Below are 111392 nucleotides of genomic sequence, written 5' to 3' on the forward strand. Positions count from 1 at the left end.
CATTCTGCCTACAGTGAGTTCATCCTCTAACTCCAAGTCCCACAGCAGCTCTTTTCAGCTACCTTCCTTCTATTCAGACAAGCAAGTATAGCTCTCTCTGTCGCTCTCTCTCTCTGTTAGTGCAGAGACAAATGGCTCCTGTAAATTACCTAAACACACACTGCCAATAATGGCAGTGTAAGCATTGCAAGAATGATTCACTGTGAGCTAAATCAATCTACACAACGCTGTTAGTGTGGAAAACTTTCCTGCAGTAAGCAGCATAATTTCTGAAATCTATTGTTCCCTCAGTGCTTGTCATTCACTCCTGGATTTGACACACAGCAGCAGCACTAAGAGGCAAAAACATATCACAATCTAGTAATTTTTGTATTTCAATTTGCAAATCTACATATCCTGTGTTCAGATTTCTAGCAGTTACGTTCCACTAAATGTCAACAAATATTTTGTCTTGCATAAAAAGCAACATAAAAACTATAATTTAGTTGTCAGAAGCAGATACTGTAATTAAAGAATGCTATAAAAAAGGAAAAATCAAGCATCCCCTGCCTAACAAAATGTAGCATGCTATTTTATTTGCGTGTATTAAACTGTAATTTATAGGATACCGAGTCACAAAATGAACGATGGTGAACGGTAAAGGTAAAGCCATGAAAAAAAAGGGAAGGTTCTCTCATTACATCTCAGGATGTCCTCTGGAGTCGTTTCAACAGGAACCTCCTTCACACTCTCATCTTCTCCGAGATAAATTGGCTGCCAGCCAGCTGGTCTGGATCATTCTGGCCTAAATGAAGAGTGAGACAGAATAGACGGCCTTGTAAATTTGTTCCCAATATCCTGCCTCACAGTGCTCCCCGACCTGCCCACTTCAATCCTCAACGCGATCAAGAGAATCTCAATCCATGCAGAAAGGAGAGGAGCTATTAAAGCGATGTCCTGTCCCGACGTCCAGCTTTAATTATTAGCATATAAAAATTAAAATCCTCATATCTTGTACCAGTGATGTCAGGTAAGAGTCATTTATTAGATGCGAGAGAGTGACTTTATTATACAGCAAACGTTCATGCGTGGTTTACTACACAGTCGCATACCTGTCACTTTTCCATTTCATTCAAATAAATGCTGCTGGGGCTCCTCCAACACCGTGTCTTCATTGCTTTACGCTCCTTTAGGAGACTTTATGGGGGTTTAGCAAATAGTGGCAGTGCCCAGACAGCGTTTAGAGCAGAAGAAATGAGTGCTATTTCACCACCAACAGCTGTTATAAATGCTGACAATGTAATTTAAAGGCTTGTGTAACCTTTGACAAACCAGTTTGGTAAGACAACATCTTCCCCAATAGCTTTGCTGACATTAGGGGGAAAAAAACTATCTGCATTTACCTTGATTTGTGTAAAGCCATTTTTTGGACAAACTGCCTGTACCAAAAGATTAATGAGCTAATGCAAGCTGTTCTCTTGTCCTCTCAGTGAATAAAGCAAGTAAATAATCATGAATGTGGGGGTCATTATGTTCTTAGCGTCTTCAGTCCCATAGACGCTGAGTTAAATGAGAGAATTTTATCTCAATTGCAGCTGATAAACATGAAGCTATTTGGGGAAACAGGAAAAAATACCTAAATGAATCAAAACAGAAAACCGTCTGGGATTACAGCAAGCATCAGCGCCATTTACAGTAGCCGCTTAGGGTTTGTTGATGTTTCCAGAGGAGTTGTGTAATGCTTCATCATCATGTGTTGTAAAGCTTGTCTGCTTTTATACCTTAGAAGGATTTCCCCTCACTGCCTTCATTGTCCAAGTGACAGATGTGATCTGCAGGACGAGTAATCTAAAAATGAAGATCAACAATTGCGTTTTGTTTTCATGTGCCCGCTAAGTGATATCTCATTATATAAAATGAAAACCATTTTCCCGTCATCGTTAATACAACCCAGCCAACAATATACCTCAATATTTTAGTTTATCATCCTAATTGCGCGTTAGTGTGATGAAAAGGAAATAGGAATTAAAATAGTCTGTTAACATCTGATTTGAATGCTCTTTGTTTCATAAGCTATTCAATAATCTAATTCAGCCTAATTTACATGATTACTTTTGCATGGCTTTCATCTTCCCAGCCAAAATTCAAATACAAAGAAACTCTTCCTTTGCATTTCCATTTTTAAACAGGCTTGTCAATCAAACTGTGTAGGCGGGGATGGTAAGAGACTCAGCGTTCAGTTCTTCTTTAAGCTGGTTAACTGAGCCTGGTAAGTAAGTGTTTTGATGCTGGATGCCAAAAAAAACCCGAAAGATCAGCCTGAGGGGAAAATACAAAATTAAAAAGACGAGAACAGAGAGTAACAAGCGGTGTTAATTTTGGGATTTAAGGGTTTTTCTGCAACAAAGATGAAAAGACAAAATCTCTCATCACTGTTGTTTAGTCAGCGTATTTAGCCACAGCTTAAGTCCTCTCATAATTCACTGCACATTCACTAAACACACTGTACAGTTTGATGAACTAATCCTGCCGAGTGAAACAATTCAAAGACGAAACGAGAACTAAATCAGAAATTCACACTTCAACAATATGCTGTTATTTTGCAACAGTCAATGGCAAAAGAAAGAGTTTGATAATACAGTGCAGGGCATTGTGGGCTTGAGACAGTTGGTTACAGCTAACAGCTCGAAGGCTCTTGCTTCAAATCGCCCGTTCTGCGTGGACTTTGCATGTTGTTCATGCGCCTGCAGAGGTTTCCACTGGGGGCTCTGGCTTCCTCGCACAGCTCAGAGACATGCGATGTAGCTTCATTGATAATTCAAAAATGGAGATCAGTGTTCATGCAAGTTAGATAAAGTGCTTAAGTGCTGTATGAGTATGTGTGAAAAAGGCTTGTAGCGGTAAAGTGACTTGACTGGCCAGTCAGACTAGATAAAATGCTATGCAAATCAAAGTCCATCCCAGGTGATAAAGCAGCTATTATCTGTGATGTTATCTGCTTTCCGAAACGACTTTGCTATGTGAAAAATTGCAGCCAGTGTTGCTAGGAGATGTAGAACATCTGGCAATTTAAGCTAATGGTAATCACAGGAGGGCAATATGTTCCCTGAGCTCAGATTTATATGCTGAATTTTTCAGCATTTGGGGTTAGCGCTCCGACATTGGCGCTCACAGGTTTCCTCCATGAATCACTTCTGGTTTTAAAGAAGTGAGTTTCATTTAGCGCTGCGTTCGTCCTTCATGAATTTCTATCAATACAACTTAATGATAAAAACATTATTAATTTTTCAGAAAAGCAATGAATTAAAATGATTTCCTAATAATGCAAAAATGAACTCATTGTCATTCTCATAAACCAGCTGTAGACCGCAGGAGAGAGCTGTAGCTCGCAGAGAAGAATATTTTGATGCAGGTAGCATCGAGCCTGAGATCATCTCTTGTTAAAACCCACTTGTACTCTGATCTTTTATGCTAAAGGCTAATTTCAGCCATACTAAAATAAAAAATATATGAACTTTCCCTCCTGCTATCCAGCTATGAATATGATTCTGCTCAGGTTCTAAGATATTACTCTCGGAGATTTGTTTTTACCCTACGGCAATAGAGATAAATGAAATTTAATTTGTGGTGTTCCTGAATAATTCAACGGTTACTTTTCTTTGCAGAACCAGCATCCCGGTAAGGTTGGAGAATTCACAGAACACACAGTCAACAATTTTCATGGTAGAGTCTGTTTTGTGAATAATTTGGAGGAAACCATTAGAATATGCTTACTGCGTTTTTGTACAGCCCAACATTGAAGAAACAGTATTTCACTATAACTGCATAAACTTGGAATTGGCAATAGAGTTTCTGAACCTGAGCTGGAAATAAAGGTGAAAAATGCTTCTCAAAGTGAAATGATGGAAAATTAAAATACACTGTGTCTTGGATGAGTGACTCATTTGCTGAATCTTTTTTAAAACTGAACTTCACTGCATCATTTATAGTGAATTCATTTCATTTTAAAATACCTCCATCCACAAGCAGTCCAAACAATGAACACTTTTGTATTATTGAAAGGCAGTTTCTCCATCGGATACAATTCTCCATGCAGCCTGCACAGCACGTCACCGAGGTGTTTTTAGGTCTTTAGACGTTTTAGCCTTTCTAAAAAGAATCACAGCTCCTAAAAGTGGCACATATCCTTAACTGCACTGTGATTGTGTGTTTTAGACTGCGATCCCTTGTCCAACTGTGCGTTACAGTCAAACTGATTCATCCAAGAACAGCCAGATTTCCTCATTTACTTGCTTGCACTAGTTTCCCAAATTTTATTACTAACAGTTTGACATCATTTGTGTCTCCTAGTTCATGAGTCGCCTTCCTACAAAGGAGTGGAAATTATTGAACCCAACAGAAAACAGTGGACTCTATCACGATCCTCGGTGATAGTGACAGATGATCATAATAACTGCTTTACAAATGGCGTGCCATAATAAATGACTACATTTGAATGCTATCCACGTGGATCTGTGCATATAAATTTGAAACGCTTTGACTGTGATCAGTAATATGTGGGACAATCCATCTGTGTAATGGCATACATGTTTCCACTAGATGGCCCTTGCACCCAGCTGTGCTGCCTCTTTAGGATTCCTGTTCATTAGCGCTTGATCTCATTACTGCTCAATTCTTGCCTCAGTGAAGGAAAGCAACAGCCACTAACATGCAATGTTTCTACAGAGTTCATATTTGAACTCAAAGGCTGATGGCCAATTAGAAAATTAATTAGAAAATTAATTAGAAACCCCAGAACTTAGAGCCCAATTGTTAGTTTTGTTAAAAAATTAATTTATTGGATTTTTTTTCTTCTGCAGTGTTTTTTCATGACTTGTGCGCACTGTAATGTACTCATTGGATTGTCCCTTCAAAGGCATTGATTAATTATTCAGTTTAAATTATTTAATTTATGTAAAATTATCCACGAGTAAAATGTTTGGAGGGGAAAAAAAGTTCAAAATGTGCCCCCATAAACACCACAAAGACGTAGTAAGTCAAAAATAGCCTCCCTCATTGAAAACAACAAGTGATATGCAGAGTACAGTGTGTTCTCCTCATTTGAGGAAGTGGTTTGCTCACCAGACTGTGTCACACGCAATTCTATATTGAAATCATTTTGCTTAGCAACGTGAAGCAAAACAAACTGCTGTAGTTTTCTGCCCGAATGACCGTTGGCTTGTGCAGTGGACGACGAATTTGACGCACCAAAATCTAAGAAGAACTATGCGTGATGGGAGATGTCAGTCCCTTTCTTGTGCTGGATAGAAACTGTTCTCTCTGCAATGATGGATTCCCCTCCCAAGGCCTTTCATAAACATCTCAGAGCTAAATGCCTTTTTTTCCACCTCGCATGACACCCCAGCTCCTGCTCACAATATTACAAGGTTTCTTTCCTTTCTTCTGGAAGCATGGTACTCTGAGATTCTTCCACACTGGCCCACAAGGGGATACTGGGTGTCAGAGGACTGCTCAGCCTTGACATGGCTTCAAGGCACAAGCTAAGCAGCACTGGTAGAGCTGGTACCATTTCTCTTAGTGATTTATGGTCCAGAAACAATGAAAAACATAACAAAAAAATAAGATAAAGGCTGAATGCTCTTCAAAAGGAAACAGTAGACAGCTCAGTGACTGAGAGGAGGAGGATAGTTGGGTGGGGGTAATTTGTCCAAAGCCAAAAAGTCACTGACCAGAGGGCAGGGTGGGAACGGGAGTGTCTGCAGGTGGTATGTGTAGGCTGTCCGGCCTTCATCTTTGCTGGGTCAGTTTACCTCTCAGTCCCCACACGCTGACCCTTTAATATGGGCTGTATCTCCTCTCCTTTCACCCTGGCTTTTATGGCCCCATGTAAATCTCTCTGCGGTAACACAAGCTTGTCAGGCCTCCTCTAGCCCCTTTCTTTTCAACACATTTATCCTCATGGAGAATTCAAAGAGGCACTGCAGCAGGGAGCTGGTATGTGGGCCTATTTGACTTGAAATAGATTGAAAAAGACTGGGGGATGATCAAAAAGGAGAAAGTCCGAAGCGAAACCTTAGACATGGGAACGGCTGGACACTCAAGTGGGCAAGAAAGCCCCGCTCAGATGAAAGGCAGTCGTCCATCAATAAGTCATTAAAGCAGACATGTACACCCATAAAAAAAGAACACTGACAATCACAGTCGTCTCCGACTCGGGTGCGAGTGCACACGGATGGGGATTGGAAGGTGAGCCTGATGTTTGCATTAAAATTCATAAAGGATTAGATGAAAATTGAGGAAAAAGTCAAATGAGGAAGTAGTGAGCACCATCTGGTGGATTTTGTTTTGATGGCCCTGGCTGCTCTTAATTCACTCTGCGTGTGATGAGGAAAACACCTAACAACTTGTGGACTTTCTATTTGTAATAAGGCTCTGTTGCAGCAGGGGAAAGTAGGTGCACAGAGGTCACTAACTGCTGAGGCAGGATTCTCTTTTACAACATAATGTTTGGCTGTAAAGTACCACCCAGGGCGGTCTGTCGACTTTATGTCTTTAGAGCTGTTTATGCTCTATTTATAGAAAAAAAGAAGAACATGGATGAATTAACAAACAAAACTCACTGAAATTGTGACATTTTTCTCCAGCTGCTCTATGTGTGTGTCTTTGAGCATGACCCTCTGAGGGAAAAGTGAAGCAGCCACCTTTAAAGGCCTATAATTTTATCACTTGTGGTCCAAACAGGCGTCTGTGACCGTGATCTGTCTTAGTTAACCAATAAGAGATATAATAGCCTGACAGGGGTCACACCAGCACTCACTCATGTTGCTAATGTCACACGTTGAAACCAGGAAGCTTCTGGGGGCGAAGCATATAACAAAATTTACTGGGCAATAAATTCTGCTGCTTTGGAGAGTATAGTGGCAGCACCGTGTTACGTTTTATGTCATAAAATCTGTGCGCTGGGAGAGTAAAACCCGCTGCAAAGGTTAGGAGGTTGCAACCATAAAAACACATTTCCCGATGTTTCATAGCTGATATAATTGCATTTTTGCAGCTATTTCAGTAATAATGTGCGATATCAACCTCGGGACGCCTTAATAATTTAAATAGGGCTGTAGCTGCGGAGCTGTTGTTTGTATCACCTTTCCAAATTGCTTTGTATTTTCCCAGTGCAACTGCCACAAGGTGTTATGCATCACCTCAAAATTACAGAGGAATAAGTGTACTCAATAAGTCTGTGGATTGAATCCTAATCATCTAGACTTTAGCTCTAAGCCAAGTAATGATTTGGAAATAGCTTTGTTGCAATTATTGTGTGAAATACTCAGCCCCAAACAAAGTCATTTACAAAGGCTTTCCCCTTTAAGCCATTAGGTGCGGGTCACTTTAACTGCATACTCTGAGGTCTTCGTGGATCTGTGCTTGTTAGGGCTTTGATTAGTTGGAATTCCCTGAACAAACACTGGGAAGAGCTCTCCTTTCCGTCTTTCACCGCGGGGTCAGTTTTCTTTGTTTGTTTGAAGGGTCCTTAACACAAAATTTGACACAGCAGCCTAATTCTAATTTAGGGGTCTCAATTAACCCAAAGGCCCCAAAATGTATTGCTATTACTTTTAAAGCTTCGAAAGTCTCTATTGTCAACTGTGTTTTGGAAAAAAGTGGAACAGTTAATACAAAAACCAGCTTACAGAATGTGATCAATAACAGTGTGACTGTGCAAAACTATATGAATGTATTGCTTTTAACACTAATCTGTTCATTAAAGGTGTTTTAACTTAGTTTGAGGGTTATGCATCTTACTGAAAGTGCATTCAAATTTATTCGACATATAGTCAGTGTTTGCAAATGCACCAGCTAGCCAAATGTGCAGCATCTTTGATTCGAGACAACGTGACTCTGTTCAGTATTATCGAATGTGGTGTACTGGAAGGACACTAATGAAAGTATCTGAAGTGAGGCAGGGAGACATTAGAGTTGGTTGCAGTCTGGATGGTAAAAGAAGCATTTTGTTGTTGTTGTTGTTGTTGAATTTGGGCTGCATATCACTCTTCTCTGCTCTCTGGGGTTGTGATTATCTAATTACAGTTTCCGTTTAGGCGATAACTGTTTCACGTGACTGCCTCAGCTCGAGCTTCTGTACGCATGCACAATTTGATCTCTGATCTCAGGGTTTTTGGTCTAAATAAAACTGAACTAAAATAGAAGTGCTCTTGAAGAACAGGTGGAACATGCAGCTCCTTCAGGAGGCAGAGTGGGAATTTCTGTGGTTTTGACATTTTCACTGCTATCAGCTGCGAGAATGAAATGCTAACTCTGGATACATGAATGCAGAAGGATGGGCACAGCTCTAGTGTGAGCATGGGATGAGTGTGTTAAGTGAATGCATCGTGGATGAGTGACAGTAGTAGAGCACATGTAGCTGGTCTTTTCCTGCCTTGCGAGCATCTAATGGTGCGGAGAGCATATCCCGGTGGGGGAGACAAACACTATGGCTCTGCTGCCAGGTGTGCTGTCAGGTCTGTATTGTCAGCAGCAACAAAGCACACACCAGGCTCAATGGTCGTAGGGTATTCACATTCAGAGTGAGATGTGCTACCATTTACATTTATGCTGCTTGCGCCTGCCTGCCCACGCTGAGCAATATAACAGGGCCGTTTGTTCTCATATTCAGTATTTAAGATGTATTTTTCTCAAAACAAGAAAGCTTTTTCTCGTACACTTCCCCTCATTTGAGAAATTTATAAGAAAATGGTATAACAGCCTCGATAGAATTCAGCAAAAGGCTGCATGAGAAGCTAGAAAATTACTTTTAATTTTCTCAGATAAGTTAATTTGTACATGAACTGGTAGAAAGAGCCCTCTACACTGGTTTCATTTTTGCTGTGAAATGCAATTACCCACCCAGAAATAACAAGAATGAATTGAGACGTGTTCTACAACATACAGCCAGAGAAACGTGAACACACCATATACACACAGACATGACACACCCAAGGGCACGTTCATAGACAGGCACACAAAGAAACATAAATACTAACACACACACACTCTGCCCCATTACTGCAGAAGGATCGGCCATCTGCCCCCAGCAGCAGCAACACAATGACCAGATCAGTGGAGTCCACTAATGAGCAAGCCTTTTCTGCTGTTAAAAATTCATTCACTGCCTCTTGCTGTCAAACAGCCAACAGGCTCTACAACCAGAAGCCAGAGTTCATCTGAGGAGGCTGCTCTGCCTGTTTCCAAAGCAGCAGCTCAGTTGCTATAGTGCTGATGACTTAATCACCTGTGGCGGGGTTTTTTTTTTTTTTTGTTGTTGTTTTTGAGCAACACATCCAAAAGTTTGACTTTTCTCTGACTAAGATATAAAACCGTTTATTGCGTAAAGATTCATGGCACAATGCTCTGCACCCGTGTCAACAAGACGGAGCTGGTGTTTTGACACAGTCTGACGCCAGAATAGCAGAGCGAAGAGGCGAAAACAAGACTCACTCATATTTTCAAACCTCTCACGCAATCTGAGATGAGGGAAGTGCGACTCTAGCAGACTGGGGCTACTGCAGTGTTTCGTGATCTGTGGCGGTGTAGGGGTGGGAGGTGCGGGGAGGTTATTGATCTCTCTGTGGACATCTGTGGCATCTATCAGGAGAACTGTCAGTGTGAGAGAGAGGAAGTGAGGGCACAGTGGAGTGGTTTTATGTGTGTACATGTGATACAGCGGGCAGGCAAACAATAGCAAGACAAACAGGTTCACTAAAAGTTCACCCTGTTTCTCTGCATGTCTCACATAAGCAACTTGTTTTTGTTTCGCTTGGTCCTCTTTCTGTTTATTTCTCTTTCTCTCCCTATGGAGCCCTGCCTTGCTTCCTCCCACTCGCTGCACAGAACACTGAAAGTTAAAGGGTTTACTTACGCACGAGGTGCTCTGAAAAAAAGAAAAAGCAGCAAAAGAGATAAGCTGTGCATCTGTAGCTATCATTTAATTATCAAGGCAGTGAAAAATGGCCATGCACTGGCCACAAATAATAAATGATGCTGAGAAAACTGGCTTCAAATTCTTTTGCAAGCTAAGCTGCTGGCTGGCAAAAACATTTTATCCAGACGTTTGCTTGAAGCTTCAAGATAATCTGTTGCAGGAGAAAAAGCAACATGAGTAAACTGCGATACTGACTTTCTCACCACACATCAGTTCGATAAGTTTCCTCTGTGGATGAGTTTGGGTTGGATATACAATTTCACAGGACAGAAGAGAGACAAGTCGAAGATGGATCAGAGGAGCCGTGAGAATTATGCATTACATAAGCAAACATAAAATAGATTCTTTAAAAAACTTGATTTATGACATCTTGTTGCCTGAAGTGTTACAAAGCTGATGTACTATCATTATCTATGTAGGAGAAATAGAAAAGCCCGGCAGAGGATTTAGAAGCCTGATGATGGAAAAAAAGAAAAGAAAAGATCTTTCTTAGTGTATTATGAAAGTCTGCCGCCGGGCTTTAAAACGCAGTAAATGTTATGAATCATGGGGAATGAGAAATAAGAAAAAGTTGGTGTGCTCGGCATGCCAGGAAGGGAAAAAAGGTTAAAAAAAATAAAATAAAATAAAAAACAGTAGGTGTTGCATGAGTCACCGTTACTGGAGCGCTGTTGGAGGCCTCATACATGGTGAGTAAGACTAATAATAAGTCTGAAGAAGGGAAAGATGAGTAAGATCAACTTACAGGTGCAAGAGAAAGTCTGATTACCTTTGCATTTCACACCATCAGAGGCAGGGATTATAACACAACATAAGCCCCTTTAAGAGATCAATGGGTTACATGTTAACGTTGGATTAAATTCCAATGCTGACCTGAATAAAGCCAGCTAATAATCCTCAGATGTAACCAAAACACCAGCTTAATAACAGTGAAATAGCAAATATATCAGCGTTATATATTGGGGACACCCTAACTCCACAAAAAGAGGGTTCGAACCCTCTGTGTGGTGTTTGCATCTTCTCCCTTTACCTGCATGGGTTGTAGCGTCCTCCCTTGTCTTGTGCATGTCTGTGGACAGGCTGGGTCTGTCCACAAACATGCATGTTAGGTTTACTGGGGTGGATATGATTTTGTGATGGTCTGTCTGTCAGTCTAGGTTGGCCCTGCGACAGCCGGTGACCCACACAATGACAGCTAGAACGAGCTCCATCACTACTTCCACCATGAACTTGATAAGCGATTAAGGAACTAAATGGATGGCTGGGTTGACACATGGTAGAACGACAGGACGGACAGACGAATGTTAAGGTTGTTTCCACATATGATAGCAGTAAAGACGGAACTACTGATACGATTACTACAAGAAATGAAGAAGTCATTTGGTTACCAAACAGCCGTAAATAGACATCCACACAACACCCACTCCGAATTCACAGATCAGAGTAATATCAGTCTGGTTTTCTTAATATCAACAACACTTTGAAGTTGTGTCAGTCTAAGTGTAAATTCTGTGTCATTTGCTGCATGAAACCTGTGATGTGAGCTCTTTATTGTGTTGTCAGATAACTCAGCGGTGTCAGTTAACACATGTCCGATGTCGGCACAACTTACTACCTTTCAGGCAGCTTTTTCAGGCAGCTGACGGTTATTCAACCTGAAAATGTTTGCTGGGTTAATTACATAGCTGCACCTAAAGGGCAATTAGCTTAGGTTAGCCTGACTACTGGAGGCAGTGGGAAAAGTCTAGCCAGGCTCTGTGCAGTGATTAGAATAAATAAAAACCTACCACTACCATTAAAGCTGAATCACTGACACATCAAACACCGTTAGAGTGAAACAACTGTGGGGCAGGCAACTCGTTATAAAGGTCAGTTAGCTGAGGGGGGCTGAAGATTGAGGTGATTATTCTCTATAGGTCACTAAGAGCAATCCTTTTCACATGGATTCCATTCAGTTCTTACTTCCAGCTGTATATTTAAAATGTGTGCACCAATACTTAACGCTTCAGGGATTTGTCAAGATTTTGCTTTTGCTCTGTGAACAAATTTAAAGCTGTCATGTCGGTGGTTTAACCCCATTTCTTGGCAGTTTGGTATAAAAGAGCAGCTCCCTGTCCCCCCACCTGCTTTTGTATTTGTCTTTTACTCTGTAATCACTTCTGTTAGTCTGTTTGTTTTGCGTCATTTTAATGTGATACTTTTATCTTGAACCACAGGACATAAAACTCACTGTCTTGTTTATTAAAAGCCAAGCTTTATTACACTTTTATGCCATCGCCATGGAAGGAAGCACTTCAGAAAAACGTGATTCTGGCTTCCAAATCAGACACGTTTATGAACTTCAACTTTTAGGGTTTGGTCCACAAAGCAAAAAAATATTATTAAAAAAGTCCCATTGTCGTCACGCTGTCATATGTACCCGTTTGACACATGGTTGCCACAAAAAACAATATCTATTTTAACCACTTGAGTATGTGAAAGCAGACAGAAAATATTTCTGTCTGCTTTGTGACTGGGTGATTGTCAGTCGTGTGAGCTGTGCGGCTAGTCAAAAGGAGAAGTCCCAAATAAACACGCCCTCTCTTTCTATCTCCTTTAACCAGACAACATAAAACATCCTTTAAGGTGAGAAATGGAAGGATATTGCCCTCCCAAAATTTGATGGTACATCATCAGCTTTGTCAAACGAGTTTTGTGTCACTCTCATGTGTAAACCTATAAATTGTTTAAACAAAATGTGTTTCTTTAAAATTTCCATGTCTTGTGTGGTAGGTTTAAAAATCCAAAATGCATTATCTTTATGGTTCTTGATAGAACGTCTTTCATATTTTTTTGTAATGACTGTCACATGTAATCTTATCTTGTGACATTTTCCGAAATTGGACATGGAAAAGTTTTTTTTAAAGAAAAAGGAAGTGATGTTTTTGTTTATCCACATCAAATGCTTGAGACTTGGGTGAAATTGAAATGTCACTTCTGCAGTTTTGTTTTTTGTTTTTTCCCAATAAATTTAAGCCGAAAACCCAGAATCATATACATGAGGCATATTTCAAATAAATGATATACTCATCTCTGGTTTAGAAGTAACTCCTCAGTGTGAAACCTCACAGCTATACTCAAAAGCACCTTCTTTTCTCCAGCACGCTGTCTCAACATCTGCTAATATATGTGTCAAAGTCACCTAATTTTGTCAGATAACATATAGAACCAGATGGAAGGCTCCCTAGAGGGAGAGGGGCCCTCATTAATTCTATTTTGCTGTGTACACACACACACACATGCATCAGCCTAAGACATAAGCAGCTTGTTGATACCACAGAGAGTAGTTCTTACAGATCCAAAGCTGCCCTGAAGGAAAGAGGCCCATGATGGATCACGCATTGATTTGATTTAAAGTGAGGGTGAAAGCCGACGTCCATGCCCTCTGCCAGAGAGGTGAACCGTGATTGAGCAATGGCTGTCCAGAGGGTTCACTCAGGAAACTGTAAGTGGACAGGCTGGACCTGCTGCTAACAATCACCTTTTGTACAAATCAGCTGGAAATGAATTGTTGATTCACAGAGTGGAACAATAAGAGAATTCCAGCTGCAAGCTATTTCACCACACCATGTCTGAGCTGTCGCGTCTTGGAGACAAACACAGAAATTATTTGATTTTTTTCAATTGGCAGTCATTAAATATTCAATGTTTCGCATGCAATGAACGTGCCCAAGCCTTACCTGAGATTCTTCTGTTTACACATAATAATATTTCTGGTGCCGGCTGGGTTACTTGTCTCACGTCTTCCCCACCTACACACAGCGGTGAATCATGGTTTTGAAATCCAAATCGGAGTCCTTATCAGCACCGAGGAGCAAAAAGAAAGTGCCCGCCACACAGAGAGATGTTTTTTTGTTCTTTTTTTATTATTTTTTTTTTCATAAAATAGATAAGATGTATTGTTTACACTGTTGGAAGAAGAATTCAAATAATTCACTTAAACACTTAACATATTATTTGATATTAATACACTGGTTATAACAGTGTGCCAAATTAACAAATGCTGTAAATATGGGAAGGTTTGCAGAGTTTGTGCATGCATTAGGTGTTTATGTGACTGTAAAATGAGCAATTTAATGCTTTAATGCTATAGGGACAATACATGTTGGTGTTTCAGTACGAGTAGCTATAACTCATGAGTACTACAGGTACAGATACGCTTGCCAGCCTTGACTACAGTTCTGTTTGCATAACAGAATTTAAAATCCTAAAAGTAAAGAAATGTGGTGGCTACAAAGCACAAAAATTCCCCCTCTCTTTGTAGTGACGTAGACGTATACAGCAAAACATCAGTAAATGGAAATGATGTAGTTCCTTAGAAATGTATGAGACATTATCGTAGCTGAGCATATTTTCATTTTACCGCTGGCTGTTTGTATGCGTTTCATTTCTGAAAATCACTATGTTGCTACTCTCGTTTCTACCGCTTGTAAAAGCCTTTACTGTGTGATACACGTCAGGAAAACCCCTGTGATACACAGGAACTGATGTGATTTGCAGCTGCAACGTGTCTAAAACAAACAGAAAATAAAACAAGCGCTAGAAGAAAACAAAACAAAAAAATTGTCAGTACTTTCCATACAGTTTGACTGAAAGATGAGCCACTAAAGGGTTCTTTAGCAGTCTAATCTAATAGACTAGCACATGGTGCAGTGTGAAGGTTGCCAGTAGTGTCCAATAAACACTTCAAAACACACAAGGTTTATCTAAGATACAAGACCAAAGTAAACAGTGAATCACAGCAAGACATGATACTAACCGAAACACACATCCTGCTCTTACTGTCATACAGATGTTATTGATGATAACCCAGAAGCTTTGTTGACACTCCTGATAATGACACATTCTGCCACCTGCCTAGGGGCAGTCCTTTCTGGCCACCACAGCTCAAAGCAAATATCTAAGTGTCTCGCTGCTTGACAGATAATAATCAGTCTAAACAATATGAGTTCAGAGGAACTTGCTTCCACCTGGGGCCTGAAAAACCTCTGTCTGTCTCCAGAAAAGCAACATTTTATCACACCCTGCTCTTCAAACTCATGTGCGGTGTTGACCTGCTGCTAATAATTCATGGTTTGTCAGAAGGGAATGTACTTTGAGCAAATGGACCCTCGAATGCTGAGGGGATACCGGATTATCATTTTCAGAAGAACAAAGAGAACAAGCGCTAAAACAAACAGCATCTGTCGTATCCTGATCAATGCCCTTCCTGTGGGAATGCCGTGCTATTGGTATGCTGATAGAGTGACCAGTGCCCATCCTATATCCTGTCATAAACAAGTCTGAAGCATGCTCCAGCTAAATAATCAAAATCCGAAGACCGGATGCTGATCTAGGCACAGCAAACCCACATGTATTATTTACTCCTTACTTTTGTTTACACAAAAACACAATAATCCTCATAGATTTGGGGCACTAGGGGGTAGGGAAGGCCCAGTATCAGCGGCGGGATCTATGGTCTTTGCAGTTTTTAGAAAAGAAAAGAATTCAATTGTGCTGAGAAAATAAACCCAAAGGCAGCTGAGTACAAAGGGCCTTGACTCCCAAGCGAGCACCTTCAGGAATCAACCAAAGAGTTGGTTTGAGGGGGAAACTCTATCATAAGGCCGAGGGAGTACTGACGGTCAGTTTGTTTAGCTCTAAATCCTCCTATTTTTTATTCACAAGGGGCGCTCCTGGTCTGCCTTGATACAAACATGAGTAGAAACAGTGTTGTGACTCCCTCCAGTAGCATTAGGATGCTTCTTTCTTAAATAATGCACATTTCAGTATAAGTGCTTCCTTTGTTTCCGTATCAGAAGCTTTGACATTGCCAGAGCGAAGAAAACACTCAGCAAGTTCACCTGTGTTTATTCCAGGTGAAATAGAAAATTGGCACATGGTTGGAATTGCTTCACAAGAGGCTCCAGTGTAATCGGTAGACGATGATTAACTCATGTGACTCATAAAGTGAGAACCATAGCAGAAAAACAAAAATTTTGTTGTTTTACAACCCGCTGCCCTTTCCTGGAGACGGTAGGAAAAAGAACATAAAACAATTATTTGCTTTGTGTTCGCTTCAGGCAGTTAGTGTAGACAGTGTCATTTTTAAGACAGGGCGGCACCACGTGGGCGGTGAAGCATCCCTCTGGCCGAGGCTGATATATATATATTCCTCCTGTGGTGCTTTGTTCTGGTCTGGTGCTGGACACTCGCTCTGGATCGGAGAGTAATGTCACTCATCACAGGAACCTCTGTCCATCGATACACAAATCCACCTTGTCAGTTTTCCATCAGTGGGTTTAAATAATGAATGAAGCCTGTCTCCTTGTGCTGAGTGGAGCTATAAATCAGCACTAAAAGCAAACTGCCCAAGGCAATACAATAGCTTTTACAAAGACACGCACACTCCCTCTATGGAAAGCTTAAAATGCTATGTTTTTGCAGAATAATCTGACGCTTGGTAATGCTTATACCTCGCTATGTTTGGTCTGGTGCTGACCGACAAAATAAAATAACATCACTTACGCTTCATTTTGCAAATGCACTTTTTGTGCTCCAGTTTTTTTCTGAAATATTTCAGCATGTTGACTAAAAGCCAGCAATTCCCAGAAAAATATGCCATCAAGTATTTGTTTGTTTTTTACAGCTACAAATTTGGTTTAAAACTATAAATTAGAAAATTTGTTATGTTGTGTGGCCTAATTAGTTGCAAATTGAAATAAACAGTTTAAAAATGCATTTGTGTGCTGGTTAGTTTTTTCTCAGAAAAACTGCTGCTAAAAAAAATCCTGCAAAACTTTTGAAGTTAGGAGCAGCGGTTGAAAAGACAGCATGGCATCAGGTTTATTCCCTCTGTCCCTTCTGTGGTTACTCGACCCTGGAAAGCTTATCTACTGTCATCTGGTCTATTGTTTCTGCTATCTGAGGTGATCAGTGCTGAGCTGAGCCTCTGTTCACATTTGAGTCCCCCCCTCCTCCACATCCACACGGGCCAGATGGAGGACCTTCACCTGCGGGGACCCTGAAAGAACACTCGCTGTGATCTTCTGTCGTATACAAATGCAGGAGAGGGATCTCCCTCAGTGTCTGTAAAAAAAGTAACTCAGGGAACTCTTTCAGAAAATGATTTACATTCCTTCTACGGCAGGTCTCTGATGTGCATAGGCAGTGGAAGTTATATAACCTTGTTTCTTTGAGAAAACTTGAAAAGAAAAGATTTTCAAATAAACATCTAAACTGCCATGCAAATGAACCTGGTTTAATCATCCACACAAGCAAATGTGTGCTTGTTTTTTGGGGGTTTTTCCATAACGTACTTCCACTCATGACTGATAAACTCCACTAGGCACTGGAGGCTGTTTTGATAGTATTTTAACACTGTTGCAAGGCAAAACCACAGTGGAGACGTTGCTGAAAAAGGAAAAGGAACCCTGGTTGCATTTATCATGGACTCATAGAAAACACCCTTCCTATGTAAAAACTGGCTGCATTTCTCAAGCGGCTGTAACTTGCCTTGGATCTGCGCCATGTGTGGATAAATTTCTCTCCTAACTGCTTGAGGGCAGTGTCAACCATTTCACTTTTTATTGGTTCATGCCCTTGTGTCTAATTCTGCAGGGACTCCATGTCAGGACAGGCAGCAGCAGGATTCGGGGTAATCAGCGTGAAAATGTGCTGGAGTAAAAATTGCCTGCTTCCAGTTGTCGCCCACCAACGTTGTCAGACCAGTGGCTGAGGAGTAAGCTTGTTAGTATCATGTAGGAAATACGAAAATAAATCACTTGGGCCTCATGTTGAAGGCATAACGCGTGTGTGTTGCTGTCCTACTGTGACCCCAAATTGACTTCATCGCTGCAGTCAGAATGATTAACATATTTTAAACTCACTTTAACCCCTCAGAAACGGATACTTAAAGGTTCGTTTCAAACCCACTGGGCTAAATGTTGCAAACTCTTTCTCTAATTGCACACAGACACTCAAACACATCATTGTGCAGATAAGATTTGGGGGCACAAAGCGATGAAAAAGACAGAAGTCAAAAGACCGCAGATTAGAAGTTAATTTCTCTCCAGAGTATCAAACTCACGCTTCCTTCCAATTAATCAACATGGACATGAATTTGCAGTGTAAAGACTCCCTGCACAGCCTTGCATTTAACACTGATTTCACCAAGTTATCGTGACCTTAACTGAGGTCGAGTTCTTTAAAAGGGTCGGCAACACATGCAACCCAAGAGCAAAGTAGGAAGTTTAAGAGGGTGCTTTCCAAAGATAAGGAGCAAGCTTTGTCTTTAAAGTGGCTCTATTGTTCAAACTCGATCCCTTTCCTCAAATACAAACACAGATACCAAGCAAGCAAGCCGGATACTTTTACAACATTTTTGAGGAAATATAATCATTAATAAGTCTTTGTGCCAACCAAACTATATTCCTCTGACAATGACAGCCACTGCGTACCATTCAAATAATGGAGAAAAAAAGGAGTGGGGTTATCAGAATCAGAATCAGAATCAGAATGGGTTTATTGCCAGATGTTGAGGTTTACAACATTAGGAAATTGCTGCGGTGCTTCAGTGCAGACAATAAGAATTAAAGTGCTATGTAGAAAGAAAGATATGTGCATGAGATATACATGAGATATATACATGAGAATAAGAATTATGAGTGCTACGTAGAAAGATATATACATGAGTGCAGGTGGTGATCAGTGCCAAACATGAAATGATGCAGTGACACAGCGTAGGGTCATGTGTTAGTGGCGGGGACAATCATGTGGTTATTGTTCATGTGTCCAACAGCAGAGGGGAAGAAACTGTTCTTGTGGCGAGAGGTTCTGGTGCGAATGGACCGGAGCCTCCTGCCTGAGGGGAGCAGGTCAAACAGACTGTGTCCAGGGTGAGAAGGGTCAGCTGAGATCCGGGCTGCACGCTGCGGCGTGCAGCCCGGTCGTTTCTGTAAAATACCCGCTTTTATAATTAAAGTCATGTGATAAGTTTTAAGAGTATCAGTTCCCCGCTGTCATGTTTTACACACTGAGGCTTGATGCGTCTTGTCTCGACACAAGACAAAACCCAAACAAAGGCGCAGAGAGAAAGAAGGATGAGTCTCTGGCGTTGGACGAGAGCCTCCAACCACCCAACCCCCACAAGCAACCTTGTCCCTTGTACAAACCTTCACGATTAAGAAAACAAAGCGTACCCTTACGGAGCACTGACTGATAGACAGATAAAGACGTTTTGCATTCCAGGGTACATAATGCATTGAAATATGTGCAAACATGAGGGAATGAATTCAGATGATATTAGGTCATTTAAAAACACAAAGCTTCAGTCCTTGTACATTACAGAGCCCCCCATGACCTGCTTTCCACAAAACAGATGTAATACTTACTATACATGATTCATATGGCTCTGACAGTGTGAATAAGGTCAGGGTAAAAATATCTGATCCAGCAAAAGCACTGTAATAACTCAAGGATGTTTCTGAAGCACCAAATTCAACTGCCAGTGAAACCCTGCTAGTACATTTGTAAGCACACACAGTTCTTTGCATGTACAGGGAGACTCTACACACACACCACATTTAATTCCTCAGACAAGAGATTAAAGGTATTTGAGTTACCAAAACCTTTGGTATATTTACAGGCAACACCCAAAGTCAGCTTCAATAACAAAGGGTGGATGTTATTTTCTATGTGGTGATTTTAAAAAACGTGCGGGAGATATTTGAGCAGAGCTATCATTATGAAAAATTATCCCATGTCGACTTGCCGAGGGGGGCCGGGATGAGTTGGAACTGGAGGGCTGGCGTTGACTGAATCGCACCGCTCATTCTTTTCTTTATCTCACTGGCATTCTTCTGCCTCATTTCAATAGCCATTCTTTACTGAAGAGCCCCCTTTGCTGCTGTTCACACTTCTAGTGATTTGTATTCTAAGTAGCTCAGAGATCTTTTGTATTCTGGGCCGATAGCAATCTGAATCCTCATGCTGACATGGGAGGCTGGAGATATCCTCCTGGAGCCAGAAAGGGTCTTGTTTATTTTGAGTAGTGAGATCTGTTTTGTTTAAATCCTAAAAAAAAAAAAAAAAGCACTGTGTGCACACATTCTAAAAATGATGAGAAGGGTGAGCTCTAAAACAGGATAGATTGCTCTGAATGGTTAATGCCTAGGAATTTAATTTTCTTATTTACATTTTATAAAAGAGATATGAATAAAATTAATTAAAAACCCAAAAGCACCCAACTAAATGCCAACTAACAAAGAAGACAAGCAAAAAGTTTTGTGTCGTCCACCGAATATAAAAGATGGATGAGGACGAGGAGGTAAGCCAGCATCAGCTCGCATTACCTTCTCAGCTTAGCTAGAAGACGCATCTGTTATTAACTGTGACGTTGGTCATATTAACTGGGAAGCTAATAGAAAATAGGTGCCTGCTCCACAGACCTGTGCAGATGTTTTGAGCCACCACTTATTTCTTTATATTTTCCTAGGTAAATGAGAAATAGGTGCAAATACTCGATATAAGCCAAAGTTTGGACTATTTTAACATGCTTGAAAATTAACATTTGGTGAGACCCTTTTCTTCCTGTTTCCCTTGCTTAAAAATGGCTTCTTCACAGCCACCAGGTGGTAACCTCATGCATCTCTCAGGTTCTGTGTCAGGTCCTTGCTGGATTTTCTTTATATTTCTTAAGAACACAACTTCCACATACTGTTTATCTGCTGGAGATATTTTTTAGGCCTTTGACTTCTTCATTTATTTTCTACAGTGCTTTTTCAGTTTCCTCTATTTGTAAAGGACTGCCAAGTTAATACATTTTCGGGAATCACCTACTGCTGCATAAACACTTTTTAACGTCAAACTGAGTCATCTTTGGCATTTTCACAGATAATACAAAAGAAATACGCACAGATTACATGTTTTGTGACAGGCTGCTAGCAACAAAGTACCTGAAGATACAATAATGTTTGGGGTTTTTTATTTTTCTTCTTGTTAAGTTGATGATTACATGTAGAAATAACACTGGTTCATGTCTTGATTTAGGTTCTTTTTCTTTTGCGTGAATGATTTATAGGTCACTGTTGGGTGGCTAGACTAAAAAAATTCCTCTGAAGATGGTCAGTCAAAAGGACTCGACTGAAAATGAGCGAAAAGGCAACTAATTCCTATAGAAAAGGGCCGTGGCTCAAGACTTGATGCAGAATATTCGGCAGTTAAGAAAATGAATGGAACTGATGAATGAAAGTTTAAAGCAAACTTTGCTTAACACTTATCTTTTATTTTGACAGGGCCACACTGTTTAATTGAGCTAAGAGGATTTGAAAGTAAACCTGAGACGTAAACCTTTTAATGAGGTCACAGATCAAGGGAATATTTTCTATTCCCTTCTAAACAATGTGACTTATTTTTGGAATTCAAGGAGTCACACTTCCCACATTGGTCATTAGAAAAAAAAATGTATGCATTTCCACAAGCCTCACTTTTTCAGCAAGATTTTCAAAACGTGAGAGTTATGAGAGAAGCTACGTCACCTGGCTTCCTTCATGACCACACCACAATGGTTTATGCCAGTCAGCACTCATCACCCATTTCATCATTGAATGGTTGTTATCAGTTGAAAAAACTCCTGTAGATGTCATTAGTACCTGCCTATTGAGCCACCTAGCAGGCTCAATAGGCAGGTATCACCTAATTTGATGGCGGTTGTTCTGCCTTGCTGCACAACAATAACGGGTTGGGTATTGCCACTTTCAAGCAGTATAGTGCTTAAAACTAAACTCTTCATGAGGGTGGAGGAGGGGTGGGTGTGCCATAATTAATGACACTTACATGCGAGACTTCAGTTTGAGACAACAGATATAAAACACAGGGATTTTGACTGTGGTGTTGCTCATTGTTTTTAGGCTCCACATTTTGAAGCCTCATTCTTAGCATCTTGGCCTCCATCGCATTTGGTTTGTACTAGTCAGATAAATCTACAAAAATGCAAAGACCACAAACGTGATAAAGTCGGACAGTTCAATGTGTCAAATTAGCAGAAGTGAGGGCAAACAGAAAGCTATCTGCTACACTCCTTGTGTAAGGACATTTTGCAATCAAAGCAACTATGTCTTTAACTTCAATGTCAAGTTTGAAATCCACCCACTGTATAGTTGTTTTTGAAAAGGTACTAGGCCGTAAACTTGGGCTTTAATGCTGCTAATTGGGTATTTTAACATAGTCGTCTATAGGGTGGTTGGAGAAAACCTCACATGGCCGTTAGAGGAACTGCAGTTCTTTGTTTTTCTGCTTTGGCTTAATTTTTCAGCACCAAAAAAGAAGATTAAGACTCATTATTTGATTATATTTAGGCACCAAAAACTACTCAGTGGTGAGAGTTTACAAGGAATGCCACTCTAGGTCTCCTACATGATCTGGGTTGTTTTCTGCTTATCACCTATTAGAACATAATAAGGCACTTTCTGGACTACAAGGCCAAGCCTATAAGAGTGATTACCATTTATAAAGACCTTTCAAGTGTGGGGTGACATTTGAAACCATCATGGGCAAGACTTACATCAGACGCTGTATGAGCTACTACAACACAAGTATTTCTTAATTTTTGCTCCACTTTCAGCTGGTTTCATTAATAATTGGATTTGCCAACTTGCTCCCTCCACTGACCTGACTGAAAATAGCCCGTAACAGATTATAATAGCTTGATGCTTTATCCAATAGCCTGCTAAGTCTTTTTTTTAAGTGTCCCTCAAAAAGCATAGTTTAGACTGCTGCAGCTGTGTGTTTCTCAGCTGTGTAATTTCAAAAACCTTTAAATCCACAACACAAAACCTTGGAATTGAAAACAGGCCTTGGGAATATAAGCAAAATGTTTGGTTTTCAACCTACAAAAGCTTGAGAAAGAAAAATAGTTCTGAAAATATCTTCAAAAAGTGAGTCATTAGAATTCCCCTCTGTGGCCAAAATGATTTATGGAATGTAGAAAATTAAATGCTCTGTGTTATTCAGCACTGAGATGAAATCCAGCAGTTCTGCTCGTGGACTGATAACAGAACAACTGTCTCCGTCTGAACGGCATTGATAACAGCATCATACCAATACAGTGGCCTTTCTCTGAGCTGCAGGTTCCCCTTGTTTCCTCCCCTCAGGAGTCCAGCTGCATGGGGATCTGAGAACAACAAACAGGATTAATCTACAGCAGAGTTTCAACGCGTAACCGTTTCAATCGCTTTAATTCATATCCAGTGATGCGTGATTAATATCTCTGAGAATATTGATCTGTGCTATTTACTACAGTTGTTTCATTTTTACTTTTACACGTACAGCAAGCTGCACACGCCACAACTACAGAAAGTGAAAACGTAAAATGCACATCTCTGTCTCAGCCGCACTGCCGGGGATTTTACAAATACATCAAGGACAGAAAGATGCACACGCCTTGACTGAACGGCTAATATCAATTCGTTACATCAGTTTGAGTGACAAGCAGGACTGACTCTCCTTAGGTCACCTATATTCGTTTTTTACATTGGACATTTTATTGTAGTAGAAACATAATGCCACAGCCACAAAACAAATAAATGGCAGTTTCGGTCCATCTTCTTATATTAGCAGGAATTTCATGAGTAAGGCATGACTATGGTATTTTCCAAAAAAAACTTCCTCATTTTGAGCACCAGGATGTTCTCTTAAACCTTTGTTAGATCTCACTGCCAATTTTATTTAATTAAATTGTGAACTGTGGAGACTTTTTCAAGGCTGTTAATGTTTTTAAACGGTATGTGTCTCTAACAGAGTGCTTTCAGCTTTTAAACTTTAATGATGCCTACTTTTGATATACCGCTTTATAAATGTGCTCAGAGTTGATATAGACAAGGGGGGGAAACACGTGTCTCCCATAATTCAAAACGAATGCGTCTAGAAAGCCAAGATCAGCCCTTATCATAAGGAGGAGATCAGTGATGAAGATGGGACTCACAAAATCTATCACTGCTCTCATATATCAAAGACAAGAAGTGGTATTTGCGTGCCACATGGAGCATATTTAGTTTCAAACTACCGTCAGTTCCGTCTCAGAGGAGGGCGGGGAGTTTTGTGTGGCCCGGTCGCGTTGTCATTACCCAACTGAAATCAGAGTGGTTTGGTGGAGCCGTGGGAGAATGAATGCTTTGCACACTGAGGCTTGAAAGCCGTTTGGAAAAAAAAAAGTTATAGGGTGTGTGGTTCTTTTTTAGATCCGCTGGGGGTCATTTAGCACTTAAGAGCGCAGACATAACAGCGCTTGAAAAGTGACAGGTTGTGTATAAAGGTGAGGAGAAACTCAGTCCTCTACTGATGAAATCTGTCATCGGAAACGGTTATTAAGTGATTTGTTAGGAGAAATATAAGACAGCGAGGGTGTGGGGGCTTAATGACCAGCTTAAATGTCAGACCTCACTTTACGCAGCCTGAGGAGTGAAGCGCTAAATGTGAGCCAGATTACGTGTAACGTGAAAAAACCCGTGTAATCCTAAAATTGCCCTAATTTCCATATAACTCAACTGTTGGGACTTTTGTAGGGACCCTTTTTCCTCTTTTAGTGTCTGTAATCGCGTGTGATGGTATTTATATGTTCTCCAAAACGTCATTGAGTGAGCACATTTCACTGCAGCGCTCTTAACTTTTTACATTTAAAAAACACAAATCTATCGAGATTTAATGAAAAGGGGACAAAACATCAAGAAAAATGTTTATTCTTGAACCTAATCCGAGATTTCATTAATTTCACATTTTTCACAGTTGCCAAATTGGTTTTATACACCGTTTCCAGACGCGTACTTCAGCTCCTCGCTTTTTTTTTTTAATGTAGCAGGTAAAACCAAACGTTTTTCAAACACATACTTTCACAAACGCCCTTACCACAAGTACAGAAGTTTGATTTATAGCGAACCTTTTTGGAGACTTTGCGTGCATCCTGCTGCTGCCCCTCCCTCCCTTTCGGGGGAGGAGTTAATGGCACGGAATAGTATTTATTGGCAGGCGCTGAAACAAACAACTATCGTCGTGCGTCTCATGCCAACCTTTACTCACTAGTCCCAAAGTTGGATTGTTATCACCATGGATGAAAGCGTGGAGGTGAGTGTTTTTCTGTTGTTCCCCCAACCTGTGTGTGGGATTGTTTTTTCTTGTTGTATGTGTGACTTTTTTCTTTCTTTTTTGCGTGAATAAAGTTTATATTTTTCCACGTGTTTACAGTCGAGTAATTCACTGGTCTTAAACTTAGTGTCTCCTTCCATATAAAAGTAATTTGAAGATAGAAAGTAATTTGAAGAAGAGGACTTTCTCATTGTCACTTCCAACTTAAGACAAAAGTTATCATAAAATATTATAATGTATTTATAGGAGATGTATAATAAATTTTTAGGTAATCTGCCGCTCTTAAGTAATTAAATGATCCTCTTAGATCTCTTCTGTTTTCTAACTTTTGAATCTTTTTTTCTCTTTTCCAGTTCAACTATGATTATAGTTTTACCAGCAACACTTCTGACAACATATCAGAAGGGTCTGGATTTGATTTTACAGACCTGAATATACCGGAGATCTGTGGCCAGACATTCAGCAATGACTTCAACAAAATCTTCCTACCTACAGTGTACGGAATAATATCCATTCTTGGGATAGTTGGTAATGGATTAGTTGTACTAGTCATGGGTTACCAGAAAAAGGTCAAAACAATGACAGACAAGTACCGGCTCCATCTGTCTGTCGCTGACCTCCTGTTTGTCCTCACTCTGCCCTTTTGGGCTGTGGATGTAGCCAAAAACTGGTACTTTGGAGGTTTCCTCTGCGTGTCTGTGCACATGATCTACACCATCAACCTGTACAGTAGCGTGCTGATTCTGGCCTTCATCAGTCTGGACAGATACTTGGCAGTTGTACGGGCTACCAACAGCCAAGCCACGAGGAAGCTTCTTGCAAATAGAGTGATCTACGTGGGTGTGTGGCTGCCGGCAACCATTCTGACCATACCTGACATGGTCTTTGCAAGAGTGCAGAGCGTGAGCTCTTCAAATATCAACTTGAAAGAAGAAAGCAAGGAAACGGCAGACTCCAGGACTATCTGCCAGCGCATGTATCCAGTGGAAAGTGACGTCATATGGATAGTTGTTTTCCGCTTCCAGCACATCCTGGTGGGCTTCATTCTGCCAGGCTTGGTTATCCTCATCTGCTACTGCATTATCATAACAAAGCTGGCACAAGGCGCAAAGGGCCAGACACTGAAGAAAAAGGCATTGAAGACCACAGTCATTCTTATCTTTTGCTTTTTTTGTTGCTGGCTCCCCTACTGTGTTGGCATCTTTTTGGACAACCTCGTGATGCTGAATGTGCTCACCCCCTCATGTGAACTGCAGCAAGCGCTGGGCAAGTGGATTTCTGTCACTGAGGCCCTAGCCTATTTTCACTGCTGCCTAAACCCCATCCTCTATGCTTTCTTGGGAGTTAAGTTTAAGAAATCAGCTAAGAGTGCACTGACAGCGAGCAGCAGATCAAGTCAGAAAGTGACTCTCATGACAAAAAAGCGAGGGCCAATTTCATCTGTGTCAACCGAGTCGGAATCCTCGAGTGTTTTGTCAAGTTAACTGTCAGCCTCGGAGTCTGTGACTTGATACTCTCAGGAGTGAAAAAGCTAAGCTGTAATTTCAAAGAACTACAATCTGTACAATTGTAAATGAAAGAGTTTTTATACGTGAAAATTTTTTGTGTGTGTGTGTGCCTTTGTACTTCAGTCGTGTGGCTTTTGTGGTTCTTATTTTCTGTATTTTATTTTCTGTTCCTCAAAGCAGATCGTGTCCTCAGGCAGTGCCTCATTTCCATTCATTCAGTTTTACAATCAATACCCATTGTCCTAGTTTTTATCCTATAGTCTTTGATGCTGTATCAAAGCTCGGACACACAATGTCCTTTCTGGGGGTTTTTAGGACTGGTAGCTGCTTTTTGAAACATGTACATAGTTTGTAGCATATCTATGTTCGCACCTAAGCTGTGCGATTATCTGAAAGCTATAATTTATTGCTGTCATCCACACTGGAGTTTTGTAAAATAACTTTTGTAAAAGTCCTTCAAAATGATTTTTTGTACTGTTTTTTATGTGTTTGTATTGAAAATAAAAGAAACTCAAACATATTTTGTGGTGCGCCTTTTCACTGGCTTCTACTCCCGTGTGTGCATGTGTATTATCAAGGGGGTTGGGGGAGTGTCACACAAATGTCACCACCTGAACTGGCTGAAAAGCAGGAGGAATGAACAGACAGGCCCTTTAATTGCAAGAACATCTGTGCACTTTTACATCTTAAGCAGCTGTGACACAAAAGCTAAAGTCTTCAATTTTAATTAGTGACCATATGGGTCTTAAGAAAGATTAAGGTCCCCTTTGACTTATTGACTTTTATCATTCCCTGTCATTCAGAAGTTCAATGACTCAACTTGGTCATTCTTTGACTCACAGAATGGAAATAATCATTCAGAACTGAAGCAAAATAAGAAGGATTAAATCTGATATTATACAGTGATAACATAAAATATATTTCTTTGAACAGACGCACCAGTCTTTCTGTTCTGAATCTTTTATCTTCTTTCATCACTTTAAACATTTAATGTGCAAAGAACAAAGACAGACAGATGCTCGGGCTAGGAAGGACAACAATAGCTTTCAAGTAGAATAAAGCCATCAAATGGCTGCAGTACAATGCAGCCCTGGCATTTATTCAGTGGATTTCCATGTCTACATGTAGAAGAGGTGAGAAGTCCTTGCATCAAGCTGCTGTGCCATGCAGTGCAGTCATTCATTCATTCAAAGCTCCAACTGAGATACATTTCCATGTCTTTACATATAGAAAAGGTGAGAAGTGCTTCCATTCACCCACAAAGTTAGTGGGTATTTTCCTCTCACAGTAAAGCAGAATTAAACATGAGGCGCTTTTTGGATTTGGAAATGGACCCAAACGATCCAAAATTAGCATAACAGTTTGCTTTCATCACAAAGTGCAGGAAAATACCCTTTACTGTACTCACATAACTCACATAACTGTTCTTGATCTGCATTCCTTTTTGCTGGATGGTGATCATCACAACTATCGTGTGCAAGATTGCACTCAGATTACACATATCAGGGTTATGCACTACTCGAATGAATTGATATCAGGTATTGAACACAGAAATATCTGTATCATCTGTTAATGGACTTGACAGATTATATGTTTTGATAATTTCCTTTTCAGAAACACAGAGCATCGGTATAATAAATTGGATACGCAGATGCCGTTTTCCTTGAGACTGACTAAAGTGCCCATTTAAGTGCATAAATTTTAAGTGGTCAGCCCCCCGAGGGAATCCATCCTTGGCTGCAAGAAGGTGCCCTTTCATCCATTATTAAAGCCATTATTCTCTCTGTTTGGTCAAAATATACCGTTGAACAACTCAAGTCTACACTGCTGCCCTACTGCACTGTCAGTGTTGTGTTTTTTGTTGCAAAACATCAATATCCTCTCTTGCAAAAATGCAAACTTTCTGACATGTGATGTAGCAGGCAAAACAAACCCGTGCAGAGAAGTGTTTCTTGTTTGGCTTTCTGGGTTAAAGGCCAAAGCTGTTGAAGTAGGGAGGAAATTGTTTCAATTGGTCATTCATTATCTCTATGGATTCTGGTGCAAAGTTTCAGACTGGGACTTCAGCCTATTGTTCAGTGTGCGCAGGGGCTCATTTAACTGTTCCTGTCGAGAGATGTATATTAAAATTATGAGTGACATGTCCGGTAAGCGCAGAGATGATTTTAAAGGACTAATGCGAGCTAAGCAGGAAAGAAACACAAATGCCACAGGGCGGTTACATGCTCCACTAAAGGTTATGTTGTTTTGGTTGAAAAGTGAGCAGCAGGAAGGCTGCTTCCTCTATCAGGAGCTCCTGTGGGTAAGAGCCTGAGAAAAGCTTTGATGACACCCCCACTGTATTCAAACCACCATCACTCGCTGTGCACGTCATTCCTCCAAAGGTCACTGGATACCTGGATGCACTTAGTGCACTCAACCAAAGGCGTGAAAGTAATTTCATGGAGTGTCACTTTTAGTGTTCATGTGGATGTGTAAAACAGCCCACACATGTGGTCACTTTTGTTGTTTTCCTTGTGTGTATGTTGCCATTGGTGGGCTGAGTTCATTAGTTCAGATGTTACTTTCTTAAATGTAATTGTTTTGTAACCCATCAGTGAAATAAGAGTGATGAGCATACAATACATTTTTTTTCTGGAAATAAAGTGCCATCAGTGGAAGTCACTTAAGACCACAGTCTGCAAATAGTCAGTTTTTTGCCACCAAAAATCATTTCTGTTATTAATAATAGTAACTCTTTAAAAAAAAACAAAAAAAACAAACAAAAACAAACCATTAATATGTTCTGTTTAATCTGCAGAGTCCCACTTTAATTCATGATAACAAAGAAAAGTATGTGCATTGTAACTGCTTACTGGAAAATTCTTTGAACTTGGTATTTTAAATCAGCTGCCAATATTAAGTTTTATATTGGGGAACATACATTTTCTTTAATTTCTATTGTATAATATTATAAGAGACTTTGGGCTTAGACATGATGTCGTTTTGGATCTAGGACTTACATCTGTTATCTCAACCTGTTTTTAGAGAATACTCTTTTATCGTCTCAGTCTGAACATTGATTTAAAAAAAACAGGAGAAAAACAAAGGGCTTGAACGTGCTTCCTTGATTGTTTTGCACCTTTTCAACAGATTACTCTTGATTTCTATAAATTTCCTTCATTTGTTTGCAATAGGGCTGTTTTGTCTGCTCTGTCAACCTGCCGGATAAACCTCAGTCAGTCGGAACTGCGTAGTGCAATTTAGTTTCTAGCCGGGATCTCGAACATCCGGTATTCTGTGCGCCGTCAAAACAGGTCCCTTGTTCCCGTGCCCGTGCATGCTGCGAACAGCTGATGTCGTGCTCCTCACTGTCACACAGTCGTGAAACATTTTCTCCCAAGTTTTTACAAGCGAATAAGTCGACATGACGAAAGAAGAATTGCAGGGGTAAGAATATGAATAAAGTGTTAAGCTGTGCCTCAGATCTCAGAGCGCAAAATGATCTTACTGCGGTATGCTAACTCGGAGAGCAGGCGGCTAGCATTGCCTTAATATGACAGATGATTGCATCAGACACTTTAAAGTTCTGCTGCTGCAAAATTAAAAGCTTAAAGGTGTAAGAAGTGTGAGACAAAAAACAAAACGAAGCCATGACTAGCTTAACCTGCTCACATTGCTGTAAAATTTGACTTCATACTGGCTTCACTCGATTTTCTGGTGAGAAGTTTTAAGAAGATAATACGACCTCTTAGAAGTGGTACAGGTGTTCTGATGGTTTTATAAGTGGGTTCAAATTGTTTTAAAATATTATACTTTACTTGTGTGTCTTTGCAGCTGAGTCAAACCTGGAATCTGAATTAAATAATGTCACATTTAAGCAAATCTTTCACACATTAGCTGCACTATATATACTCTCAATGCGTCATGTACAGCTGTGATCAGAAGTTTGCATAGTCTCATTACAGGCATGAATGTTATGGTAATTTTTAATTGGAATGAGTTCTTTGAACTGTTTTTTTTTTATTCCAGGGTGGAATGATTGTACAGTATAAATCTTTAATGAACTAACAAAGAAAACGGGACAAAGGGGAAAAATAGCTGTGTGTTTAAATCCAAGGTATACATACAGGTTTAACTGTATACATACACTCACTAATTTTAATAGTGCTAAATGTTCTAGGTCTTTTTTTCTTCTTCTTGAAAGCCCCATTGTTAAGTCCTCAGTAGTGATCACGATTGGCAACAACTGGTAGTTTCTCTTTCGAGCACGTAGCTGATCAAAATGCCAAGATTGTCAGCTCTAACAATTGTACACAAATAGTGTTCAGATGTGTCACCACTTCGCCAAAGTTTGGAAGATGTTCATAAACAAAACAGGAACCACCAGTGCTCAAGCCTGTCATGAACTGGAAACTACTGTATCACCATCGTCACTGTCCACTGCAGAGTTTTATATCCGGTCTTTAAGTGATGACGTGATGAACCCTGCTTCCAGGCCCAAACCACTCTGCGCTTATTAAGGCTGCTGTGTTTTTAATGTGTTTTAATGCTTTGTATCTTGTTCTGTTTATTCTCAACAAGCCCCTAAAAACAGTCAGTGACCACTGTCGGCCTCTCTCGGCTTTTATTACCACTATTCATTTCAAAGTTCAGTTTTTAAAACCTTACGATGTAACTACAGCCCAGCCGATGCAGCAGTATAGTAATGACTAACCTCATATTGCAGTTGTTCTCCTGACTGAAGTTCGGTCCATTTACAGCATCCTGCCATGTGATTGCATTTTTCCCTAACCATTGGGAATCCTCACATTAACACATTGGGGGAAAAAAAGTTAGCACTCATCCTCCAGCTTCACTGTGTTTATATTATGCTAACATAACTGTGTTGCTAGCGATCACGTAGCACATCATTATGTACCAGCGAGCCAAACCTGAGTAACCCTACAAAACATCACTGCTGTTTACTTTCCTGTCTTCATTTATGTCGAAAATGATAGCAGAGCTGTAGGTCTTAATTTGTTTCAGAACTCTCTCAGTCTGAACCTGGTATATTTTATTTAGCTGGAAACTAACGAGCTAACTCCCGGCTAACTTCTAACTCCGTTAAATTTCATAAATTCTGTTTTCATGGATGCCTGCATGTTAAACTGGTCCAGCAGCCACACTGATCATTTTATTACAGATGAAAGAATTTAGACAGTTTTTCAACTCTGAATGATGCCGCAGTGATAGTTTGACTTAGGGACCTGCAGCAGAGTTTGGGCCCAGGCATGGCTAATGACATCAGACTTAAAGAGCAGATTGCCATGGACTAAGAGGCTGCTCACCAAGAAAGAATCCCATGCTCTAAAGTCAGTGCTTCCAACTTTGACTGTAATTTGCAGTTGCCCACATTTACAAGCCAAATGCCTTCTAGAGAAAAGCTTTGAGGTCAAATGAGGCAGAGATTGCTAATAGGAGGAGTAAAAGTCAGGCTTTTAGACTTAAGACCACTGGGGCATCTGTCAAGCATGGTGGTGGTAGCATCATGTTCTGGGGCTTAGTTGCTGCCAGTGATACTGGTATAGTGCACAGAGTGAACTGAATAAGTAAGGAGGACTACATTTAAATTCTTCACTGCACCTAAAATCAATAGACAGTTGAATTCAATTAAACTCTGATTTAATTGAATGTTCAAACAGGAAAAAGATGTCAAACACAAATCAAAACTGGTTTTGGAATGGATAAAACAGGCTAACATTAAACTACTGGAGTGGCCAGGTCTTCAGAAACTTGTTGAAGGCTACGAAAAATGTCTGGTCGAGGTGTGACTTACTGAGGGACATTAAACCAAATGCTAGTGTATACTTTTGACCACAAGTGTAATTGCGAGAGGTCAGCTATTCCAATTATCCTTTCACTTTAAAATATGATAAACTGATTCTATTACTTGCAAAGTTGAAAATAACTTTTACTATCATCTGTTCTCCTTTAAATGATAGCTGTGGTTATCTTGGGTTTTTGGAGGTCTGTATTCATTTTAAAGAAAATAATCTGGTGAGCAGAATGTTTGTCCTTTTCATACATGATTAATAACTTAAGAAGGCTAACAGCCCAGAGGATTTTAAAGAATAACTTTACTGGACAAAGGTAGTTTAAAAGTCACGTTTGCAGATGTCAGACTTGATGGTTTTTGTTCATGCTCATTCTAGAGTCTGCTTTACTCGTGCCATTTCCATTTATGGGCCACATCAAAACTTTAAAGTGGATGGTTAAGTCATTCAAAACTACAATAGACCGTGAGTGAGTCACCATAAAAATAAAAAATCAGCACGTGTAAAGCAGAAAAAAAGTCCAAAGTAAATATCACGGTACTTACAATGTTTGTGTTGAGACTGCCAGCTTAGTTATTTGCAGACAAGCTGCTGTAAAGCTTTAGATTAACATCTCACCAGCCAGTTTGAATGAGTGGAGTCACCAGCTTGGTAGCATGAAATAGAAGATTAATAACACATCAGTTCCCTTGTGTGTGCTGTCATTTTGCGTAGTGTTTCTCTCATTTCATGTTATTTGATATCAGCCACTGACATTATAGCTATAATCCTTAATCCCTACAGCTCCATGAGTCTATTATTGCCATTAAATGACTTTTGAAAGTTGATAGGTGCAAACGCAAAACATGTTTGAAGTGGCATGCGTTTTATTGGCTATTCTGGTAAGAGTCAGTAGTTTATGACTGCTTGGAAGGAGTCATAAAGGAGGAGGAGGAAGAAACAGGGAAACTGGGAGAGCCAGTGAAGTCAATGACTGTTAGCAACTTTAGGCAACTACAGGGGAAGAAACTGCTGAAGACACCAAGGAGAATGTCCCTAGATAGCCTAATGTATTTGTTGCTAGGTCAAGTCAGTCAACGCTATCCCAACCTCTATTTGTTGCTAGTATTTTTTTAGCCTGCAGTGTCATGAAGTTGCTCAATATCGCTGATGTTCAGTAGTCTCTGGTTGGTGTGACGTAGCTAGACACATCTCGTGTAGACAGTAGAAATGGCACAATACCACTTTTTTATATCCGATATCATAAATTTAGATTTCTGCCGATACCGATATGAATCCGATATAATCTATTTTATAATCAGTAAAACTGTTTTTAATGCATATATATCTTGCTGCATTTTGTATAAGTTCATACTCAAATTTAAAAAGACAAAACACTAAAGCTATTCTATTATACCTGTATGCAAAATTACACTGCACCCAAAATATTTTGCAGTTCAGTAATACTGATCTTTTCATTTAAACTTCTAGCAGAACTTTAAATCTAAGTATTTAAAGTAATATTTCAAAAAGTAATTTAAAATTAAATTTGATGCAGATTTCAAAAACTCTTTCTTTCTGAAAAAAAGAAGCACATCAGCACAAAATAATGTTTATGTTGAACAACTAAAAACATCAGGTTGTAGAATGGACCCCTTTATACTTAAAGCTTAACATAAATAGACATCCAGAGTGGAAAGCAGTGCAAATAAATGCAAACACGGCTTCATGACACTCACCTTTTGTCAAGATGGATGTAAGTGTAAGCTGTTTCTATCACATTTAACCTGAGAGTGGATTTTGTGTAATTTCTGTGCAAAACTTAACACAAGTATGAATAAAAGTGTCTTTCATAGGGTTTTTCTGAACCACAGAACTGTTTAGGCTGCAACACTGTTTTTTTTTTGTTTTTGTTTTTTTTTCCAAAGTAAAACTTGAGTCCATCCATTGTACAGTCAGACTTAGCTATGACAACGCACAAACATCTGAGCTCCATGTATCGGTTGTTAAGCTTAACGTAGGAATGCTTTACAAACGTTCAGAGATGAACTTACACACTTGCTTTACTTCTCTGGGAATGCTTGCTTGGAGATGAAATGCCGGTTTGGCAGCACGTAGCGAGGCTCCAGATGCTTTCGGTGTGAAGTAACTCCAGACCACTAACGGGTCTCGCACGCAACAGCCGCTCTGTCACGTGATGCACACTGCTCCAACGTGCTAAGGTCACTACCTGGGTTAGTTTTGTGAGGTGCTTTTGTGAAATGTAATAGATGGAGTTAAATTTTTATTTCTCCCCGATATCCATTCCAGTAATTTAGGTCTGAATCGGACTGATACTGTATATCGGATCGGTCCATCCCTAGTACGCAGGGCTATTATGTGAGTATAAGAGCTTTCTGCTGCTCTGGTGACATCCTTTACACTGCTGAGTCTCAGCCAATGACTGAGACAATGACTGGTACCACTTTGTTTCATATTAAACTATTATTAACTGTTTGTCTTTTATGATATGGTAATATTAGAAATGTTGTTACAATAATATGTTGTGTTAGGACTTTGTAACTGTTGGGCACACGCCCATATGATCTATACTATGCATGTGTTAACTGACAACTGCAAAAAAAAAGCTGACTGTGCAACATATGGCAGTATGTCTGTCATTAAATGATGTGTTTTTTAACAAATACAAAGGCTTAGAGTTTGACTATAAATGCATGTGGACATCTGCACCACAGGCTGATCTCACTCGCCTGGGGGGGAAGGCTGTTGATCCAGTTTAACGAATTCAGCCGGTTGGCAGAACACATGAATAATACAACCTGAGTGCATTTTAATTGGTCTGCTTCGTGCCGTTTTCATCCAGGTTCCAAACACGCTTATAGCACAAGGTAGCAACAGACCAACCAATAGGCTGCCTCAAACTGTCTTTTAAAACAGGATAATGTGGCAAAGAGTTTTAGGTGTAGGTGAGAAACATTTGAATTTCATGTGTGCTGAATTAGAATGAGGCAGCACGGTGGCACGGTGGTTAGCACTGTTGCCGCACAGCAAGAAGGTCCTGAGTTCAATTCCACCATCAGGGCGGGGTCTTTCTATGTGGAGTTTGCATGTTCTCCCTGTGTTTGCGTGGGTTCCCTCCGGGTACTCCGGCTTCCTCCCACCGTCCAAAGACATGCAGCTTGTGGGGATAGGTTAATTGGATAATCCAAATTGCCACTAGGTGTGAATGTGAGTGTGAATGGTTGTCTGTCCCTGTGTGTTGGCCCTGCGACAGACTGGCGACCTGTCCAGGGTGTACCCCGCCTCTCGCCCTATGACAGCTGGGATAGGCTCCAGCACCCCCCGCGACCCTGAAAAGGATAAGCGGAAGCGAATGGATGGATGAATTAGAATGAGCCTCACCACCTGAATCGTGGTGTATTTTTTTTCATTTCAATGGGAAAATATATGGTGTGGTTCTAAATCATAAAAGATCTCAGTGGTGGTTGTTGGGACAGTGGTGTCACTATTAAATTTGGATCCTTGGGGGAAGTACGAGTTTGGTCTGAAGTCAAAATATGTTGTGATTTCTGTGTCTTGTTTAGGTTTTATTGCTATTCATAGTCGGCCTTTGATCCGTGTTATTTCCTGTGACTAAATAGGAGCGGATCCTTTATAGCTTGCGGGCTTCCTTCAGGATTAGACACCTGGTCTCATTCATACACCTGTCATCTTAGCACACGTTTACAACAGCTGACGGAAAAGCAAAAAGTCCCAATATTTTATATGATTGTTTTATCTCTGCTTATCTTTTTTACCGTTATGTTCTTTTGTGACTTACATGTTCACCTACATATGAGAGTGTCTGTTGACCTGTTGCTTGCATAAACCAAATTTTTCTACAAGAAAAAGTTGAATACTTATCAGCTCCTGCGTTATGTTGTGCTGTGTAGTATGGTGGTTGTTGTGCAAATACAGACATCTTTTACTTTCTGATAAGGCACGGTGTTATCACAGTGTTATCATAATTGAATGAGCTCCATTTTTCTATGTTAGATTTTCAGGCTAGCATCTTCTTAAAGCTGCACTGTTTATCCAGGCGATCTTAGTTCAGATTTTTCTCTGCCGTGCCTCTGTTAACACAGGCTCCAGCAGTTTTTGTTTGGAACAACAATGGGAATAAAAGTAGTGCATACTTAAAGGCTGGAGGTGGTGATGGTTCAGAATTAATTTTCCCAGGCGGTCAATAACTTCCTCGTGGGATGCACAAGAAATAGGAGGTGGAAGTCGAAGGAAATGTTTATGTTGTGCATTTCTTCCTGTTTCAGGGCAACAGAGGAGGAGCAGCAGGCTCAGTCAAAGAAAGCCCTGAAGAAACAGCAGAAGGAAGCGGAGAAAGCTGCAAAGAAGGCTGAGAAACAGGCCAAAATGGTCAGATGTTTTGTTTTCTTCTGTTTTGTTGTTTTGCATCCGCCACCCTTGTACAGCTGGTAAGGGTGTGACGTGCTGTTGTGTGGGCATTTGGGGTTCAGCTGGGTTGGAGACTCCATTGTTTAAGTATTCCTGTCATTTTGGCTGTGTTTATATCCACCCAAACAAAGTGCTATTTTCTTCTACACCAAGTGAAAAGTTCCTTCCTAGTATGCCATTTGAACCATTTTGCCACTTATTGTAATACTGTGCTTTTGCCCACCATAAATGAAGCTGACAGGTGTGCTGTGTTGTGTTGGGTCGCCAACCTTCTGTCCCCTTCACCATGTTTCATTAAAAAAATGGACAGATAAGTCACACCTGATTTGAATTTGGCCAGTCTTCATCCAATTCCAGCAACTCTGTTATGTTTTCTCTTCACCCCCTGAGTCCTGTTCTGATCACTTGTACAGCACACTCCATGTTTCATATTAACAATAATTTAGTCCATTATTTGCTAACATTTTATTCTGTCTTAAATGTTACTAGTACTAGCTGTTGTTGTTATTACTACTAGTGGAAAGCCCACAGGAAGGTGGGTTTCTTCAGGCTGTGCCCAACTGTGCCCTTGGGCTAAAGCCCCGTCACCACAGACTCTTCTTTAAGCACCCTTCTCAGGCTTGGCTCTAGGGTGAGGCCTCAGTAACTTTGGTTCCCAGACAGGGTGAACTGGTGCCTTGAATTCTTTTCTTTGGTTTTCTGAATCACTTTTGTCTGGCCCCTCACGCATTATTGGGATATGCAAACCCCTCCACTACAATAATGTAGAGATGGCCAGGAGGAGATCCTGGTGCAGACTGGATGAGCTAGAGAAAGTGGTTGGAGAGAGGGAGGTCAAGACTTCTCCGTCTACACTGCTGACCCAACGACCCAGACATGAATGAGAGACAGAAAAGTAGGGCTGGATGATAGAAAGATAAAGATGGGTCAATATAAAGGCGATAACTGATTCTTTCTGTATTTTATGTTTGAAGATAGTGCCGCATCATACCAATCATGTCGAAACAGAGTTGAAGCCGCATCATGTTGGGCTGACGCACAGAGTGTAGGAGGAGCAGCTGGCAGCAGCACATGTGCTAATCTCTGGGCTGCTGCAGCCTTACACGCTAGTATTTCAGTTTGAGCAAGATAAATGGCAACAACAACAGAACATGTTAATGTCAACTTGAGCAACAGCATTACAAAACACAACAACCCAGCAGACGCAGCCTGAGGCTTAAACACAAGGACATTGTATAAGAGAAGGGTCCAAGGAATTTGGCTCCATGGAGACATTCCTACATGGAGCCGCATGCACTGCAAACTGTGTCGAAAGCATGTTTCTGCAAAAGTAAGCACTTACAAATTGCAAAATTAAACGTATATCTTTGTTTAGGAGTAAAAAGGAGCATTTAAGCTTGGCAGAAGTTATTATTTCATCTATATTGTGAAACATGTATGGGTATCGATTGATATAACCTAAACTGAGATATCACCCAGCCCTACACAAAATGAACAATGGATAGATGGGATACTAGATCTTTCAGCTGCAAAGACTTATCTCCCCATCACACCAAGTGAAATGAACACATTTTCCACCAACGTGCAGATTGAGTAATATGTTTCTTGATGTCCAGTGACGCAGATGGATTAGCTGTTAGCGGGCTTCTGTAATGTCACAGTAACTAGTGAAGTCACATATTTATTCATATTACACAAACTTTGACATTTTGCTGAACTTCTGCTGTTGCCCAAACTTAGGCTGATGAGCTGATAATAGTGGTGTTTTTTTGTACTAAACACAGCGAACAGCAGCTCCACCCACTAAATGGTGTGCAGATATGATGCTGCACATCCTATCCTGTGTTATCAGAGAACTGAAAGAGAAGCTGTTTGCTTGTTTAAACACGTGATTCAGCAAGCCTGCTAACCACTTAGACTTTTGATGCAATTTTGGCTTCCAGACAAGGTCCTGACAATGTTCAGGTCACATTTGCTAATCGTAGTTTCAGATTAATACGCTTCTTTCCCCTTTGAGCTGTATTTGCTATGAAGGCCATATAGAAATGGAAAAAAAGTAGCAGAAAGTTTGAAAATTGTGAATTGGTAACATTTCTCCAATAATGAAATGCACAGATATTAATACTGATGTGATCTTACATATTTTTCTTTCCCGTAGGCGTACCTTTAGAGCAGAATCTGCAGGATATAAATAAGGGAATCTTTAGAAAATGTCCCATCTAGTTTGACACCCTTTGCATAGTCGTGTCATGACTGAAGTGCCTGTGATAGTGAAAACAGCAAAGAATCCTTTCTTCCAGCTGAATTCATCCAGTCAGCATGTTTCATGGAAGAAGCAGGTGCTGTCACTGTTTAATCCACTGGATATTGCTGCCTCTATCGCGCTGGAATAGCAAGCATTGCCTAGGGGAAGAGCTCAAAGCTGAACCGAATGTTTATTGGGCCTTAGCTGCGTTATTTTCTGCTTTGCGCTTTTTTGCAAGGGTTTTCTGCCAGCACTTGTCGTTTCTGTGGGACCGATGGGGCTCGGCTTGCTTCGTGGCCGTAGCCTGTTTGCATGCACTTGATCACAAGCTGTAATATCATCCATCGACGGGATTCATGTGACGGGATTTTCACAGCAAGAATGGGCGATTCCAATTCACTCAACTGCCACTAGATATTTCTGTACACCAATGTCAATTTGCATAGAAAATGGAACTGTAACTTTTCCAAGACTCGATCTCATCGCGCTCTGAGAGTTATTTGCCCAGAAGTCAGCGCGGAGATAAAGAATATCTGTTCACTTACACTGTTTCTATTACAAAGCAATACCTGCTGCCATTACTCATTGTCTTTGATGGGCTGGAGCAGTGTGTGGATAAGCTGTGCATTCTAAGCATCTAAGTCTTGGCTCTGGGATTGAATTGCAGTCTATTATTTGTATTTAAATCCCTGGTAGCGTGAGATGAAAAATCGATTTACATGCCTGGTGTAAAAAAAAAAACAACAACAACATTTTAAGTTGGATGTTTTAAACTTTTAATTAATTGATAGTCCTCTTGTTGCGATTTCTTAGTTATTTGTCCTTTAAATCCCTTTCTCCTCTTTGTGTTTCAGGCTTCTGAACAACAAAGCGCAGAGGAAGATGTAAGTGCTTCGTAGAGATCACAGCACTCGTCCTCCGATACAAGTTCTCTGCTTTTATGACTGACTTTGATTTTGGCGCCTGTGCATTCACACCGTGGCAACAACTTGTATGCAAATACCTGCACGCAAACCTCTCCCTGCCTGTTTTCTGTTCAGTTTTTTTTTTTTATGATAAGCCCCATTATCTGTTGTGTCTGTCTAAGATGTAGTAGACAGACAGACGTCAGAAGCTTATGAAGTCAAAGTGGCAGAACTGTCTCGGAGAACAAAAAAGTCCACGTGCATGCGTCAGTACTGTTTTCATTTAATGGTTAAATGAAATGCTGCTAAAGATTTCACCCTTTTGATTTTTAAGGACTTTGCCAAGGACCGATATGGTGTGTCAGCTATGGTCCAGTCCCAACAAAAGCTGGGTTAGTATGGGAGCTACTTTCTTCACTCATCGGCATTTCATATCTGAAAGCGGAAATTGATTTGTATTGAAAAAGAAGACAAAACATCTTTTTATTAGATTTTTATTAGATTTACATTGCCATATAGTCCCATTTTGCTCCTTTATTTGAGTAGTTCCACATGTTGCAGTGTGGAAATACTCAATTATGTTTCTGTGCTTGCCAACTTGATGGATCACTAACATTAGCAGGAATGTTTGGTTGTATCCTAAGTGATGAAAATGATGTAATGAGAGGCTGACGTGATGGTTCATAAGAGTATGAGAGTTTCTGTTGACACAACGATAATATAGGACGGAGGTTTTATTATTGTAAATGTCATCGTCGGCGTGTCTTTATTTTATAATGTTACAGAACAACTTTATGATTTTGATAGCAGAGTCTGCCTGAATTTGAAAGACTGAACGAAATATCTGAATTTTTGATCATTTGTTCTTATTATTTATGAATGAATGAACTAACAGTAAGACGATACCATAGATGCATTATACACACAGACTTGGTTTCTATCTCTGATCCAGTAGCTTGGGAAACTTCAGTAGCATTATTAATAACATGGTGAGGGAATAACATTTTAGGTCTCCATCATAATGTAACAAATATATTTCTGATAATGAAATTAAAAACAAGGACAGACTGAAATGAGTCAACTCAGTGCTGGAAACAGGAACTAGTGTAAGACTACAGTTAAAAGTTAAAAGGTGACAGAAAAACAGGCTCGAGTGCAAAAACAAACAGAAAAAAGGCTAATCAAGATCATTGCCGGTGGCCCGGCTACTAAGCTGCTGTCAAAAACAAAAGATTCCAAGTCGGTTATACAACAGTGATGTAGGTCGGACACTTTTTGTGGAAAACAGGTTGAGCATTGGTGCAGTGGTACAAAGTGTAAACTCTGCTGCATGTTTGTGTACACGATGACTTCCCAATCCAGAACTTCACAGTTGAACTTTTGTCTGGCTGTCAGTCATACTGATTTAACACGATAACATCATGAAAAATCCTTTTGGTGTCATCTCTGGTCGCCATTTAAGCGATGCTAGTGATAATAGCGGTAACGTATAAAGTTTGATAAACGAGGCAGCAGGCGGACCTGTTGATGTCGTCCATCTGTCTGGATGCACTTTCAGCTCCACTGGCAGCAAACAAAGTGGTGCCTCCCTCACCTGCATAGCAAGCTCAGCCACGAGGATGGAGCTGGAGCAGAGGTGGGGGCTGAAACCCGAGGGCTTTCATGTGGGTTGACAGAGTTCTCAGCCAACAGGGCGGCTCTGTTTTCTCTGGTGTAGCCTCGGTGTCTGCCTTCTCTGCTCACTGATAATGAAGAGTAAGCATGCCTCTGAGTAATACAGGTGAAACTAGAGTCAATTTGTCATAGAGCACAAAGAGAGCAGACGAGTTAGACAGCTTTTGGCAAGTCTCCTAGTGTTTCTTATTTATTAGGCATGCCTGTAATTTGAGCATTTTATTGTCTGCACTTTTACACGTGCACAAGCATGCTCATTGGCTTTTCTTTCTGCCTTTGGGAGTATGTAGGGAAGAGAGGGGAGGGATTCTTTGCACGCAGGTGGGGAAATGGAGGAAGCGAAGTCCTTTGAAGTAATAAAATATTTTGCGTGTGTGTTTGTGTGTGTGCGTGCGTGTGCGAGCCAGACAGGGAGTTGGTCCGGGTCCAAGACCTTACTCCTGAGAAAGCTGACCAGCTGATCTGGCTGCGCGCCCGAGTCCATACCAGCCGAGCCAAAGGTGAGATCACCTCCCCCTTTGTTCACCTTTTGTTTTTCTTTTGTTTTTTTGGTTCTGCAGCTTTCTTTGTGTGAAAGACACAAACGGCCATGATTAGATGCCCCCTGAGCTAATCCGCCGTGAACTATACTGAAAAGTTTATAACATCTGCCCTGGGGTCATTTTTATTCACAGCAGCACTTTCTCTTCAAGATCAAACAGCAGTGCCGTTTGGCTTTCACTTGGTGTTCCATTTCAAATGATGTAAATGACAGACATCGCTGTCTTTAGGTTCAACACTGGAGGCCCTGTGCTAGAAGAGAAGCATAAAGCTTTTATTGTAACTTTATGCACCAAACACTCCCAGAGTAAAGTCAGAATTTTAAAAGACTTTTTGCTCCTGTTTGTGAAATAATTTTTTTTAAGATTGTGAGGCGTTACAAAGCCGATTTGTTTTTCCACTCTTTCCTTGTTAAGCAGATTGACAACCTGAAGGTGTTTTTGATATCACCGTCAGGCTAGCTTGTCACTGCCAACTGGAAGATCAGATAACCTGTCCCCCCTCAGTTCCAGTTGCTGGCAGTCACGAAGCTTCACTGTTTGAATACAATAACCCTCTGAGCTTTGCCTGGTTATTGCTCCTCTCCATAAACAGTGAGCCTTTTGCAAATAAACTATAGTCTCTGTGATGTTTTTTTTTTTTTAACCATTTCCTTTAAAGATAACTTCCAGAATCAAGAGTCACTTCCTCTCCACTTGTGTCTTCATTCTCTGCTCGCTGTAGGATGTCTGTGTGAGCAGAATAACATCCTGAATTGTGTGAGATGAGGTACATCTGTTGGTGGGATTTTGGCATCACTATTATTTCCACCACCCGCCCTGTTCTCACAGGCAACAAACATCAAAGTAACTGGGTGGTCTGATTATCTCCTGCCCTCAGTCTTTGTGGCTAACGTGTTTACACTCTTCCTAGGTCCCTGTATATGCTTGATAGGAAGGTAGCAATCAGCCTTTCTCCACACAGTGCTCTTCAAAGACAAGGCTCTGTTTGCAAATGTTTGACACTTCATCTGATCCCTACAGCTGTGAGACACTCATCTCAAGTCACACACACAGCCCTTTTGACTGAACAAACCTACTTAGCTTCAGACAGAGTGCCCAAGGTATTATTCTGACAAGGCTGTTATGCTTGTATTGTAAAAAGCGAGCTCTATCTATTGTTGTTTTGCTTTCAGGGAAGCAATGCTTCTTGGTCTTGCGTCAGCAGCAGTTTAACGTGCAGGCACTGGTCGCAGTGGGGGATCGTGCCAGCAAGCAGATGGTCAAGTTTGCCGCAAAGTAAGTACCGAGACTGTTCTTCCTGTCAGAGAGGGCAGAAACAATGGTGGGAAAAAAAACCTTGGCCATAACGGTCCACTGATCCATTTTCACACGTCTGACCGAGGTGGAGGGCGGGGAAATCAATCATTTTTTCACTTGGCAGTAAAAGCTGGCTTTCAACAGGGCGGAATACAGCAGTGGCCTAATGGGGCAGTTCCTGTCAAGATGGCAGATACAGCTCCTTGGATCAGAGGAGGGAGAAATAATTAAGAGCCAAGAATCATTAGTCATGTTAGCAGCCAAACTATAGCCCATTACTGGTAGTCGATGAATGGACATAACCATCCACGGATGTGCACTTTATTAAAGAAACAAAAGGGGTGTTGCTGATAATGATGTTAGATTAGGCTCGCGTTAGAGGTTTGCAGCAGGGCTTATTTGTTTAAAAAGAAACCCTATTGGGGTTTTAAATTGACACAAAAAATGATGCATGATGATTTATGATGCACCTGATGTAATTTACTGAAATATGCAGTTTATTCATTAAAAAACCCAAACAGTTATTTTGAAGTACGCCCAGTATTTAGTGAATTTAAGAGGGAAGAACTTAATTATCACATAATACATCTTCTTAGACATTGCTAAATTAAGCAAAAGGTAACACCCCGACTGTAATCTGCAAGACTGAAATGACAGTTAAGACATGGGATAACACTGATCTTAAGCAATGCAGGGATTGCAGTAATGAATGTGTGTGTGTGTGTGTTTTTTTTTTTTCTTTTAAAGTGTAGCTACTATTTAGTTGCACAAGTGTGATGTTCTGATAGGCTTAAAACATTTTTAAACATTTGAGGCTTATAAGTTGGCATGAGACGATTTGATTGAAAACTGCCAAACATCTTTGGAGTGTCGTCAACCTCCGTAACGGGACGTTCGAGACGTTGACCTCATTGGCAGCAGGCGCTGCTCACGCTGCATTTCCCCAGAGTTTTTCCTACCTTGATCCTTGATCCACCCTGAATACATTCAAAACAGTCTGTTGTATTAGACTACACAAAACTACGCAACTAACCGCTGAACAAATATTAATTTCATGTAATGCTTGTGATAACATTGGCTTTCTTTTGCTACGGTTTGTTGAAAACACGAGACTTGATGAAAGATGTAAGTAATGAACGTTGGTTTTAATGTACACAGCTGTCTGAGCCGTATGTAAACAAGTCGGCGCTGCTAAATGTTTGATGACGGGCAGCATGTGCCTAAATTACCATTTGACACGCACGCATTATGTTCATGTTTTCAGAAATGAGGCCCTGAGATCTCGGTGTAAGTTTGTTGCGGTATCATGAGGTTCATGGGAAATTTAACCCAGACACAGGCAAATTTTTCTAATGAGGTCAAGGTCACTGCTGCTCAGACCAGAGTTTTGACCATAACTTTGTAACAAGTATCACCAGCTGCTGACACAGCCATAGTTCCTCTTTATAGTCACTGAGCTGGCCTTTTTCTTGCCGCTGTTGTAATATGGCATCGGGGCTTTCAAAATAGCTCCAAAGACGGGCAGAGAGGGGTCTGCAGCTCCAAACTGTAATTTCCTTTAAGCCTCAACATTTGAACCCCTAACAGATGAAATGAATAACACCAACCATGTATTTAAAATTCGATTGCTGTGGTAATCCCCGGTGTACAACATCCACACCGACACTCCCTGACAGCAGCAGCCTCCTTCATTAGGACGGTGTGCGCTGTCTGTGCACTGAAACTGCCCCAGAACAGCCTGAGCGACACTACGAAAAAGCCAAGGGTTTAGCCTGACCAGGAAAAAAGCTCAACAGGATGCTCTGAAAAATGCTTGAGCTACAGAGTCGCCACAGAACCGAACATCCAGGTCCCAAAAACCACACGAGCTCCTGTGGAGTGTTCATGTTCCTCAGTGGGACTGGGCTGTGTGGGCAGCTTATAGAGGCCCTGCACGATACTTGGCAATTTTTGGGTTTTTTTTTTTTATGTTTTGAAAATGAGGGTACGTCAAAAGATGGTGCCTTTTACTATATATAAATTTATATATAAATAGTGTTCTCCTTGCACTTTAACATATTTTTGTAACCAGTGATTTCTTTTATGTGCAGCACTTCCTCAGTCTTGTTCTGCAATGTTGTGGTCGGACAGTTGGATTGTTTTGCAATCTTATGCCACCTGACAGCCTAACACCACAGCAAGTGAAAGTGATGACATGGTTGTCAAGACAACACCATCTTGCATCAGAACTAAACAACAGCAAAGTCATACCACTTTGCAGTTGCTTACCAAGCAGGTTTCCAAAACAACATTGTTGCTGTGCTTCTGTTTGTAGTTGTATCTCTAAGAACAGGTGGCACTATCACTCCTGTAGCTTTGTGGCGCACATTTAGTGTCAGACAATGTGGTCTGATGATTGACAAGCTGATTGAGACCCTGGATTACAAGTAAATCCCCTCATAACTGCTCTAAGGACGGAGATTGCATTGCTGAGAATCCCCTTACTTGTATTGCATGTCCAAGTGATCATCCGTCCATTCTCACAGTTTAATTAAGTGATCTTCTGCCTGTGCTCAACCTTTACTCTCAAGTACCTCTCAAGTGCTGAATGTAGAGCAGCGAAGAAATTGTGGCTGAGCTCTGAAAAGGAACAACATGTCAGTTGTTTGCTATGGAGTTGGTCGGTTTAATTCAGAGCGCTTTTTAAAACTGTTGGTTGTTTTTTTTTGTGAACAGCACTACTTTGTGATGCTGTACTGTACCTGGATGTACACAGATTTGGATTTTAAAACTGACAGGAGGCAGAGTAAGGAACAGTTATGTTAAAAACTAGTTATTTTTCATAATTGTTGTGTGGCCGAGGAAGAGTACGTGTCATCACCTGATGGGGGTTATTTATTTATTACTTTATTTAACAAGGAAAAACCCATTGAGATTTAAAATCTCATTTACCTGTAAATGAGATTCACTGTCCTCTGAGGTCATCGACAGGAGGCAAGAATCCTTCTTTTTAATGCTGATATGAGGCCATTTAGAGTGATATGCTGATTTTACTGTTGGTTCTTGGGGTTCAAAGTGGTATTATAAGATGATACATGTTATAACTTCGAAGCTGAAGAAATCTGAAAGCGACTACAGCCAGGAATTTATGTTGTAACACTTGTTCAGTCAGCTAAAGTTAGAGGCAGTTTGGAGTCAGGCTTGCCGAACCAGTCAGCTTGTCCTTCCTGGATCACTGATTCGAGCGCTCGCTCCCTTTTCTCTTTCCTTCTTGTGTTGAATGAATCTGTTTCTGTTGGTGTGCGCTCAGTGTGTTGTCATTAGACTTTTGTCCTGCAGCGGAGGTTATTAATGTGGGGATTTATTTATCTAGCTGATCTCCGACTGGAGGGGATTGGGTCTGGTGGCAGCTGTCGTGGGGCTGAAGGGACGGCGGTACCCCAGCGTTCGGTCCCTCATTACTGCTTTGTAATGAGGACGAGTGGTGGATTACAGCGGGTTTCCCATCTGGCCGTTTGCTTTGAGACAGTGGGCGTTGTACCTCAGATGTTACTTTGGGTTTCAGTGAGGAGCCTGTGCAGGGGGATGCTGCACTGTTGTTTAAAACTGATTATAAGGAAATTAGAAAGGGTTCCCCTGGTATGCTGTGGCTCACAAGAGGGAAATTCTTACCCCAGCTCTCAAAGTCAAAGAGTTTTTGTAGTAGAGCTGGGTACTTTCCAGGAGCTGTAGTATGAGGCAAGTTTTATCAAAGCTTACAAATCCCCCCTCGAGCCCCAGTGCTCGTGCTTGTTTATTTTTCCTTTGTGACTGAAATTACTGTTTCAATAAGAAAGTTAAGATTGTGCACATTGCTATAATTTATCGTTCCAGCTGAGTTAAAAACTGTTGTTGAATTGCTTAGCTGTTTGATATGGCCCGAGTCTCACCCAGGTCTTTAAATAAACACCTTTTGACAAATAATGTGGTGATAGAAATTTCACCACATGGGGCCTAAAATAAATTTTAGTGGGTAAAATGGTTTTGCAGGTGTTTTTTGTTTTGTTTTCTTCCCATGTGAGATAAACAATCACCAACAGACACCCATTTGTTTAAAAAATACATGAAAATGATGAAAATGATAGCATATTCTGCCTTGTTGCAACCTGTTAATTTGAATCTAATGTAGTCTCACGTTCACGATTATTATGAACAGGGCAATGTGGTTTCGTACGCCACAAGCTCTTGCGGTATGTCAATTAGCCCATATGCAAATATCAGTGCTGTTTTTATTTTAAAACACATGAGGGGGAAAAAAAACCCTTAAAAAAACCTACCGCCCAGTCAAAAATCACCCACCCATATACCCCGCACTATCCTCGGTGCATAAAAGCATGACAAATGTAAAAACTTGTCTACAAGCATTGTACATACTTTAACGGATATGTGGTTTTCACAGTTGCTCGTCTTTCCAAACAGATAAATCTGTTTTGTAACTAGCGTGCATCACTTACACTTTCCTCCCCCTGAATGTTTCCACCAGCATCACCAAGGAGAGCATCGTCGATGTGGAGGCGACAGTGAGGAAAGTGGAGCAGAAGATCGAGAGCTGTTCCCAGCAGGACGTCGAGCTCCACGTTGAAAGGGTTGGCACTTTCACTGCAGTCCTTAATGGGCACTTCTTAGCAGACAGACATGTAAACATAGAGAAGATAATACAGTTGCTTTTAAAGCCGCAGATGTCTCCTACACATATAAATAAAAATACCAGAGGGTGTATATTTTGCCTCCCAGCATATGCAGTGCGTACGCACCCAGACAATGAAGCATCCATAATTCATGTTATTCAAGCAGGTACCAAAGAGGTTTTCACTGTAGCGCATTGACCATTTAACTCTTCCTTTTAAACTCTTGATTTAACGCAGTATCTGAGCTTTAAGTAACATCCATTTTATTTATATGCCAAGAAAATGAAACAAAAGTCACCTCAAGGCTCCTTTTTACTCTTACGTACTGTACTGCAAAAGAATTTGATGTAGTGAATGCATCAAATTTTGGTGAATGGGATGAGATTTTCTCTGCTATGATGCCCAATGTAAATGAAAAACATAAAAACACAAAGCAGCACGTAGGTGATTTTCTCACACATTGATGAGGTTTTAACAGATGCAGCTTTTAGCCTCTTTCATTTTCACCTTCTTCACCTGTTTCTGGAGTCCCGGGACTTTCCATTGTCTCAGCATCGAATAAAAACATCGGTGGTTTGTCACACTTTTAATTTTTTGTGATTTTTTTTTTTTTTTTTTTAAATCGTTTCCCTTCTCAGATTTTTGTCATCAGCCAGGCTGAGCCTCGTCTCCCATTGCAGCTGGAGGACGCTGTCAGGCCTGATGGAGAGGGTGAAGAGGTGAGGATGAATGGGGGGATGGATGAGGGGAGTCAAAGTGCAGTTAGAGTATTAGCTGAGTAATTATTATTCATTTGGACATCATTGGCAGCATTTTAGGTATCTTAAAAACTTCTAAAAGCAGACTCTCAGTGTAAAAAGAACAAGGCCTGATAGTTACTGTGTGTGTGCGAGTCCATTCACTGTCATGGAGTGCACAGATGGGTTTAGTCTGACTACACAATGAATATAAGTCCGTTTTTATCTGAATACTTTATATAAAAAGCAAAATGGAAACGCATTCTGTGCATGCTGAGCTCTAATGGCGCTCTTTCAGTGAGACTGTTTTCAGTGAGGAGAATGGAGATTTGTGTTTTTGGCAGAGTCAAGGATTGGCTGATTAAACCTAATCACCTTGTTTGAATCACCCTCCTCATGCAAATGGTGATTTCATCGCACAGTGTTTATAAGAGCCGGCTGCCAGTGTTGAGGGAGTTCTCTGAATTGCAATTAAGGAATTGTGCAGTGATGCAGAATCATTCAAGAAAATCATGAAGCATTTAAAAAGCCATTCTTTTTCCTAGCTGCAGTATAGGTGGTTAGAAATACATGTAAACCTTTGAGGCTGCTGGTTTAGCAGCACCAAAAAACGATGGCTAAGCGGAATTCCAGCTCAAAGCAGTTGGCTCTGTTTCCTGATTCAAACCAAAAGATGATTATTCTAGTATAGAGGATCAGCTACAGCTCCCAGATTTGCAAAGTGGAAACATTGAATTTTCCAATAATAACATTCCTGATGTAGCCGTTGAATCGGCTTAACACATAAAACGGCAGGATGTCATTTTTTTCGTAGCTTTAGATCCATCGTATCTGCTGTGGAATTATACATCGCACTGTACATGCGTGCACATTAATATGAGTCTCATCAATACCAAAGACAGCTGAGGGCCCATCATTGTTTATCCAGTAAGCTAATATCTGCAGCTGTAGCAGCGTCTCAGGTGTTTTCTGTTGGGATTCAGCATGTCAGTCACAGACTTGTAGCAACACCTGCTTTCCCCAGAGACACTAGCCTCAACAGCCCTGTCTGTCTAACTGTCTGCCCATCTAACAGTTTGTCCCTCTGCGTGTGGCTGTTTGGAGCAGGATGTGGCTACACAGGCTATTAGCTCAAACCCCTGTGGGTCTTCTCAGGAAGCCTGACATCCACGACCCTGGAAGGAGCGGCTCTTCCTGTGATGAAACATTTACTTTTCAGTTGTTACCTTTTTCCTTTTCTTTATATTCTTTTTGTCCTGTTGTCCCACATTGCAGGTGTCTTTTATTGCACTTGACTCTGTTATACTCACTGAGCTAAGTAGGTAGATGTGGTAAAGCTGCAGGAGAATGGTAGTTTTGCATTGTTCCCAGGAAGGTTTTTGCAGGCTGATTGCATTGTTTTAGGTTTGCAAGCTGCCAATAGCTTTAAAGCTAAAAATGATTTGTATTTCTTTCTTTTTTTTGTTATAGTTTTTCCCTGTGAGTTGTGAAAAGCCCCTAAAATGCTTCCATAACACTGACGGCAAACACTCCTGTGTGAATAGGAGGAGATGAATAGTAATGATTTTTAATATTTCATAGGCTGAGGAGGTTTTGGTAGGATGACTGTGTTTTTGTGTTTGTATTCAGGAAGGCAGAGCCACAGTTAACCAGGACACCCGGCTGGACAACAGAGTGATTGATCTCAGGGTAAGTTTCTATCATCTGTGACCATGTGAGTCTGTGAAAATTTGCATTTGGTTTGATACATGTAATATTTTAGTTGATTAATGATGAATTTTTAGCTGTTTTAAACTAAGGTGTTCATAAAGATTATAAATTTGATGCTTTATGGGTGCTTCCTTTGTGAGGATGTCCTACCCGAAGTCTTGGGGTTGCCTCAATGTCTCCCTGGAAGAGTTGGCTGAAATACATGGATTTGAAAAACAAAAAAATTATTGCCATTATAACAACAATAATTTTACAGCTTACATCCTGTCTCCGAGCACAGAAAACTTCTACCACAAATGTAGGCTGTTGGAGAGTGAATGTAAAATATTTGTGAAGGAATGCAAACAACAAACCAGCGCACCTCTAAAAGTAAAGAGAAAAGGCTGTGATTTAGTGGGCTGGTGATATGAATCTTATACAGTGCTGAGAGATGTGCTAAACTTATGCGAGCAGCAGAAGACACTAAGCCGCAAAGTGTCTCATTGTTTTGATATGTTCCTCCCACATGGAAGATACGACTGGCAGGAAGGCAGCAACACCACAGCACAGAGCCACTTTGTTCACAAGCTTCACAACAACACCTGCTTCTGCAGCACTGTGCACTTTGAGCTCATGGACTTGGGTCTGTCATCAGTTTTGCTCTTAAGAGCCCGCTGAAGCTATAAAGTGCTTCCCACACTGCCAAACTCTTCAGAAGGGAACCATAAAATGCCTTTGATAATTATGTAGTTCACATGAAACTCCATTTCTAACTTGAACATTTTTAAAGTTTAAAAGTTTAGTTTTAAAAGACGGCTGGACTTGCAGACAGTTTCTGGACTGTCATCTGGACGTGCTGGAGTCCAAACAAATCCTCTAACACTAGTGCTCCCATTACCTCAGCCTTCAAGATGTAAGAAATGTGATTGATTATGAGACCTACGTCATGCTATTTTGTGATTAATCATAATATTTGGTCCATAAAAACTGCATCCAGCTTCCTTAGATCAAATAAAAAGGGTGATAAATCTGTGTTACCTATGTCGCTGGCTTTACAAACGCAGACAAGCGCGACACCCAACAACAAATTTTATCATAAACCAGAAGGAAAGAAGAAAACTCTGAGAACTCATTTTCTACAAAGACCGATTCCCCGTCCTGTCATTTTTAAAGAAAGATTCAGATCCACATCAAACACACCATTCTCCCTTTGCTTCATGCTCCGGCTCTTCGTGAAGTTTCACATGTAAGCATCGGAGATGGAAAGTAAAGCCAGTTGCGTTTTATCAGAACAGGTCTAAAAGTTTTGAAGAGAAGAGAGCTGTGATTTCGATACAAGCGCAAAAGCAAAATGTCCTAATGCAGATTTGTGTATTTCAGGTTGCTTTAGGAAGGGTTAGGGTGTATGCTGACTACCACACATACTGTATACATACAGGCTGTATGAACAATGATGCCAGCACTAGACTGTGGTCAACCTCCAAGTACACATATCGACGGCCTCTTGAGTACGATGATGAGCCCGTAATTGGATGCTGGCAAATGTTTAAATTTTTTGAGCTTTGAAACCTCTGTGTGGTATGTGTTCACCGCAGCTGGGTTTCAAGGAGGTATGAACTATTGAGAGGTATACCAGAGTAAGGTATATTTCATGAGGCCCCTCACCATCAGAAGAACTGCCAGTTTCAGGATAGTAACTGCCACCCACCAACCCACTCACTATTACGCCTACTCACTGCAGACTTGCTGTAAACAGGAAGCGCTTTCGAATTTTTAAATTAGGTCTTACACAGTCTGGTTTTTAGGTCGGTTTCCCCACGTTTAACGCTGGGCACAGCCCCATGTGTGATGTGTGACACAAATGAGTCATAGGTGGTGTGATAGTAGAATGAATGATTTGCTTCAGTGCCTTTTAAAGAGGTTTGTAAAAGTGTTTTAAGCAGGGACGTTTTATATTTTTCTGCACTTCTACTTTCTGTCAAGCACCCAGATTGTAAATGATGGAAAAGTTTTAGCCAGACAACCCTGAAGCATTGTCTGCAGATTAATGAGCTTTCCAGGATTTAGACACGATCATATTTCGAGTCAGCCGGCTGTTAGTCAGACGAAGACTATTCAGGACCGGACAGGCACTAGAAATGGGATGTGAAGCACTTTAATTAACGCAGAACTGTGCATTTATGTATTGAAAAGACCCAGGTCTGACTTCATGATGATGTACGGTAACTAGACTTGAAAACCAGACAAGATCAGTTGTAGAAATCTTGTGGTCATTTGAAATGAGTCAGTCGATTTCTGGGAGTGTTCACTGGCATTTTGACATGCTCTGTCACCCAACTGTTGACTCTTGGGGGCTTTTGTGCATGAGGTTTTTACAGTAACCTCTTCACAGCAGTTTTATGCCTCACCTTGGTTTCGGTATTTATATTGATAATCTAAATACTGAAACACAATTTTAAAAAAAACAATAAATAAAGGTATTTCTAAGTTTCTGCGGCTCTTCCAGGATTTGAACACGTTGCCGTTGCCAACAAATAATTGTCACACCCTTCACATAGACAGGAGGTCCTTGAAGAAACTGGCAGTCTTGTTTTCACACATTTGTCATGGTTGTGTAATAACGTAGATGAATCACTGCAACCGTCTTGATGGTGTTTATTTTTGTGTATCCTCCTGAAAAGACGACCACCAGCCAGGCCGTGTTCCGCCTGCAGTCAGGTGTGTGCCAGCTCTTCAGGGACACCCTCACCAAAAAGGGCTTTGTGGAGATCCAGACGCCGAAAATTATATCGGGTAAAAACAAAAAAAAACACCCTCTGCCACATTGACACGTGGGAAAACTGCGACTAGCATGCATTGAATCATTTTTGATTAGATGTTTCAGTAGAGGCACACTTGTTTTCACGTCACTGCCCACAGGTGTTTCGTGAGTCATTGTGTAACAGTTGTAAGTTGACTTCCTCATCAGGCTGATCTAGGCTCCACTTCAAATCAAGAGCAAAATAAAAAGTTCAGCTAAAGCTTTTGAAACACACACATGCGCAGTCATGCACATCTATGCTAAAGGAGACAACAGACAGTAAGGTATTAGAGAGAATTTCATCGTTTCAGACCTATGAGGGTTTTAATCCAGACCGCTGGGAATTTCGATGCATCGACCAGCTCTCACGTCAGCCTCTCTGCTTTCACATTTCCACACAGCGCCCTTCTAATTTGACAGGAGAGGCTTTCCTTAAGATCAATCCCAAAGGATCTCATCTCACTTTATTGAAGAAAAGGAGGACTGAAAGGGAGAAACTTAGAACTCAGACAAAAATCTTCTCACCAATATTCAGGAGAAAGAGTTATTGGAGCTTTCACCATTTAATGGCATATCTCTTATGCTGGCTTTATTTTTTCCAGCATTAACTCAATTTGGAGGCTCCAGATGCTTTTTGAACCATTCAAACCTTTACTTGGTTAATATGTAATGTACTGTTTGAAGCTTTAATAATCTAAAATAATCCGTTTGGAGTCTTTATGATAAAAAAAGATAAATTCTTAAAAGAAGCAGAAGCACAGTAGTCTTATGTCAATAGTTCGCAGCCCCCACATTCCTCCCATATTTTGAATTAACTGTGGTGAAACCTCCACACTCTCACTTCCTCTTTTCTTAAAGAGCCAATGATGGTGGCTGTGACTCGAACGCTAAATTCAAAAGTGGCGCTCTTTTATTTTGGCGGCACCTGTGAAAAAATACACACAAAACCACATCTTCCTGCATGGCACCACCCATGGTGCAAGCGTGAACAGTTTGTCCTATATGTACAGCCCCACCCACCTTTTGAGAGTGTGAAAATATCAGTTGATGCCCTCTGATGTTTTTGTCACATAAAAGGTGACACGTGTTATTAGAGTCTGGGACATGATGTCCTGAGAACTGACTTTGTTTTGAAAAATTTGCCCAGTGGTTACATATTCATGTAAAAAAGAAATGGGTTGTTCTGGTGAATAAGTCAAAAAGTTGGGCCATCATTCCTTTATTGACCTCAGCTCTGTATCTGAGGAAGGAAAGTATCGTTTTTGAAGTAGTATATAATGACTGTCTTTTCTGAGCCTTTCCTGGTTGTCCTACTAAAGTTCCTGATGGAGATCACAGGAATCACTTGAGTTTTTAAGTACAAGTCTTTGTCTGGAATGAGCAGACAATCTGTCAGCATCTCCCCGAACGCACCGTTCTTTGCTAGCGATGGTCATAAAACGCACTCGTCGTGTAATAGCGTCACTAATCTACAAATCCTGTAGATGTTTCAAATTAAAAGCCTGAGTGTTTCAGTGGACAACAGTTATGTCATAAGACTTTTACTTTGAAACTTTTTCCACCACAGTTTTTTTTACTCTGGACTCTCTCCAACCATTATCAGAGGCCTGGCCTTTAAAAAAAATGATGGTATTTATTTGTGTGTATGCTAGCCAATTATAGTCCCTACTGAAACATCTAATAAATTCACAGTATATATCATTAGGTGGGATGGGTGAGGTTTTGACAGTAATAGCTGTTTTTCCTCATGTTTTTCTCTTTGTCATTAAATTTTCTTTGTCCTTTTTTAGCTGCCAGTGAAGGTGGCGCAAATGTTTTCACAGTGTCGTACTTTAAAACCAGCGCCTTCCTGGCTCAGTCGCCTCAGCTCTACAAGCAGATGTGCATCTGTGCTGACTTTGACAAGGTCTTCTGTGTAGGTCCAGGTAAGCCCCTCCCCCCAGTATGTCACCTTATACACTGGCAAACAGGAAAAAGAGACGCGAGAGGATAATGAAAAATTTAGACCCTATTAAGTGAAAACGGTTTTAAAATGTCACTAAATGCATTTAGACTGTTAAAGTTTAACAGACCTCCCTGTGATGCTTTTACTGTGTCAAAGCTGCTGTAGAGCTGTGTGATAGTGACACAGTGGGACTTGTAAAAGACTTTATAGAGCCGAGTTTAGGGGAAATCCAAGCAAACACTGCCACCATCTGATTATCTAAGCAAACTCTGCCTTCATCTGTGTGCATAAAGTATTTATTCTATACATAGTCGTGAATTTTTTTGTTTTTTTTAGATTGCTACTCGTATCTGATTTTCATTCGATACAGGATTCTCGCCCAAGATCAAATAAAACATCTGGGACAAGGATCCACATTCGGTATTCCACTGACTGGACTGAAGTTTTTGTTTTGTTTCACCACAGAGAAATCAAAGGGCTTAAGGTCATTACTGCTTCTGAGGCAACAATGTCCTCACCACGGTTGCCTTACTTACAGACTCACTGATTCAGCATGTAAGGAGAAGTGGGATCAACACTCCTCTAAATCCCAGTGGCAAAGTACAACATGTACTTAGTTGTAGGTTCTACAACTATATCGCCACTGTCTGAAATCAACTAAAAAAGGTTCACCAGGGAAGAAGCGGAAGTAAATGTGAAGCATATCTTCTTGCGGAGAAGCATACATCTCCATATTTATGCTTGGAATCATTTTAGTTTTCCAGTTTGTTGAAATATATGCAGGGTCAGACGCATAATACTTTCCAGGTTCTAGACAAACACTGTGTGAATACAAAAGCAGGAATGAACATTTACACTTTGTTTCAGACACAATTGAATAAAACTTTGTATGCATGGTTGTATTTTCTGAATCTCAGTCATTGTGAAACTGTGTGCATGTACACATGCGTGGTTTCCAGGTAATCCAGCCACAGTATGTAGATACAGAAACACATTTAATCAGATGTGTCCGTGCCTTTTTAAGAACACTTTTGACAGTCTGTAAACCTGTAAAAACAGCAATCGAGCAGCCGTCCTCGAGTATGACCGTTAACTCCCACTAAATGAAAGTAGAAGCCATGATGTTATTAATTCACCATACAAGTACTTGTAAAGTACTCTGCTTTAGAATAACACAGTAGTCAGGAATTATTTATTGGCAGCCGCGTTCATACAGAGTTTCTAAAGTACCTCTCAATCAGCCATAGTGCAAGCACTTACATTTCACAGTGCGTTTTGATTATCGTCAACTTTCAATGCCGCTCATCTACACATCGTCATTGTTTCACAAACCTTTACGTGGCGGTGATTCAGAAGCCAGGTTGTAAGCTTGATGATCCTTTATATGGGCTTCTGTTTTGTGAGCCGTCCAAATTTAGGAATTTCGAGTACAATGGAAATGACACTTTATTCCCGGAGATGAGCAGAAACCTTTCGTTGCTTCCACGCCACCGCAGTTTGCTTTGTTTTGGCACTCGTATTAAATCAGCGTCATTTCAGTTTTCAGGGCGGAAGACTCCAACACGCACCGTCACCTGACCGAGTTTGTGGGTCTGGATATTGAGATGGCCTTCAACTACCATTACCACGAAGTGATCGACTCTATCACTGACACCATGGTGCAGATCTTCAAGGGCTTGAGAGACAAGTAAGATACACATTTATTGAGTTAAGGTAAAAGATGAACCTAAAACTGTTGGTGTGTTGCAGACCAACTTCTGCAACACACTCAGCTGAATTATTTAGTTTTACAGCCAGCAAAATGTCAAAGTGTGTACGTCTAAGTAAAACTATGTAACTGCTAAATCTAGATTAATTAAATGTCATCACATATGGCTGTCTGCTTAGATGAATGTCAGCAATTTCCACTCCAACTGTTTAGTGAACTGCCAGCAAGATGACGATAGGATGTGGTTTTATTGCCTCCGTGTGGTGGAACTCGGTACAGTAGGCATTAAGAGCTTCAACATCAAAGGTTAAAATAAAAGAGGAATACTGGGCGAAACTCTTTCTGTGTGGAAACTGTAACGTTTCTGACGACATACGTCTGTGAATGTCAGTGGTTTTTGGACGTATTTATTACAGTGAAAACTCAGAAGGGGGTTTGCAGTGCTTCATGCTTTATTCTGTGATTACAAGTCTTTTATTATAAAGTAAATCCCCAGAGGAACCATGTTAAATCAGTGGAACACTGAGTAAGGTGTCAACTAGCTTAATTTGAATTCCCTTTTTAATGTCTGTGACGTTAGTTAGTTTCAGGTTGTGACCACTGTTCCTCTTTCTCAGGCCCATTTGACTTTTTGCCCTTTGTTCTCATGACTTTCCAGACTGTTTCTCTTGACGTGTGAAAGTGTTTTGCATGCGTTTTGTACTTCTGTTTTAACACATGAAGCACAGATGACTTTATCCTTTCCATGCTCTGTTTGGCATCTCCTTTTAATTTCACAGTAAATACAAGTGAAATTTGTTAGGTGTCTTTAAAAAATATAATTTAGTTGTTAAAAATCTCTTTTTGGTGTCATAATGTTTCTAATTGTGATATAAAAGAATCAGAAATTAGTGAAAGGCATTAGGACAGCTTGGCCAAGAAAATAGAGTCAAATGTGGGTTGTGACCATTATGTGAACAATTAGTCTGGTATTTGTCTCTATCTGGACAGAATTGTGAGTCCTTCGATGGTAGATTGTAGTTTTTGTTTGTGTACCGGTACGTGCAGTACTGTGCAGAAGTCTTGCATCACCCCTCATTTCTTTTTTTGTTTTTAGAAAAAGGGGCATCTCTTGTGACATCCACCATGTGTACTGACAATAATTTGAGCCACGAATTTCAAATTTATGTATTCATCAGTCCATCGGACCTGTAGCCGATGAGTTTCAGTTCATTCCTTGTGTAGTTTGGCCTTTTATCACAAATTCCCCTCCTTTAAAATGGCTTCTTGAGATCTTTTCTGATGAGGCTCCAGAAAAATGCACTTCACAGGCCCTGTTTCACTTCTTAGCTGAATTGTTTATTAAGGGAATGACTTTCAGATGCTTTTCATGTAGAATTTTAGGCCTGCTACTTCTTCATTTGTCCTCCACTTGTCTAGTTTACTGCATTTTTTTTAGGTGCGTACTCCACACCGTGCCAAGTTATGCCAAGTTTTTTGGCTAATAGCCTTTTGGGAATCACCTTTTTAGTGCAAAATTATCCTTTTTATGCCCATCAAACTGTGTTATCATTGTCATTTTTTGTAGATTAAACTAAAGACAGTGGAAAAAATGGGGGGGGGGGGGGGGGTTGCATCAGGCTAACAAAGTGCACAAAGATACAATTTAGATTGGTTCTTTGCTAAGTTGTCTGTTATGTTTAGACACAACACTGGTTTGCCCTTTGAGTTGGGAGGCTTTTTGTGCATTAATTATTTATGGGTCAGTGTTTTATTCACGGGTCAGTCATTTTAAGTCCAGATACAACCACTGGACATAAAATGAGAGAACAAACCATCAATGTCCACAGAAAAACTTTGAAAGTGGTTCAGAAAACCGGAGAACTATTACCCAATACCACTTTAAAGCTTTTTGAGACAGCAGGTCTCCTTGGAAGCAAAATATGAAGAAATCAGGGGCGACGTGACCTTTTTCACAGTAACACGTGTAACAAGTATTTTTACATAGATATAAATCACCATTACATACTCCAATCATGATTGGGAAAACTATTGGTGTATGTGAAGTTTTATGTTTGGGTTAAAAAAATTAGTGGTTTGGGGAAATTTCCCAGGAAAATGAATTAAAGTCAGCGTCATGTCCTCTCAACACTCTGGAAACTCAATGCATGTGCCTCTGCGTCAGCTTCCAGACAGAGATCCAGACGGTGAATAAGCAGTTCCCAAGTGAGCCTTTCAAATTCCTGGAGCCGACTCTTAGACTGGAGTACACCGAGGCTGTGGCCATGCTGCGTGAGGCCGGGGTCGAAATGGGTGACGAGGATGACCTCAGGTTAGAATACATCACACAGCCTTTCCCCCACAGCCAACTCATCTTGTCAGATGATTTCTTTTGATAAAAGCAGAAGTAAATTGTAACATGTGCTTAAAGTGAGGATGTGAAAGATCACATCAGTAACTCAGCATTTAAGTAATCCTTGTGATCAAAGCTGTAATCTGCAGTACAGTTGGAGCAGTGACGTTAAAAAAACAGTCTGAGAAATAATAACTGTAGATGATTCACTGATTACAATCAGTTTAAGTAATATTTTAACAATGTGAGATGTGTCTGTCTTTATTAAACTCAATGTATTTTTGCTGTTTTGTAGTACACCCAATGAGAAGCTGCTTGGCCGCCTCGTCAAGGAAAAGGTTTGTTTTCAAATGTGATTTACTCATTGAATGTCAAAATTATGAATGTGACATGATCCAACAATGGATCACGTAGCCTTTATGTATGAAGGTCAGATAAAAACACGAGTGATTTTTAAAAGTAGTAAAAAGCCATTTTGGATATTAGAACTCCAGAATTTGTATATATGAGCCGTTAGTCTTCTTCAGACGACCTCCTTCAGTAAAAGCTGCTTTATGCTGTAAGATAAAGACTCTACAGTATCCTGGAGAAGTATTTTATTATTCAAGCTCACAGTTGCATCACATAAATGAAGAAAAGGATACGTGTATGTCTCTATTAATCCTTTTGTATGCAGTTATTGACTCTCACTCCTCTTTTTTCCCCCCCTCTCCACAGTATGATACTGACTTCTATGTGCTTGATAAGTACCCGCTGGCTGTTAGACCGTTTTACACAATGCCTGATCCAAGCAACCCTGTAAGTCTTTCACTCACACATCAAACATACCAAACACACCAGCCTCTCAAATTTGCACTGTGGCTCCTGTGGGCAACGTAATGCTTTTTTTTTTTTTTTTATTGTCCCGACAAGTCAAGAAAAAACATCAGCATCCATGAGCGATGCCACAAAATTGCCAGTTTACTACATTCTTTATGCTACCTGTGTGAATTTCAATTGCCAGACTGATATTTCTGTTAATATTTGGCTTTAAAAAATGAATACGGTTTCATTTCATTCTCTTCCTGTCATAATCATTGTTGTTACCCAAGTTTTGTGCCAGCGTTACCTTGTCTGGTTGACTTTAATTTTCTTTTCTTTTCTTTTTTTTAACCCCCTCCTGTCATCATCACATGTGAGAAAAACCTGATTTCTGAGTTTGTTTTATTTTTGTCTAGAAATACTCCAATTCTTATGACATGTTCATGAGAGGAGAAGAGATTCTCTCCGGAGCTCAGAGAGTCCACGATGCTCAGCTGCTGACAGAAAGAGCCATCCACCATCAGATCGGTAAGAAAAAGAGATGTTTCCATTTCTTTTTGAGGAGCATTGAGTGAAATTCAAATGATTTGTCTCCCTCTGTTGGGAATCAGCGGAACAACACTAGAAAATTTTTGTGCCTCTCCTTTGTTTGTTGTACAGATCTGGAGAAGATCAAGGCATACATCGACTCCTTCCGGTATGGAGCTCCCCCACATGGCGGCGGAGGCATTGGTAAGAAATATGTTTTGTCGGGGGAACTACAGGAATGGTTTTTGTTTTTTTGTAAGAATAAAAAACTGATAAAGATGTCATCCTTCACAGGCCTGGAGAGAGTCTGCATGCTCTACCTGGGTCTCCACAACGTTCGGCAGACCTCCATGTTCCCACGTGACCCCAAGCGCCTGACACCTTAAACCTTCTGGTGTGGACGACACATAAATACTGGTGACGGGAAACAATACTAATCCACAATCAAGGAAGGGAGAACATTTATAGGAGCTAATGCCACCCTAGAACTCTTAACGTGTTACTGTAATTAACCACCGACATGAAGGAAGCAGTTATAACAGTAAGGTATGATTTATTGATCGGTGTGCATCGTTTTCTAACAACAACAAATAACAGAAACATTAAAGAGAACAAAGGAAATGGCCAGTGATTCAAGAAGACAACTCTTTTTTCTTTTTTTTTAATCGGTGAGTCAGTGTTCTCTGGGTTTTCTCTTTGGAAAAATGAAAAGTACATAACAAACAGATCTTAGACCGTCTTACTACCAGCACAGATGTTTGACTAATGATTGTGGTGTCCAGCAGTATGCCTCCAACTACACATGTTTTGTAAGTCTAAGCACTGACAATAATAAAAACAAATGTGTTGATCTATAAATGGCTTTGTTCCCTTTTTTGGAGGCAGAAACACTTTGTTAATGAGGAGGTTTGATCGAAGTAATAGTTGAGAGTACTACACTCCTTAACGTGCACATAAATATTAAAATGCAGCTATACAAATGTGCAAAGCTTAAGCAGCTCTCTTCCTTTACACGGGCTAAGTGTAAGCTTTGCGGCTGCAGTCCTGCTACATACAGCCCAACAAACAAAGTGCTCGAGTGTTACTGATGTAGAAAAAATAATAATAATAATAAAGTAATAATCTTTCTGACAGTTTGCTGTGTGTCTGCCAGCAAATACAATATACAAACTCCAACCGCTGGCTCATTCAGTCGCAGCTCCGCTGACTTGAAGGATGAAGAGGAAGATGTGAACAATATCAACATAAAGAGAAAGCGCTCCATAGACGTACTCCTCTGGGCTGATGGCCAACTCCCGATTTCCGATAAGAAGTTGGGTGTTGTACACTAAAAACTAATATAAGGAAGAAAAGGAAAGAGGAAATTGACATAAAAACATGAATACAAGGAAAAATGCTGCAACATTTCTAGCCTTTTGTCATGTTTGTGACCATTAATTAAAACTTTTGGTTTTTGGACTGTTACGTGTCACTCACTATGACCAACAAGAAAATTTACATCCTGTATCATGTGAGGCTACAACTGTACTAATAGCTTTGTGATTCTGTCCTTACCATGTGGTGGTGCGTTTAGTTTAACCCTTTTCGTGTGTTGCTGTGTTAATATTTACTCATTAACACAAAATTTCAACTATAGCTGAGACTGACAGGAATGGTAAGCAAAGGCTAAGGTAAAAAGTTTGGGTAAATTATATTTTGAATATAATGGTACAAAAGCAAAGGTCAGACAATCCCCAGCATTATGGGAAAACCACATTAAACAGTGCTATAACATGTATACAGTGAGATTACCTGTTTAAAAGACCTATTGGGACAATGAATGTGGAAATCATGTTTGTAACAGGAAATGATAAAATGTCCCAAAAAAAAAGCCCAATTCACTTTATACACTGTGCAAAAAATTAAAGGAACACTTGAACATCATAGTTGGAACTTCAGGAATATCCGTCTGTTCGATTAGGGAAAACTGTGATTTTACCTCCTTTACTAAAGAAAGCATGTGACAGAGGTGAAATGGAGAGGAGACACCGTAATAAATGTTAGCTTCTTGCAACATCATCCGTGAAAAGAACACTGCCAGCTGAGTTACACAATGCTGGTTTCTGACCACAGAACCCACCTAGGAACACTGAGCCTTCATGTCATGCTCAAGGAGTCTCTTGATGACATTTTGGTTGTAAACATGCACAAATAACCTGATTGAGGTCACTTTTTAGGGCTCTGGCAGTGCTGCTCGTGTAACGGGCCTGTCGACATGGCAAATCTGTGCCTTACTGATGGAGCTGAGCAACCTGTGGAGGCTGCAGGTGCTGTCTCATGCTACCAAGTAGCAAAAAGGACCCAGCAAAAAGCAAAACTAGGGAAAAATCCATCAAAAAACCTTCCCTTTCTGGAGGTTGTCTTGTTGTTGCCTTTCCAGTGCAACTGTTATCACTTTTTTATTGGATTCACAATAGTTTATGCTTTCTATCTGGACATCCTGATATCTCTGAAGTTAACAGACTTTGTGTTAAACTGAAGATTGAGTGTTCCCTTCTTGTTTTTTTATTTGATAGACCAATCAAAATCAAGACAAATACGATGATGAATAGTAGATTATCACCACATTATTTAGGGCTCCTAAATAGCTATGTATTGGGGGTGTAAGGACTGCTAATGTCTCGCTTGCTTTTCAACAACAGACTCATAATACCAAGAAGAAATACTCGGTCTAATTTTGTGTGAGTGTGGACTCACCAGAGTGTAAACGATGGCTCCAATTGCAGCGTAGAGCATATGCAGCCAGGGGACCTGTTGAGTGACATAAGAAAGGCTCCTGAATGTGAAATCAGTCACACAGATACACCCTTGGGAGCTGCTGTTCCTCACGCAGAGAAACACGAGTAGACAGAATAAATTAAATGACTTGACCAGAGCAGGCTCACATATTGGAAGGAGAGGACGATGGCTGTAACAATCCCAATGATCATGAGCAGAACGGCCGCAATGCAGAGGAATCCCCCGCAGGAGGTGAAGTCCACCTGTGATGAGAAACAAGTCATTAAGGGGATGAAAGTGAAGCTGATATGCTTCAAGCTACATGAAAGAGCAGTGAGACTATTGTGAAAGAGGATCAGAATAAGGTGAAAGAGAAATATATGTGTGTGCGTGTGTGAAACATGTCTTGTAGAAGCCAAAAATGTAACTTGTGTATCTCGAGTTGCATCAGACAGAGAAGTTGGATTCGCATCTTATCCCAAAATGTTATAAATATTTAAAGGATTTCAGTGCCCCCATTGTAATGCAAGACAAAGGAGTTCTTTTACACCGACAACAAAGACATCCTCTGACAAGCCACAGGCTACTGAGCTACAGCGAGACAGTTTACATCTCCGTGTACCTTAGTTTGGAAGCAGAAGACTGTCACAGCTATACAGACTAATGCTGTTACTCCCATGGCTATAAACACTGCTTTGGTTCCATAATAGCTGTAAAGGATACATGTAGCAATTAAAACGAAACAAAAAAAAAGGCACATATATACCATCAGGATCAAAATGTGCTGTTTTGAGCTGTTGCCTGAATAAAGCCAATAAACAAACCTTGAAACTGCTCCGGCCATGTAAGACAAGGCAAGAGTCTGCAAGATCAAACATGAATACAATGCGTCTTAAATGTCAGAGTGAGTTTTAGCACTTTTTAGAGATGTCTTTTTTCTACTGACTTTACTTTTTCAGTCTTCAGCACCTCACACTATGTTAGTTCTGCACATATATATCTGCTGTGGCATTACTAGTGTCAATGTCTGACCCTTAGTCTAATAAACAACACTTACAAATACTCCAAGCAGCACAAGATTCCATGGAAAACGCCTCCTAAAAAGTACAGAAACCACAAACATCACTGTTTATGAAAATTTTAATACACCATAATAATAGCAATAATAAAACAACTTAATTTTTCCAACTTATTTGGCCTTGCTCACCTCGGCTCTTTGCAGCAGATGAGAATGCAGTAAACCACAAAGTAAACCACACTACGGAGAGATTCACCACTGTGATTATTATTACATACATCATATTCTTCACATGTGTGTTTTTTTTTTATCAATTGATGTAATTGCACTAAAACTGTGCGGCTGTTTCTTAAAAGTAACTCACAAAGATGCCCAGTAGATGCCAGGGTAACTGATGACAAACATCCTCACTGGGTCACTGTGAAAGCAGATACATGGCATCACCAAAGGGCAGACTGTGTTTCTTACCCTTCACCAGATACATTCATCAGTGGATGGATGTACAAATGGGGAAACTTACACAAACGTAAAGACAGCAACAACTGAGAAGGTGACAGCAAGCTGTGCTGATAAAATTAAGTAAACCTGTCCAAAAAAAAAGAAAAAAAGAAAGATCAGAGCAGCAGGATTGTCACTGGCACAAAGAGCAAGTTAAGACACACAGTTACAAACTCTTACTTTTCTGATGAAGGCGTGCCGAACAGATGTGCTTTCCCACTGGGTGCTGAGAAAATCCTCCATCTCTCCTGCAGAATTTGGAAGAGCCAAGTGGTAATTTATCCTTGTTACACCTAATCTAAATATATTGCAGGGTGTGATTACTTCAAGACTGTGCCACTCGCTAAGAACCTGGGTTGGAGGCAGGCAGTCCAGCAGACAGAGTCGGTATTGTGGTGGGCATCCCAGATGGAGGAAGGCCAGGGCCTTGACACATGCTGATCGGCGGGTAGACACCCCCTTGGCCCCAGTAGCCAGGACTGGGACTGTAAGATGGAGGTGGGGGAAGAGGAGAGCCATGGTGTGGCTGGTAGGGGAAGTTATCACACTTAGGATGATGCAGTGCTTCCTCGTAGGGGGGAGGACTGTCAATTTTAGATGTCATCATTTTTCTGGACTACCCTAAAGACAGGATGAGTGGTACAAAGCTATGTCAGACTTACATCTTTTCACTATCCACTAGTTATTGCTGACTTTCCATTTTCACAATTACAAAATAAAATCTTCCTACTATATTACATCGTAAATCACAGTATGTTGCATTGCTTAATTCTGTGGTATTATTTCCTGGAAACTATGTGGTCACCCTAGTTTCAGAAAGGGTGATCACAAGTCCCTCCTTGTGCACAACATTATTATCTGTTTTTCTGTGTTTCACATGTGATTCTCAGAAATCAGCACCGAATAACAGAATTCTAAAGTCTGGCTCGTTTCCAGTGGCTGTAAAGAAAATAAGGAAGGCTGTCTCTACAGGACGTCCTGGTGGCCTCGGGGACGTTTTGGCTTGCTGTGAACTTTCAGCTGGTTCAAGCACCACGCAGGAACCACGCAAATCTACCACATCAAAGACATGCAAAACTGTGCGCATGTCGCTCTGTCTGTCTCTCTCAGCAAGGCAGGCGACACGAACCAGGTAACGTTAGACACGCTGAACAGATGAAAAGGAACGATGGAGAAAAGAGGGAGGGAATAAAAAAGAGAAGGCAGGTAAATGCTGAAAAATAAGTGGCAGTCAGGAGCAGGAACGTGTGCATATGTGTTATTTTGATACTTTTGCACAGTTCTTGAGTACAAAAGCCTCTCACTGTGCATAAAGCTCACTGTTTTTCCCTCTTTGGTTTAAAAACTGTATTAGATAAAGGTATTATTCCATATTTCTGGCTTTGTACATGTGTATGTGGGGTATGTGTGGAAGATTTTCCCTGCTACAGCGACAGCCATGTCATATTTTTGAAAACTTGGAACTCACAATAATAAATTACATTGAAATTTAACATTAAAAATGTAATTTTGTTATCATGCTGTATATCTGTATGTACTGTAACACCGCAGACACCCTTGGTCTCCTTACACTTGTACTTTAAGTGTGAGTCACTTGCTAATTAAAAATTAATTTGACTACTATAAATATTTTAAATTAAAGTGCGCACGTTTGTTCGGGATAATTGGGCCACATGTAATGAAACTGCAATATTTTGAAGGGCTGAAAAAAGGTCTAGCAGTCTGGTGCTGTTGCAATAACAAAGATGAGATAATGTCCCAGCTTGAATTATAGTTTCACTCAGCTCTTGGTTGTAATTCAACATATAGTTTCACAAGACACATTGAAACAACTTAAACATTATTGTGTCTGGAAGGCACAGTCATGCCATGTGTTCACATTTATTGCTTGATAAAATATACGAAGGGTCACGCAAAGTATGAGAGTAGAAACCAATGACTGTAATTCTGTTTAATTTAAGAATGAAGTATATGTGGACACTTGGAGGCCAAGGAAAGTTCCCCCATCTAAAGTTATGATTTTTCTTCTTTCAATATGCAATCCTGAGCTCACCTTCAGTTTCATTTATTCTATTAAAGCACCTGTAAGAGCAGTCGAATCCCTCTACAGCACCTCACCGGTCTGAAAAGGCCAGACTGCATACATTTTTCTTTTTGTATGTAGTCTAGTCAGATTACTTGTGAAAATTAGTACTGTACTTAAGAATTTTTAAGATAGGAAAAGAGAAAAAAGCAAGCATACTGCCGATTGTGAACAGGAAATTAAGCCTGTGTTATTTTTAAAACCCAGCCATACATTATATACAAATTTTAAAACACTACAACACTGCACTCAAGTAATCTCTTTGACCCACTTTTGGTTTGTTATGATCTGATCACCCAGAAAACAAATGAAAACAAAGCAGAAAAGGTTACTTACCTTGTGGCTTGCGCCTGAGTTGGGTTCACTGTCCTTCAGTCCTGCCTTGGAGATTTGCAGCCGTGCACAACAGGAGGATGTCATCCTTTGTAACTGGATATGCTGGCTGAAACTCACACTGTTACTGCTACTCTCAGAAAGATGAGACTGGTTACTCATGTCGCCTCCTGTTAAAAAGTACCAATATTACCAAAACACAAACTACTGGTTGTACCTCCCTCTACAATTAGTTAAATGCCAGTGCTTCCTTGATACCTAGTCAGCTTTGGCATTTTGTCTAAGGGTAATTGTAAGTCATAATTATATGTCAATGTATTTTTTCTTGTACTACAAAAATCATTACAATTAACCTACAATACGGTTATAACAACAGACAGATAATTATTCAACATTTACACCAGAAAGAAATGTGATTCTAAAAACAGAAATTCCCATTTTATGTGTTTCTTGAAGCAAAGTGGATTTGGATATAAAACAGGCAAAATCACACAGTATTTTTGCTAGTTCATATGCATGTTAAAGTTTGCCTGACAGACTGTCAAAACCCTTTTTTTAAATTTCATTTAATTTACTACTACTACTTCCCAAGTGGTTCTGCTGCCTAAACCTAAGCAAAATGTGATGGGAAAAATGTATAATGAAAATATACAGAAAAAATTATAATATACTCTGTTTTAATACATAAAAGAAAACGTAAACATGAGAAATCAGGTGAGCACAACACCGGTAGTGAGCCTAAAAGTCACCAGGGGACTGTTGTGACGTGTCGCTGTATACGTCATTACGTTCCGCTCAGAGGCTATGGCGCTTCCTGACTGGATAATAACACTGGTAGCCACTTCATCCTTCATCTGTTTTTGTTTGTGCCTTCGCTACAGACGGACAGGACAGGTGTTTTGGAGAAAACTGTTCAGCAAGATAATGGCCCGAACGGAGAAGCCCTTGTTCCGAATAGCGTGAGTATGGCGCCACTTTCCTTGGCGACAGAGATTTCTGTCGTTTCCTTGGCGATTCTCTTGGCGTAGCTTAGCAACATCTAGCCATTTTTATGTGCTATAGATTTATCCCACGTAATTTAATTTAGTCAAGACCATTTGAAAAGTACAGCTGTTGGTATTCTGCTGTGAGGCTCTTCTCGCGATAATGCCATTTTTTTCATCAGCATATGCTGCAGTGGCTTCAACTTTATTTTAAGAGACGTTTGCATACCAACCATTGAAGTTACGTCAATTGTGCTCATTCAACAAACCAAAGAAATGACAGTAACTGCATGGCGAGGTTAATAATGTTAACAGCTTTTACTATTGGGACATAACATTTCCAATTGTCTCCCAGGTACACACTCTACACTAAGACCAGACTTGGCTACATGTACTACAAACGGCAAATGCGGAAAGCTCGTGAAAATTACCCTGGAGGGCATTCAGCTACAGATCCCGTGGAGTTCAATGGTATATGCAACAATTACTGGTTTAACTTGGTGACACTGGGCCAAACAATGCCTTGCTGTCACACGCTGTACATACCATAGAACCAATTGTTATTACTATCAGTACAAAATTCTAGCATTTGTTTCATTAAAGATGGATATTTTTATTAGTGCATGTTTAATGTTGTCCCGAATAATTATTATGTCATTTCTTTCTCTGCCCACAGGTGTTAAAATAATTCCTATCTCTGTGCTCTCTGACAACTACAGCTACCTTATCATCGACAGAGCCTCGAGCATCGCAGTCGTTGTAGACCCTGCAGACCCTCAGATAGTTCAGGTGAGTGCCTCTGATGTCACTTATGTGTCTTTGAATGGGTTAATAGATTTAGGCTATTGCGCTGAAAACAGCAATCAGTAACTGTGTAGTTAGTTCCAAGGGAAAGGTTGTTTTTTCTTCAGAACATGTTGCTGCAGAGAAGTCAGGACAGATATCGCCTGATATTAGTGAGAAATGATTGCTTTGCTTCTAGTTCAGCTTTATTTTGTATATGTACCACAACTCTGATCCTTAAAGCTATTATATGAAATGTATAATATCTAGTATTAAGATCTTTAAGAAAACGAAATATTTTTTAGGGGAGTTGGAATAATACTATTAAAGTGTGATGATTGTCATTCAGTTCAAAGCCAGTTTAGTAACACATACAGGACATAGATGGGGTTAAAATGTATAAATAGTGTGAGTTACAAACAATATATGAAAGCCTGTATAGAATTATTGCTGTATTTATAAAAGTACGAGGTGTGTAAACAAAAAAATTGAGTTGTATTGAAAGCTTGATTGTAATTGTAGGGCTCATTGACAATGGAGCCTCTCTCTCTTACAGCTGGTATCTCTGCACTGTCATTTTTCCTTACAACCATGTGTTTTACTTCAGCTGCAGCTGTTGACTGTCCGTAGCCAGCTGTTGTGAATGAGTGTGTTTTGTATCCATGGTATCTTGCCTTATTAAATACACAAGTATAATAACGCTGTGATGTGTCATGAATCTGAAGTGTTGACTGAAGGTTTTACCAACACCCGATTTATTTGTATTTTCTTTTATTCATTTCAGGCAGTCCTCGAGGCAGAAGGAGTAATGTTAGAAGCAATACTATGTACACACAAGCACTGGTGAGTTTCATGTAATTTGTATGTATAAAAAAGGAGTAGGGGGGAAAGACAGCATAGTATTGTAATATTTAGCATAGCAATGTTATATTGATACAGGGACACCAATTATCGATATTTTATTTTGGAAATACTGTGAACAAGAGGGCTTATCTCACCTGATAAGAGGCAACCTTTCTGCAAACAGATGCAGTCTGACTTGGATTGACTGGAATTACTATGAGACAGATTGTAAATGTATAAATGCAGAGAGATTGCCAACATCTTGCCATCAGTCTGAACGAGTCTTTATTAATGATTACAACTTGAAGGGACTTCATGGGCTGCCAGCTCATTGTATTCTGGTTATATTCCTATAAAACAGGAAGGTTGATCAGTGCAAATATAATAGTTTAATGTGGCTATTGAATATTTATAACAGTAAATTGCTGCAATATTAGGAACAGATTGGATGTCATTGCCAACTTGACCCCATTCAATATGACACTGGTAACATTTATAGTAGGTCTTGGTGACAGTTTTGATGTACTTTACCATCTCCTTTTGTAGCTAAAAAAATTCCTGAGGTAACTTTATCTTATTGGATAAGACAGATATTGAAAATGTTTAACTTCGAGGACATAATTTACAGTTGAAGGCAAAAAAAATCTAAAAATATGTTAATGTGATAATCATACAAGACTCAGCATGTCACAAAAGGTTAAAAAATCATATAATAATAGGTATAGTAAAATAAAAATGTGATTCACATCTCTAACACAAGAGGTTAGACTTATTATTGCCGTACTGCAGATTAAAAGAATGCCATGCATTTGTATGTATAGATGTTTTCCCCACATTTTGAAAGTCCTGCGTTCAGGTTGATTAAAATAAGCACAGTGTTTTTTTAAAAAAAATAGGTGTTTTGTATCTGTAATGTGTGGATATTGTCTAAATTGCTGCGTGAACCTTCTTTGTGATCCGTGTACAGGGACCACAGTGGGGGAAACAAAGGGTTGAAACGGCTGCACAGCTCATGCCGAGTTTATGGAAATGCGGCTGATAACATTCCTGGCCTCACGCAGTAAGTCCCAGCTTGCACAGTATAGCACACTGGCTCACTTTGAATCATTCTTACTGTACTTAGTCCTGTTTTGTTCCCACTGTCAGTAGTGGTGGCAGCTGACTTCACACTAAATTATCGTGGCATGAGTGACTATTCTGTTATGTCTGAGGGGATGGAGGGTTATCTTAGGACTTCCAAACCACCACACTAAAGATTTTGTTTTTCACATTTTTTTTTCTAATAATGTAAAAATAATATGGGAAGGTAGTCGTTTTTGATACCTTTGCTCAACTGGTACATGTCAGAAATGGAAGTCTATTTCAGTTATTTTTAATCTTTTAATTTTCACTAAAAATCAGTAACTCCACACTTCTTGGTTTAGGTTTTTTCATTACTTATTTTTCTTTCCAGCCCTCTCTCACACAATGACTCGGTAACAGTTGGGCGTATGCGCTTTAAGGCCCTCTTTACCCCTGGACACACGGTAGGCCACATGATCTACCTCTTGGATGGTCAAACGGTCGGTGCCCCCTCCAGCCTCTTCTCTGGTGACCTGGTGTTTCTCTCAGGATGTGGTAAGTTATGCAGAAAACCAGATCAAGAGGAATTATTCTAGCTGTTTGCTTCTTTTTGTTTTTTTCAGAGTTACTGAAAATGCAGGATGAAATAGTTTGTTTGATGTGGAATCATTCTACACAGGTTCTCTGGGTTTTACTGGCTCAAAATTGTTCTCTACAGGGAGTGACCATGCATGCAAGCACAATTTGTCTGCACGTAGTTATAGTTGTGTTACCTTAACAGAAGTCTACGCATTGCCCTCTTATTCCTGGCAATTTGATCAAAATATATGTTATGCTTGAGTAAAAGCAACTTAAAAAAAAAAAAACTGGTGTGACGTTTTTAGAGTTTTTGTGGGCTTTTTTTTTTTCTATACTGTAAAACTGCTGAAGTCTGAGAACCTGATGATTGCACAGTCTAAAAGTCAGCTAAAATGCATAAGTGTGATACCAAGGAAGCGTGATTTTGACTTAATTGTACTATGTGATATATACGAGAAACCTATCTGTCATCAGTGTTTCAATCAGTGCAATTTTAAAAAGGATCTTTGACCTGATGCCTTTTCTGCATTCACATCTGTCATTTTTGGTTCACAACCCGATTACCTCATTCAAAAGCAAGTTTAACATTGCTAATGCAAGTCAGCACCATCTTAACTGAATACTGTTGCATGCAAATTACACCTTTTCATATTTCATCGGAAATGCTGATTAGATTTCCTTTGCATAACTTAATGTAACATAGTTTTTTTTATAAGACTTGAAATAATTTAATCAGTTGCGTCAAAAAGCACTTAAAATATATACTTAATTATAGTATTGTATATTTAGTGGCCTGTTTTGGTTACCTTGTAATGCCAATGACATGTTCTTTAATATACAATAGATTTTATATAGCAATTTAGTGGTTAATACATTTTCATTATGCACAAAATATTGAGATCAGCAGGAGACACAAACCCAGCCTTGGGTAAAATCTATGTGTGGATCCATCTGATGTGATGACCCCTTTGAGAAGTAAGAGAGAAGCTGAAAGTATTATACAGAGTTTGTACAGTAGATAGTGTCTTAATAGCTAGTGGTTATCCGCATGACCTTTGAGAAATTGGACATTTTTATCTTCCAATTAACCAATTTGACAATCTAACTATAGCAGTAATGAAAATATCCTGGTAATACTAAAGATTAGACCATATGAATGCTTCAGGAACCCTGTTTGGAAATTGGAATCTCTTTGTTAACCTGTCTTTATTGTTTCAAGGGAGAATGTTTGAAGGCAGTGCAACAACAATGCTGTCATCTCTGGACACAGTTGGCTCCTTGACTGATGATACTCTATTATGGCCTGGTAGGAGAATCCTTTCAGTTGTCTGATTCAGTGTCAAAAAATTATGTTTGTGTGCTGCGGATGAAGTTGTGGTTTTAATATGTCTTTGCTTTTAAAAAAGTGTTTTATATATATACAGCCAAACCATAAGAACGGGTTGCATAGGGAATTCTTTGGTTTTTTTAGGCTTTTAAGTATGGTTATACATGTGGCTGTGATATTTTTCTTGTGTGTCCACTGGCTGTCCCGCAGGTCATGAGTATGCAGAGGACAACCTGCTGTTTGCTGCTGAGGTTGAGCCGCACAACACAGCCAGGGAAAACAAATATCAGTGGGTGCTGCAGCAGCGAGGCCAGAAGCTGTGCACGGTGAGAATGATGTATCACCATTGTTATGCCTCTCAAGCGAGCCATCCCAGGATTCATGTTGTCCAACACCTGAAATAAGGGCTTATCAGTTGCGTACAGCGTTCGTGCTGACAGCACTCTTGAGTGCATGCCGCCCTCTCGCTTTCCCTTCTTCCAGGCTCAGTCGAGTCAATCTGTGATATAGTCTGCAGCAGAGCAAAGGTTTGCTGTTCAGTGAAGTGCCCATCCTGAATTTAGATTAGTTTTTTATCTGTTATCAATACATGCCTCTAAAGGCAGTTTCACAAGATTGGAGCTTCCAGTTGATGATTTCCACCTCCAAAACTTATTGAATGACCATAACATTTCCTCTGCAGTCTGCATGTTTTCACGTTTCACACGTAGTCTTTTGCTTATTTATATCAGTCACCTGAGTTTGATCTTTGAGTATTATTTATTAAAAAGATCAGATATATAGTACACCAAAAAAACATGTATGAAAACTGTAAAGTTTTCCTTGTAGCAGAGCTGCCTGAAGGTGATGACTTAAACTTCTGAAACACTGCATTTGTATTTGACCAAATGTATCAGAAACTGTAGCACTGCTGTGACTCACTCGGTTAAGCAGGTCCTTTGAATAAAAACTAAATGCCATGCGGCGTGGACACCCAAGATTGCGAATGCGAGAACTTAACAAGTAAAGTAGGATTTTAAAATCGATACCACAGTTGCATCTACTCAAAGTCTCTAACAAGTTTGAACATCATTTACCTCGACCTCAAGGTCAGAGGTCAGAGGTCAAGTTTTCTAAAAATCTTGTGAGCGCATTAACTCAAGAAGGAAGTCACCTAGGATTCTCAACTTCATGCCATGCAATTACTAAAACTCTTGGACAGGTTTAAATCCTGGAGACCTTGACCTCAAAGTCAAAGGTGACCTTTCCTGAAAAGCATCTAGGATTTTCAAATTAAGGTTGATGCATTTGCTAATTCTAGATCTCATTGGCGGATTTTAAACTGTTATTGGTAAGGGATAGAAAGTCTGACTTAACAGATTGTTTTCGGCTTGTCACAGTAGGAACAGACCAAGCATTATTAACAATTAACCGAGTTTTATTCAAGCATCCCTTTGTGCTGTGATGCTGGAAAGAGGAAGCAGATGTCTAGGAATCCAGGTTGAGCTTTTCTTGTTGTGATATGTCTCTGTTTTGTTTAGGTTTATTGCCAAATTAACGTCAGTGTATCCTGGTAACAAATTAGCTGCTGTGTTTTCTTAATACTCACGGTGATGCCATCTGCAGAAATGCATTGTCTGTTTTGTGATGGGGAAGGGAGTAACAGAAATCACTTATTTTATCTTCTATGATTAGATTTATTTATTTTTAATCTTTCTGCAAATGATTGACACTGTTCAATCAAGAGCCTTTGAGGTGGGCTGCGTTTTGACGTGCTCTTTATTTCCAGTGTCCCTCCACGATTGGAGAAGAGAAGCAGTACAATCCTTTCCTGCGCAGCCACTCTGCAGAGCTCCACCTGGCTCTGGGTGTCCAGCAATTCCAGGAAGAAGACTGGACCCAGTTTAGGGCAAGGGTGCTGGAGGAACTGCGAAAACGCAAAGACCTCTACAACAGGAGATAGTACTACCAAGACGTCCTAAACTTTAGGGAACAGCAGAGCTCAGCTGCACCAGGCACTGGTACAAAAGCAGCTATTTGCAGGTGAAAGCTAATAATAAATTGATCTCTAAAGGTACTGTAGAAACGGTTTGATCTATTATCTCAGTGTTAAGGGGCATTAAGTAGTTTCTGACCTGTAGACCTGTAGCTAGGATGGTAACCACAACTTCGTTATTACATAATACTCATTAATAGTTCTATTACCTCTCCAAATGCTGTAAACTACAGTCATTTTTTGTTCATGAGAAGAGTAGTGCTGATTTTGTTTTTACTTTTTACATAGGATGTAAATATTATTGTTTTGCATTACTAGAGCATAGACATTTTTTTCTTATTGAGGGTTTTTTTGAAACACACGGTGATAACAATGCACTACACTGAACCGTTAACATGTTAGGTACTGATTTGTTTACTCAACAGTAGTTTTTAGAACAAGTAATAAATTGTATTTAAAAGGTTTCTGAGACAATCTTTGGTACACACGCTGTATTTGTTACCCCGGTTTCAGACTTACAGTGATGCTGAAGGGTAATTATCTTTTCCCCAAAGACTGACAGTTTGGGATTTGAGTATTTGATTGTGAATATTTGATATTGTGATATCAACATATTCACCAAATTAATGCTAGGATTCATTTAATAAATCGCAAAGGCACTTTGCTGTTGGTACCTTGTGTGAAAGTGAGCACAATGTGACAAAAAAAAGTCTGTACATTATTTTTTTTTTTTATAATAAGTCAGTTTATTAATGCAGATTATTTTTTTTATTTTTTTTTATTTTTTATTTTATTTTGACTTAAAAAAGTAACACAAACATTCATTCTTTGCAATGGTTGTGTTTGGGCTACTTGTAGGGCTGTGCCATATGACCAAAATCTCATATCCCGATATAAGACATCTATCGTCCGATAACGATATAAATCACAAAAATGTAACATTTTCTGTAAATTCTGTGAATCTCGGGCTGCTCGTCTTGCGTGAAGTGTTTCCAGCTGCGCGTCATGTACCTGGAGTCGAATGTTTTAACCGATGCATAAAACTACACATTTTTAGACATAAGTTGTAACGGCCGCCGTTTTCTTTGTGAATATTTATTACACGGCGTGCTGCGGGGAAAAGCCTGTTCTAACGTTTGAGTCCAAGGTTTATTTTTTAGCACCTGGCGGCTCTTTTTTACTTCTCATCCGTAAATAATCTGCTCTTTCACGTGATTCAGTTTATTTTGAAAAGTCTCAACAGGATTTTGAGCTTTATTGTGAAAGGTTTATGTGGAACATAAACAAGCGGACACGCGATGGTGTTACCGTCGTTGTTGCTAACCACAACGCATAAAAACAGTCGCTTGTCCATCCGTAGTGTGGTTATATTAAATATAAGAGAAAGAGAGAACTTTAATAAATTAATATAGCCACTGCAGTGACCATCAAAACGATGAAAAAATATTGCTGTAAACAGCTTATTTTGCAACACCACGAAACAAACAATAGCGTAAAATGAAACAATAGAGGTTTTTATATCGTCATCTGATATATATCGTTATATCGAACAGCCCTAGCTACTTGTACTGTTAGTTTTTTATTTTTTATTTTTTTTGGTTTGTTTTTCCTTAAGAATTCGTACATTATAGTTCATGTTATAGTTGATGTAAAGAACGTAAACAAGTGGGCCAAACACAAAAATGTATATTTTCTTGAACAGATCTCTTTTGTGCCTGTGAGCAAATAATTTTTTGTGAACTTCTTGTTATCATTTTAAATTTGTTCACTCCCTGAATGTGAACTACAAAATATGTGAAGGATCTAACTGGTACTTAACTGTAGTGAGACATGACTGAATTCATGTTGAAGGGACGATTGAATTAAGACTGCATTTATAATGTGACTGTGGCAAAAGAAATATTTTTTTTTTGTTTTGGTGTATTTGACCAATTAAAACCTTTGGAATGCAAAATTTATCTTTTCTTTTCTTGTTTGTTCGTTCGTTCGTTTTAACTGTATCGGATGATTTTCATGATGTGACTACTCTCAGCTTCTGTTAAATTGTTGCTTTTTTGGATTGCTTCCTGAAAACAGACCCAAACTTATTAAGCTTCCACTTTATCGCGTCTCTCTCGTATTCAAACTGTCATCACTCTGCTATTAGCTCATCTTGCCAATGGACTGTCCTTCCACAAGTCACAATAATTACTACTTCTATAGTATTGATCAGAATTTAATCAAACTTACCCACAATAATCATCTAATGGGTCTTTACCAAAATTGTGCTCAAGGACACTTTTTTGTCATTTTTATAGGCACTTGTCCATGTTCACAGTATAACCTTCATGCATACTTCTTCCAGTCTCATATGTTTGCCTCTGATGTCTTGAACAGTAATCAATTTAAATCATATTTATCAGTCTTTAACATGTTCATGAACTTCATGAAGTGCCAAATGATGTGAAAGTTTGAAAGTATTGCTTTGCCTTTATATGTTGCATACCACTTGTATCCCATTAGACTGCAATGATCCTTATTGGTCATGATCATGGCAGGAATCGTCCCATTGTTTTACTCCCATATTCATAGATATTTCATGTTAATACTTGAGCAGCTACACCCACAGTCTGGTCACATGCTCACTCCTCACAGTCTTTGGCATTTTAAAGTCTGCCAACGACTGAGTGGAAAGTCACGTGACTGTGCCCATCGATAAAGTGAGTTTTTTCCAGTTCTGCCAGCTCTTCTCCATAGATTCAGTATTTTCATGCCACTGAAGTTCACATTTAAATAGTGAATCGGGTCTAAGACATTAATCATTGCAAGGATTGCAAAGCATCTTTGCAATGCATGCTCATGTTGTTTGTAACAACAAATTAGCCTAAAACTGATGTTAATTCGGACTTATTTTAAAAACGTCTACAAAAACAGACGCGTTACAGCAGCTGAGCTAAAAAGAATCTTTGACGTACAGTTTTTATGATCTAATCTTGCTGGAATTTAACTAGATTAGGATTTTATAAGAACATTTGATAGCATAAAATGTGTGACAATACAGTGGAGAAAAGTCCTCTTTTGCACATTTTGTTTTCCTTCTTTGTGTCTTTTTTTTATACAAAGGAAGTATAACGCTGTTTCTGTCTATGTGCAGAGGGCCAAAATGAAAAAGAAATAAATCTTTAAACTTTTGAGGGGGTTTGAAAGTGCTTCAGATTTCTGTGTTGCTCCTCCAGAAAAGCCTGTACCAGAGCACCTTGTCCCTTGGTGATTGTTGACTAAAATGTTATTCTGTTTGTTTGATGCAGACTCGCACCTTATTTGCATATGTTTGAGTTATGAATACTACCACATGGGAGACTGTTTTACTTCAGGTTATGTTTTAATGAGTAAGTATGAAAGTAAACTCTTCTATTAGAGCTGTGTAAGTGTTGTCTTTGCAAGCATTCAAAACTGACAGCTGAGATATTTTCCCCACTGCTAGAACTTCCCTCAGCTGAAATAAGGGAATAACCTACTTTGTGTGGATGCAAGAGATGTTCTAAAAAAGGAATAGATGATCAGTAAGAATATATTACAGCAAGCTGTAGGATTACAATCCTGTTTTTTGTAATAATCAGATTTTATACCCTGTTTGTTTTTGTTTGTTTGTTTTTTACAAAGGTAGAACTGGATTTATTAGAACTAAAATAAGCGCTATAATACAGTGCAAGTGAGAAATGGCAAACTGTGGCACATTACAGGTTTAGGATTAAGTATAATCAGTTAATATTGTGGTAGTCTAGTCTAGTCTAGATATGCTTGGGCTGTCTACTGCAGTAATCAAAGATATGTCAGACCCAGGTCTTCATACTCTTATTTTCTCACTAAAAAAAAGGTCATTTAGAATGTTTTCACAACACGGTTGCAAAGTCTTTCAAGACTAAATTTTGTATAATGTAGTATGGGGTTTAGCTCAGGACGTAGAACATGTTATCTACTAATCAGGAGGTTGGTAGTTCAATGACTTGATCAAAGGGTGGCTGCTTGAAGGGTGGCTGATCCAGTCTGCATGCCAAAGTATCCATGGGCAAGATACTGAATACCAAGTTGGAATGTGAAAGTTAGATCGAAAGCACTTAGGTGTATATATAAAAAAATTAAAAAATGTTATCATGTTTGGCTTGACAAGAGGTGGAACTGAAGGTGGAACACTTACAGATGCAATGTTTTCACTGGGAGTGACCACAATGAAATACATTAGACATGAACACATCAGAGAGACAGCTTGGGCTGAGTGGTCTGGAGACAAAGTTAAGAGACACAAGACTGAAGTGGTTTGGACATGGGTAGAGGAGGGACAGGGGATATATATTGGACAATGAGTGTTTTAAATTGTGCTGCCAGGCAGGAGGAAAAAAGGAAGACCATAGAAAAGGTTCATGGATGTACTGAAGGACATGCAAAGATTTGGTGTGATAAAACTGAATGCTCGAGATAAAGTGAGATGGAGGAAGATCCACTGTGACTACCTCTAAAGGAAGCACCTAGAAGAAGTATGCTACATAAAATAAATATACAAACAAACAAACAAATAATGCAACAATATTAAAGCACAAAGAAGGAGTTTTAAGGAAAAAAAAAGTTCAGATGTTTAGTTTGATGTATAGGAGACACATAAGGTACACAAGGTTTACTGAGCCTGGATATAATTTATATAGGAGTTTGCAGTGATATTATAATTGATATATTTTTAGTATTTATAATATTTAGCATACTATAAATTAATAACATCATAATTGATGCAGTTAAACATAATCTTGAAATATTGTCGCACGTACACAAAGGCATATTCTGGTGATTTCAAAAAGAGCATTTGTAGTCCAAAGCTTTCAGGCGCTTGACTCCGTTTCACTCCGAACACTCTGGTCCGTGATTTCACGATAATCTCGTTAACGTCACAATCAGGAAGTGAGTGCGGAAATGCTCTCACAGCTGTTGCTTACTGCTGCAGATAGTTTCCAGCCAGGTCTTGCATGTCACCAAGCAGCGTTTCTGTCAAGATGTTGAAGTCGGTCATTTTAATCGGAGGCCCCCAGAAAGGTAACTCTTTTCCTTGGCGTGTTTTCAAAGTCATTAACGTGTGTTTAAAGCAAGGCTAGGCTGCTAATGCTAACAGGCTGGCTGAAGTTGTTTTTATCACTGACGTGTCACAACGTGTGCCACGAACAAGAAGTAAAATCTTACCCATATAGCTTTTATACCCTAATATTTTATCACCACGTCTTGTAAACTATAGTCCAACCTGAGCACAGATTTTTTTTTGGAAAACCCCCCAAAACTTTAGCTTGCCTTCCACTACTGATGCATTAATGTCATTCCCTCTCAGCAAGCGTGACAGTTATTTATAGAAAAGTATTTTAGATTACTTATTCTATTTTTTATTTTTTTTTAAGTAAAGTTTAATAATAAAGTTAATGGGTGTGTAATGAAAGGCTCTATAGCTCGGCAAGATCGTCTGTCTTTTATTTTATACTTAGGAGAAACCAGCTACATACATACAGTACCCTTTACTGTGTCTGCTTTGTATTCTTATCTTTTTAACGACTGAGCCCTCGTGATATGATTTGCTCAGATTTTTCCATTTTCAAACAGAAGATGGCATGCTTTGGAGGAACAGCCCAAAACAAATAATAAAATAAATAAAATAATACATAAAAAAAATAAATCATGAAAGATTGAAAGACAAAATTATAGAAGAGGACTGATATGTAAAGCACACAGAACAGAAGCTCGCAGAAGGCAGGCAAGAACAGAGTGATGATGACAGAATTGAGTGTGAGAGCATGGTGAAGGTGAAAGTGATGTAAAGAATAGACCACCAACCCAAGCACTCAGAACTGTAGGCAGATTAGTAAATGCAGATCTTCTCATGCATAAACTCCTTGTTATATAGTGATGACACAAGTGAGACCCTGAGCATTAAAACAGCAAGTGTCTTTCCGCTGCTGAAAAAATATCCTTAGATCCCACTGTTTCATATAATTACAAGCCAATTTCCAAACTCCTGTTTATTTCTAAAAGCCTTGAGGAAGTTCTTGCTCGTTAGTGTCTTTAGATTGTTGAAGGAAGAACATCTTAAAATAAGTTAAATAAATTCCAGTCGGGTTACCAACAAAACCACAGCTCTGAAACAGCTTTATTGGAGATTGCCAATGGCATTCTTATGCACTAAGAGAAGGGTGAACATTCTATTTTAGTCTTGCTTGACTTATCTGCAGCCTTTGTTCGTGCTACTCTTATTAATAGACTACAAAACAGGCTGGCATCACTGGTACTGCTTTCAAATGGTTTTCTTCATACTTATTGAACAGATACCTCAGAATTCATATTAGTCAATGTATGTCCACCTCTGAACCCCTCAGGGCTCAGTTCTTGGACAATTTCTGTTTTCTTTCTATATGTTACATGTGCTTCTGCTTAATAGTTTAAATGGATTCTCCTATCATTTTTTATGCAGATGACACATAATTGTACTTTTCTGTCAAGCCCAACAACCTCAAGAGCCCCTCCTACCTCAGTGAATGCTTGCATCTCAAAAGACACTTGTTTGTCTTTTTAATTCACTTCAGAACTGGTACAAAAATGAAACCTGCTATTCAGTCGGAGTTAGAAAACCTGTCCGCCACTCTGACTTTAAAACGAGAGGTGACTGTGCTTTTGAGGTTGTTTTGCCTAAACTGTGCAACTGCCTTCCTCAGTCAATCAGGTTTGCTGACTCTATGACTCTAAAATTAGCTTAAAAGTAATTTTTAAAGGTTACCTTTCCCTTAATCTTTTCCTCTTTATTTTCAACTATAGTAAAATTGTGTGTATGTGTGTATGTTTGAATGAATGTCTAATCATGTTAGGTTGATTGTGTCTGTTTGTCTTAATGTTAACTTGTATATCTATCTGCTATGTGCGAGTTTAATTTGAACTGTTACGCACATGTAATCCTTTGTTTTGAAAAGTGCTATACAAATAAAGTTGTTATTATTATTTTTCTTAAAATATTCAAACACTGTTTTTCAGGCACAAGATTCAGGCCACTGTCATTTGAAGTGCCCAAACCCCTGTTTCCAGTAGCTGGTGTTCCCATGCTTCAGCACCACATTGAAGCATGTGCCAAGGTAAGTTTCATTTTAAAGTATCGGATTGTCACTAGTTTTGAAATGTTGGCTCTTGTTTGTTTTTTTTCTTTTTTGTAAGAGCTTAGTAATTCTTAAAATACTAAAGCAACTGTCGCCTCATTAGTAGTTGGTGTTGGGAATTTCTTGGCCTGTGTTTTGTGACAGACAGCACCCACAATCACTCTAATGCTGATCCTTTTTGTTTTCTTTTTTTATATATAGGTTCCAAACATGAAGGAGATTTTGCTCATTGGTTTTTATCAGCCAAATGAAGAACTGAATAGATTTCTGTTAAATGCACAGCAGGAGTTCAAAATTTCAATCAGGTAAACAGTGGAGCTGTTGGCTTTGCTTTTTTATAGAAAAATGTTTACATTTCCTGGGTATATCGATAGCAGCGACACGAGCTTGTGAGAATTAGGAGGATGTGATAGTTCAGTGTCAAGATTTAGAAATACATTTTGTATACGACACAAACCAGAACACCATTTTGATTCTGTTTGTCTTTAGTTATTCTTTTTTGTGGCAAATGTAATGCTTTACTTGCTACTGTGCACGCCCATTGCTAAATACCTGTAGATATTTCACTCTTCTTAACTCCTCACCACAGGTACTTGCAGGAGTATGCAGCCCTGGGCACTGGAGGGGGCATCTATCACTTCAGAGATCAGATTGTCTCTGGCAGTCCAGAGGCTTTCTTTGTACTGAATGCTGATGTTTGTTCAGCATTTCCTCTTACAGAGATGCTCAGCTTTCAGAAAGAACACGGAGAACCAAACAGCTTTGTTATCCTTGGGACAACGGTAAAACATTATAATTAGTTTCTGGAACGTGAACTGTCGTGAAAGTAAAACTAGATTTACTTGGTTGGTTTTTCTTTGACTTTTTGACTACAATTAAAATGGTTATATTAGATCTTTTCTTTTTATAGAATTTGAGATTATGCTAAATTATATTGACATTTTCTCTAATTAGGCAAACAGAAAGCAATCCATGAATTATGGCTGTATTGTGGAAAACGAAGAATCGAACGAGGTATTTAACCATTTGGTCTTCCTAGACAGTTACTCTGTACTGCTGAAACTTAAAATTATGATTAATCTTTCTTTTTTGATATGTAGGTCTTGCATTATGTGGAAAAGCCAAGCACATTTGTGAGTGACATCATCAACTGTGGTATATACCTCTTTAACCCAGACATCTTCCAACATATTGGCGCAGTCTTCCAGAAGAACCAGCAGGACATGTTACTGTGAGTTGTAGCTGTCCCACTTGTTGGTATGTGCGTGGGAATGTGTGTGAATACCATTTACTCCATTTCTTTGTTTCTCTTCATTTGTCTTTTTTCCTTCCTTTCTCCTCCCTGCCATGTTTTCTGTCTCTTCATACAATCATCAGATATCCCTATGATGGGTAAGTGGGTATGATTAGGTTGCATGGTGTGGTTTTAGAGCACTTAGTGTATGGGGTGAGAATTCCTTGTGAATGCTACTTGTATCACTTTTCTGTGCACAGTGACATGGAAACAATATTTTTTTGTTTCTTAGATTTCATGGTCTGACATTTTGAGCACTGTTTACATTCAGTTCAGTTTTGTTTAGCTTAACACAAAGACTGGAAACTGGTAAAACAGCTCTTTGGATTTCTAGGTGAAAAAATGTCACTTAGTACTTTTCAGTCTGTACACAAGCCATAATTTAAACTCAGTTTACCATTGTTCTGTTGGTGTACCCAGGTTTTACTAATGACGTCCTAGCTGGACTATTTTAAGAAATAAATAAAATTATGCTTTGTGAAACAGCTCAAGATGTTGAAAATTAACTAAACGTATCAACAGCTATAATGTTATGTCAAAGATGTCTCTGCATTGTATTTAAAAGACATCTAGTAATGTTAGAATGCCAACCAGATTATTGTTTGCTTATCGTCGTTGCAGTCGTTTTGTCACATGACAACTGTAACGTTACCACAGCGCCATCCCCACCTTGAGTATACTTTCCACTTCTGCAAGTCTGCTAGGGCATGCTCAGGTCAGAGTCGTGCAGATTTTGTCATTAGACAGTGAGCACGATGGGTCTGTGCGGCCTTCTGTGTGTCTGCCTGTTGTTCACGACCATGCCAAGTCATCCACGGAGATTTTACATTATAGTACGCCAACTACTCATGCGCTGCAGGCTTCAAAGAGGTATAACAGGAATCACTGCTCAGCTGTCAGATCTCCTGCTGTCCATGTCGGTGTCTGCAGCGGAGCATGCGCTCAGTGTCAGTACACTGAGCGCATGCCAGACTTGCTGCATTCTTCTGCTGAAATATGCGTGTCACCACTCAGATAAAACCTCTGCATCAGCACTGCTATAAGAGTAGAAAAAATTGAAACCAGAAAAAAAAGCAACACAAAGTTTTCTTCATAAAGTCTTATCTCCTTTTGCAGCATCTCCCCTTGTATAATCTGGGAATCCCTGAGCACCTGGTATATACTGATACATCACTGATCGAACACTGGTGTCTTCAATCCAACTGTGCCAGAGTTACAAAAAGTCAAAAGGGGCACAAAAAACTGAAATGACTCAGGCCGGCAGTTGTGATGTCGCTTTTCAGGATGGTGACAAGGGCAGGTATAAATAGGCTTTTAGTCTGGCCTGTGTAATACCACATTTCGCCTCTAGATAGGATAGTAAATTCATCTAGCTTCTGTTCTGCCCATATTTTTCCCTACTGTCTTTGACCTCTAGTCAGTCATGTTGAAGGACTAGCAGGCAGTGAATGAACCAGTAAACACAGTAAACTGAAGCTCTTGGCAAGAGCAAGATTAACAGGAGCCAAGATTTTGCTGCTGCTGACTTCAGTATGTCCTAGAGATTAAAGAAGCTTAACTAGCCTCAGATCAAGAGGTACCATTGCCTGCTTTTATGAAACATCGCTAACCCCTATAGTGTAGAGCACTACATAAAGCATCTATAATGGAGGATAATGTTCATATTTAATAAGAATGGTTATTCAGTCCTCTTACCTTTTCCAGGAGTAGTTGCAAATTTATAGAGTATAGACAAAATGCAATTCACATCCATATGCGTAGGTTTAAAGAAACATCTACGCTATTGTAACCTGCTCTTCTGAGGAACTGCATTTTGAAATGATCGGTTTATTTATTTATTTTTTTAAAGAGGCTCAACACATTTAGTTGTCTCTATAGTTTCTGCTGAATAAGCTAGAAAAAAACTATAATCGAGATAGTGAAGCTTCATGTCAAACTGATACAGATGTCTCGCTTTGCTCATCGCTTCACTAGAAGACTTGCTTTTTATAATATAATAATATGCATGTGGACTGAGTGTACCCTGCTATTTCACAGAAGCTACAATAAAACATGGGATCAATATATGTTGTTTTTTTTTTTTAATACAATCTTTGATACTTTTTCAGTTTGTTTTCACTGTACAGTAGCTGACCTAACAAATACCACACCAAGGACACTTGAAATATATTACAACAGGTCAAACCGCGCTTTGCATAATTCACCTGCTAACATCAGTAGCACTTAAATCAAGCTGGGCACTGAATCAGCAAAATTGTTGAACACATCAGAGATACTTGATAGAAATAAGAAGGCTTTTACTGCAGTCTCTTGGGGACCGCTTCGCCTCTAACCACACCCCCTCCTTCTTGGTAAAACTTCGATTATGGGTGCAATCCTTTAAAATATTCTTTTCATCAATATTTAACACTCTGTTTCATCTCAGGGCTCTCACAATACACTATGCCAGAGACCCTGATTAGTATGGAACACATAGTCTCTTCTACTTAAGTTTTGGATCACAACTAGGTAATCAGCTTTGGTTTCAGCCCAGCACTGACACCATCAAAGATAACAGTGATGCATTTTAACTCGGTGTTCTCATTTGACTCTGCAGGCTGGATAGTAGGGCAATAAATTCATGTTTTCTTAAGAGACTTTAGAGGTAATGAGAACCGCTGGGTTGTTGTTGTTTTTTTCTTTGGTTTTTTTTGTACACAACTAAATATTTGAAGAATCTCAATAGCTACTCAAGAACAGGAGGAGTGAAAGGGGAAAACGGGATGTAATTCTCATTTCTTTATTCACCTTTGGCAAGAAAAAGGAACGTGATAAAACTTCACATTTTGTATATGTGAATTGTTTATTTGATGTTTGGAGAGAAAGCTGAACCTGATCATTAACGACCAACTCTGGTTATAAATAGGTGTGCTTGGTCTGCGCTGCAACATTGGCATGCAAGTCATCAGTTTTCGTCTTGGTGAGCAGGCAAGGCTTGGCCACAGCTTTAGGTTATGAATTCTGGAAAACTTGTCACCTCATTTTTTCCAAAATTCAGAAAATATACGGTTTCAGCTGACACTCGAAAAATAAAGTTTCGTTCAGTTGAGGGTAGTTTATGCCGATTCTGTCTTGAATTTAATTCCAGCCTCAAGCTTTGTGCACAATATTTTAAAAAATGGGATTTATAACTCTGTGCGACTGATGATCTATTTCTGGCAGAGAGGAGCCAACCAACGGCTGGCACCGAGCTGAGGCCATCAGGCTGGAGCAGGACATTTTCACTGCCCTGGCAGGACAGGGAAAACTCTACGTATATAAAACCCTCAGCTTCTGGAGCCAGATTAAATCTGCAGGGTGAGTGAATGTGTCATAAATGGTGTTGCATTCAAGAGAGCATAAATTTGATACTGCAACCCTGAATGTCAAAGAATATGGGAGACACTGGACTTGCATGCATATAGGCTCCAAACCTTGTTGAAGTACAATTTATTTCTTTGACACAGAGAGTGAGTTTTTATAGTTGTTTATACAGTCCATGTAGACTCACCAAGGAAGTCTTTGTGCAGTGTGATTATGCTATAAGCTAGAGCTGGGCGATATATCGAGTTTTTAAAACATATCGATATATTTTTATACGAGATATAAGATGTGACAATATCCTTTATATCGATATAGTCTATGTTACGTTATAATTATAGTTGTGGAGCCGCAAGTTTGCCTCTCTTTCGTCCACTTTTGTCTCTACGCAACGTTACTCCGCCTCGCCTTCACTGAAGACAACTCCCCCTCCTACCCCATCGCTTCACGTGCAGGCAGGGACAAGACGGACACGGCAAATCTCCGTTAACGAGTTACTGCGCATCGCCCCATGCGTGGGGCTGGACGGCGTCAACGTGCTAACGAGCTAAACATGCTAACGAGCTAACCGCGCTAACGAGCTAACCGCGCTAACCCTAAAATCCTTTCATTCTCTCAAAAGTTGATAGCGCGCCTTATGTATGAATTCTGGTTGTGCTTGGTGGCCGCGAACCGATTTTATGTGGTACACGGCGTTCAGCAATCTGTCAAAAATGTTTGAGTACGACTTTGGTAAGCTACGGAGCTGCACCGCTTGATAGATTGTCGGCGCATTACGGCTACCGAGGAGCTTCGCGGAGTGATACGTACTGTGCATCAACGTAATATTACCGTATTGTGTGTGTATAAGGACCATAAATGGCACCTGTAAGAGACGTGGTTATGAAGCAGATTTCAAACTCCAGGCTATCAGTCACACAGTAAAACTTGGGAACAGAGCAGCTGTAAAATCTGTCTGTCTTTGTTATTACGCTCAGCGTCTTTTAGTTTACATTTTGACTGCACAATTGTGAGCTCTTTGTTTAGCACAAAAACAACCTTGTTTTCTTTTATTTATGGAGCATTATTATTTAATGAATGCTCATAATTTAATTTTGAGTAATTTTTCATGTACATCTGTGCTGTATGTTAATAAAAGTGCCTGTGTGACATCTGGGACACAGCTTTGACTAAGAACTCTTTTTGTTCTTACTTTATGGCTTAAAAAAAATATCGAGATATATATCTTATATCGCCATCCAGCTAAAAAATATCGAGATATGAATTTTGGGTCATATCGCCCAGCCCTACATAAGCTGTACAAAAATGTAAATTACCACCTTAAATGAAGAGACTCTTGATTTATACTCATTTATTTATTTTATTTCTTTGACTTTTTTCCCCCCTCAGGTCTGCAATTTATGCCAGTCGATTGTACCTCAACCAGTATCACACAACTCATCCTGAAAGACTGGCGTCAAATAAGGAGGGAGGCCCCAAAATAACTGGTACAATTTATTAACTTCCTGTATCTTTTTTTCCTTCCTCATAATAACACAAACAAATCTATTTAGACTTGCTTTCTTTTCCTTTCTCCAGGTAATGTCTATATTCATCCTACAGCTAATATTGATCCCACAGCTGTGGTAAGGGTTTTCCTTATACGCTTTAAATAGAAATGGCATGTCCTGTTAACAGCAGAGCCTCATATTAAAAATTTTGTACTGCATTTAACTTTAAAAAAGAGAAGAATGTGCTTTTAGATGGTCTGATAAGTTAATTTGGTGTTACTAGTTGAAATGGTACAGATATTATCTTACGCAGTAATTTATTTTCTCTTTGCAGTTGGGTCCCAACGTTTCCATCGGCACTGGAGTGACTATCGGCGCTGGTGTCAGAGTTCGAGAATCTATCATCCTCCATGGTGCAAATTTACAGGTGACTGCCTCTGAATATAAAGTACACTGTTAGAAAAAAATCATGCGTGATATCGATACTGATATGGACTGGGTAACGTGTTAGGAATGAAAGGATGACAGGTTGGAAATGAAAGTGATCAACTTACAGAGGGTTGTATTCAAAGACACCTGAAAGTCAGAAGTGGAAAAAATGACGTGACAGTCTATTTTGCCAAAATTTAATTGCAACTCAAAATGGTACTCAGTAGTTTATGTGGCCCCTGCGTGCTTGTATGCATGTCTGGCAATATGGGCGCATGTTCCTGATGATGAGGCAGATGGTGTCCAGGGGGATATCCTCCCACATCTGGACCTCAGCGTCACTGAGCTCCGGGACAGTCTGAGGTGCAATGCGGCATCGAATGGACCGAAACATGATTGGATTTAGGTTGGGCGATCATGGGGGCCAGTCGGTGGTATGACCTCCTTCATTCTTTAGGAATTGCCTGCATACAAACTGCCACATGAGGCCATGCATTGTTGTGCACCTTCTCCTCTTTGCACAAAGGAGCAGATGCCGGTGCTGCTGATGGATTAGGAAGCTTCTACGACCCTGTTCAGCTCTCCTAGAGTAACTGTCTATCTCCTCCATGCTCTTGAGGCCCTGCTCATAGACAAAGCAAACCTTTTAGTAATTGCATGTCTTCATGTGACTTCCTGGGGGAGTTGGACTACCTATGCAGCCCCTGTAGGGTCCAGGTATCGCCTCATGCTACCAGTGGTGACACTGACCCTACCTGAATACAAAACTACAGTGAAAAAATAGGAAGTAAGGATGTTGTTTAATCACTGCTTCTTTTCTAGTGCACCTGTTGTTAATTTCATTAAGACGAAAGCACCTGAAACTGATTAACAACCCTCTCTGCTACTTAACTGACCAGATCAATATTCCAGAAGTTTAACTGACTTGATACTCTGATTTAAAAGCGTTCCTTTAAAGTTGAGCAATGTAATTTCCAATTCCCTGCTCAACTTGCTTCACTTCATCAGACATGTCTTGCTTGGCATTATACTAAACATCAAACTAATTGACATGGAGGTGAATTTATCTGAAGTGATCAGCTTTACATTTTATCCACACTTCAGCTGTGACCTCTCTGAAATTTATCTTTACTCATCTGTCACACTAGAAATATCGTCGCATGCACCTCACACAAAGATGTCATTTTTAACGATTTTGAGGCCGGAATAATTGAATCCCACACCTCCAGCGATGACTGGCAGCCTTTTAAAATGAATTTATACTGCTGGTGACTTATTGGTTTTCATTGTGCATTGCCTAGAAGAACAATTTGTAATTTAAGCAATACTTACAAATCATCACTACCTGTTGTAATACTCACTGCTTTTTTCCTCTCTTCATGTTTGAACAATCTCTAATGGAGGAGTGATGCTTAAAGTGGAGTTTCAGGGCTTCCAGGGACTAATGACCTATAGCCAAGGGTTCTGCAAAATAATCAAGTGTAAGATGGGGACCACATAGGAAAAGAAAAAGAGCATATTCCACCCTCTATTCTTATCTATATTATCTCTGAGAGCCAATAGAATCACTGAATTGATTGTTACACACTATGGTCAGGTATCCTTGGAATACGTGACCTCATATCCCCCCGTCTCCCCCAGAATTTGGAACACCTGTATTAAAGCAGATGTGGAGACTTGAAACACAACAATTACCTGCTGAAGGCTTCCCGATTTTTCACTAACTTCCGTTCCCCCTCTTCCACAAGGATCACTGCTGTGTTTTGAACAGCATTGTGGGATGGGATAGTACCATTGGCAAGTGGGCAAGAGTAGAGGGAACCCCAAGTGACCCAAATCCAAATGATCCCTATGCAAAGATCGACAGCGAGACACTCTTCAGAGAAGGAAAACTCACCCCCTCAATTACAATTCTAGGTAAGCCTGCTCTGACTTGAAATTATATATCTGTTCAAATATTGTGTTCGGTATATTGTTCTGAGAAATGAAGTTATTGGAAAGAAAGCAATACCTAAGGCCCAGTTCCTGCATGTATTTGAATAGTTATTTAAGATATTTGTGAATAAGCTTGTAAATCACAGGTAAGGCACTTTGAATGAGGTGGTATGCAAATTAAAATTCTCTAATTGTCACACTTGTTTTTACATTTCAGTAAACTGTGGCTAAAAAGAGCTACACAAATGATGTTAGGGAGTGATGTGAGAGTCAGCACAGCAATAAACTGTCTTTGTCCTTTGCAGAGACTTAATACTGCCTTGCTTTGTCTCCTCAGGTTGTAACGTGACGATCCCCTCTGAGGTGATTATACTGAACTCAATTGTCCTCCCACATAAAGACCTCAACCGCGGCTTCAAAAACCAAATTATTCTCTAGTTAATCTTCCTCACGCTTCTGTCCACTTATTGTCACTGATGAAGGATGCTGCTGCCCAACTGCTGGCTCTGTCTCTGAGTTACTGTATATAAGATGTCAGAAATGAATATATGGAAGATTCATTTCATAGTTTTGAAAGATAGATTTTTTTTTTATATATATATATTTGTCCTCGAGCCTTTATGCAACATTGTGTCAGCAACATTAGAGAGAGGCTAATCATGCATGTTGATTCACCTTGAAAGGTTCCGTCATGCCAGAGGTTTTATATTGTTTTTACTTATTAAATTTACCGAACTGTAAAATTACCGCAGACACTAATGTAATGTATGTAGTTGGATTTAATATGATGTAAAAAATTAAATAATAAAAAAAAGAGTTTATAGATAACACATATTCTGTTTCTCAAGGGCATCCTTGACAAACGTGAACTGTTACTTCAACATGAGACGGGGAATTATTGGAAAATAAAAATCACTGGCTACCAACTGTGGTTAATTTTAAGAAGTGATTATTTTTCCGGAGCGCTGATTAAAACCTTTTAGCAGCTTCATTGTTAGTCTAAAGAATTGTCTGCCATCAAAATAAATCAGCAGACTTGAGATTTACATTGCAATCAAGCAATGTTGCCTTTGGAAATGTGAATTTTGTGGGAGTGGGGTGCTTTTCCCAGCAACACGAGATACTTAAATTGTGCAATCACTGAAGAAACTCTTCCAGTTTATGTATACAGCACATTAACATTTACTTATTAGGCACCCATGATCACTTCGGTACTTTTGCTTTAATTATTACAATGAGAGTGTCTATCGAGAAAGTCTAAACTCTGATACTGGAAGTTCTTTATAATATATTTTAATCAAATCTGTTTTGCACATTTGAGCATACTTTTTTTTTTTTTAGTCATGGTGGGTTGGTGTCAGGTTTTACATGCTTTTCACTGTTAATTCAGGTGCCTTAGAGCTTCAAAAGACTCAGCCCAGTTGATGATTATCCCACCAAGAGGATAAAAACACTATAATGAGGCCCTGTAGCCTGGGATGAGGCAAATCTCCATGTTCCCCATGGATGAAAGGCAGTCCTAAAATTCATTAGATCAAATAGGTTTTCCACTCCCATAACAGTAAAAATTTACAATTTATTTATGCAGAGAAGTACTAGCAGTTATAGAAGTAGTAGAACTTGTATGGCTAAACTGCAGTATTACTTACCAAACATCTAACAGCATGCTTGTCCAGCTTTTCTTTTCTTTTTTCATTCTGCCTTTGGGGAGAAATGGTTTGTGTGTGAGCAGGGAAACCGTGTTAAAACATGTCTAAAATATACAGGACAGAGTGACAGAAACCATCAGGTGGGAAAGGCAGCAGAGGTGACATGTGACAAATCCTCCCTGCTCGGGCTAAATGAAGAGCATTTCAGTGTGGTGAGTCAGAGAGCATAGTGTGTGTGCTCACCTTTTTCAGTCAACATAGATTTTTAGAAGTGGGTATTTAAACTCCTCTGCTCTTATGTCTTTGTTCCCTGTATGTTATAATTATTGTCATCACCACTGTAACCTCCACTTGGAAATGAATACTGATTCAAAGACTGTCCTTCTATCAATATAAATAGATAGAGATAGATAAATATATAGATAGATAGATGAATATTTCATTATCAGGAGAACAATAATGTTTGCTGAGGAGCTGCTGTATATACCGTACTTGGTCATCCTCTTCATTTTCATGCCAGCCCTTGTTACTAGCTGCTTCCACAATCTGACCAGCCACTCTCGTGCTACGTGTTGTGGTTAACAGTTGGGTAGTACAGTGTGTCTTTAGTAAATAAAGCATGAGGAAAGCTTAAGTGTCTCTATTAGCCTTTAGAAAGTCTCCACTGGATGGATCCAATCTGTATTGTACTGGTGGGTTAAAATGCAGAATTTGATTCATGAATCACGACTTGTCTATTACAGACATGTGAGGTATTCATATAAGGTGATACTCTGATCTAAACAGATGACACTAAGTAGATCAATTACAATTAACTAGATGCTTACACATCAATTTTAAACAAATAGATTTTTTTTTTTAAATAATACATTTTTGGAGCTAATGACTTTGAGTGTACAACTTCCACAGTTCTGACTGTTTCTATTAGAGGCCAGGTTAGTGAAGTGCTTGTCTCCTTGTCAAGATCCATTGAGCAGCCATTGATCTGCTGGCTGGTGACATCCAATTCCAGTGCCTCACTTCCTGCCAGTTTGAGACTAAACTCGCGTGTGTCCTGCGTGTGCTTCAGTGCTTACGATGCTGAATGTTTCTCGCTGCTGAGCTCTTTGAACCATATTTAATTTCCGGTGACCCCTTCAAAAAGTGAGAGTCGAATCTTCGAGTTTTTCAGGGCAGCCCTTCCTTGAAAGACCATGATCTGCTGTATTCAGTAAAGGTTTGCAGGAATTTAATTATTATAATATGACTTAAATTAACTTGGGTGAGTGATGAAACGTTTCTCCCACTGAAAATGCTACGTCCAGATGAACAGAATCAACTTTTTGGGACTTAAATTAATGTTTATTTGTGTCTTAAGCAAACTCTTTGCAGCTTTAGATCAGGACTCACTGAAATTGCTCATACATGTCTTTGTGGACCTTACTTTGTGCACTGATATGCAGACATGTTGGAACAGCAAGTGGTCATCTCCAAACTTCAACAAAGTTGGGAGCATGAAATTGTCTAAACAACAACAAACACCTTGATGTGCTGAAGCATTAAAGAGTTTCCTTTTAGTGGAACTAGAGGGCCCAGGGATGCAAAATGTAGCTCAGCCTCTATTAATGTAACAAGCCCAAGTTTCAGATGCAATTAAAATGGATAGCATAAGCCCCAGGTTTTAATAATATGTAATATGTGATGATGTATGACAGTAATAATAGCCAAAATAATAAAAAGATAATTCCCACAAGCTGTAGTATTTTTCCAATCTTGGTAGCAAGGAGGCATGCAAAGACAATGGCAACGATGCATGTCAAATTCTGCACGTTTCTTCACGTACACATCAATATTAACATCAACATACACATTACAAAAGGTTTGATTTTGAAAAAACAAAACTACCAACTGAGATGATGGCCCGTAACCTTAGTGGACAAACTTAATGTCCACTGATATGAAAGAATAAACAATGAAATCAGCTTCACTGGTCATTGTTTGCTTTCAGATACTCTGAATGTGTGTAGGGGGTCTAACAGTGGGAGCTAGACCAACTTTGGGCAAAGGTCCAGGGATGTTTCCACTTGAGAGGACAGGTGAAGGGTTTGCATGTCAGTACACTGAAAGGAAGATGCCTAACAGAAGCCTAAAGGATTGACAAATGAGCTGTCAAATAGAAACTGACATCTCACGGTGCTCAAATTCATACGGTAAAGAAAAAAAGGATTTGGCTGTCATGCATCGCCGGTGAATGCTAATGTTTTGCTAAACTGTGCTCTGAGAACATCCAAGCCCACCAGTTCCCCGAAGAGGTGTAAAGAGGGCATTTTTGTTCTTACTCAGCAGACGTGCTGTGTTGTAGAAATCTTTTGTTTTTGACTTTAAAAAATGCATTGTAAAACAAACCAAAACATAACAGAAAGTCAGACAATAAACTTGTCTCAAACCTCAAGATTTAAAGTTACATTTGTTACAAATTTTACAGCATTTGTTTTCAACCCCTTGCGGAAACTGATTTGATATCTTTTTTTCCCTCTTATAAATAAAATGCTGCTTCTCCTGTTGAACAACCAGACATATACTATAAATCCTCTCTTATCTTTTATGTGTTAGGCATATTTTCCCTTTTGCACTTTAGGAGGACAGCTTGTTTAATGCAGAAAAACTAATAAAATACCTTACACTGCAAAAACAAAAATGGATGTGGACATGAAAATATAAAAATATTATACCATATGCATGACATCCAACTTACAGAGTCTTGAACAAGTGAAATGATCATTTCATATTCTTACTTTATTTTTTCAGAATGATTTTTCAAGATGTGTCCTTGAAGGTGCCTTAACAAATACACACAAGCTGCTCATTTCAGCCTCTGCAGGGCACACTGAGTCAGGATTTAGCAAGATAAATACAGCCTCTATAGATTTTTGCTCAAATGTTGACAGTCTGACTAATACGGCTGTGATTCATACCTTTGTGGCACCACATAACAGTATTTTTCTTTTAAAATCTGCCTGGTTGTCACAGTGATTCCACTCCACCAGTTGACAGCTTTAACTGGACTTTAAATGTAGCTTTTAGATACTGCTCTGAAAACATAAATTCAGCAAAGTTGCTCTGCAGTTCGATGATGTTTATAGTTCCATTTGTGTTTTTCTTTTCTCTGTATGCTTTGTGAAGTTTAATACAGAGAGGTTGAGCCAAGTCTGAATCCCTACATTGAAACAGTCTTAGTTCCACTTCTCTCACCAGGCTGAACTTTCATAAACTTGGCTGCTGTCTCTCCAGCAAAGGATTTACCACAATGTCTATTCCACAATATTCTAATTTTTGCCTCATAACTTTTGCACTGTCCACTTCCTGCTGTGACAAAACAAATTTCCCACGTGTGGGACTAATAAAGGTTATCTTATCTTATCTTATCTTATGAAATAAAATTGCAATTGCATAAACTCCCCACCCCCCTTTTTTTTTTAACTTGTAGAGTACAGTTTTGTGAAACGCTTTTATTGCAATGCACAGACACTGCATTAGTTAACCTTTCTTCAAAGTACTGTTGAGGATCTCTTTATAATTGAATAAAAGAAATTCTGAGATATTGACAACAGCAAATCAAATGCAAAACCACAATGATACTCATTTGACAAGTGGAAGTAGACAATAGACTGTACATAAAAGATGGACATAGCTTCTGGTTGTCAAGCAACTTAAATTAAACAATCCTTTCATTGGCCGACAGAGGGCAAGAGCTGTGGTTGATTAAACATGTCTAGTTGTGGAAAATAAACAGTGATTGCTCCCCTGCTGTTAATACCGACTTTCAGGTTTCAGCCATTATGTTAATTATAGAGTGAAAAAGAAGGATAAAGTATGGTATTCATTACTTTGTGATTAAGAAGTTGACAATCTATGAACATGCATTATATATATATATATCAGCCTTGAGACGGCTGCTTTTATGCAGGGTGACATTAATATTGCCCAAATGAGCTGTTGGAGTCCGTTGTAGACCTGCATTTAGAGCTGCTGGGACAACCAGAAGGGTACTAATGTCCTGGAATAGCACTAAAGTAACAAATACTGATCAGGTTTGCAGACCACAGATAGTAAAAAAACAATGTTTACTTTTAAGAGAATAGTGTATTTAGTGTATATAATTATTTTGTTTTCTTTGTTCTTTTTAAATGCACTGTTTGCTTTTTGTCAATTTTTACCAGTGAATCATTAAGATGACCTTCAAGAATGTGGTGGATGTAAGCCACATTTTAATCGTGTTTACAGACAAAATGATACACAAACACACATGCAAGCAAACACTATCATAACCACAACTTCCCAAGCATTCAAATGTTTCAAAATACATGAACTGAATAGAAAATAATAAGGTAGAATAACAGAGAAGGAACAAAGAAGTACAATTTGTATTTAAGGAATCTTACCAGTACCTTGCTGAAACTATACCACGAAGATTTCTCAAGACAAAAGGGGGTCCAACCTCGTTCTAGTAAGACACACCTAACAAACTGGCTGCTGAGTACAGCTACTGATCACATGACTAAGTTGCAACACACATAAACTAAACTAAACAGGTAAAAAGATTGAGCCCTCTGGGACCCCCGAATGCCATGATAGCAGCTAATGAAGTAAAATTGTTAATAGTAACTGTAAATACTCTGTTTGATATGTAGGATGAGAACAATTTCAGCACCTTTCCACTAACATCAGCCTCATTTCTAAGTCTTTTGAGGAGAATTGTATGGTCAGCTGTGTCAGATGCTGCAGTCAGCTCTAGTAAAATAAGAACAGTAAAACTACCTGAGTCTGCACTCTTTAAAATGCCACAACCCTAAGTAAAAAGGGGTGTTTTTTTCTAAAGTGTCCACGTCGTTGGCTTCGATTATCTCTAAAAGGTAAAAGAGATAATTGGTAAAAAAAAGAATTTTTGAAAGTAGAGGTAATTTGGAGATTGGACAGTAGTTATGAGAAAGAGTTGGGTCTAAATCTGTTTCCTTTCAAAGAAGCTGAATACTGTTTAAAATAGTCTGGGACATACCTGTATAAAATAGACTCCTTTATAATGTTGTGATGCCCAATTTGCATGTTGTTAATTATGCTGGACTGAGTGTCCTTCAGTAGGGATAGAAATGAGCCATTGGGACCCAGTGATACCTTAAAGCTTTCCAGCAAAACCTTTCCGAGTCTGCAGTGAAGGTGCCACAGACAGCAGGACTGAAAATAAGAAGACCCTCATATAAAGTCAGTGGACTCTCTCCACCTCCACTTGCTCTTACATTCTCCATGATGACAGCTGCTGCAACCCTTTTGCCCAAATCTTGTTTAAATTCACTTACTCTCAAGAAAAAACCAACATCTTTCCTTTTTTTCTGTATTTTTACTCATGTTCTCTTATCCGTTTGATAGAAAATAATAAACTGTAATATAATGTCACAGAATTTGTGTGTATACCACAACTTCCAGCTATTTTGGCAGCGTACCTATAACAGGCTGCCTGCCTCAGTTCTGAAGGAATATCCACTTCTACATGTGGCCAAGTTTCAGTTTCAACTTTACAACAGCTTTGGCAGTGACTGATTTCATCAGCAGCCATTTGTGCTTCCTGAGCTCCAGCTCAGCATTAAGCTTCTGGGTTTCTTTAAAAAAAGAAACCCAAACAAACCCACACCTCTGAGCTCTTAGCAGAGAGAAAAAAGTCACTAAATACAGTAAAGGTAAAATGGATGAGTTCAGTGAAATAGTTGTTTTTCTTAGAAGCAGTGAAGTAAGTGAGGCACCTTGTCCCACAGCAGTGGTCTTCTGTTTGACTTTGCTGGAAGGTGTACTGTTAATTAGTCCACCCCAAGTCCGCCCTCCCTTATTTTGTTCCTTTAAGCAGAAGTTTGCTAATATTACATCATTTAATTACTGGAAAAGGTTTCTGGTAGAATGTCCTTATGTGTCCCTATGAACTGTGCTGCCCTATATCAATGGATTTCTAATACACTGAGCTGTTCTTACTGATGTTGTGAATTTTCCCTTAATTAACATAAATTTTAGGTCAGGCAAGCTTGGACTAATATATTTCAAGCAAGGCGGCAACAAAATCATTATCTAGTCATGCTATCTATTCATGCTCAAAAAATATCTTGAATTTTTATTATTTTTTCTATTTATTATCTATTTTATGTAGCATACTGATGTGATGTGGCGTCAAACAAACATAAAAACAATCTTGCAAATAGCTTATGCAGTAGATCTACATACAGACAAAGGCCAAAGCCTCTTCCTGAAGATATTTTCTCTCACTTTATAAGTTCTGTAGAGGTAACAATCACTAACACATTTTCCTCTTGTTTGATATTATGGCCCTAGCAGACCTGCAGTGGTTTCACTTGTGTGGGTGTGTGGTTTTGCTCTCTCCTTCTTGTCACAGACACCAGCCTCTTTCTTGTGGAGCTGAAATGTGCACACCTGAAGCTTCACTCAGCAATCAGCTCTTGTAGCTAAGCAGAGGAAGAGGAGACGGTAAAAAAGTCTTTTCTCTGTCTGTGTTGAGTGCTCTTTTTTCCCTCCCTCTTCTTTAAACTTATTGACTTGTTCCCAGCTTCTGAGTTTTATTGTACCATTTCTTTCTGTTCTTGGTTGTAATATTGACTTGGCTTTCATTATTAATGATAATCCTCTGTTTTGTTCCCAGTTCTAGCTCCCTGCCTCTTTCTCCTGGACACTTATACTGTTACTTCCCCACAACCCCTAGACTGAGGAAGGTAACACTACACTATAGCAGGAAAGAAGGAAGGAAGAAGAACGTTTGACCACAAAAAAGTGACTGACTGACTTTTCTTTAATCCAAGTGTAAAATCCCATTCCCTAACATTGGAATGTTTATATCCCACCAGCCGGCTAGCTGCAGTGTTCCTGATTCAGTCTCTGCTTTGCTTCGTTATGTTTGCACTTATATACAAATCTACATTACTGCACACTAAGGACTTTTCAAAAGCCACGGTCACACGAGGTAATGTGCTCGCCCACTCGTCATGTTCACTGAAGACAAATAAATGGCTACTTGAGTATCAGCTGGAAGGCTCCCAAACACCAGCCTTTCTGTTTATGCCCTTTAAAAAAATTTTGAAGCATAATGTACACTATAAAATTTAATAATTAACAGTATAAAATGACATTTTCTTCCAATTGTGAACTCAAAGTCACAAAAGGACTTTGAGGGTAAAGATGATAAATCTGGGTTGTCATCTTAAAAAGTGGAATTTTGGTACCTCAGAGATGTGCCTGAGGATGTGGATTAGTGGCACACAAGCTGCAAATCTCACAGGACCCTGACCTGCCATATCCCTAAAAGCTTCACCCTTTCTCACTGAAAGTGATTTCAATACCTGCTGTCGTTGCTTCCCATATTAAAAAGCTGCCAAACCAGCCCAGTTTTTCTAAGAAACAGGGCGTAGTAAACCTTTATCCCACACTGATAAATGAAGGTCTTACCTGGCAGGTGTTATTTGGTATAAACTGCTAGCCCCGTTCTACTCAGTTCAGTACTAATTAACTGTACACGGTTTATGTGAAGTTAAAGGACTACATGTGTAGTCTTGCTGAGAAACTAATCCAAGTGCAGGCAAACATGAAAGCATAGATACATACATGCTTATGAGTAACCACTGACAGTTGCTGGAGAGTAGAAGGGCCAAGCAGCTATGCAGCCAAGAGAAGGCTTTATAATGTGGGGCTGGAAAGCTTCTTGATTTATGCAGTTTGGTAGATGGTCCAAATGCATCCTCCTGCAATATTTATTAGACATTAGACATCACTCTACATTCTGACTGCAATAGTGGTGGGTGGACAGAACACTATGCATAACATTGCATAATGTAAGGCTGTCACATACTAATGGAGGATGGCAGTGTGATTATTTGCATCATTTCCATAAAATCATAATTTTGCACATTCTGTACATCTAAGATTAAAGCATCTGAGAAACACCCTGTCCTGGGGGTGGGGTATTTGCTTCTGCTGTGCTGGCAGCAGCTGTCAGACAGCTCCTGCATTAAAATAGACTTATGTATATTGATGCCTTGTCAAAGTATAGTTATGTTCAGTAACACATCAGCTTCCCTTCATCTGAGTTAGCTGGTTACCAAACTAGAGCGAAACACATGTTGTGCAGTTGGAATAATGTGTTCCATGCAGTTGTCTACTGGTAGAAGTGAGCGATTAAACAAAAGATGTTATCTTTGATCTTCCATTATGTTCAAAATAAGCTGAAAATGAACCTATAAGTGGTTATAGAATAAGATATGACTACCTCTGAGACTAGAAAGAGATTTGAAAAACGTTTTTTGCACTAAAATATGCTAAAACAATGCTATATCTACATTCACTTTTAAGTTGTCTCTGTAGAAATTATACTATTTGAAAACTGTAAAATAGTTTTCCCCCCCAACAGCTCTCCAGAACTCAAGTTCTTGAAATGTGGCTGAGGCAACGATCAGTGCACACACACAAACACATGTACACACAATAAAAGTAGTAACAAAATGTCCTTCCTGTCATTGATGTGAACACCTGTTCCCTAAACTGGGATTTCTGTTCAAAATTAATCTTCTCAAAGATGAAGTTAAAGGGTGCGTTTCTTTGTCCCCAGTAGAGGGCACTGTGGATATTCATTAAGGCCGGGCATGTCTCTCGTGTGTGTGTCTGTGTGTGACCACCCAATGATTACAGTGTTTGAGCAAAGCTGTGTAGACTTTGGTTGACTTTGTGAGACCAAGTAAGCAAGGTGGAGGGTTGCATTTACTTTTAGTGTTCTCCCTACACCTGTAAGTCCAGGAAAAACATATAAAATAATAAAGATCATATTTTTTTAAAGATCACAAAACCGATCTATGAAACCTTTGTCTCAAATCAAAGCTGCGATCCCACCACTGGATTTAGATACATGAATGAACCTAAAAGTAGGTGTTAATATGGTCCAAATGTCTAAGAATCTCCTGGAACATTTAAATGCATTAATATAAATCTACCTACTGTGATGCAAATGAGAAACGATACCTAAGAGAAGAAGAATGACTTTAAATCTTGCAGGTGAGGCTCCTTGGCCACTTTCATCAACGAGTCTCTATAATGTTATCCTTTTGAATGAAGTAATGGACAGAATTATATTAACGAATGCTTTTATCCTTTGTGTAAAGTCATTTCTCATTCATCTTTCTTTTTACCCATCTTTTCCTGACTCTTTTCTATTGTATATGAACGTAGAAATATAGATTTACTACTGGCCTTCCCTCCAGTCTCTTCATCTGTCTCTTCCTGTTTATGAAATCCTTTTGTTATTATAGAAATAGAGGTTTGCTCACTAAATTAAATGCAGAGGCTTAATGATTTTTTTTAAGTGTCATTCTGATGGGGAGAGTCATGCAGAATCTGTTCTGCTCCTGGCTTTACAAAACATTGTTTATAAAACACTCAAAATTATCAGCAGACAATAATAAGACAGTGGATTAACTTGGCACATTCATTTAAATGAAATGGGGTTTATCTATGGAAGACATTATTTGTGGCAAAGCTGACATTGCTATTAATTGTTCTCTTTACTACAATTACTGTCAGTTTTGAGAGAGAAAAATATTTATGTTGCAGGAGAAAATTGTAAACTGGATATCAGAAAATTGGCAATGGAAGGGCAAATAATGTTGGCATTATATTACTAAGATTAATCTGAATTTGTTTTTCTATTAACTCTTGTATGCAGAATCCTTAAAGTGGAAGAAATATAACCTAATATACACATGGCACAAACTAAATGTATTTGGATTCACTGGATTCCAAACATTACATTATACTGCATTATGTTTAATTGAACTTTTTTCCCTTTTCTGCAACTGGACCTTTTGTGGGTTGTGCTTATAGCTGTCTACTGATGGGGCAGAAGGAGGTCACCATCACGCTTACTGGTGTGATTCTATGGAATGGGTCCACCAGCAAGTCCTGTATAATAAGAACTTAACCTGTTTAACATGTTTAATTAAACATACTCTTTATATATGGGTCCCTAATGAGTAACGCCTCAACCAGAAGATCCTTGGGCAAGGGTTGCCTATAGGTAACTATTCCACTTTTTTTTTTTTTTTTTTACCTGATTTGGTCTTTTAAGTCTCTCGCCCTCAGCACTGGAACTCCTAGCTGGACTTTCTCAGGGTAGTTAACTCTGTAGGTTCTTTAAAATTACCAAACAGCATTTGCTGGATCAGCTATACACAGCCAGGAATCAAACCCTGGATGCATGCTGCCTACATCCCTTCACCACTGCTGTTCTTTAACTTGTAAAACATACTGAAAAATTCTTAGAATTAGAGAATTAGAGAAATCTTTTTCTAATCTAAGTCAGGCTGGCAGCCTTGTAATTATCCATACTGGTAATGTTTTTTCTTTTTAAGAGGTTCATTGATTCAAAAGCACTAAGGGGTAGAGCAGTCAGGACACTGACTGCACACAGCAACATTCAGCTCTGTATCATAAAGAACAGATTATAAAAGCTGTAAGTAGCAGATTGTGATAAAATGTTGTTCAGCTTGGCAGCCCAGCAGCCGCTCTGGTGAGTCATTCTTTTACCTGAAAACATTTTCTATTAATTCCCGACTAACACATTGCTGCAGGTGACAGTTGATGACAGCCTACACTTGTAGTATTTGCCATAATTCTAAAAAACAACAAAGGTTTTTTTTGGCCTGTCTCTTCCATCATTTATCATCATATATGTAAGGATGAGGAAATAGCTGATAAAACCGATCAGGGTTTTTTGTTTGTTCATGTCTTAAGGTTAATCTAAGCCTGTTATTCCAACAGTGGCTACAATAGATGGCATGTGTAACAAATGAACAGAACTAATTCAAATATTGTGGTGATGCTTGTTAAGCAAATAGTGGGATGTAAAACAATATCGTATGCATTTCTTTGGTATTGCCTGCAGCTGCTCAGGCTTTGACTATTTCTGCTTGTGATCTTTAATATTATGCACAGCCAAAGTGCAGCTATGCACACACTAGCCACTTTTTTAGGTACTTTTTAGGTAGGAACTGTTCAACTACTAGTTAACACAAAGATCCAGTGAAGAGCAGTTCCGTGAATCTGTGTGGTCCTCTCCATCATTCTCCCTTTCAGACTTTCATTCATGCAACCCACCTCCTCCCAGTCTCCTTGTCATCAGAGTCACTCAGCGCTCCATCCAAGCCTCACTCTTCATCTTCACCACCACCAGCACTTAGACTCTGGGGGTGTCCCGTCCTAAATCCTATAACCACTTAGTCCTGCCATGATGGGTCATCAGAGTCTAATTGCCAAATAAATTCATTAATTTTTCTATCTCAATAAACCATATGCAGTTCTTCCAAATGTTCTCTGCTTATTGAAATGACACTGCTCATTTTTCATCACATGGTTTATGTATAACATGAACCATGATTGTTTCCTAACCAAGTAGCTGTAAGTGTTTACACCTAACCAGGCCCATGCTAACCGGGTCTTCTGGATGAGGAACTTGCCTCATGCCTCCTTATTTAAACTCTGTATAGAGATATTAACTCTTGGTGGTCAGCATTTTTTCATCTGGACGTTTTTTTTTCCTTCAGTCAAAAACTATTCTGGAAGTGAAGTCTGTGCAGTTGGACATTTTTAGAAGAAATGATTGTAGTTTATTTTGTCCACTGGCCTCAAAGTTTAAATGGCTCTCTGAGTGGTAATTTGGGGGACATTGTTCATTAAAGGCACAAAACATTCCTTAGTTTGAGACAACATATCTTGATAATACTTTTAGGGGGTTCCTTTCTGGTGTCTTCAGATTATATTGGTACATGTACTAAAATGCTTTTTTCTTTTTTTTGTCCCTGTAACGCATCTCCTCTAATCTAATATAATCTGAAGAGTTGTCCTGCTTATCACGGTTATATGGCTTTTTTGTGCAGTGGGCTTATTTCAGAAAAAGTTGTTTTTTTTGCAAACTTGAGTTTAAGGTTTGTTAAACTGAACATGATTTACCATGACATAACACCAGAACAGATAAGAGGTTTAATCAGCCATCTTTTAAATGAGAGAAGCAGATTTTTAAAAAGTTGCGAAGAAGAAAAGCCACGGTCCCTTCTTTTAAATATGACACATCACATCCTGTTCAAAACACCTTGTGTCTGGTCATTTATTTCTAACACCTTTAATTAAAAATTCCAATCGCTCCGTTTCATAAAGACCATGCAAAGTTCACCGCAGGCTTCGAAGCACATATGTCCCCAATATTTCTAACTAATCTAAACGAATCAACGGGAGAATCATTTATGTCACGACTAGAGCCCGTTTGGAGATTATCTTCATTATTTCTCCATGGAAATGCGGTTTTATAAATAACTACTCCCACATTTCTCTTCACATTTATTTATTATATGTAACATGTCTGTGTGTTTATGTAATACTTGAGATTAACATCAATTACCAGGCAGATGAAACAGCTGGTCCTCTGTGTCCACTTTAGCCACTGTTAGCTTTGATTAAATATACCTTTACAAGAAAAATAAAGTCATTAACTTTGTATTTCTTTAATAATACAATAGGGCTCTGAACAAAGAGTGGGACTTGGAAGGCATTTCAGACTTCTGCTACAATAGCATGATGAGTCACACAAAACTCAATTTACACTCTATTTAAGTTCACCTAAACTATTCAGCTGCATTGTAGCTGGTATTACATCTTTGAAACAGCTTCAGCGGAATAGAGGATACTGGGAAAAAAAAACTTGCACTTTAACAAGAACAGAGATTCACTTAGTACTTTGTTAAACACTGCAAGTCCTTGAAACATCGATTTTTGTGTGCTTGTGTGTGTGTGTGTGTTGAATTTGTTTGCAGCCCTATTATGAAGGCACTTTCTTATAAGCAGAGGAGGTGAAAGTATGGCACTCCAGAATCCTCTGGGAGCCATTACTGGCATCGCTGATGCAGGAAATAGATTCACTGTAGAAAATAATACCCTTGAATAATTAATTAGACGAGTTTTAAATCAACAGCAAACGCACTGACTGCACAAATAAGAGCAGGTAAAATTCCAAGAATGCTGTTAGTTGCTTTCGAAACTTAAAGATGATCAATAATAAGATGAGAGTGTGCAGTTAAACTTAATAATATGCTTTTTAAGTCCATAATTCATGTTTGTTTCACAGTAAAGGCCTTAGTCATATCAAAGAAGTGGAAATGTACTTAGATATTGGTCAGAACTCTGAGCTATAAAATTTTATTCAGTTAAAACTTTCTAAATAAGAAACAAAATCAATTGCGCATTTAAGTTTTTGACAACAGAAACAATTATGTCTTCCAGTGGATTGGATTCGGGTCATTGCTAAGGTTATTTTCTAGAGAACTGTGATCGTCTGTTGATGGACGTCGTTTAAGGATAGAATAGAAACGATTTTTTTTCTTTAAAGAATATTGGTGCATAATTATAGCTTCTGTTTAATTCCTTTTGATGAGGAATAGTCACCTTTAGTTTGACTGTTTTTGAGAAGTAAAGACATAAATACAGTTTAAATGAAGTGAATTGAATGACGGCATGATTACTGTATCATTAAAAAAGGAACATCTGATAAAGCAAGCTCAGGCAAATACATCAGTTCTGTGAAGAATCATGAAAAACACTCAGCACTGAGTAAACTAAATACATCGCTATATAGCTATACACAGCCATACATTTTGCAATGCCGAGAAACCGCTGCTGGCTTTCAAGGTCAATGAAGAAAATCACCACAGCCTTCTCTTACCACCACAGTTCTGATATTTGCATGATGTCTTTGTTGAATATTGAATAGTGAGTCAGTACTGGCACGTATATTAATGACTTTTGAGAACAGTCAGTTTGACGGTGTCCTGAGGGGCAAACGCATCTACTCAAAAGCTGACAATTAGCACTAAACAATGCTGGGGAAATTGAATACATCTGTCAGTCAGTACAAGTAAAATCTATCCACACAAGTTTGTTTCCAAATGAAAAAAAATGTTCTCGCACAACGAAACCACGTTTTTTAATCATGTTTGAATGGAAATGTATTTCCTCTCGGGTTACGATCCTTTGTGACATTTCAGTTACATTTGTAATGAACATCTCTTTGCCATTTGTATTCCTGCCTCCTCCTTTTATGTTTTGCTCACTCTTATTCAGGTAAACAATCACAGCTCATTCAGGACCACTTTATTCAAAGAAATGATTATTTCCAGTTGCAAAAGCTTAATTATATTTGACAGCATGAGTCTGTTTTGAGAACTCCCAATCCTTCCACACGCGTGTGTGGAAAGCCTAAAGCAGAGAGATAAGTAGCATGAACCCATCACTAGGGATGGGTATCGTTTAGGTTTTATCCGATACCAGTACCAAACTGGTACTTTTGAAACGGTGCTTAAAGAATGGAGAACACAACCCACCCGCAGTAGATGTGCCCGGTGTGAGGTCTCGCAGCAAGCTATCAAATACGGCGCATTTCTCGACTTTTAACAAAATGCTGTACGTCGCCAGGTGTTTCATCAGATTCGAGGAGTTACCTCCTTTGCACAGTATCACCTTAAAGCACTTGTTGCAGGCTGCTGAGTTTGCATCTTTTGCTGTGAAGTACAGCCAGACTTTGACCGCTTTGCCTTGGGCATTTTCAATCTGTAGCTCTGCTCTAAAAGAACGTACGTACCTGGGCCCGCCTACTATCCTTGCAAAGGTAAAATGATTGGCTAGAATCCAAAGTGTATGACATTTCAGGAAAAAAAAAAAAGCACGGAAATGAGCGCTGCTTTTCGGTCTGGTTACTACTGTTTATGTCAGATACTGGTACCCATCCCTACCCATCACTAGGGAACAGAACAAACCAGACATCAATTACAACAAAAATGACACTGACCCAGCCAGCATAAAATAAGATAACCTTTATTAGTCCCACACGTGGGAAATTTGTTTTGTCACAGCAGGAAGTGGACAGTGCAAAAGTTATGACGCAAAAATTAGAATACAATAAGAATACAGTACACAGCTGTACAGAATAGAATAAAATAATATACTATATACAGTAGAATAAAATAGAATAAAAATATACAATAAGATAAAAATAGAATACGAATGCTATATACAACTGAGTAAAAATACAACGATGCCAGAAAGGATTATTGCACTTAGTGTTATTGCACATGTGTGGATGTGTGTGTTTGTTCAGTTAAAGTCTTTGTTGTGGAGTCTGACAGCAGTGGGGAGGAAAGACCTGCGAAATCTCTCCGTCCCACACCGTGGGTGCCGCAGTCTCCCACTGAAGGAGCTGCTCAGTGCTGTCACAGTCTGCTGCATGGGGTGGGAGACGTTGTCCAACAGGGATGACAGCTTAGCCGCCATTCTCCTGTCACTCACCACCTCCACTGGGTCCAGAGGGCATCCTAGAACAGAGCTGGCCCTTCGGATCACCCTGTTCAGTCTCTTCCTGTCCCCAGCAGAGATGCTGCCGCCCCAGCAGACCACACCATAAAAGATAGCAGAAGCCACCACAGAGTCATAGAAGGTCTTCAGGAGTGGGCCCTCCACCCCAAACGACCTGAGTCTCCGCAGCAGGTACAACCTGCTCTGCCCTTTCCTGTAGAGGGCGTCTGAGTTATGAGTCCAGTCCAGTCTGTTGTTCAGATGAACACCAAGGTACCTGTAGCTGTCCACAGCCTCAATGTCCATACCTTGGATGTTCAGTGGTTGCAGTGGAGAATGCTTGTGCCTGCGGAAGTCTACCACCAGCTCCTTGGTTTTACTGGCGTTGATCTGGAGGTAGTTCAGCTGGCACCAGTCCACAAAGTCTTGAGTCAGTCCTCTGTACTCCTTGTCGTCCCCATCAGTGATGAGGCCGACTATTGCAGAGTCATCAGAGAACTTCTGCAGGAAGCACTGGGTGGAATTGTGGGAGAAGTCTGCAGTGTAGATGGTGAAGAGGAACGGAGCCAGAACCGTTCCCTGTGGGGCCCCCGTACTGCAGACGACCCTGTCTGACACACAGCCCTGAGTCCTCACATACTGTGGTCGGTCGGTGAGGTAGTCCAAAATCCAGGTAGTGAGGTGATGGTCCACTCCAGAGTTCTCCAGCTTGTCCTTCAGAACCGAGGGAAGAATAGTGTTGAAGGCACTGGAGAAATCAAAGAACATGATTCTCACAGTGCTTCCAGCGGTCTCCAGGTGAGCGAGGGAACGATGTAGGAGGTGAATGACGGCATCATCCGCTCCAATGCCAGGCTGGTAGGCAAACTGAAGTGGGTCCAGTGATGAGCTTGTTAGGCGCCGAAGCTGAGCCAGGACCAACCGCTCCAGGGTCTTCATCAGGTGGGATGTCAGAGCCACCGGCCTGTAGCTGTTGAGGTCCTTGGGGCGTGAAGTCTTTGGCACTGGTACAACACAGGAGGTTTTCCAGAGCTGTGGGACTCTTCCCAACCTCAGGCTCAGGTTGAAGAGGTGCTCCATCACCCCACACAGTTGGTCCGCGCAGGACCTGACGACCCTCGAGCTGATGCCATCTGGGCCCGCTGCCTTCTTGCCATTAATCCTCCTCAGTTCCCTCCTAACCTGGGTGGTTGAGAGAGACAGGCTGGAGCCTTGTGTTGAGTGTGTATTGGATGCTGTTGTTGGGGGTGGGGAGGAGTGAGCAGGAGTGTCTTGTCTGCCTTAAGAAATGTTTAGGAATATTACAAATTGGGTGATATGCCTAATAGCTTCTCATGTGTTCAGCATTGTCAAAGGTTACATTTTAATTAAAACCACAATCTAGTAATGTTCTGTCTTTAACCTTCCTAATTTGTTTTTTGTCCTAACCTAACACTAAATTGCCAGTGAAAACAAAAATTACATAAATAAAGTAAAGAAAATTACGGTCTCACGCAGGAGTCAAACCCTAGTTTCTAAATGATGTCAGTAATAGGAAATTCACCACTTTGTCAGCCTCGCTGGCGTCAAGAATCATTAGTATTACTCCTATGCTAAAGCTTTAGTAGAAGTTGCACATCAGTTTGTGTCCCCGCCCCTTATCCCCCTTAAAATCCTAACTTGAAGATGCAGAATTTGCTTCCTATTAATATGGATGTCATTCATGAAGGTAATACCCAAGCAAATAGCAATTTTATTATGATCTGTGCTGCAGTTGTAAGACCTGGCACTCGAATCCTTACTAAAACCCTCTCCCCAGTCCCTACTGACATTGTCGTGATGTTACTGCTTTCTCACTGCAGTCATGCAATTTATTCTGTAAAAAGCTCTTAATGTTTTGCTTTTATTCCCCTTGTTTTTTAGTGTATTGCATTTATAAAATGAGGTTGCTGTTGTAAAATGTGTGACTTTGGGATATCCTTTAAGTGTGTGAGCTCTCATAAAAAGAAAAAAGAGATTTGTGGGATTAAAATATAATTACATTTTATCATAAGAATCAATAAGTCTGAATAAAATTTGACCAACTAATTTAGTTTGTGTGGCTATTTCTGTGTGTATAGATTAATAAAATGATTAGGTTCCATTCAGTAATCCAAATCAAGTGAGTAAACTTTGGAAATAAATCAAGAGAGGATACATACACATAATTCGGTAGTAGAACGACTTTTAGCAGCTATATCTTGAAGTAATCATTTTCTGTATGGCTTTATCATCTCACATAACTGTGGAGGACATTAGGCCCCTCTTTTAACAAAAGAAACTGTTTATTGGGCTTGATTGCTATTTAAAAGTCGGTGCTATAGTTCGGATATTTTTTTTTTTTTTTTTTTTACAGCCCATTTTTTGTGCTTGTTGCATTACAGTTTTACTAAAGTAAATGACTCATTGTCTTGATACATGCTCAATCATCCAGGTAAGTACATCCCCAAAAGTGGATTTTGTTCATCTGGACATAGCGTTTTCAGTGGGAAGAACCTTTTTGTCACTCAGCCAAGTGACTCCTGCAGTGCAAAAAACCGACTCATTAAAATATACTAATTACAACAGCTAATATTCATGCTTTAACATTCCCACATCTTAACATACCTATCTTAAAATATAAGTAAAGTTATTTTTATTTATAGCATTAAACATAACTGACATTTTGGTGCATAGCAAAACTGTCAGTCATACAGTCATAGAGCATGGTTAGCACCCTCATGACTTACCATATTTGCAATGGGCAATTAAAATTGGTACACTCATACTTTGAGGTATAGTAAATATGTTTCAATTGATAGTCATTAATTAAATATGAGATTTCTGATTATTTGGCAGTCATTGAACGTGCCACAATGCCGTGAGCATAGCAGCCACCCAGCCCAGCTCTAGAATTTTCTTTTCCTCCCTTGATCTGATGAGGAGTGTCGTTCTTGTGCCCACTGCCAGCTGGAAACTTGGGTACATTTAATATGAGTCGCTGTAGATAAGTTTATGAAACATTTGTACTTGAAACTGATGTTTTAATGTGTTGTTAGACAGAGAAGTCATGAGCCGAATCCGACAGGCATTGGCCATTGCATGAACTCCTCTGGGGAGTTAGCTTGCAGCACATGTTCAAATTGAATGTTCTGGGTCTTATTATGCTGCAGCGAGATTCAAATCCACAACTGCGATGTTTTTGTTAAGGAAGAAAGCTAAATGTTGTAAAAAATGTTAATGAAGTTATTACCGGGCTGGATAGCAGACTGTTAGCAAGCTAGCAGCTAAGGAAACCTGGCTACCTTTCCAATATGGCGGCTGATACAAGGTCAAATATCAAGATTATGTGTTTTTGCCTAAGAAAATTTGGTTAACAGCATTTATTTTTTCTGTTAATATTTTTTATATGGACCAGCCTGTATCCTTATGATGTTAAGACTGCTAGATGAGCTGTTAGTGACACTGAGTTAGTCATGACTATGCTTTCTGTGTTTTTTTCTCTCCCCTTTTGGTATCCTGTTCCTGCTGGATGAACCACTTCATGATAATCCTCATCTGATGACTCCGCTGTGCTATCCTGCCTGGTAGATTCTCCTTGCTGCAGGTGTATGCTTCTGCCAGCTGGATGCTGTTACTGGATAGTACACCGTTCCAATGGCGCGGTAGGAACAAATTGAAACACACTAAAAGAAAAGGGTTATTGTTTAAAATTGTGTTTTAATAAATGTGTTAATGTTAATTAAGTGTTCATTGTGTGCTGGAGGTC

At 39.6% G+C, this 111392-nt stretch overlaps 5 protein-coding genes across 9 annotated transcripts; 4 read left to right on the plus strand and 1 right to left on the minus strand.

The window, feature by feature from the left end:
• The first annotated feature begins 24984 nt into the window (after positions 1–24984).
• On the plus strand, positions 24985–27139 carry LOC309690613 (C-X-C chemokine receptor type 4-like). Its single transcript, XM_082507775.1, has 2 exons — positions 24985–25090; positions 25465–27139. Exons 1-2 carry the CDS (start codon positions 25073–25075, stop codon positions 26593–26595), a joined length of 1149 nt encoding a protein of 382 aa, XP_082363901.1. The 5' UTR covers positions 24985–25072; the 3' UTR covers positions 26596–27139.
• Positions 27140–29884: 2745 nt separating this feature from the next.
• Positions 29885–61262, plus strand: dars1 (aspartyl-tRNA synthetase 1). The gene is made up of 18 exons (XM_082507517.1): positions 29885–30048; positions 36701–36803; positions 39942–39971; positions 40327–40384; positions 42074–42166; positions 43381–43483; positions 48006–48108; positions 48789–48869; positions 50517–50576; positions 53258–53369; positions 55167–55301; positions 56861–57008; positions 59194–59340; positions 59657–59699; positions 60079–60159; positions 60579–60690; positions 60823–60894; positions 60985–61262. The coding sequence occupies exons 1-18, from the start codon at positions 30026–30028 to the stop codon at positions 61074–61076; spliced, it is 1596 nt and encodes a 531-aa protein (XP_082363643.1). The 5' UTR covers positions 29885–30025; the 3' UTR covers positions 61077–61262.
• A 392-nt stretch (positions 61263–61654) lies between these two features.
• On the minus strand, positions 61655–68218 carry LOC309690493 (protein lifeguard 3). 4 transcript variants are annotated; one of them, XM_082507522.1, is made up of 13 exons: positions 68129–68218; positions 67383–67549; positions 65315–65584; positions 65144–65211; positions 64986–65050; positions 64830–64883; positions 64655–64705; positions 64505–64544; positions 64272–64309; positions 64070–64157; positions 63615–63710; positions 63427–63480; positions 61655–62024 (listed from the first exon to the last, which is right to left on the minus strand). In XM_082507522.1, exons 3-13 carry the CDS (start codon positions 65568–65570, stop codon positions 61875–61877), a joined length of 960 nt encoding a protein of 319 aa, XP_082363648.1. In that variant the 5' UTR covers positions 65571–65584; positions 67383–67549; positions 68129–68218; the 3' UTR covers positions 61655–61874. The 4 variants fall into 4 exon arrangements, with proteins under 4 accessions (XP_082363648.1, XP_082363645.1, XP_082363646.1 ...); XM_082507519.1 differs by having other exon boundaries at positions 64655–64723; XM_082507520.1 differs by having other exon boundaries at positions 64655–64723; positions 68168–68213.
• Positions 68134–78206, plus strand: pnkd (PNKD metallo-beta-lactamase domain containing). The gene is made up of 9 exons (XM_082507518.1): positions 68134–68338; positions 68718–68833; positions 69039–69151; positions 69930–69988; positions 70956–71048; positions 71442–71605; positions 72849–72935; positions 73167–73282; positions 74725–78206. Exons 1-9 carry the CDS (start codon positions 68184–68186, stop codon positions 74896–74898), a joined length of 1077 nt encoding a protein of 358 aa, XP_082363644.1. The 5' UTR covers positions 68134–68183; the 3' UTR covers positions 74899–78206.
• A 1623-nt stretch (positions 78207–79829) lies between these two features.
• Positions 79830–91495, plus strand: gmppaa (GDP-mannose pyrophosphorylase Aa). Of its 2 annotated transcripts, XM_082508251.1 has the most exons (13): positions 79830–79992; positions 81964–82061; positions 82284–82387; positions 82672–82864; positions 83037–83096; positions 83183–83313; positions 83460–83474; positions 86578–86712; positions 88105–88202; positions 88294–88340; positions 88540–88632; positions 90383–90551; positions 90907–91495. In XM_082508251.1, exons 1-13 carry the CDS (start codon positions 79926–79928, stop codon positions 91005–91007), a joined length of 1311 nt encoding a protein of 436 aa, XP_082364377.1. In that variant the 5' UTR covers positions 79830–79925; the 3' UTR covers positions 91008–91495. The 2 variants fall into 2 exon arrangements, with proteins under 2 accessions (XP_082364377.1, XP_082364378.1); XM_082508252.1 differs by lacking the exon at positions 83460–83474.
• The last annotated feature ends 19897 nt before the right edge of the window (positions 91496–111392 follow it).

Source organism: Aulonocara stuartgranti, assembly GCF_965226115.1.
Source record: "Aulonocara stuartgranti genome assembly, chromosome: 16".
Lineage (NCBI taxonomy): Eukaryota > Metazoa > Chordata > Actinopteri > Cichliformes > Cichlidae > Aulonocara > Aulonocara stuartgranti.

Coding starts and splice junctions, on each gene's coding strand:
- LOC309690493 (XM_082507519.1), bottom strand. CDS start 65,570: ATGATGACATCTAAAATTGACAGTCCTCCCCCCTACGAGGAAGCACTG. Junction 64,724..64,829: donor GGCATCTACTGGGCATCTTT/GTGAGTTACTTT, acceptor TAATAATCACAG/TGGTGAATCTCTCCGTAGTG. Junction 62,025..63,426: donor GAGCCATCGTTTACACTCTG/GTGAGTCCACAC, acceptor TCCTTATATTAG/TTTTTAGTGTACAACACCCA.
- gmppaa (XM_082508251.1), top strand. CDS start 79,926: ATGTCACCAAGCAGCGTTTCTGTCAAGATGTTGAAGTCGGTCATTTTA. Junction 79,993..81,963: donor AATCGGAGGCCCCCAGAAAG/GTAACTCTTTTC, acceptor ACTGTTTTTCAG/GCACAAGATTCAGGCCACTG. Junction 82,388..82,671: donor GAGTTCAAAATTTCAATCAG/GTAAACAGTGGA, acceptor TCCTCACCACAG/GTACTTGCAGGAGTATGCAG.
- pnkd (XM_082507518.1), top strand. CDS start 68,184: ATGGCGCTTCCTGACTGGATAATAACACTGGTAGCCACTTCATCCTTC. Junction 72,936..73,166: donor TGATACTCTATTATGGCCTG/GTAGGAGAATCC, acceptor GCTGTCCCGCAG/GTCATGAGTATGCAGAGGAC. Junction 73,283..74,724: donor GAGGCCAGAAGCTGTGCACG/GTGAGAATGATG, acceptor CTTTATTTCCAG/TGTCCCTCCACGATTGGAGA.
- dars1 (XM_082507517.1), top strand. CDS start 30,026: ATGACGAAAGAAGAATTGCAGGG. Junction 40,385..42,073: donor CCAGTCCCAACAAAAGCTGG/GTTAGTATGGGA, acceptor TGTGCGAGCCAG/ACAGGGAGTTGGTCCGGGTC. Junction 60,160..60,578: donor TGCCTGATCCAAGCAACCCT/GTAAGTCTTTCA, acceptor ATTTTTGTCTAG/AAATACTCCAATTCTTATGA.